Source organism: Cygnus atratus, chromosome 18 (genome assembly GCF_013377495.2).
Source record: "Cygnus atratus isolate AKBS03 ecotype Queensland, Australia chromosome 18, CAtr_DNAZoo_HiC_assembly, whole genome shotgun sequence".
NCBI classification, from domain to species: domain Eukaryota; kingdom Metazoa; phylum Chordata; class Aves; order Anseriformes; family Anatidae; genus Cygnus; species Cygnus atratus.
Genome location: NC_066379.1, coordinates 11,576,744 through 11,710,975, shown reverse-complemented (window position 1 = coordinate 11,710,975; position 134,232 = coordinate 11,576,744). Strand labels below are relative to the sequence as shown.

Genomic DNA, 134,232 nt, shown 5'->3' with positions numbered 1-134,232 from the left:
TTGTGTCATTTCTGAGTAAATCCAGGGAATGGGTTGTGTCCAGTGCTGGAACATCTCCCTCTGCTCTGCGCAGGTCTAAAGAGCGCTCCCAACTGTTTCTGGCTCTCTCCAGGGAGAAGCTGTAAATCAGTAACTGTTACCAGCACCTTCGTTAACTACATTCCTCTGCCTACCTAAGCCAAATCAGAACACTGTTCCCTGAGCTCTGGTATTAGTTTTAACTGTGACATATTTAAATGACTTCAGAGCTTGAAACAACACGCGTAGCAAATAGACTTACCACTCGTTGCAAAAGGGGGAGTTAGTGAAATAAGACACCAAGAAGGAAATCTTACTGATATGCTGATAGCTCCAGCCGTAGCTGAGGATGCAGTATCCAGCCAGGAGCATGGAGACCCCAGCTGCTCCGCCCTTTTTCACGTTGATGTATTTGTTGCAGTAACTGTTCCATGCTGTTGGAATAAAAATGCAGGGGTCAAACCACGTACCGGTCACACAAATTTCACTGGTTTCCATGCCACTCCCCAAAGCCAGATGGTTGGATCGATTGATTTATTTCTTTATAGACTGGCCCCCTGGACCAGGCTGCAGCAGCACGTTAGCAGATAAATCGGGTAAGTGGGACAATTCTGCCCCACGAGCTGGGAATTTAGCCTCACCTTTCTGCACTCCTCCAAGCAGCCCCCGGGGAGAGAAGTCACGGGTGGCCAGCCACGTGGGCAGCTCCCCCAGCCTGACATCCATCAGGTGCCTTTCTGCGAGGGGCCCTGTGAAACGAGAGGTCGGAGCAGTCAAAGGGAGGGAAACGAGGCCAACACATGATGTGATCGTGTTCGCTGGACCGGGTGGTGAGCGCTGAGCTGCTGTACAGTGTGGTTCCTGGTGAGCTGACTTTGAGAGTGCTCAGAAAAGAAGAGCGATTCTCTCTCCCACAAAGTCAGCTGGCTCCACCAGCCCAAACACGCAAGAGCCCATCTTAAACTGCTGGTTTTCCAGGCTGGGAAGGTTGCACAGGTAACGTCCTTGGATTCTTTCAGGTCTGAACCCAGCAGCTGAGCGCTTCCTGTTCCCATTGACGCCCGACAGTTTAGCCTGACAGCACAGCAGCAGCAGCGCCACGCGTTTCTTACGTTACCTCGCTGTCCTTCTGAGAAATTGCCCCTCGGTGTCTTCGTCGCGATCCCCAGCTCTCCCTGGAAAGGCCTCTCCGCAAACGCGCTCAGAGCCTGATAATTAGGACGCAGCTCTGGAAACCACTCCAAGCCCACGGCACCTGCCCGCGCGCTCCTGCCAGAGCCCCGGGAGAGGCAGATGGGCTGGCGCTGGGAGGCGCGGAGCAGGAACGGGGCGTCCCGCCGTGCGTTCAGGAGGGGCTCGGTGACGCCAGCCACCCGCTGCTCGCTGCCACCGGGCTCCGGTGCGCCGGTTAGCTCATTTTTGGCCGTCCCTTCCCCGCGACCTCCGGGCCGCTCCGCCGACAGACGGCGGCTCTCGGTGTGCGAAGCCGACCGGGGGGCTCCGCGCCCCGCGGCGCCTTCCCCGTGCCTCTGCCCCTCTCCCGCCCCGGTCCTCGCCGCTCCCCGCTGCGGGAGGAGCTCACCGGGGCTCGGTCTGCGGCCGGCTCCGCGCACCGCGCGCGCTTCACCCGCGCTGCGGCCACCGGAGCCGGGAGCTCCGCGCCCGGCGGCCTCCGGGCCAGCGGCTCCGGGAGCGGCTCCCTGCGGGCCGGGGCTGGGCCTTGCCCCGGGACCGGGACCGGGACCGGGCCGCTCCCGGAGCACCACGGCGCGGTGCTTCTCGATGGCGACTTTCGGCCCTCGGCGCAGCTTCGCGGCGGCGGCCGCGGCCTCCTCGGGGCGGAGATCGAGGCTCCGGGCCACCTCCGCCTCGGTCCCGGCCCCGGTCCCGGTCCCGGCCGCCGCTTCCCCCCGCAGGCCCGGCGCGGCCTTGCAGTGCGGGAGGTGCGCGCGGAGCCTCCGGAAGTGCCGCTGGCAGTACGGGCACCGCTGCGGCCCTCCCGGCCCCTCCGCCATTCCCGGAACCGGGCCGCTTTCCCGTCAGGCACCGCCGCGGCCACCCCTAACGGCGGAGCACCGGGGCCGCTTGGGGACCTCAGCGGCGGGCGGCGCGCGTGCGCAGCGACGTTGAGCGGCGGAGGGCGGCGGGGGGGGGCGAGGGCGGGGGCGGTGCGGGCGGCGCGCATGCGCAGCGGGGCGGGGAGGCCGGAAGCGGGAGCGGGGCCGGGCGGCGGGGCAGGTACCGGGCGCTGCCCGCCATGAGCTGCCGGCAGCCGCTGCCCAGCGAGCGCGGGGCGAGGCAGAGGTGGGCCGGTGGGGGGTGGGGGGGGCCGGTAAGGCCCGGGGGGGTGGGTTCCGGGGCCCGGTGCGGCCGGGCCGGGCGCTGGGGCCTGGTTGTGGGCGGCCGGGGGTTGAGCTCGGTGCAGGCCGCGGGGGGTGAGAGGCGGAGGGGGAGGGGGCGGCCGGCCCCGGGGAGGGCGAGGAGGAGGAGGCGGCCGGGGGCTGAAGGCTGAGCCCGGTGGCGCAGGGCCCCGCTGGGACCGGCCCGGTTATGCCCGGCCCGGGGCCGTTTGGGTTCGCCACCGGGAGCCCCGGTGCTGCGCGCGCTGAGGGCCTGACGGAGCTGTGGGGTTGGTACGGGGGGGGGGGGGAAACGAAAAACAGAAAAACAACAAATAATAATAATAAATAATAAAAATGACCGTGTGCTGCCGCCGGGGGACGGCGGCCTGGGGGGTTCCAGGCTTCTGCGCTGTGAGGCGGGGCTGATGTCACAAGGCCGGGCGAGGGGGGGGGGGTCGTCTCCCGGGGGGGTTCTGCGGCAGCTTGGGAGCAAAATTTGCTCTCGGCATTGAAAGTAACGCAGCCAGGGGCTGGGTTTGAGCGGCGTCAAACTGAGACGCTGAAGAAAGTCGTCACAGGCGTTAATTGTAGATGAACGTGAACAAGATGAGCGTAATTGGGTATTTATTGGAAATGCGGTCGCTGCCGCGCCTCCCCGCTGCTCTCCCCGGCCTGTCAGGTGGTGTTCGCAGTCCCCAGCTTATTTTTGGATTTGTAGGAAGACCGGGAGCACTGCACGGCTGAGAATTGTCAAGCGATTATTTAGAAAGATAGATTTAGAAAGAAAGATCTGGAAAGGTCTTAACGGCAGGTCCCTGTCCCAGAAACCGGTGTGAAAGCATCAGCCTGGCTACCTCGTGAGAGGAGCGATAATTTCCTCTCTTCTCCGCACACAACAGTTACGAAGGGGATATGAGTTCACGGCAGGCCAGAGATTGAAACGCAATCCTTACTAATTTACCAAGTTTTCTTGCTTTTATGTAGAATCACCTTCAGAGGCCAAAATATGCGGTAGATCGGTAGACTGCTAATGTGTTTTTCTTCTTTCTCCCTGATCTTTCCTCAGGAAGAGGAGGCGCAACGGCAATGAAGATGACAGCCACGTTCCCCAGACGAAGCGTAACACCAGGAACACCGTCCTTCAGGACTCGTGGGACACTGAGGTGAGAGCCTTCTCGGGCAGGTTTGGTTTCCTTTCATGCTGAATTTATATAACGGTTGGAATATTCTTTGAAATTGTTTTCAGAGTAGTTAATGGAAACCCATTTCTTCGCTTTGTGTACGAGGCCAGCTCTGTTAGGTACTTCAGAGACTGAAATCTGTAAAACGTGGTTTGGAAACTGGCACGTTTTCCACCGAAACTACACTAGAAAGTTTCTGTTGATGTATTTCAAGTACCGATGTGTAAATCCCAAATGAAGATACCAAAAAAAAAAACCCACCCACGTTTGCTGTCTGAAATGAGGTGCAGCGTGTCCAGAACCAAGCAGGTGACTGGGGCGGGTTACACGTGCCTGTGGTCACTTTGCCTGGCTGCCCGCCCTTCCAACTTCGCATTTTTAGTAACCCGTTTATTTGTGCTAGAAAGGCAAAAAGCATTTCAACGGGTGCGATGCACAAAGTGCCCTTTGCAAGCAGCAGTGCTTCTGTGATTTAAAAAAAAAAAAAATGCTCTGGAAGAGCCTGGCAGTTGACTTGCTCATTTGCAGCTGAAACGCTTGACCTCAAGCTCTCTGTTTCCACTTGTATTTGCTCTGATTTCTTTCTGGGTGTGGGATAAACTGCCTCCTGTTGTCTCGTGGCTCACGTGGCAGGTGTTCTAGGATCGTGTGATTTGCTAGCATCTGAGATTTTTTTTTTTTTAAAAAAAAAAGCTGATTTCCAAACTGCCACCAGATTTCCTGAATTGTTGCCTGTATTAATCATCCGAACATTCACGGTGTGCGTTTCTAGTTAGCGATGTAGTTCTGTTGCAAAACCTTCACGGAGAAGGGCCTGCGTGCAGTGCGGGGGCTGCCTCCTCGTTTGTGTCTCTGGAAGTTAACGAGATTTAATTTTTTTTTTTTTAAAACAGCCTTGTTTTTCGTGCAGCCCTCTCGCTCCGAAGACGGGCTGCAGTGAGTAATTCCACGACGCTGCCGTCGTGTTGAGCCGCGAACCGTGCTTTGACAGCTCAAAACGTGTTGTGTAACCGAGCAACGTATCTGCTGTCATACGGTAACGCCTTCAAGTGTGCGCTTTCAAAGGATACAAGGCTCTGCGCCCCCCTCCCGTTCCTTTTGTGAGGGAGGCTTTTACCCAGTGCACTTTTTTACAAGCGGTGATGTGACGGTGACGTCGCGTGGGAACGCTCCGGCAGCCGCTGGGGTGTTTGTCCCAAAGGAAGTCGCCGTGACGAAAGGCGTCCCTGTTACCTGCACGGCTGTTTTTCCAGCAGGAAGGCTTGCTGGGACGAGGTTCTTTCTGCTCCTTGGGTATAACGGGTAGAGCCGTGAGTAGCTGCTTGCCGCCTGACGCTGAATCACTTGTCCAACAGGTTAAACACCTCCTCGGTGTAGAGTAGTTAATGGCTAAACGAGCTTTGTGGCAGGAGGAGGAAGAATTTAGTGTGGAACAAGGGATTGAAGTGGGAGGAATGAAATTAAGACTATCAGGAAAACCCGTGACGGTGAGTGGCAGAAGCGCCTTCGCTTGTCACGTGAACGCTTTGACGTTTGGCCGGGCAAAGCTGCTAAAACGCCGAAATGGGAGTAGCCTTGTGGTGGCCCCGCGAGAGCGGGGGACCTTGGCTCTGTCCTCATCTCCCGTTTCGTTTGGGGTGCTGCAAGCCAACAGCATGGTGTGAGCTGCCTGCCCCGCCACCGACAAGAGCGGAGTTGAATTGCTGGAGCTAACGTTAAGACTCCTGCTTCGCGCATGCCCTCGCGCTGAAAAAGCGTGTTTTAACACATTAAACCCTGATGCGCAGGCAAGGAGAACTCCGTGCTGTCGCTGCTGCAGTGGAGGAATGCGCCTGCGGGGCAGCGTTACCAAAATCAGCGTTCCCTTCCTCGAGGGAACAAAATTCACGGTGTCACCTGCTGATGGACAGAGCTTTTTCGTATTTTGCTCGTTTTCTTGCGATGTTGAGTCCCTGAACGGAGCGTGTCCAGAACTTGAAGCTGCGGGATCAAACTGGTGTTATTCCAACGTTTCTTTGAGGACTTCCTGGGCCGAGCGGAGAGATTCCTGTGCTTATAGTGCACAAGTGCTTCCGACTGATGGCACTTCGAGGCTGTTGGCCATTTGTAATACTCGTGCGCAGTTTCCTGTTACTTTGCAGCCGACAAAGGGAGCTCTTGCCCGTTAAAAAGCCCAACGAGCTGTAGGAGAGAAACTAGGAGAGAAAGTGAGTATTGGGGGAGAGCAATTTGTAACTCCAAAGGATATGTGCAGGGAGAATTGCTTTTCCTCTGAGGGCACAGGTGCACCTACATTTTGTTAAACATTGCCTGGCAGTACCCATTCCTTTTTGCCTCCCTTCAGCTGAAAGGTGACGGTTTTCTTCTTACGGAGCGTGGTTTGCTTGGGAACGTAACCTCAGTATGAAAATCAGGCAGACATACCACTGAAACTGAGCTCGGCTTATGGCAGGATCTCTTCCCATTTTTTGTCTTACTCTTCATAGCTGGCAGCAATGTGTAAGGCGAAGGGAATTTTTTGTTTTAGCGGCAGTTCATGTGCAGGTTGCCCCTCAGTCCCTCACTTTCAGTCGTCCTGTGCGTGTAAGCTAGGCCTGATGGAAAAGGGTTTGCGGTTTTCTCCCACTGGATTGTCCTTCGTCCAGGGTAGGCAGCCTCTTTGACTTCAGCTGACTTCTACAGGAGGGAAGCTGAGATTCTCTTTGATACCCATCAGCACCGCTTCTTGGGAAATCGCTATGACGACGTGCAATTCCTGCAGTTCCCGGAACAAACCGCTCCTAGGCGACAGCCACGGGAAACCTCTGCTTCGCGGTTCAGCCCGTGAACTTGCACGCGACGGCAGCGGGTGTTAAACATTAGCCAAGCAGAGCGCCTGCCGCTGCGTTTCGTTCCCTGTCAGCCTCTCCTCCGTCTTCTCCATTTGCCGGGAGGGTGGCTTTCTGGTCCCCGCGGGTACTCGCCTGTAAATTTAGCGAAAGCTCTTCCTGCTCCTGTCGTCTGCCAGCCTGCCCGTAAGTTGGGCAGAGCCGGGGGTCCTCGGAGGCGCCGCAGCCTGGGGAAACCACCAGTGGAAAGCTCTTTGCTCTGCTTTTCCCCGGGAGGGAAGGGAGTCTGCGGTGTTCTGGCTAACTCTTTTCCTTCCTGGATGACTGTCCTCTGCAAAACCTCATTTCTTGTGATTCCTCTTTGTTAGCCTGCCCGATGGCAGGATTCCGCAGAGCCTAGAAGCACTGCTCTTCCCTCGGTGCAGGCTGCTGAGGCAGGGTAGCGGTCGCTTCTCTCGGATCAGAGTTTTTGTGTAGCACTGCGGCTACGCCCCTCTACAGACATTACCCCGGCGAGGAAGGGCTGGTCTAAATTCTAACTGAACCCCGGTTCTTTCTTTGTGAAACTCATCTCGAGAGCAGCAGGACCTAAGCTCTTTCTTAAGCTCCTGTCGTTAGTGATCGAGACGCTACCTCACAGATCAGCAGGTGAATGCAGTTAAATAGTTTTCCCACAAACGTCCAGGTTGAAATTCTGTACCTACAATGCTAAGAGGGGCTGGCGAGTCAGGTAAACCATGAGGTGCCCTTTTGTTACTTACGGCGCTCGTAAACTTGCATAGGGCCGCTTTCTTTAGCCCTTTTGCTTTGTTTCATTGTGTAGATGCTTGTCGTTGCTGACATGATGACTTTAAGGCTTCTTTTTTTGTCTAATTGTAGTCCAAATGCGTAACAGAATGTGCACCACAGCCTGGGGAAATGGTAGGTCCATGACATGGTTTGGGCAATAACGGGCTTCACGTGCTAGTGAATTTTTGCATTAGAGAAATGGAAATAAAGAGGGTCCGACGGATCTACCAACAGCCTTAGATGTAGGAAGCACGTCCCAGGACACAATCTCTGCTTAAAAAATCAAACTAAAATTAGACATGCATAAAATAATCATTACTAACAGCTCTAAAATGTTTGTTCTGTTAAGATATGATGCTTCAGTAGTAAGTAACAAATACTAGCTTCTCATTTTGATCTTTACCTTGATTTTCAGAAGGTGGCTGTAACGAAAAACAGTAAGGAACACAGACTAAAAGGAAACAAAGTGTCCTGTGCGGTGGGTTTCTCTCCAAGGCTGCTGTGACTGGTTAAGCCTAACAGCATTGCATTTCAGTATCTGTGCTTCTGTGCGAAATGAGGTGGGCTAGCAAGCGCCATTTCGCAGCTCCTCTCTGTCCTTCTGGTGTCCTCTCCCTCTCCAGCGTTAGTAGCAGTAGACAGAGGAGCTCGTTGCTCGCGTAGTTACATCTGCTGCTTCCTTAAGAATGACTTCACGTGTTGGTTTTTTTGTTGTTGTTGTTGTTTTCTCCTTGCTAGAACCTAACACGCCAGCACGGGTGCAGCCTCGGTGCTGACGCCTCGCTTGCTGTACTGCACCAGAACCGAAGCATTTTTGGTGCTTAGCAAAACAAACTCAACGTGGTTGAATTGTAACGACCGGTTGTGGAGTCAGTGCCACGGGGCTTCCAGGTGGCGTTGTGGTCTGCTTCAAACATTCGTACAGTGGCTTCCCGGGCCTTGCTCAGGTGCAGCTTGCACCGTTCTTTACATCTCCTCCAAAGCGAGGCCTCCTGGATGTGGTGCTGACTGTTAAATTGCTGTTGACTTCTTTAAATTTGTCTTCCTCTGCTGTGGCCACCAAGCTTTGGCTTCTGTGGTTTTAACTCACTGCTTTAAAAAGTGGGCTTTTCTAGCTGCTGTCACTGATGCTGGCTGCTTGTTTGAATTTACATCTTACGGGATGGCAAAGTAGTCATTCTCTGACTCTTGAGCACCTAAATCTTTGCATTTTTTTTCCCGAGCAGCCTATCACACAGTATTAAAATATTTCAGCTGTAACTAACAGAAACCTTTCATTATCAGCCCTTAAAATGGTGTAAAACAGTTTTATGTCTTTGAAACACTGAAAATGACGGCTAATGCTCTTCAGTCATTACCATAAAGCGTGCTTATCCTAATGCTAACGAATGAGCCCTGTCCTCTATGGCAGCTAAAGTTCTCTTCTCGCTGTGTGGAAGTATTTAATGGCTGTCATTTTCCCACTGTTGTGTCAAGTAAATTGTCACGGAAAGCTAACGGCTGACATTGCAGTCCCAGTACTTAACTGGGAGAAGAGTATGTATGCATGTGGAGGTGTTCAAAGACCTAAAATGGGAATCGTGTTGCATATGTTCTTGACAGCCTGTTGCTTTGGATGCTTCAGATCACTTCTTAGAAAAACTGACCTGTAGAAAAATGCTTTGCATGGTGCTTACCTAAAACGTCTGCTAAACCAGAAGTGACAGATGTGAAGGTGGTACAGCTTTTTTTCCTCACGCCCTGCCTGCCTTTACTGACCCGCGTGGCTCAGTAGGAATATTCTTTATTTTCCAGTTCTCGGATGAGTTTGGCAAACTTCACTAGTGCTAAAATGTGGGTCATGGGGGCAGAGCTGATGGGCCTGAAACGGAAAGTTTGCAATCCAGCGTGCTGGAGGTCAGCGAACCTCCGGGTGAAAGCTCGCTCATCCCTTCAGCTCTGGGACGCTTTCCGGGCGTGGGCAATAACCGCAGCTCTGAATGCCAAGAAGGCACTTGGTGGGTTTTCTTTTGTCCATCGGGCTGAATACAAGCCTGGAAATCTGGAAGGGAGGGGCTTACTGCAAAGAGTGTTTGCTTGACTAAGGTATTTCGTCGTGGACAGGAGAGAAAAATGTTGTTTTGCTGTTAATGTTCTCTTTGTCTCAGTCCTCCAGCAGCGATAGCGGCAGCAGCAGCAGCAGCAGCTGTAGTAGCAGTAGCATCAACAGCCCTGACAGAGCAAGCGGGCCAGAAACCAGCCTAAACCCGACAATTGCAGGATCCAGTCCTGTCTCCTCTCAGTCCTTCCATGAGCAGTCTGCACTAAGTCAAGGTCCTTACTTCCACATCAACCAGATCCTGAAGGAGGCACACTTTCACAGCTTACAGAGTCGGGGACGCCCTCCTACATGATGAACCAGCAGTTCCTTGCCTTCTGTGAAGGGACAGCACTGTGTAGATTTGATATTTCAACTTCAAGTTTGTTAAAATGGAATTGCACAAAATGCCTGTTGCCTTTTCAGTCTATATTTGAAATAACAGGTTAACAGGAAATTGTTTACTTGTGGTTTGCTGCACTATTGCAATGCAAAAGGGGCTTTGAAGCAATTTTTATAGGATTCTTTTTGGGGTGGTTATAAAGTACATGTCCAGAGGAGACTGAGGAATCCACATCTGTGTTATAGGATTGCATAATGTCCAATTCCATTGACTGCCTAATCTGTTTGTTAGCAGTTTGTTGCTTTATGTAAAATTCTTTCGAACGTTCATCTTCAGTTTTATAAGTCTTTTTTTAATTTCAATAAACTAGTAAAAAAATATTTGGCAAAATATTTTTTGAGCATTTAGAAGTAACAGAACAGTAATAGGTGCTGTCACTGGAATCCATTAAGACTGATCCAGCTGTAAGCTCTCAGCCCGGTTCGGTGCATGATGAGCTCTGTTTTGCTTAATCTTCACTGTTGCAGTATTGAAAAGAAATTGTGAAACTAGAACCAGGAAAGCTTAGGCAGCTGTAGCCAAAATACCAGGTGCCTGCTGGGTTTGTAGAGAGGTATGTGCTGAGAATAGCCTGGGGAGGAGCTTTTGGAGGAAAGAGCAAACTTACATTGCTTTGATACCAATTTCTAGCTGTGAAATGTTTGTTTTTTTTTGTTATACTGTGTAGTTTTATTTCTTTAATTTGACTTTAACTTCTAAGGAATAGAAAGTGCAGGAGCAGCTAGAGCACCGTTTCAGCATGCAAAGTACAAGGACTTTCCTGACCTGTGCCTGGTTCACGCGGCATTGCTATCATCTGGCTAAGAATGGCAAAGTACTTCTCTTCTGGCAGCACCAGCGGAGGTGTCACCAGTCCCTGCTGAGGGCAGAGCCTTCCCAGTGAAGACAAATATATAGACAAACTTCTGATTTCTTTATTGAATCACTTGGTCATGCCAGAAAGCCATCCCAGCTTGAAGAGAGAAGGCGCAGCCGTGTCTTCCTCCTCGGTTACAAGCTGCCTGAACAAAGAGCCAGGGCGCGATGCCTCGTCTTCTGCTCTTGTGAGTGCAGGAGGCGGAACCTGTTTGTTTTAAAAACAAGAGTCAGAAACTATTACAGCACACCTTCGACTTGTTCCCTACCCTCATCTACCGTAGCTGCAAGGAGGCGCAGACTACAGCAGAACAACTGTTCCCAGACAACTTGAGCCTGAACCACAACGTAACTGTTTCCACTCCTGGTGGTTAGTGACAAGCAGAGGCAGGTCTGAGTGGCAGATGCACAGCTTTTTGCTGCTGTTAGCAAGTTAACTTTTCAGGTGTCATCCAGTGCTCCAAAATAGTCATTCTGTGCAGCAAAGAGAGGGCTGCTGCTCTTAGAGCAAGGGGGTAATAATGATAAAAGTACAGCTGTTGCCTGTGCGGAGTTGTTCTTGAGTAACTGGACTTCAACCTCTGCTTTATCATAAAAGGAACAAGCAATTCTGTGAAGTGGGGCTAATGCAAATATACATGTGCCACCACAGCCAATGCTGCTGCCACAGCAGGGGAGTGGTAGAAGCGAGACAAACATCACTGCGCACTCTGCACGCTACTACAGCTGAGGTGTAAGAGGTAAAGAATACCCTTACTGTGAAGCTTTGGGCTTTTAAACAACTCTGCTACTATGTCTGGTTCTTAATTCTTCTGAATAATGGAGAATGAGTGTTGCAGAGTAAAGGCTAGCATTTCAAGTAACACTCTGCTCTGATAAAAACGTCTTTACTCGTCTATCCCAGTTGAAGGCACGTTATCGTTGATGGATTATTGGATTGTTTGTGGCTAAAGGAAAAGTCACCAATTCCTGCTTCCTGTAGCAGTGAGGTATTCCTTGGCTCTCAATCCTCAGCACAGGGAGGTCCAGCTAAGCAAATGCTTTAAACTGGAGGAAACGTAGCAACATCGTGGTTGTCTACTAATAAAACTCAGAAGCAAAACAATGCAGGGCCTTTGCAAGAGAAGCAAGCCACTCCGTTCACACAGGCTTAAATACCCAAGCCAGGCTTCGTCAGGAATTAAAGGTCAGCATCGCACTGGAAGGGAGTTCAAATAATTAGATAGTATCCTTCAACGTTTCTTGCAGCTATCCTTAAATAAATTAAGTTGTTTAAGAATTGATCTCAAAATGACTCATCTGTGCAAGTCTTCACTGCATTTTCATGGTAGTTATTGCCTATGTTTTATCGCAGAGCAGCAAGTCCCCAAATATCCAGGGGCCATCAGGGTTTTTTTTTTTTGAGGGTCAAGGGGAAATCCAAACCGTCTCATGCTGTGTTGCCGTAATGGTCCTCATTTTACAGAAAATAAAAATCAGGTTAAATATTAACTCTTTGGTTACTTTCTTCTTTCTCTGCAAGCTCTAGTGTTGGTGCACTGGCAAAAAGTTAACGTGGCTCTGTTCTACCAACCTGAACTCTTTCTGTGTTCCTGGTACCAGACTTGGCCTTTCGTGAGCTTGACATACTCAGCGGCAGAAGTCCAAATCTTAAAAGAGATGGAAGTAAGAAATGCAGTTGGTCACAGGGGAGCAGCAATTCTGGACTTGCTCCCTGAAGAGATGGGGGAATGCACAGAAGAGAGCCGAGCGACTTACCTGATCTGGCTGGATGCTAAGGGCAAGATATTGTGGAGCTCCTGGGAGCTGAGAGCGCTGCTTCTGCTCGTGTACTGGTTCTCTGTCCCGGTCAGCAAGCCGAAGAGAACCTAGAAGGCATGAAGGAGCTGTTTGCATTTGGGGGCATCCGCAGAGCTGACCACACAACAATACACAGCTGCTGAGTCTGCTGGCGCTGCGTAACACCTGTGCTTGGTTTAAGTTTTAATACAAAGTGTCTCCCCTTCCCCCTCATAGCCCCTGCTTTTAATTGGCACTGCTCACTGTTAGCATAGTTGAGCTCTAGGCCTGTTTCAGCGCTGCTTAACCCAATTAGCATTGCACAGGCTCCAGTGAATCCTGTGAGATAAAGTTCAACCAACTCCACGCATGATTATGTGCCGTTCGGCCAGCTCAGCAAGCTCCTCTTATCGTCGGCTGGCATTAAATACCCTTCCCCTTCCTGAGCAAGTGCCAGTAGTTATCTTTGGCCATCAAGCAGTTTACAGTGCCACCACAGCTGCCCTTCACAGTGTGTTTTGCAGCGCTGCTTCCTGAGGCGTGCATTCCTTTCCCCTGCACTTACAGACGTTCGCTGGACCAGGCGATTAAGGTTGCCGTTTAAGTGCGGAGTGAAAACGTCCAAGTCAAACGGGTCGATGTGCCCCTCCAGGAAGTCGGTCACCTTCTCAATCCTACGAGCAGAGGGGATCTGTCAGTGTTCACATCACAGCGAGGGGTGGGACACAAGGATGGCTGCCAGCATCAATGGGGTGGTCAACCTACTGCTAATGGCTGAGCCCCAGAATTACACTGCACCTGGAGTCATGCTTGACCCTGCTGGTCTTTGCTTCCTCACTCTTCGCTGTCAAGATGATATTCAGGTACCGCAGATCGTAGAGCAACTGCAGAGCTCTGTTCTGGGTCATGGGGAAGGAGCCTGCTTTCTGCAAATAGGAAAAGGGCCCTTCGCTCGCGCTGCAACACGGCTGACGAAGGACTGCATCAGGGTAAACGTTTTAAATCATCAGCCCCAAGAACCAACCAGCACAACTGAACCGCTCTGAGCACACTCTGGTGTCAGATCCCTTTTTGCCTCATTTTTGGGGAGGCAAGGGAAGAGTACAGTCACCACTCCTAGTTCTCCCAGGTGTGTGTTTCCTTTTCCAAGGGACGGGAGCGCACGTATTGCCAACTGCCCAGCGACCCTCGCATCCCACGCCAGCTGGAGCAAGGAGTGATCCTACTCACGTACCTTTTCCTGCTTCTCCTCCACGAGCTTTTCATAAGCAGCAAGCACTTCTGCCATGCAGGTCTTCAGCAGCTCCTGCAAGGTGACTTTCGGCAGAGTGTGGCCCCCGACCCGGTTCACCTCTTGGCACAGGCTGAAGAGGAGGCCCTGGACGTACCAGGACGGCTATTTGACAAAACAGCATTATTGGTCACGGGGGCTGTAAGCTTCGTTAGCTCTATCAGCAGCACAACGCCATTTCAGTTCTTAGGAGCTTCCTACTTCCTCAGCAACCACAGAGCTCTGCCACTGAGTCTGACCTGCCCCTGCAGCAGGATTTAAACTTTCATGGGTTTTAAACCTACTGCCACGTCAGGCTTTTGGTTATCGCAGTCCTGAAAGTCTCCCAACTACTTTTCCCAGAGGCTTTGACCTGAGCCCTCAGGCTTTGCAGCTCCCCTATTGCAGTCCTGTCCTTCAGTGCAACCAATTTCCATGGAGTCTCTCTCTTGTGGGCCCCTATGTATAAACCAGGCATAACTCCTCCTTTCACTCAGCGTTATAGGATCTGGGCCAATCTTAATCATTTCAACACGCAGCAGCAACTACCTAATTTCCTTCCTCTGACCTCTGTCCTTAGGAGATGAGTATTGCAGAGCAAACAACAGCACCAGAGGGTGATTGCCCCGTGCTCAGAGCACCAGGAAAACTCCAGGGCAGGTCGGCACCATTCGACAAAGCAGTGGTTTTGGAAAACAGCACTTTTTTCCTCCCGACAGATCATTTCTCTGCATTTACCAAGAGGATGTTCCTCTTACCTGCATAGGCAGCCGGATCTTTGACGTTACACTGTTTCCAGACTCAGTCTCCTCCTGAATTTCAATCTCATCCCAGTTGGTGGCTGTAGCCAAGACAGAGCCAGCTGTATCTAGCAGCAACGTGTGGGTAAAGCACTGAACCAGGGCCTACAGCACAAAACACAAAAGCACCCAGTCACAGGACAGTGGCAGTACCGAGGGACGGGCAGCCCACTCCTGCCTGCAGAGAGGCCAACCCCCCCCAGCCCCCCAAGCCTCCCAGGTGAACGTTTCCCAATGGATGCCACCTCTGAGCTGCTGCCACCTCATCTCCCACAGTCTGACTGAGCACCACAGAGCCCAGAGCGAGCTCAGCAGCCAGCCACATGGAGCTGAGCGAGCGAAAACCCCGCAGAAAGTGGTTGTGATGAGCAGCAGCTCCTTACTTTGGTGACAGCGGAGCTCCAGATCTGGTAAGCAACCAGGCTCTGCTGCAGGAGTTCTGCCTTCACCTCCTGCCACTTGGCCTGCACTGGATTCACTTCTTGGGCTTTCCCCTTCCCCAGCTTCTTGGCGGAGCGGGTTTCCTTCAGCGCCGTCTCTGCGCCGCCCGACTGGCCCAGGATACATTGCTTGAGGTGAGGGCAAAGCTCGCTCAGGGACTGGCAGAGCCTGGCCATGAAGAGGACAGTGTTGAGCTTGCTATCGCTGGGGGCACCTGCCTGTCCCTCCAGCAGGCTCTGGGCGCTCTGGAGCTCTTCTCGCACGCAGCCCAGTACGTGGTGGATGCAGGCGACGCAGCGGTCGCGCAGCAAGCCCTCCACCAGGCCGGTGTCAGCGTAGCGGTCAAAGGCTGAGCGAGGCTGCGAGGCGGGAGCAGCCTCCTTGGTGGCCGAGGGCTCCGCGGGTAGGTAAGAGAGGAGGTCGTCCAACCTGGCTTTCAGCTTCAAGTCCAGAGCCGAGCAGAAGCTCTGCACGCACGGGGTGAGCGCCTGGGCCTTCATGGACAGCCCGCTCTTGGCAAACTGGCTGCGGTTTGCCACGTTGACCCAGGCGGCGTCCGCAGGCAGATCGCTGGAGCTCTCCGACCACAGGAACAAGGCCACGTTGTGCTCAAACTGGACGTGCTTGCTCAGGGCAGAGGCGGTGGATTTGACTTCGAGTTCCTGCAGGGCTAAGACGAGAAGCTGTTTGGAGCTGCTTGAGATGGATTCAAAGCCCTCTTTGGTCAGCGTCTGGAAAATACGGAAAAAAACAGCTTTGCCACGTGCCTCCTGTCACAGAGCACTTAGTGCTAACAGCACCAGTGGCCTGTTTGAGGCAACAAGAGAGGGGACAGAGCAAGGCTGCTCGTGAACTGCTGCAGCAAAGCACTCACCTCCAGCCTGTCCAGGAAGAGCTGCCGCAGCAGGTCCTCCCAAAAGGACGCAGGCTTGTCCAAAAGGCGACGGCACACCACGTCCCAGTTCTGGCTTACAGACTCGCTCGTGAGCAGCTCCCAGACCGCATCGCGGATCCCCGCGAGGCCTTTCAAGCTCTTCACGTAGACCAGCAGGTTGCTGACCCCAGCCCTGATATCATCACTGCACCTGTAGGCAACGTTGCGCTTCAGACTTGCTCGGACACAGCCCCACAGAACCCACGAGAAAATGTGCTACATCGAGGTGGGGGAATCGTTGATCTGTCAGTAGGAGGCTCGACCCGCAGAAGCACTTGCAGGGCTGAGGGTATTTCTAATTCTCAGCCAGGCAGCCGCACCCTGCATCCCAGCAGGGAAGCCACGTGCCCTGCATTGGGAATCCAGGGCTGCAGTGGGTGTCAAAGCCAGGAGTACCCCAGGAACACCCTGGCCATGCTAATTTCCCCCCACTGCAAGCCAGCCCTGCCAGGCAGAGGCTCTGGAAAAGGTTGCTGAAGAAATATCCCATGGCCAGCATGCTCCCCGTGGGGGGGCTGCAGCTGATGGCAGGGACCAGCTGGCCAGCCCAGCAGCAGCTCCACGGGATAACGAGGGGGGACTGATACCAATGCATGAGTAACGAGGCTGCTGAGGGGCTGCACGGGCTGTCTGCATCCTCAGGGTGGGAGGGGGTGGAGCTGAGAGCTCTATAAAGGGGGTCTGGTTGCACCCACACACTCTGGGCAAGGACAGCAAGAAAGAAGGACGTGCTGGACCAAGAGCCCAAAGAGACAGGTAAGGGATTTCCTTCTCATTTACTCTTGATGCTTTTTTGCTGGTGGTTATGGCAGTGTAAAGTAGCTCTAGACAAATATTGCTGTGCAGCCCTGAGTTAGCCTGTGTGCCGTACTGTATCCAAGTGCTACAGCCTGATTATTAGGCCTGTGCTGTGCTGCTTCTGGCCATTTAATTGCAAGGGAGAGGGAGTGCTGAGCAAGAAGCCAGCCAAAGATGCAGCCTACCAGGAGGTAGTTTTGCTTTGTGGGTGAGCTTGGCTTTGCTTTGTGCTGCTGCCTTGACAATGATCCCTTGTGATATCTGGGAGAGCCCTGCGCAGGGGGACAGTGTCACACTCACATGGCAATCCACTTCTGCAGTGTGTCTCTGAGGTAGTCCTGGCTGATAGGGTGGGCCAGGGTCCGCAGGGTTGGCTGGAACTCCACCACAGACTCTGGGAGGTACCTGAACCAGCTGCTCAGCTTCACCTCGTCCTCTAGGACCCCGCCTTTCCCTGGATGCACAAGGGATGGGGGAGTCAGCCCAGCACGGGGGGGGCGGGGGCTCCTGCCTGCAAACAGAGCTGTTGCTGGCCGGGTGCTCACCTGCTGGGTGCTGGCCCGTGGTGCTCTCCAGGGTGGAGAAGAGCAAGCCGCAGGGCAGGGCTGGATCTGGTGGCATCCCTTCTGGCATCATGTAGAAGAGTGCATAAGCCTGGTACAGAGTGGTGGTTAGCAGCTCCATCAGTGAACACACCTGAGCTTTTATTCCTGCACCTGCAAAAAAAAAAAAAAGCCTTTCAGTGGAGGTAGCCCCTTCAACACAAGTGTGACCAGCCCCCTGTGTTTCAAGGCCTGTGGGTCTGGTGAAACCCTCCAGGGATGGGCTGGAGGGCACAGGGCTCAGCCCCATGTATCGCCTGCTCCCTGGTTAAAGATGAGCTTGGCTTTAGCTCCTGAGAACTGTTAATTCAGCGCTGTGGCAAAATGCACATCCCCAGCACCACGAGCTCTACAGGACTAAGCCACCCACTCTGGTACTTGGGTACCGCAGGGCAAGAGGGAGAGGAAGTTCCTTTTTTGACTTCAAAAAGGAGGCAGCCCCGCTGTACCGACCGTGGTGCGGCTGGTTGAGGAGCTGCTGGATCGCCAGCTTCCTGGCCAGGAGGAAGTCTGCGAGGGCCTGGCGCGGAGAGCTGTCCTCCAGGAGCATGATGGCACACAAGGCTTCTGCCACCGCCTGGTCCGACACGGTCTGACACTTGAGCAGGGACTTGCTCTCCTGCAGGATGGTGGATCTGGCAAGGAAAGGAACCAGGCAGTAACCAAGGGCTGGATGGAGGCAGTTCGGTGTTTGACAGACGCGTTCGGGCTTAGTTAAGTGATCCTGAGCAGAAAGAGCACATGGTGCTGCGGTGCTCACAGCAAACACCTGCTGGTCCTTCGCAACCCACCGCAAGCCCATGAGGACACTGATGGCTCTCCATTTTGGAGGAGGGCTCTCCAGCTGCTACACAGCCAGCTGAGGGGCTCCTGCCTGGCAGGCTTGACAGGCTTTGTGACAAGGGCAGGGGAGCATCTCCTGCATCCCACCAAGGCGTCGGGACCCTTCCCGAGGCGATGCCCACCTGAAGTGGCTGGCGGCGGCCACCTGCCGCAGCAGGATGGGGAAGCGGGCGAGGACGGGGCTGTAGCGGGCGCGGGGGGCGTCGAGCTGCAGCAGGCCGTGGAGGTGGCGGCACAGCAGGTAGAGGCGGGCGGCGGGCAGGTAGCGGCCGGCCTCCATGGCGCCCCACGCCCGCTCGGGGATGTCCAGCAGCAGCTTCAGCTGCGCCGCAGCTCGGTACAGCTTCTCTGGAGCCCGCGGCGGAGCCTGGAGGGGGAGAACCGGGGGGGCTGAGGAGGAGGAGGACAGGGGCTGAGGAAGGGAGGGGGGCTGGGGGGGGGAGGACGGGGAGATGGGGGGGGAGAAGGGGAGCTGGGGAGGACAGGGGGCTGAGGAGGGGGGGAAAACAGGGGGCTGGGGGGGGGGGGGAGAGAAGGGGGGCTGGGGGGGTTGGACGGGGGGCTGAGGAGGGGGAGGAGGAGACCGGGGGGCTGGGGGGGTTGGACGGGGGGCTGAGGGGGGAGGAGGAGACCGGGGGGCTGGGGGGGTTGGACGGGGGGCTGAGGGGGGAGGAGGAGACCTGGGGGCTGAGGAGGGGGAGAAAGGGGGGCTGGAGGGGGGAGGACGGGGTCCGGGGGAGGACCGGGCTCGGCTCTCCCGGTCCCCCCGTGCCCTCACCGGCGGAGCAGGGCCGGGCCGTGCCGCGCCGCCCCGCTGCAGCCCCCTGACGGCTCCCAGCAGGCGCTCGGCGCTCAGCCGCATCTCGGCGATGGTGTCGGCCGCCTCGATCAGGTCGCGGTAGCGCTCGCCCACCATCTGCCGCAGCTCCTCCCGCTTCTGCTCGATGCCGGCCCGCAGCCGCCGCTCCGCCGCCCGCAGCTCCGCCGCCGTGTGGGCCTCGAACAGCGCCTCGGCCTCCGCCGCTCGCGCCGCCGCGGCCGCCATCGCCGTCCGCCCTCCCCGCCTCCCGGCGGCAGTGACGCGGCCGCCGCCATCTTGGCGCCGGGCAGGGCCCGCTTCCGTCGGCCGCCGCCGCCGCCATCTTTGTGCAGGGCACGGGTTGCCATAGCAACGCGGCCTGGCCCGGGGTGGGGGTAGAACCGCAGCGTTTTGCCCGTTTTCTCCGTTTTTCGCGTGAAACGAGCTCGGCTCCGCGGCCTGCGGGAGTCAGTCCCGCTCCGCAAACCTCGAACTCGGGTTTGGGCCCGGCTCCCTCAGCCCGGGGGTGCGGTACGGGCCTGGGCTCGCGGGCAGGCCGGGCCCCGGAGCGGGGCGGCCCCGCAGCGCTCCGGGGCAAGCCCGGCCCCAGAACCGGGCTCGGCCCCAGCCCCGAGCTCGAGGCTCCCGAGCAGCGCTAGGTGGAGCCAGCGGCACGGCCCGGCCCGGGTTGAGGCCTAGGGCTCTTCCCGAGCAGCTGCCAGAGAGCAGGAGGGCAAGGCTGCTTGCTGGGCGCGGGGGGTCTGAGGCCCAGCTCGGCACGCCTGGAGTTTCAAATAAATGTGTTTTAACAAATAAATGTGTTTTAATAAATGTCGCTTATAGGTCTGGCAAAATCACGCTGCGTCAAACTGTGTGTGTGTGGAGGTGGCTCAGCTGGAACGTACCCGTTGGAAGCAGAAAGGCCCCTCTGATCAGACCTTTTTTCCTCCCCCTGCTTCTCTTCTTTACGTAGCTCCGACCTGAAGCACACGCACTTGGTATCACCCCACGTTTTCAGCCTGTGGAGGCAGAATGAAATCAGCACACGCTTTATTTTTTATTTTTGTGTGTGTGTGGGGGGGGGGCGTTGCGAAATCTTCCCAGGGCAGTTGTTGGCTTTCTTGTACCAGCTTGTAAAGATTTAATGTTTTCTGACGGTAACCTAGATACATCTCTGTGCACGTCCTTCTGCGTGCGTATCTATAGTTATACGTAAATCTGACCAGAAAACCCCCCTGCAGCCAACATTTGGCGCCTAACACTGACTCAGTCAGCTCGAACGCAGAAGGCTCAGCAAGAGCTTGCTTAGAAATCCTTGTTCATGGAGGAAAATCCTGTCCCAGCTATCTGCAAGGAACAGACCTTGAGGGGCAGGGCAGCAGCACGGTGCTGATTGCCCACACCAGGCTTGTCAGAAGAGCACCCAGTGCACGGGTGCTGCTCGTGTCCTGGAATGCGAGTGCATGGTCTTGGCAGAGAGGCTGTTGGTGCAGATAGTTTTGCTTAGTTTTTAACCAAATCCTGTGAAACCGTGTTTGTGCTGCAAATGGGGGTGTGTGTGTAAATCATGCTTGTTTTGATGGGGGTTATTTTCATGGAAAATGTTGATAGCAAAGCTGGCCTGTGCAGCCGGTCAGTGCTGCTGGCTGCAGCGAGTTGGACTTTCACAGTTTATCGTGGAGCGAATTTCTATACATCTGCAGTAAAGATCTCTGTGTTTCCCTGGTAATACACCTTGTCTCCAAGCACACATGCTAATGCATTCGCACCCCCTCCCAGTGCTGTTTTCTCCAGCAGGTTAAATCTCTGGTGGTGGCGATTTGCTCTCTGATCTCTCCAGAAGCAGCACAGGGCTGCTGCCACCTTGAAGACCAGTTTCTGCCTTTCGGCTGTTCACAGCGAGTTGCTGCCACCCCCTGCCCTCGCAGTTATTTGTCGTCATTCTTCACCTGTGACCCATCGGGTTTAGTGTTTGGTGCTGGCACAGACATGTCTGTACCTCAGGTGCTCTGAGTTTGTGCTGACCTGGAGTGATCCTGAGCTTTTGGGGCAAACCCAGCTCTCCTGCTGGGGGTGTTAGAGCATAACAGGTGTGGGGGGCAGCTGGAGGGGATTGCATGTGCACGGTCCCTTGGTGAGACTCCAGGTCTGGTGCCTTTGGTCCTCCAGGGAGGATTCCAAGCCCCCCTATACCTACACTGCTCCTGCCCAGCTCTGACACATGCGCAGAAATTCAGAAACCATAGGAAAACCTTTACTTCCCTCCCACCCCCCTCAGCGTTTCCTTCCCCGTGAGACTGGCAGCGCGAAGGCTCAGCTCCACATCCAGACTTTGAGAGACAGCATATTGCTCGGAAGAAAAAGGCTTAAAGCAGAAACGCTCTCCATCATGTTCCAGTCACAATGTCTTACACCAGACGCACGCACACCACACAGAGCACAGATATAGATACAGGGGGTGTATGTACAGGACGCGGGCAGCACAGCGCTGCAGGGGGATGCTCCCTATCGCTGGAGCCCCAGCTTGGCAGGGAAGGGCTCTGCATTCAGCAAGGGCTGAAGCTCTTCTCCTGCTGGTGTCACCTCCCAGCACGGCAGCGGCTTCCATGGGCCCTTCTGCCTCTGCAGCCAGCCCCACGGGGGAGCCAGGGAACCCCAAAGGGCTCGGTCCATTTCTCTCCTGAATGCCGATTGTGGCACGCACAGCGGAACGGGGGTGCAGAGTGTCTCTACGGCATCAGTGATAACAAAACCCTTTGCTGGCGTGTCTGGTATATATACATATGTACAGTCACCCGTCCCTTCCCTCCCGACCGCGCAGCGTGGGCTGGGATGGCTGGGTGCCCAGGCTTTGTGTCCCTCGTCTCCTTGTGGTCAGACCGAGGCAGGTTCCCCTGATCCCGGCTGGAGCCGTGTCCTCGTGCTCTTGCTTTTCGCGGTCCTGGAGGGAGCAGGGTGAAATCCAGCAGGAGGTATGAGCTGGGGATCGCAGGCGGGCAGAGAAGGGCAGAGGTGTCTCGGGGCCACAAGCAGCAGCTGGCTTTTCAGACCTAGGGATGGGGGGGGTCACGGTTGGGGTCTGCTGTGCCCTTTGCTCTGGCCTTGCCAGTGATCTCCCTGTGCACAGCCCGGGGCAGGGCGTGCGGTCGGTGGGGAGGATGCAGGCTCCCCCTGAGCAGTTTGAAGTCAGCTTGTTCACAGCAAGAGCTGAAACAACCTCGGGAGCAAAGCACAAGCTGTCTCTCAGGCCGTGCGCCCCAGTGCAGGTGCCATCAGCACTGCAGGGACCCCCAGTGCCCCCCTCCCGCAGCCCCAGGGGCTTAGGACCGTCTCTTGCGTTGAACCCTGAATCTTTCCGGCACAAGTCTGGGGAGCAAGTGCTGTCGGTGTTCCCAGCAAAGAAGTCCAAGGCAGCTTTGGTGCTGGTGTCAGGAGCTGTAGCGATGCAAAAGGAAGGCTCCAGGTCTGAAGGCAGCCTCTCCCTGCCTGTTGGAGCAGGCACCGGCTGGCGAGCACCGGGGAGAGCCGACCATCACGGTGCTGGGAGCCAGGATCTGTCCCAGCAAGCACGCCTTGGCCCTGGCCGATGCTGAGCACAGCCGCAGCACCGGGCTTTGCACCCTGGTCCCCTGGGACTGAGGAAGCAGGGATGCTGGGGGCTTGGGGGAGCAGCCGGGCTGGGGTTTCTTATCTGTGTGGGTGAACCAGTGGTGGGGTGGGGGGAGATCTCTCCATCATGGTTCTGGGGGGACCACGGCGGCGCTGGCATGCAGGGAAGCGTTACAGGATGCAGGGGACCTTGCTTCCCATCACCTCCAGTTTGGGATAAAGTCTGGAGCTGTAATTAATCTCGCTTGCCTGGGGACGGTCTGCATGTGAAGGGGCAGCAGGGCTGCTCCAGCACTCGCAGGATCAACCTCTCTGCTCTGACATGAACCAGGAGAGATTTCTCATTACGCCGCTGGCAGCCCTGCGAAGCTGTTCTGACCAGATCCAATATGAGGTCAAGTTCCCACTAAATTCAAGTGGCTGAGAAGGAAAACTTTGTTACTCGCAGCAGCAGTGGTGCTGCTGTTTATTAGCTGGTGATGACCCAGCAGCAGCTTTTATTCACCTGCTTTTACTGCGAGTGCTGGGCAGCGCCTGTGGCTCCCTCTCCTCCTCTCCCTGCTTGTTTCGCTCTGCCTTTTCCCCTGCTCGAGCCCTGGGGCCCCAGCAGTGGCCGGGAGGTGCCTCAGGGCCCCAGCAGTGCCCAGGAGGTTCCTCGTGCTCTGCCCCACGCAGCCCACCTGGGGTGGCCTTTGGGGAGCCCACGGCAGCTCCCTGTGTCCCGTGCTCCTCGCCCGCTGCCCCGTTATCCTCATCCCGTGAGGGCCGCTCGGTGCCAAGGAGGGAACTGGGGTATTTCAGCTCCCAGCCCCCTCGTGCAGGGCAGACCCGAACACAAGCAGCAGCTCAAGCCCCGTTCCCACAGCTCTGAGCTGCCGCTGGGGTGTGCGCGCGCCGGGGCAGAGCTGACGTGGGCACAAAGCATCCTCTCCACGTCTCACCTGGGGGCACGTGTCCTTTCCAAGGCTCCTGAGGACTCTCCTGTGCTAGGAAGCCGTGCTGTCTGTATTTGCAGCACACGGAGGAGATGGGGGGCTCCTGCTGGCCAGGAGCCCTGCTGTGGGTTGTGGTGCTGGTGGCAGGGGCCGCGCGGGCAGGACCGGGGCGCTGCCGGCAGCGCTGCAGGCGTGTGCTGGGGGCTGCAAGCACCAGGGGCTTTAACCCCCCTCCCTCCCCGCCTCCGGTCCTGCCCCACGCTCCTGCCACACACCCAACTCCTTCATCGCCCACCAGACACCAACCACCCGGAGCCCAGCGGACGCGTCGCCGCCGCTCTGACACTAAAGCCTCATCCTGACAGCGGCTGCGCCCGGCCCGGTGATCCCGATCCCGTATTTTTACGATGACACGCTGCTCGTTTTAATTCCTGCGGCATCCATAGGCAGCCTGCGCTGCCGTCACCGGCTCTCGATGTGGGTTTCCACACGCCCTAACGGAGCCGTCGCAGGGACGCGAGCGGCTGCCAGCAGCCCAGCGCTGGCGCCTGCTCAGCACCGAGCCCACGCAGCGCCTCTGCGTGCTCGGCTGCGCGTCCCTCGGAGCAGGAGGTAAAGGGTTAAAAGCAAATAAATGCTTTAAAAGCAAATAAATGCTGACGAGGCGCTGCTTTGTGCCCCGTGGGGCGTCCCTCTGCTGCTGCGCTGGGGCTGGTGGCTGTGGGGACGTGGCAGGGAGCAGGCACCGAGCCCAGCACGGAGCTCCCGTGGGGTTTTGGGGGCTGGTGAGGGGCGGTGGGGTGGCCCAGCAGGATGGGGGTGATGCTCTGGGTGGGGGGGGGCTCGCTGCTGGGGCAAAGCCACGGGAAAACTTGGAGCTGGCGGTCCTGGAGCATGGCCTGGGGGTGTGCACCGAGCAAGGTGGCACCCCAAAACAGGCAGCGCCTGGTGGGAATGCTCGTCCTTGCCCCCTGTCCCCCTGCCCTTCTTGTTTGTAGCGCGAGGTGAAGGCTCAGCGCCTGCTAGCGTGGGGGCTCGTGCGGGGACACGTGGGTCCCACGAGCGGGGAGGGGGTGTGGGACTGGACGGTTCCGTCCACCTAAACCGCTGCGTTCCCAGGTACCTCAGTATCCCAGCACCTTCCCTCCTGCTCGGGCTCTGCAGGGTTTGTGCGCTGACCCCAGGCGTGGGCAGGGGCAGAGCCACTGCTCCAGGACATTCCTGAGCAGCTAAACTCAGCAGGCGCTGGGCTCTAATTGCTGTTTTGGTGTCTGACCGGAGCGTTTTGGATCCCGGGTCCCCCAGCCGTGGGGGGACACGTGGTGGGCTGAGGTTGGCTCTGCCCCAAGCATCCAGACCAGACCCGCCGCCCCCTCACGCTGCGACCCGCACCCCAGGGCCCCCCCTTACCCACGCCGTGGTGCGGGAGAGGGACGAGGGGCTGGATGCGTGCAGCCCTGCTCCTCCTCACGGCTTTGTGCTGGGAGCCCCTGGGGAAGCTGCTGCCCCCCTGTGCAGTTACCTGCAGGACGTGCACCCCGGCAGCGACGTGGGTGGCTCGCAGCGGTCACAGCCTCGCCGTCAGCCCTGGGGCACGGGGACAGGAGCAGCCGCAGCCATCCCGCGGGGAGGGGGGGGGGGGACAGGCTGGGGACTCTGCTCCAGGGCTTTCACAGGGGCTCCTTCAGCTCCGCGTCGCTTGCTCTGCCGGTCCCTTTGGTTCGGATGAAGGTCTGAGCCAAGTCCCCAAGCGTCCCCCGACCTGCCGTCGCCCGTCTTCTCCATCACCCCCTCCTCCTTCGTGATGTGCCTGGGAGGAGCGGGGGCGGTGTCCCCAGCCCCCAGCCGCCGGGTGCTGCTCGCTCGCTCGCCGTGGGGACGATCCCGGAGCCACCGCAGCGGCAGGACCAGCCCGAGTCTCGCCCAGCCACGGAAGCCAGCAGCGGCAGGACGAACAGCGGCCTGCACCAGGGCACTCCGACCCCCCGGTGTTCTGCCGAGGATTTCCTACCGGACCGTGCCGTGGCTGCCCAGCCAGCCCGACCGGGGCTCACCGGGGACAGCGGCGGTTTCGGGCCGGTGGCGCAGCCAGAGGCTGATGCGAACGGATCTGGGCGGCAGGAGGGGCTACAGGAGGGAAAAGGGGGAAATCCTCCATCCGAGGAGAAAACCTGCGGGAAGGTGACGTCACGGGAGGGAGGAGGGCAGGGGCTCTCCTGCAGCGGGGGGCGCAGGAGAGGGCTGCGTCCTTCGGGGCGGCTGCCTCCGTCCTGCTGCGCCTCCTCCGCGGCAGGACCCCTTCTGCAAAGGACGCAGTCAAACAGCAGTAGGGAGGCTTCGGGGGACGTGGCTGAGCGAGTTATAAGCTGGGCAAAGTGCAACCCCAAACGTCCTCGTCTCCTCGGGGACTGCAGGAGCGGAACGCGCCCAGGGAGCTCCTGCTGGGTCTCAGCGCATCCACACGGTGGCACAGGCGGTGGCACCTCCTCAGGTCGCCCCCGGTGCGTGCAGGGCCCAGCCCGGCCAGGCTCCACGGTGTCTGTCCACGTGCAAGCACCCATTCCGGGGCAGAGCACCCAGAGCTGGCTTCAGCCCCGAGGGTAGCGCCAGAGGAGCCAGCGGCGCTGCCCCTGCGATGGCTGCGGCCCACGGTGGCACTTTGGTGTTTAAATGCGCGCTGCCACGTGGGGATTTCTACAAGTTGTCTTTGTGCTCCTGGCGAGGCAGCTCCTCAGAACCGTATCCTTCCCAGCGCCGACAAGCCAGCCCGCCAGCAGCTCGGGAGCCAGCCCAGCTGAGGACACCCGGCCCTCCGGCGTGCGCGCTGCCATCCCCTGCCTCCCTGCGTGCCGCTGCCCTGCTGCAGCTGGGAGCAAGTGGGGAGAGGAGAGCGAGCAGAGGACAACGCCGCCGACCCCTCAGATGCTCGTCTGCAGGTCACCGTTGAGCAGGGTCCTTTGGGTTTCCGTGGTCTCGTTGAGCCTGGACTTGTCCTGCTTGCTGTCGCTCCGGTCCGCGTCGTCCATGCCGCTGACCTTCACCAGGCAGAGGACGTTCTGAAAGCTCTTCTTGAAGTTGTCGGACAAGAAGGCGTAAAGGATGGGGTTGGCGCAGCTGTTGGCATAGCTGAGGACCACGACGAAGTCGAACATGCCCTTGAGGACGGGCGTGGGCACGATCAGGACGGAGACGGAGGAGACGTTGAAGATGTAGAAGGGGAGCCAGCAGAAGATGAAGACAGCAACCACAATGGAGACCATCCTGGTGACTTTCTTCTCGGACTTTTTCCTCTTGGAGGAGCCCACTCTGATGCCTGAGGACTTGACTTTGATAATGATGAACAAGTAGCAAAGGCAGATGATGGTGAGAGGCACCAGGAAGCCCAGGATGAAGGCGTAGATGATGAAGCCCGTGTACCACGCGCCCGACTCCCCCGGCCAGATGATGGTGCAGCTGCTCCTGCCGTGGTTATGCTGCACCCCGGCATAAATCATGATGGGCATGATCACCAGCAGGGAGACACCCCAGACGGCCACGTTGATCATTTTGGCTGTCCTGGGCCGCCTCCACTTGGCGGATTTAATGGGATGGACAACAGCCAGGTACCGGTCGACGCTCATAACCGTCAAGCAGAAGATACTGGTGAACTGGTTGATCCCGTCCACCGTCATGACCACCCTGCAGATGGCTTTGCCAAAGGGCCAGTGCACCAGGGCGACCTGCATGGCCAGGAAGGGCAGCCCGAGCATGAAGAGCTCGTCCGCGATGGCCAGGTTCAGGATGTAGATGTTGGTGATGGTCTTCATCTTGGCGTAGCGGAGGATGACGTATATCACCAGCGTGTTGCCGCACAGCCCGACGATGCAGACCACGAAGTAGATGAAGGTGAGGATGGCGTTGCTGGTCAGGTCGAAGTGCTGGCCGGTGGCGTTCTGCGACGCGTTGGTGGGCGCCTCCACCGAGAAGTTGTCGAACGGGGAAGCCGGGGAGAACCAGAAGGCGGTGGCGTTGGGCAGCTCGAATTCCAGATCCATGGCTCTGCCGGTCACGGGTGGTTCAGAGGAGCCGAGATGTCATCTCCCCTCCCTTTGGGGATTAAGGAGAAGATTCTAGAAATGAGGGAATAAGTGGAAATGAAGGGATTCCTGGGGAGGATGTGCCCATCCCGCTGCCGAGCTCTGGGGGAGAGACGCTCCCCGGAGCAGCTTTCCCCAGCCCGGCTCCCCCAGCTCTCCTCCCCCCGGAGCCGTGCGGCACCGAGGGGTCTGTCCGGGGCACACCACGGCTCCTCCTGACCCCAGCCGCTCCGGACTCCTCGGGACCCCCAAAATGCGGCTGCTGCGCCCCGGGGGCGTGGGGCTGATGCCCAACGCGGGGCTGGGGGGGGAAAACCTTCCCCTTGGGCAGGAGCCGAGGAGGATCCAGCCCCGCCGCAACCCGGGGAGGGGGAAGCCGAGCCCCGGCAGCCCCCGGGGAGGCTGCGCTCGGGGTGCGGGGATGCCCCAGCCCCAGCCCCAACCCCGCACCGCGCTCCCTCCGCTCCCAGCCGCGGCACCGCGCATCGCCCGCCGGCTCCCTGCCGCTGGTGCTGAGCCCGGCGGGTGCTGAGCCTTGGGGTGCTGAGCCGGGGGGCGGCCGCCTTCCCGGTACCGTGCAGGGGGCACCGGGCGGGGGGGGGGGGGGGGGGCTGGCCCCGCTCCGCTCACCTGCTCCCCGCCGCCCTGCCCCGGCCCGGCGGGCACCGGGGAGGCGCCGGCAGCGCCCGCCGCTCCGCACCGCACCCCGATGGGCTCCGCTCCGCACCGCTCGGCTCCGCGCAGCCTTTCCCGGCGCGGCTCCGCCGCCGGACCCAGCGCACCGGCTGCGCCCCGCCCCGCGTGGGGCGGCTCCGTGGGGCCGGGGCGGGGACAGCCCTGCCCGGTGCTGCTCGGTTCTACCCGGTGCTGCCGGGTGATGCTCGATGATGCCCGGTGCTACCCGGTGCTGCTCACCCTGCCCGTGCTGCCCGGTGATGCTCGATGATGCTCGGTGCTGCCCAGTGCTGTTCGGTGCTGCCCGGTGCTGCTCACCCTGCCCATGCTGCTCGGTGCTGCCCGGTGACGCTCGATGATGCCCGGTGCTACCCGGTGCTGCTCACCCTGCCCGTGCTCCTCGGTGCTGCCCGGTGATGCTCGATGATGCCCGGTGCTGTTCGGTGATGCCCGGCGCTGCCCACCCTGCTGCACCCACCCTGCCCTACCAGCACCGCGATGCCACCGCAGCTTTCTGGGTGCTGCAGCCCCCTCCGAGAGGAGCTCCCGGCCGTGCCGTGCTGGGCTTTGCTCCTCCGATCGCTGCTGGCGTGCTGAAGGGTGCCCGAAGGTTCCCAACGTTTGGTTCTGGTGGTGGTGCAGAGGGCTCAGCACCTGCTGGCCTCTCCGGGGACACCGGGAGGAAGGGACAGGGCAGGGTGACGGCCACGCTGTCACCTCGCTGGAGCTTGCTGCACCAAGAGGTGCGCGAAGTCCCCGTGTTTCTTGGGGTGCCAGGAGGGTCTCTGCCCCAGGATTTTGCACCTTGCGACCGAAGGGAAGGGAAGGCAGGTCCTGGGAGAGGTGGGCAGCTGGAGGCGAGGATCAGCCACAGCTTTGGGGGCTCTGCGTGGAAGGTGGGACTCGTGCAATACAGGCGGCGACTGCCACAGCCTGTCCCGCTGCAGTTACCCAGTAACGATGGCTGGAGGAGGAAGGCCGACAAGAGAGCTCGGGGTGAGATAACCCCTGCTCTGGTTTGTTTGAGATTTGAAAGCAATTAAATAATAGCGATTCCTTCCCCCCTCCGTCTTTCCATCATTTATCAAAGAGAAAATAGAAAGCAGGAAATTGAGAGTGACTTGAAACAAAGAGCCAGGAGCAAGGCTGCTGATTGCAGCACGAAGGGCTGAGAGGTTCTCATTTGCACTTAGCCATCCACTTCCAAAGGTGGATCTGAAGACGCGGGGTCTTGGAGCAAGAGCCAGAATCATTATCAGCCTCATAAATCTTTCGGAGGCTGGAAAAAAGCTTCCACTAGAATAAATAATGTGGGAATTAATGTCCCAGTAAAAGTGTGTAAGGAGAGAGGACGTGGAGAGGACGGCCTGGCGGGGGCGATGGGTGGTGGGGCCTCCGTGGGGTGCTGCCCTCTGGGGTTTGGGGTCCCGTTGTGTCACCGAGGGCAGCTCCCTGGGGGTTGCCGGCCCCCCGCTGCCCCCCGATGAGTGCCCGTGTGTGCCCCCAGCCGTGCCCTTCCCCAGGAGAGGTGGAGGCAGAGCAGAGATGTTCCCCGGCACCCGGGAGCAGGGAGTGCAGAGCCCTGGCGTGGCACAGGAGAGGGCTTTGATGCCTCGTGACCTTTTCACAGTTGTTTTCTCCCCGCCGGTTTGCGTGCCCGGGAGGGATGTCCTGTCCGTGCCCTTCCCCAGCAGAGCTGCAGGGTTTCCGTACACCACGGCCTCCGCTGCGTGTGTTTTTCCAGCGCTGCCTCCTTGAATTTCTCCCCCGCACGGGTGACGTTGCCACGTCTGTCCCCGGGGTCGCTCAGCAGATCCTTGCTGGCGGCGGGTTGTGCTGCAGCCCCACTGCCCCGCACGCTCAGACCTGGCCTCGCAGCGTTTCTCCCAGAGCCCCGAGCGCTTTCCCCCAACCCCCCCCCCCCATTTCTCCCCACCTCCTCCCAGCTCCGGGTCTGGTGTTCGGAATGCAGGGCGCTCCAGGAGGGTCGTCCCCACTGCCCTCACCTTGTGCCGTCCCGTCGTGGTGCTGAGCGTCATCGAGCATCAGCCTCCCGCTGCCCGGCAGGTGGGAGGGCTGCGAGGCTGGGGCTGAGCGAGGGGGGAAATTCTGGGGCTGCCTCCGAGCGTGGTTGTCCTGGGGGTTCCTCCGAGCACCACGGCCTCAGCACCCCTGCCCCGTGTCTCCGCGGCTCCTCTCTGCTGCCCAGCCCCTCTGCTCTGGTGCTGGAGGCAGGAGCCGGGCAGCTGTGTGAATTAAGCCAGCCAGCCCACTCGGCTAAAACCAGACCTGATCATTAAGAAAAAAAAAAAAAAAAAGGCAAAACAAAAAAAAAAAAAACCAAACCCCACCAACTAATGAAGTGAAGGGCCGGTCTGCACCGAGGAGCTGCTCGGAGCTGGTATCTGTCTAGCGGGGAGTGCGGCAGCAGCTAACTGAATCAGGAAGCTGTGCTCGGGTCTGCTGAAGGTATTTTTTTTTTTTTTTTTTGAATCTGCCGAGATTTAGCTTTGAGTTTTAGCCTCGTGTAGGGTCTGATCTGTACCTCTGGGTGGTCCCCGGTTTGGAGAGACGCTGCCTTACCCCAGCAGCTGGTTCGGTGCTGGCAGATAAACTCCTCTTTGTCCTTCAGTTTGGGAAGCATCCACTCTGCTGAAAAGCCATTTGCTGGCAGGGGTGGGTTTGGGAGAAACGCACAGCCCCTTCCCACACCACCCCGACTGCCATGGGAGAGGGCCACGGGGATTACGCGGCCGCAAAGCGGCTTTTAAAGCCCCTCCGAGCCTCCCGCCATCCATTCCCAGCTGTTCTGCGAGGCTCCCGTAAAAAACCCCAGCGCTCTCGACCCCTGTCCTGGAAACGAGCGTGGAAAGGCGCCGGGGGCTCGGTTGCCAACGGAGGGAGAGGACGAAGCGACCTCTCGCCCCGATCCGCAGGGAGGGCAGCGGGACCCCTCCGGGGCACGGGGCAGGGGGGCAGAGGCTGTGCCGGGCCGCTGGGATGGGAGGCAGCTGCGGTGCCAGCAGCTGGCGTGCCCCCGCCCGGAGCCCTTCTGTGGGTCTCTCCTGTTTTTCTTGTTAATCGATGGCAAAAATGCCGGGTCATCCCGCCGAACCCTTTTTGCCCTGGGGGACGGGTCCCCGGGCGTGAGAACCTCGTCCTTCTCCTCCCCGGGGGTGCCCAGCTGGCACGTCCCGTGCTGTGGTGGGAGGGACCCCGCTCGCACACCCGAAACCGAGAGCGTTTGTAGGGTGTGCAGCGGTGCCGTGCAGCCTCGCTGCCCTCACCCCCCTGAGCACGGCGTCTGCCCGAGGAGCCCCGGTGCTCGTTCCCTTTGCAGACCGTGAGCCTGGAGCCCCCCGGTGCTCGTTCCCTTTGCAGACCGTGAGCCTGGAGCCCCCCGGTGCTCGTTCCCTTTGCAGACCGTGAGCCTGGAGCCCCCGGTGCTCGTTCCCTTTGCAGACCGTGAGCCTGGAGCCCCCCGGTGCTCGTTCCCTTTGCAGACCACGAGCCTGCCCCAGGGGCCGAGGCGCTGCCGGGAGCATCTCCCCTTTGCACGGCCCCGGGCAGCTCTGTCTCTCCGTGCGTGCGTGGCACTGCCCTGTCTGTGCTCGTCTCCAGCCCCGAGCTGCTTTGGTGGCTCTGCTGACGCCTGGCCGCAGGCTGTCTGGCTTCCTCGCACCCACGCCCGCGATGGGGGAGGCTTTACTTTCTGCTAATTAGCCGAACAAACAGGCTTGGGCCACCTCCCCGCGCCCCCGAGGCAGGGCAGAAGCAGGCTTATTCCTGCTGGAAGATGCGATCCGATCAGCTGGGGGCTGCGGCCGGGACGGATGGGGGGAGAGGCTCTGGCAGCACCCCCAGCCCCCGGCGTGCGGCCGCCTCTGCAAGCCCCAGCGGGTCGCATCCTGCCCTGGAGAGCAGAGGGGCTGAGCCCCACGGCCGGGTCTCCTCCTCCTCCTCTCCCGCCGCCTCCGGCTCCTGCCAGAGCTCCCCGCAGCCGGCTCCTCGCCTCCCTCCTCTCCCACTGCCATTATTTGCCTCCGTAATTAGTTTATCGACCGCCGCCGAGGGTACCGGGACCGGGCTGCGGCGAAAGACGCCGCGCACGTTTGCCGTGAATCCTAACGAGGAACCCCTGATGCTAACGAGCCTTTGGCAGCCAGGGGCTGGGATCTCTCCTCTCGCCGGCGTCTCTCCCTGCTGCGACCGGCTTTTCGGAGGGCTGGGTGCGTTAAATCGGGTCCTGACGAGAGGGTTGGCAACAGGGCTGCTCGCAGCAGCTCGCCAGGTGTTGTTCCGCCAGCTCGTTCCAGCCGAGCTGCTGGGACCAGCTCAGCCCCCAGCCCCTAAGCGCCAGGACGCTGCGCTCACGGGCCGTGCTCCCCCGGCCTCTCTCCGGGTTCTTTATGCCTCTCAAAGCCACCCTAAAGCCAGCAGAGAAGCATAAAGCTGTCGCTCGGCGCCCTGTGACTAAGGGGTGACGTTAGCTCTGGCTGATCCGATGGAGGCGGCGGGCCCCTGTCTGCTCCTGCTCGGCTGGCAGCGCCCGGTGCCCCGCGCCCCGTCCCCGGGGGAGGGGATGGCTCCTCTGGACGTCCTCGTCCCCTTGGCTTGGCGGCCGCGTTGGTGCGGATCCAGGCTGGCCCGACGCTGACGGGTCTGCGTTGCGAAACTGCCAGGCCACGGGGACAGAGGGGACGCGGTGTCCGGGGAGGGGGGGTGGGTGGGCACGGAGGGGCCCCCGCTCGCCTCGCCCGGCACCGAGCGCGCCGGGGGGGCTCTGCCGACGTGCCCCAGCCTGCAGCTGCCCTTGGGGGTGCTGCCCCCCCACCTCCTGCCTGCCGCAGCCGCCCCAGCCCGCCGGGGTCACCGCTGGGCTGCTTTATCCTAACGAACCGAAGGGATTTGGGTCCTGCCTCGCTGGTGGCCCCGGTGCTCCCCGGAGCCAGGACCGTGCCCCCTGCAGCGCTTCTCGCGCCTCACCGAGGGTGTTGCACGGGGTTGGCGCCCCTTCTGCTGCCCTAAAGCGGGTTTTAGGGTCTCCAGGTAATGCACGGTGACTGGGGCGAAGGGCAGGTCTCATCCCCTGGTGTCACTGCGGGCAGCAGCCCCACGCCACGCGTGGGCACCGCGGGAGCTGTGCCTGTCCCCGTCCCCATCCCTGTCCCCGTCCCCGGACAGGGCCAGGCTGCAAAGGGCAGGCAGGGCAGGAGGGGCGGCTGCTGTGGGTCACCCTTCGGGAAGGGACCACGGCGGCGTCTGTGCAGGCAGAAACATCTCCCGAGCTGATTTCGTTGACGTTTCCGCCCATCGCCCGGGGCTGCCCACCCGTTCCCCCGCGGGGATGTCCCCGCCAGCCGCCCCTGGGCGGTGGCTCCAGTGCCAGCGGTGTCCCCTGCCACCTCCCCAGCTGCCCCCAGCCCTGCCGGCGCCCCCACCACGGCTCCCCCGGGGACCCCAGGGCCGCGGGCAGGAGCTTTGCTGGCTCCGTCCCCGCGTCCCTCCCAGCTGGCACCTTGCGCCGCATCATCTGGCTCGTTACGGGAGCTAACGAAGGATGCAGGCAATTTACTGGGGGGAAATTGATTAAATCCTAAACCAGGGAGGTTTCAGATGGCCTCGACCTCTCCCAGCTGCAGCAGGGGAGGCGGATCAGAGGCAGATAAAAGCCGAACGCTGACGAAGGAGGAGAGGAGCCGGAGGCGTCCTCGTGGTGCGGTGCACGCAGGGGGCACCGGGGAGACCCCGGCCTGGGGGGGGGGGGGGGGGGGGGGGTTCCCTCTGCCCCAGCACCTTCGGTGTGAGCCCCGACCCCCTGAGCTGCGGGGGGGAATCGTCCCCCGAGTGCTGCGGCCCCGCTGGTGCTGGGGGCAGGATGTGACCCTGGGGGTCCCGCTGGGGTTTGCTCCCGTTAGGGTCCTGCAGCAGGCTGGGGGTGCTGCTCGTTAAGGGGCAGCTCCTGTGCAGGTCGTTATTAAGCGGGTCATTAATAAGCAGGATGTAAATAAGCTGGTGATTAATAAGCAGACTATTAATAACCGGGTCATTGATACGCAATGTGTTAGTAACCGGGTCGTTAACGCACACACACACGATGTTAATAAGCAGGATGCTAATAAGCAGACCATTAATATGCATGATGTTAATAAGTGGGTCGTTAATAAGCAGAATAATAATTAGCTGGTCATTAATAAGCAGGCTGTTAATAAGCAGATAATTAACATGCAGGATAACAATAAGCTGTTCATTAATAAACAGTTAATATAGATCATGCTAACGCAAGCAGGATGTTAATAAGCGGGTCATTAATAATCAGGATGTTAATAAGCGGGTCATTAATAAGCAGAATGCTAATAACTGGGTCATTATTATGCAATAGGTTAATAAACGGGTCCTCAACATGCAGAACGTTGGTAAAAGGATCATTAATATGCAGGCTGTTAATAAGCAGACTGTTAATAGGCAGGTCATTAATATGCAGGATGTTAATAAGCGGGTCATTAATAAGCAAGATAATAATAAGCTGGTAAGTAATAAGCAGACTATTAATAACGGGGTCATTGATATGCAATTTGTTTATAAAGGGGTCATTAACGTACAGAACGTTAATAAGCAGATAATTAATGTGCAATATGTTAATAAGCAGACTTTTAATAGGCGAGTCATTAATATTCAGGCTGTTAATAAGCGGGTCGTTAATAAGCGGGATGGAAGGACCTCCGTGCTGGGGACACGAGGGGGCACCTTTAATTTTAATTTTAATTTTTATTTTTTTCGTGGCCTTAATTTTGGCATCCGCGCCCGCCCGCCCCGCGCCGCCCTTTTCCGCCCGCCCGCGCCGCTCCCGCCCCGCCGCCGCCTCCCGAACCGCAGAGCCGCGGGGCCGGCCCGCCCCCGCCGCGCTCCCATTGGCTGCGGCCGCCGGGGTGGGCGGGGCGGCGGCGGCGCCACGTGTGGCGGCACCAGGAAGTGGCGGCGGGGCCGGGACGGCCGGGCCCAGGTGCGGGGGGGGCCGGGCCCGGGGGGCTCCGGGGCTGGGGGGGGGTTCGGGGCCTGTGAGTGCGGGGAGGTGGCGCTGGGGGCTGGGGGGGCCGGGTTTGGGGGGCTGGGGGACCCCATTTGGGGTCTGGGGCCTGTTTGGGGGGGGCTGGGGGCCTGTTTGGGGGGCTGGGGGACCCAATTTGGGGTCTGGGGGTTGTTTGGGGGGGGCTGGGGGACCCAGTTTGGGGCCTGGGGGTTGTTTGGGGGGCTGGGGGACTCGGTTTGTGGGGTTGGGGGCTGTTTGGGGGGGGCTGGGAGGCCCTGGTTTGGGGGGCTGGGGGCTTGTTTGGGGGGGCTGGGGGACCCAATTTGGGGTCTGGGGCCTGTTTGGGGGGGGCTGGGGGACCCAGTTTGGGGGGGCTGGGGGACCCAATTTGGGGTCTGGGGCCTGTTTGGGGGGGGCTGGGGGCTTGTTTGGGGGGGCTGGGGGACCCAATTTGGGGTCTGGGGCCTGTTTGGGGGGGGCTGGGGGCCTGTTTGGGGTCTGGGGCCTGTTTGAGGGGTCTGGGGGACCCAATTTGGGATCTGGGGGCTGTTTGGGGGTGGTTGGGGGACCCAGTTTGGGGCCTGGGGGTTGTTTGGGGGGGCCGGGAGGCCCTGGTTTGGGGACCCAATTTGGGGGGCTTGGGGGACACAATTTGGGGGGCTGGGGAGCTGTTTGGGGGCTGGGGGACCCAATTTGGGGCGTGGGGGGCTGTGGGGGGGGCTCAGTTTGGGGGGCTGTGTGGCTCAGTTTGGGGGGCCGGGAGAGGGTGCTTTGGGGGGGCTGGGGAACCCAATTTGGGGGTCTGTTTGGGGGGCTGGGGGACTCGGTTTGTGGGGTTGGGGGCTGTTTGGGGGGGCTGGGAGGCCCTGGTTTGGGGGGCTGGGGGCTTGTTTGGGGCCTGAGGGCTGCTTGGGGCGCTGGGGGACCCAATTTGGGGGACTTGGGGCTGTTTGGGGGGGGGCGGGAGGCCCTGGTTTAGGGGGGCTGTTTGGGGGGCTGGGGGCTGTTTGGGGGGGCTGTGTGGCTCAGTTTGGGAGGCTGGGGGGGGCCGGTTTTGGGACTGTGGGAGCCTGGTTTGGGGGGCTAGGGGGATGTTTGGGGGGGGGGGCAGGGGCTGTTTGAGGGGGCTTTGTTTGGAGGGATGGGGGGGCCGGGTCTGGGGAGCTGGGGACCCTGTCTGGGGGGGCTGGGGGTTGTTTGAGGGGGCTGAGGGAGGCTGGTTTGGGGGGCTGGGGGAGCCAGGTTTGGGGGGGTTGGGGCCCCCGGTTTGGGGCCTGGGGGGGCACTGACCCAGCTGACGGGGGGCTGGGCCAAGCACTGAGGCGTCTGCATGGGGTTGGGGGCTCAGAGCCACCCCCCCCCCCCCAACAGGCCCCTTTGGGTGGGCAGGAGGCTGTGTGAGCCCTGGGGGGGGGGTGTGGGGTGTGCTCAGGGTTTGTGCTCCCAGCGAGCCCGTCACCAAGCGGTGCCACCCCTCGGCTGTCCCTGCTGTGGGACCCCCCCCCCCGGCTACCAGCAGCCCCCCCCCCCCCGGCTGCAGATTTTGGGCTGCCCGGTCCCGGGAGGTGCCCCCCCTACTCCTGCTCCGCCCCGAAAGCCCTGGGGTCCGAGCCCGGCATCCTCAGGGGGGCTGCGCACGGCGGGGGGGTGGCGGGGTTGGGTGGGACCTGCCCGCGGTCCCTCCTGCGCTGAGCTGGGGCTGAATCCCCCTGGATTTAAAGGGGAAAAAATAAAAATAATAATAAATAAAAAAAAAAAATCCCCCGAACGCCGCGGGCTCCTCGTGATGCGCCTCCTCTCTCCTAGGCTGCCGGTCCCGGCGCTCTCAGCATGCTCCCGGGGCAGGGCCCGGTGCTGCAGTCGGTGCTGGGAACCCTCCTCACCTGGGGCCTGACGGCGGCCGGCTCGGCGCTCGTCTTCGTCTTCTCCAGCGGGCAGGTGGGCGCGCGTGGGTTTGGGAGCCGGGCGCTGAGCGGGAGGGGCTTTGCTTTGGCCTCCCAGGGGCTTTGCTTTGGCCTCCCAGGGGCCCTGGGGCGGGCAGAGCAAAGAATCCGGCCTGCTCCCCCTCCAGCACGAGGCGGGGGGAAACCAAACTCCCAGCTCAGCCCCTGGCGAGCAGCAGCGGAGGGCTGGTCCTTAACTTCTCCCCCGTTCCCAAGTTAGAGCCCCCGTCGCCCCCCCCCCCCCCCCCTCGCTGCTGTGCTCGGGCTCACCCCGCTGGGTTTCTTATTTATGGCTGCCTTGTGATGATTGATGCGGGAGCTCGCCGCAAAGCGAGGCGCCTCTTGCAGCGGCAGCACGCTGGTTTTCTTCCTGGGGGAGGGCGGCGTGCTAAAGCAATGAAGGGGATGGGGGTGAGGTGGGCGGGCTGCGCGCCGGGCTCCCGAAACGCCGCCGGCTTTGTTTGGAGTCTCAGCACCCTCGGGGCGAGCAGGGGCAGCGCCGGGGGGGGGCGACGTGTTAGGGTGCAGCCGGGACACCCCGCGGGTGACGCTGGAGCGGGCGGCGGCGCGGCTCCGGGCGGCGAAGCCTGGGGCACGTCCTCGGGGCACGGCGATCGCTTGGTGGGTGGCAGAAACGGGGGGGGGAGGAAACGTCCCTCGATGGGACCCCAGCGCCGCCCCGGGGGTGCCCCTGCCCGTCGTGCCGTCGCTGAGCGCTGCGCTCTGTGTTCCTTCTTCTTTCAGAGGCGGATCCTAGATGGGAGCCTGGGCTTTGCTGCGGGGGTGAGTACAGCGCCTCTCCTGCTCAGCGCCCCCCGTCTGCCTTCTCCCGCTCCTCCGTGCTCCCCTGGGTTCCCTGCTCGCGTTAGCGTTTCGTGGGTAACGAAATGAGGCGCGAGGCGGCGGAGGGGCACGGGGCTGGCCGCGTCCCGTCATGTCTTGGTGCCTCTCTGCCAAGGGCGGAGGTGGAGAAGGTGCTGAGCTGCCCAAGGTTTGGCTCCGGAGTTAAACTCTTGTCACCTCCTTTGGCTCCCGGATCCTTTGTCCCGGTGCGATTCAGCCGGGCCGGAGAGCCCGGAGAGTCTGTCCTGGAGACTAACGTGCACAGCTCGCTTCGTGCTTCTTGATCTCCTGCAAAGTTTGGGTGCCGAAGCTCTCGGGAAGAGGGGAGGAAAGGCAACGAACCCTGAACCGAGGGCACGCGGTAAAAAACCGAGGGCACGCGGTGGGCAAACGGAGCACTTGCTGCCTGCCGAGGGAAGAGCCGAAAGTGGCAGCCGTGGTTTGAAGCCGTGCCGGGGCTTGTGAATGCGGAGCTGCTGCTGCCCGGGCTCTGGGCTGTTTGTGTGCAGGGGGAGGCTCAGCCCCGGTAAATCCCGTTCGTTTTCTGCGTCGGGGAGCTGGCAGCTGGGGATGTTCTCCGGCTGCCGGCGTGCGGTGGAAGGTGAGATTTCCACTGGCAGTGCCAGTTTTGCGTCTGGGTGACCTGCTGAGATACCTGTCCCCAGCCTGAGGAGGCTTTCAGAGGGCGCGCAGTCCCTGGTAGGAGGCCCCGAGGAGTGCTTTTGGCCTCGTGCACTGGCACACGGAGGCTGCCGGGCTGTGACGTGCTGCAGGAGGCTTCGTGGGGGAGCTGGCCCCGCAGATGGTTTCTGGAGTGCCTTGGCTCTGGCTCTCCGGACTTCCCTGCGTGCCAGCCCCCTCCTGCGTGCCCTGAAATCCTCCCCTGCGCGAGCAGAGGTCGGAGGCAGCTCCAGGTTTGTTTTCCAGCCCTGCGTCTCCTCCCTCTGACCCACACCTTCCCAGTGCCTCTGGCCACAAGGTGAAGGGCTCTGCGGGGTCCTGGCTCTGCAACCGGCACCTGGAGCAGGGGAAACTCGGCCGGGTTCCAGGCCGACCGAGAGCCCGTTCGTCTGGCAGCAGGGCCGTCTGTCCTGCAGCGCCCTAACCGCTCACGCCAGGGCCGTGCGCGGAGCCGGGCTCCTTGCTGCGCGTTCCCAAACACCAGGACCCCGCTGATCGACCTGGAGTTGAACTGCTTGCGGCCCCGGAGCCCGCAGGTTTTCTGCTGTTCCCAGCCTCTGAAGCAAACCCGGCTGCGCTGGGGTCAGGTGAGGCTGACCCTAATGCCCCGGCGGGCGAGGTGAGACAACGCGGAACTCGGTTCGCTTCCTAGCAAGCTCTCCTGGAGCACGGCCGTGACCTGCTGAAGACGTGAATAATTCAGTCAGGCTGTCGTAGCAGTTCCTCGGGTCATCTCTGATAAATTCATCGCTTGTGTTAGGAATTGCCTGTGCCGGAGCTTTACTGTTTAATTTCCGAGCTGTCTTCCAGAGGCCCCCTTGTCCCTACGAGCAGGTCAGAGCCACTTCTGCGAGGTGCTGACGAGGACAGCACGTGCTGGGTGCTTCCTCTGTCCCCTTCCCCAGGCTGTGGCACCGCTGTCCCCATGGGTGGGGGGTGCTGGACCCCGGCGGGTGCTGCTGTGGCCGAGGGCTGGGTGGGTGCTGCTGTGCACCAACCGCCCCGTGGCGTGGGGCCGTCGCCTTCCTGCAGCCCCACGGGGACCCTGAGTCATCCCCGCGTGGCAGAGGAGTGGCTCGCCCGGCGCAGCAGCTGTCCTACAAACATTTATTTGCTTTCCTTCCTTGTATTTGCCGTGCTGGGGAAGGAAAGGGGAAGCTTCGTGGGATCGCTGCAGTGTCTGGAGGGGAAAAACATCGGCCAGGAGCGCTACGGGCGGCAGCGTCCTGCTGGCAGAAAGTGCTGCTGCGGGCTGTGACTTGTGGCCGTTCCTAGGTCACGTTCGCAGCCCTGAGCTGCTGAAGCTGCCCAAGGGGAGCCGCCTGCGCCCAGCACGGGCTGGGCAGCCCCTCTTCGGTGCCAGGACCAGCCCTTGCAGAGGAACGTGGCCGTGCCGCAGCCCTTGGGGCACCGGGCTGGGAGCGGCTCCGTGCCCAGGGGCTGAGTGCTTGGGTAGCAGTGACGTGGCAAAAGCGCGGGAGGGTGGAACAAAAAGGATTGTCTTCCTTTTTTTTTTTTTTTTTTTTTTTTAAGCTAGATTTGTTCCAGATGCGCCCATGGCGCTCTGCCTTCTGTCTGATAAGGGGCTGAGGTCCCAAAGGCTGCGCCCGGCCCCGCGCCGTTAAACTGCCCCCCGGTGCTGCTGCGCTCCGCGTCTCCAGCTTGGCCTTGCCCGAAAGGTTTAATAACAAGTGTTTTCCTGCCTCTGGCGTGTTTGGTGCCTTTGCAAAGAGCCCCGTGGAGGAGCTGGAGCCTTCCCCAACCGAGCGAAGCCCAGAGGGGCCGTGCTGGATGCCGAAGCCCTGGCGGGGAGCAGCAGGAGCCGCGGGGTTCTGCGCCTCTCCGGTGCTGGGGGGCTGCGGGCACCCGGGGTGCTCTGGTGGGCTGGCTGCGTGGAGGGGAGCAGGATGTGGAGCAGCCGCTTTTGAAAGCTCTTTGCACCGTTTTCTCTCTTTTCTGTCTTGTAAAAAGCATTTCTTCAGCCAGCGGTACTGCTGTGATCACGGGCTGCTTCTCCTGCTGAAAGGAATTTCTGTTAAACGCTGACGCTTCTGTTAAAGTCTCTTTGATGTGGGTTTCTCGCACGTAAATGCGGGCTGCTTCTCCGAGCGCTGGGGTAGGGGGGATAGGACTGAACTTCCTCTTTATCTGTGATACGGGATCTCCAAAATCTGGCCTGCGGAGTTTCTCTAGAAACTTCCCTTGGAGCCGGAAAACCTCCGGGTGCGCTGGGGACCCGCGGTCTCTCCGCATGGTGCTGTGCTGGTGCTCAGCGCGGGGTCCCCGCGAGCCCCTGGTTCCACGGGTCCGTGATGCCCTGCTAGGGGGGTGCGTGATGCTCTCCTAGGTCAGGTTCGCTTGTGAGACGGGTTACAGAGATTCCCTGTACTGCTGGTAACGATTCCCCGCTTGTATCTCGGGAGCTTTCGCAGCAAGATAACGCCCGAATGAACTAAAAACTTGTCTGCCGCCGCTGAGCCAAGAGGAGGGCAGGGACGGGGACACCCAGCGACCTCGAGGCGGATGGCGCGGCGCGCTGGGGGTCTGGGGAGCCACAGCTCAGCTCTGCAGGCGTGCCAGCGGGTCTGGGTGAGCCGCTGCACGCTTGGAACCGCGGTCGAATTGCAGCGATGCCCCGGGCTGGGGTGTAGCAGCACTTCTCTGTAATTCTCCTCGGCACGGCCGGCTGCGGCTGGTGGAGCAGGCGGTACCTCTGGCGGAGGGGATGCTCAGCTCCTTTCCCCCTGTCACTCCGCCCGGGTGCGTGAGCGCCGAGCCCTCTCTGCCTCGGTTCCCTCCCTCGAAGCCGCGGATACCAGCGGGTTTGGCACGCGGGAGCCTCCGAGGTGATGTTTCCATGGAGACGAGCCTTTACTTGGGCATCTGATGTGCAAGTTCTGGTTTTTTTTTTTTTGTTTCTCTTAAATCTTGATATTCTTAAGTGAGACTTTTTTAAAAAATGTTCCCTGTTAGCTCTGCATCGTCCTTGGGGGTGCTGTGCTGCCCTCCAACATCCAGGGGCTGGAGCCTGTGTGACTGCTGGCGGTCCTCCTTCCCTCCCGCCTCGCCTGCCTGTTCCTTTTTATTGGGTCACGCTTTGATTTCTTCTTCTGCCCCAGGTGAAGCAGAAAAATCATGAAGACACGCTCTTTGCGCTGCGCCACGCAAGTCTGCCTTGAATATTCCCTTTCAGTGCCGCTTAAAAGGGCATCAGTAATTTACGGGGGTCTGCTGAGGCTGGCGCTTGTTGTTGGAGGCTTAATGAAGTCAGGCTAAGAAGCGGGGCAGGGGGAGCAGCCTGCCGGTGTCTCATCTTCCTCTTTTCATTCCTGCCCGCACTGAGTCCTCGCCTGGAAGGAGACGCTGGTGCGCAGGGACGCTGGATGGAGACCCGGGCGGTGCTGCCGGGCGGTGCTGTGGCTGCAGGTACTGCTGCCTGGTGCTTCTTGGAGGGTTCCCCCTCAGGCTCCCCATCGGTGCGAGGACACAGACCTGGGTTCGGTCGTTTTCCGTGGCGCAAGGCTGCGCTGGCACGAGGCAGCCGGGTTTCGAGCCCACGTGAGCCCGCGCTTCTCCGCGCTCAGCCTCACGAATCTCGGCTAGGGCAAACCCGTGTGTGCCTGCAGCACCGTTGCGATTGAGTTACGGAGCAAGGAAATTAAAACAAATCCCGCTCCCTGTCCGTGGGCTGCTTGCTCCTGGCTGCTGGCTGCCAGAAGCCGCTGTCTCTGGTTTTGCTGATGTGTCGCAGGGAAGGGTTTGGGCTCCCTGCAGCCCAGGGATGCTTTCGATCCGCAGCTGCCTCCTCCTCCTCCTCCTCCCCCTCCTCAACCGCGATTTGTTTTCCCAGAGCCGGTGGATTTACGGTGGTGGTGCGTCTCGGCTCTGGAGCACGAAGGCTCTTTGCTGAAACGCCCGGATCGGATTTGGCAGGAGGAGCCCGTCCCCGTGCCAGCCGGGGCTCTGCGGGTCCCTGCTCCAGGCTGAGCGGAGCAGAGCGTGGGTGCCGCTGCGCCGTGCCGGCGGCGTGCGACGGGAGGGCTTTGTGCAGGAGATCGTGTCCTCTGCTGAAAGGGCTTCGTGTCTTACCGATCCGGGGAGGGCCCAGGCAGGCTTCCTCTTGAGTGAGAAAGGGGAGATCGAGCTCGTATTTCTGCTTGTGACACCAGCTTGCCCCGTGGTGCTCGGTCCTGCCTCTGGGGTACCCTGGGCGCGTAAAGGCGGAGAGCCTGGGCCCGGCGCAGCTGCGACCGCCCCGTGCGGGGCTGTCCTGGAGGCAGAGGTTTGGTGACCGCGGGGGGCGGTAGGCTGGGAGGGTCACCTGAACGTCCCATGCACCATAAACCTGTCGCTGCCATCCCCGGGGTGGCTGTAGGTGCCCCGTGCCCTCCCGGCACGCGTGGAACAACCGCACCGGGGCCAGGAGTTGTGGCAAAGCTCAGCACAAATGAAGCCGTCGTAATTGAGTGTGGGTCTGTCACTCGGTCGGCTCGCTGGCAGAAATCCCAGCCCTCTGGGTACGTCGGGAACGTCGTCTGCGGAGGGGTGCTGCCGGACCAGGGGGGTTGACGGTGCTGGCTCTGCCGCGGGGCAGGAGCACCCGGAACAGCGGGGTCAGGACGCTCCCTCCCTCGCCAAGGTGTGCAGGAATAAATTTCTCCTTCCCCAGCAAGTCAGGCTGCTTGGTGCGACCCGACAGTCTGCTCCTTCGGCTGGCGAGGCTCGGGGGGGCCCGAAGCTGTGTCATCCTCTGGGGGCTGTGAGCAGCGGAGCTGGTGGGGGCTTTGGCGCTGACTTAGTGGCAACGGGAGCTGGAGGCTGCGTGGTGCCAGGCCTCTGCTTTCCGTGGGGAAGCGATAGCTTAACGTGCGATGACAATATAATCCTGCAGAGCCTCTCCCTGCTGCTTGTGTTTCCACGTTGGGGTGTGTGGTTGTTTTTTTAGAGGAGGTGGCGTTTGAAATACGGAGTTTGACAGCTGTGGTTAAGTTTAACTTGAGAGCCTGCTTTCTTCTTACTCATAGCGAGCTGAGAGTTGCGCAGTCCCTCGGGGACTGGTGTCTACAGCAATCGGCATCTCACTCCTTTAACGACGATTGAAACCGAGGAGGTTCATTACGCACCTCTCCTCTGCGGGCGGATGCGCGTGAGCTGAGCAGGATCTCCTGCGGGCACCGTGGGGTGCAGAGCAGCATCCCTCAGCACCCCTCCCGCTGCCAGCTCCAGGATCGCTCCCCCCTAGCTCAGATCACACACCCCCTGCACCCCAAACTTTGCCCAACTCGCTGCCTGACTCGGGAAGGGCTGAGCATCGCCTCGTCCATCCCTCGGGGCAGGCGGCTGTGGAGAGGTGCTTTCTGCTCTCCCCTTCCTTCTCTTTCCCTCCCCTGCCCTCCCTCCGGATCGAAGCTTTGGCTTTTTCGTAGGAACTCGTCTGACGTTGGGACCGATGGGACTGATCCTGGAGCTGGTCCCGGTGAGCTCCCACAGCCGCAGGGGGAGGCGCCGAGGCCGGGCTGGTGGCTTTTTAATTAGCCCAGCGCAGCGTGTCACACAGCAGAGGAGGGGAAGGGAGAAGGCGATAAAATACACCTTCTGTTCCTTGGTGTGAGGCTGCGGAACTGGTGCCTTGCCCGGCTTGCTGCTCTCTGAGCTGGGTGCCGCCCAGGACACCTGGCTGTAGTGAAACCTGCCCCGCTCCGAGCAGGGGCTGGGATGGAAAGCCCCACAAATCCCATGTTCTTCCTCCAGTGGTCTTTTGGGTGGTTCCTTCTCCCTCCCAGCTGCGGCTGAGCAGTAAGCGATGCGCAAGGCTCTCTCCGGAGCTCTGGCTGGGTTGCTGTGACCGCAGCAGGCGGTGCCCAGGCGCTGGATGTGCCCCGGTGCTGTGCAGGGGCGGAGGATTCCCAGCGCCCCTCTGCTGTGGTTGCCTCGATTTTGGGTAGCGGGGCAGGGGCCGCTGGCAGCTGAACTGCAGCGGGCTGAGATCTTCACAGCAAAGCCCCGGCCTGGCCTCATCTAACTTGGAAATGGCTCTTTGGCTCTGCACGTTATCCGATATATGGTTTTTTGTTTTTTTTTTCCTTTGTGAGCTCAAGCCTGCATGTGTTCCTCCTCCCCTGCCTGCTCTGCGGAGAAGCCCGGAGCAGGGCACAGGGTGGGAGGATTTGCTTCACCCCCAACAGGTAGGGGTCACAGATCTGGTCTTGCAGCTGAGGATGGGGGGAGAACCAAAAAAACCCAACCAACCACTGAAAAACAAAACAAAACAGGGTGAGGGAGGTTTTCCTGCCGTCCTTTGGAAGGACGGTTGTGGCCGTGCTAATTCCACAGAAATTTACCCTACCGAGCTCGTGTGGTCCGCCAGCTCCTTCAGGCTTGAGCCAAGAAAAACGCTCTTGGTGCAAGCCGATGGGAAAACCTCGCTTCTGCATCCTTCAGCGACTCCTTTGGTCGGGAAGCTGCTGTGAGTGGCCCTGCTGGGTGGCAGAGGCCAGGCAGGCAGCACGCCGGTGAGCGCGGGGATTTCGGCACCCCCGGTGGCTGCGGTCCCCAGGCTCTCACCGCTCGCCTTCTGTCTCCTAGGTCATGCTGGCCGCTTCCTACTGGTCCCTCCTGGCCCCGGCTATCGAGATGGCTGAAGAGTCCGGCACCTTTGGAGCCTTTGCTTTCCTCCCCGTGGCCGTGGGCTTTGTTCTGGGAGCAGCTTTTGTGTACGGGGCCGACCTGCTCATCCCGGTGCTGGTAAGTGCGCGCGGGTCTCTGCCTGCTCTGTGCCCACCGGATAAAATGTCCTCGTTTTCCTGCAGGGGTGGGATTTGGGGAGCTCGGGGCATTCCCAGGACCCTTCGGGGTGACGCTGCCCTGGCTGTGGGCGGTGGGGAGGCGCAGGGCATTGGTGCCGGACCCGGTGCTGCTCTGCTGGCTCCTGGGCGCCGATGTCCCTGCTGGTGGCCCCGAGCAGCCAAACCTCGCCTGGGCGCTCTCTGCAAAGCTGCATCTTCTCCGCTTCCTTCGGCTTCTGGAGCGACAGGAGCCAGATACAGACTGGTTTCTATCAGAGCTTTAATGAAACTGTTTTCTCCCCCAAGACCCTGTGGCTCTGCCTGTGCTGAAGGCAGCTTCAGGCTCTGCGCTGTTTTTTTCTTTTTTTTTTTTTTTTCACACTTCTGCTTTTGTTCTTTTCGCTGGCAACACTTTGCAAACAGTTCAGGTGTGACCTTCTGTTTCAGCCCAGAGGTTTAATTTGCGGAGCTGCCAGCCCTTTAAGCATCTCAGAATTGAATGAACCATCCCACTGTCTAAGAGTATTATTAAAAAATAAAAATCAGAAGCTGTTGGACTGCCACGGCTGAGAGCGTAAGAACGGCTTGGTCTGTGGGGACGTTTTCAAAAACTTCCAAAGAACTTCTTAAAAATTTCTGATTTATTTTAGTGGCGGGTGGGATTACGAGCAAGGGGGCTGAGGCTTTTTGTTTGAGGAGCAGCAGGGGCTGGTGACCCCCGTTCCCAGGGGGGCCGCTGTGTTAATTTTCCCTGCTCCCTGCCTTTTTGAGCCTCTCACAAGAGGCGTAGCCGAACGTGTCCTCAGTTAGGAAGAAAACGGCCTGATATTACCGTGTGTCAGTGCCGGTGTAAATGGATGCATTAAAGCAAAGAACAAATAAATGAAACGCCGCCGGTGTCAGACTGCTGAAAGCCTGGGCCCCCTCCGCGGGCTGCTGGTGGCTCCCTGGCTCTTCTCAGGGCTCCCAAACCTTTTGCTGGGCTGTGGGGCTCAGCACCTCTCAGCAGCAGCTTTTTGCAGCGGCGTTGCTGTCCCCTGGCCGGGGGGCAGCTGCGGCACCCGGGGATGCTCGCAGCCAAGCCCTGCCTTTTGTGCCTGCTGCCCGCAGCCCGAGGTCTCCCGCTGGCGCCGGCTGTAGCGACGATTGTCCTCGTTCCGAGGTGCTGGATGGGGCCGTGTGTTTGATCAGCTGCCCGAGGCTGCTGTTTCCCAACAGAATGGACAAACAGTTGCACCACAGAGCCCGCTTCTTCCTGGTGCCTGACGCTGCTCGCTGGTGCGTTTTGAAATTGTGCGGGGTGGGAAGAGCGCTGGGGAGTGAAATTCTTGGGTTGCAAAGAGCCGGACGGAGCGACGAGGGGCGGCAGGGGAGGGAATGGCCAGGGTGCACGGTGGCAGCTGCAGGGGTGACGGAAACACACGGGTCTTGCAGCCGTCCCCAGTGCCGGAGCACAAACACCACCGGGAGAGGAGCTGCTGCCTCCCCTGCTTTGCCGCCTTGGTGCTGTGCAGGGGAGCACGTGGCTCTGTGCTGTTCCCACAGGACTTTGATAGCTGCTGCGGGTGCTAATGTTGAGCTCCGAGAGGATTTATGCCCTGTGTCTAATGTCCTAATGCGTTAGGAACACTTCCTACATCTGCTCGTAAGCCGGCAGGCGGTGGGGGGGGCCGTCCCTGTGCTGGGGCTGGTGTCCCCCAGCTGGGCAGGAGCTGCTTTGAAAGAGTTGGTGCAAATGCAAAGCAGCTGCACGAGTCCTGCCGCAGGTAACTCGTGCCAGGCTGGTGGCGTGTCCTTGGTCAGAGCGGGGGGACCCCGCGCCCCCAGCCCAGCGCAGCAGTGATGGCTCTTGGAGTTTGAGGATTAAGCCATCGTAGTTCGCTTCCAACAAGCCTCGCTTCTTTCTAAATCAGTTAAAATCTCACGTTTTCCTATTTTTTTTTCTTCCTCCGCTTAAAATCAGGTGATGGAGGGATGCTGGTGAGACCCCAGAGCACGCCGGGCGGGCAGGAAGGAGGGATCTGTTCTCCATAGGCTGCTCTTGCTCCCCGTGCCTGGCACTCCTCCGTAATTGTTTTGCTATATAGCAACAGGTAGTAAAAGCTTTTAATGAGCCCTTATCTCCCCGGGGCTGCTCCCGGGGCTGGAGCAAGGCTTCGCTCCCCTGCTCCCACGGCAGCAGGGGCAGGAGCCGAGCGGCTCTGCTGGTACCCAAATGTTTGCTCAACGGCAGAGCGGGGCCGGTGGGAGGGTTAAACCTCCAAGACAAAGTGGTTAATGATGCCGAACAGCTGTAGTCATTAAATTCCTTACAAAAGACAGATTTAATCTATTACATCTTTATCTTTTCGCGGCTTCCCCGCTGGAAGCCTTTAGCATGTTTGTTCATCCTTTAGCTGGGTTTATCGAGTGTGAGACGTCCTCAGCTCTGCTGGCGGAGGACAGCTCGCCTGTCCTCTACCTAAATGCTAAAACTGTCCTCGGCCCCAGGCTAAAAGAAAAAGGAAGCGGGCGTTTGGGTGTGCTTGGAGAGCAAGAAATAGGCGTCAGGAGCTTTAAAAGTGGGTGTCTCCTTCCTTTTGCTAACCATCTCCCTTCTGGTCAGCCAAGCTGCTTTTACCAGCCGTGCTGGATTCGGTGGTTTGGGAGGTGGGGGCAGGTCTGGGTCTGCTGCAGGATGTTGCTGTGGTCTCGGGGAATACCTTAAACCACTAACGAACCGCTAACAAACGACCTGTCTGCCTCTTCCCTCCCCTGGCCCTGGTGATGCTTGCAGCATGGCTCTCCTTCCTGAGCTGATTTTCAGTGATACAGCTAAATTTTGGCATTTCCAGGAGGATTCTGGATGGAGAAGGGCAGCCGATGGGGGGCTGCAAGTGAGAAACTATTGCTTCTACTCAAAAAGCTCTGGGCCTGAGGGTCTCCAGTGCTAATAATCAAAGCCTTTGAAGGAGAACCTGCTTGAAAATACCACTGTTTGCACAGCACCCGGCACAATAGGTCCCTGATGGCCTTCGGTCTGCAGCAGTGCGTGAGAACGCTGGAATTAAGAAGTATTATTCTCATCCTTCAAATCTGTCTCGCAGCTCTGCCGACTGTGCCCTGTTGTGTTGTGGGGTTTTATTGTGCTTCCACCACGGGCTTCTTGCTCAGGCCTCCCTTTTCCCCTGAGGAATACGGCAAGAGTCCGGAGGGCTGCATCCAGCCCTGCCTTTGATTTTCACGCGGTCCCCGGCTGCTTCTGCCCCGTAATTCTTGCCTGCTCACGTTTTGCCTTCGTCTTCGGGCTGCTGGTCCTGTGCAGCCTCTCCCAGCAGGTCTCTGGCAGCTGCTGCAGGCAGGTTGAGTTCCCAGTAGTGCTGCCGTGCCCAGGTAGATGGGGTTTGGGTGGGATGCTGGGGGTCTGGGCGCAGCACAGCACCTGTGCTAACGCTGTGGCTCGCAGGAACTCCCTAATTTTTGCCTCTTCTGGATCACTGCCCTTTAAACGCTCCTTGGAGCAAGCAGGGATTCAAAGACTTGATGCTGGCGGAACAGGGAAGGTGGCATGGGCAGGGGAGAGGAGCAAGCTGGCCCCAGCAGGAGATAAATCCCACAGGGATGAAACCCTCGTGGGCTGCACGTCAGCTCGCCGTAGCGGTGCGCACCCGTTCCCATTAACCACGTTATTCCTTCCGTCCTCGTCTGCCTGACGTCCTCTCTGCTTTGGGATCGTTGCGCTAAATAGGATAACGAGCCTTAATTGCCTTCATCTCCTCTACCTCAAGGCTTTGTCGGGCTTGGAAACGTCTGCCCAGCTCTGGGACCAGGCTGCGGGTGGGCTCCTGCCCTGTGGGGGGGGGTCTGGGCAGCTCAGGGGGGTCCGGGCAGGCGCTGCAGGATGGCCAGCAGCTAACGGGAGACCCAACCAGGGGTCGGTGGGCAGCTGCTCGGACCCGTCTGGAAGCCTTCTGCTGCCTCCTGGGCAAAGGATGGTCGGAGAAAGGGGTCCGGAGAGCCAGGGCTGTAAATCTGTCCTGGAAATCCCATCTCGGTCGAATTTTTTTTATTTCCTTGTCAGCTAGATCCAGGGTTTGTTGTTCCTGGCTGCGGAGCAAATCAATAAAGCTGCACGTGATGGGGGGGGGGGGGACACACACACCGCTCCCTGGATTTAAAACAAATAGCATCTCCGGAGCTTTTTCAGAGCCTTTCTCCCGGGCTGGCAGGTGCTCCGCGGAGGGGACCCGCGTGGCTGAGTTGTGCCCAGCGCCCGGGTGTTTTGTACCCGGGCTGGGGCTTTCCAGGCTCTTGTTTGCAGCTGCATTCGTGGTTTTAACAGCGGTGAGGGCTGAGCAGCCTGATGTGGAGGAGGTGACGGTGGTGCGTGGTCGCAGTAGGGGCCGGATCCTGCTCACCCTCTCGAAACGTGGCTGTGCTGTGCTCCTGCCCCCTCGTCCGTGTATTTACTGAAGGCCACGGTGGGGTCCGGGTGTGCTGCTGGCCTCCTGGGCGGACACGGCAAAGCAGAGAGATGTTCGCAGGCTTTTTTTGGAGCGCGGTCTGGGACCGGGCACTTTGCACAGAGAATTTTTAAGCTATTTTTGGCGGGCGCTCTTGGGAAGGACTCGAGAGCTCAGATATCCACGGGACGTTCTCCCGTTTACTGGCGGCGGTGCCTGCGGTTTGGCTCGGGATGCGCCCGGAGGATGGGCGCGCCGCTCCCGGTCTGTGCGAGCCGCGTAGCGGGGGGCGGCTGGGGATCGGGCGGTGGTGGCGAGCTGCGGGAGGGGAAGGCAAAGACCTCTGTGCGTGCTCGAGGCGTGGATGCACGTTCCTTAAAATTGCCGTGTTCTGGGCTCAAAGTCAGCTGGATCGGGCTGTGGGAAGCATCTCTCCCGGGCCAGTAGGTACACGTGTGGCACATACATGGGAAGGAAGCAGCTGTGAGGCCGGGGGGTCCATCGGTGGGTGCTGGGGACCCCCGAACCCAGCGGCTGCAGCGCGCTTCCTTCTGCCAGCTTTTAGCACAGCTCTCCCCTCCGATTTACCCAGACCGAATTTAACGGGATAATTGTCTCACGAGGCAGTGAAAATGTGCCGGGGCTTGTTGCCGGTGCTAATTTATAATCAGGATAAAAGTTCCTCTTATGCAATTTGATTTCTCTGAGACATGCCCTGCGCAAGTTCCCGTTCTTAATGCGCCTTTTCCTGTTCATTTGCGACTCCTAGAAAGCTAATTAGCTGCACATCCTCGTTGCTGTAGTAGGTAGAGGCTTTTCCTTTTGAATATTAACCAAAGGACGTGCTCGTACGTGTATGTGCGTTTTCTTGTTTGTCCTGTGGCCCTTGCTTTATGGCACTGGTGTCAGAGGGCGCTGCTGCAGCTCCTGGGCCTGGGCGGTTTGCAGTTCAGCCAAAACCTTTGTGCAGAAAGTGGGGTTAGGGGGCTGCCGACGGAGCCTTCCAGGCTCTAAAAGGTGGTGGGGATGCTGGAGAAATTCCACGCTCCTTTCCTTGCTGTGACGAGGCTGTCCCTCTGCACCCTGCCTGCCAGCAGACTGGGTCTGGAAGGCTCAGGGAGGGCGGCTGGAACCCTCCGTGCCCCTTTTTGGGGACCGTGGTGGAGGGAAGCATCGTCTCCATCACCTGCAGGGCTTGTTCCTGTAACAATTGACGTGCTTGATTTGAACGCCTGAAGGAGGCCCCGTTCATCTGTGGGCACGGTGAGTGCCACGGGCTGTTCCTCGATCTTCAAATCTGCCTTTGAGTGTGCTCCTGGCAGAACCCAAATTAATGCCTCTGCTGTGAAATGTAAACCTGCCATTAAAACGACAGAGAAGAGGAGAAGAAGGTTACAGTCGGCTGGGTGGCGAACTGTCAGGGAGAGGAAGGCTGCTTCCACGCAGCTCGTGGAAAATATGTATGCATCCATCTATGAACGCAGCACCGTGTCAGCTTGCTATCAGAGTAAACTGTGACTCACCCAGATTTACTTGACGTGCTGCCTGCTTCGGAGACGAGCTGCGAAGAGTCAGTTCGGTGCCTCTTCTGCCTGTGCCTCCCCCGAGAGGCCACCGGGGCGATGCCCGCGGGTGCCGGTGTGCCGCTGCCTTGCGACGTGCTCCCGCTTTGAGCCAGCAGCGCGGAGATGCTGCGGAGGGGATTTCTCTTCCCTTTGCACAGCCGGATTGAGAAATGTGCCTTCGCACCGTCCTGCTGCACAGCCCCAGCCTGGCAGGGAGCAGCTCTTTAAACGGCTCGGTTTAACCCCGCGTACTTGGCTTCGGGGCCGCATCCAGCTCAGGTGGGGGCCCGGCAGCTGCGGGATGAGAGAGGTGCAGCCACGCACCACCTCCTGGCTTCCAGCCGCCGTGCGCGGGTGGCTGCTGTCTGCGTCCTGCTGCCCGGAGCTCGGCGCTGTAAAACAGGCGTTCAAACAGGCGTCCACGGCTAATCCGGCGGCGCATCGTGCCTTGTTAATAGCCTGATGGCTCCACGGGAAAGGGGCACGCCGCTGGAGAACTTGGGGGGGAAAAATGGCTTGGTTATTTCCGCTCAGCCAGTGCGAGGCTCCTCTCGTGGTGTTCTGAGCGCACGGATTCCTCTCCTCTCCTCTCCTCTCCTCTCCTCTCCTCTCCTCTCCTCTCCTCTCCTCTCCTCTCCTCTCCTCTCCTCTCCTCTCCTCTCCTCTCCTCTCCTCTCCTCTCCTCTCCTCGCTCGGAGCGTGGGGCTGCAGAGGGCTGCGAGGCTGCTGGGGCCGTGCGCCCTGTCCCTCGGCTGTGCCTTGGGATGTTACGGTTGGGGTGTGGAAATCTGCATGATGTTTGCCTGTCTCCTCTCATGCTCTAATTATCAACGAGACGGTGACAGTGACGTGATGTTAACCTGGTGTCCTCGGGCCTCACAGCTAACGCGAACTGAAGAACTGACTGGAGGAGTCCGCTCCTGGTTTGCAGGCTCACGAAGGCATCTTGCTGCTGGTTTACATTCTGGGTGCTTTTCTTTATGGCCTGTCACGGCTTTATAGGTGAGGTAAATACTGCACGTATAAATAAATGATATTTAACGAGCGTTTAGATTGCAGGGAACAAGATGCAGCCAGGAGGGGAGCAGCGCTGCAGGGATTTACAGCCCGGTGTGGCTGCCGTTGGAGCGCCCTGCTGGAAACGCGCTGGCTTCTGCTGCAGTGGTGCCTTCTGCTCGGCTCGGTGAGACCCTGCACAAGGACTGCAGCCTGTGCCACCCCCCCTGGAAGCCGTCCCTGGCCTTTGGCGCGAGCGTAGGAGGTGGCTCAGCCTCGAAAAGCGGTGCGGCGTGGCACCCGCATGTGCCGCGGGACCGCGTGTGCCGGGGATGGCGAAGGAGCGACCGACGGCTGGCAGGGCCCCGGGTGATGAACAGCCTCCAGGTTCAGAGCGTCCTCGTGGTTTTGGCTGCTGCTCTGGGCTACTTTTGTCTGTCCTTGCCCGGAATTGGGTTTAGAAAAACAAGCCTGGCTCACGTGGTCGTGCTGTGCCCATGTTTGTTTCCCTCCTCAAAATGCAGAGCTGGCATTTCTCTTTTTTGATCAGTCCAAGGATGGGTGAGGTGGCCCCAGGAGTGGTTCCTGCGGGTTTTGGCAGAATAAATAGAGGAGGGAAGATGGGGATGGTGTCCCCTCTCCTGCTAGTGTGGATGCTGCCCCGATTTATCAGCAGGGAGCACAAAGAGGGGAGAGATGCTGGGCACCAGCCCCGCTGTGTTAGCTCCGTGCTGGCAGCAGCGCCTGCGCGCCTCGGAGGGGAGAGGGCTGGCTTCAGAGCTTGATTTCTGGGCTGAAAGTTGTCTTGGTTGGAATCCAGTGCCTGAACGCCTCACCCTTGAGTGCGAAGGACGAGTGCTGCTCGGTGGCAGGTTTTAGGGGAAGCGGCGAGTTCCCCAGCTCAGAACTCAGCTGTGCCCCACAGGAGCAGCCCTGGGGCTCAGCGCTGGGCCAGACTTGTCCTGAGCTACGGAGGAAGGGAAATTGGTTAGCTTCTCGGTGGTGGTAATTAGCAAGTGCCTTGTCCCTCATTACGCCTCTCTTCTGTAATGAATTAACAAATTAATTGGACTAGCTGAAGGGAATGAAGGGCCTCCCCTGTGGGTTTATTGCGCTGTGCTTCAGGAAGGTGTGTCGGGCTCCCCCGGCGCTGCCCGGCCTCCCGCAGGCACTCGGGGCGGTTAGCAGCGAAGCCCAGGAGACACGCTATGCTGGTAATTGTTTGATGCACTGCGCGAGACCCGTGGAAAGAAAAACAGAGCAGAAAGCCCGGCCTTGGAAATGAGCCTGCTGCGGGCTCGGTCCCTGGAGGCTGCGCCGGTGCCGCTGGGCTCGGGCGCGATGGTGCGGGGAGAAGGGGCACGTCGGAGGGGTGACGCTTCCCCATCCCTGTACCGGGGATTTCTGCTGGTAGTTGAGAGCCTTAAGGAAATTGGGTTTGAACGGGGTGTAACTGAGCAGTGGTGCACAGCGTCTCGTTGTCGGAGGGGCGATCGATGGCGAGCCGAGCCGCCCTCCCTCCCCGTTTCTCACGGGCTCTGCCGACCGCATCTGATGCGCATCCAGCTTTGGCACGCTGCGGACGTGTCGCCACTCGGTCCCTGAAGGATCCCAAGTCCTTCGTTCTTCGCCTCTGGGTTTCTCTCTGTGGGCAGAACTGTCCTGCAGGGCTCGGCTGATGGCTGGCACCCCACAGTTTGTGGCGGGCCAGGGGGAGCGGGGCTGGTGGCCGCTGCCTTCCCCCCTCCGGGGGCTCCTGGCCTTGCAGGCGCAGCAGCAGCAGCAGCAGCCTCTCCCCCTCTTTGTTCGCTTTTCCCCCCATTAATTCAATCTGCGCTGTTAGCAAATCATTCCTGAGAAGTATATTGTGTAAAAAATGAGCTGTTAATTGAAGTTTTGTTTGCTTTTTCTCTTACTGTTGCAAAAAGCCTTGCATAATAAGGGCTGTAAAAATCAGTGTTGCCACGTTACAGATATCCGAGGTGGGGAGGGGGCAGGGAGGGAGAAGGGATGCGAAGCTGCTCTCCATTAGACTTTAATAAGCATGTGGAGAAAAAGCTCTTGTTAATCCCCTTGGAGGCTTAAAGGTTTATTGCTAACAATTAAAATCTCATATTGTAGCGCTGACTCGGTGCCACGGACCTCTTTGCTGCGTCCTGCCGAGCGCGTCTGCGTGGTGCTGGTGGGCAGAGGTGTCCCCGGGGAGATTCCTGCTCCCAGGGGAATTTCCTGGTCCCAAGGGAAATTCCTGCTCCCTTCCTGCTCCCGAGGGGATATCCCTTCTCCTGAGAGAGATTCCTGCTCGGGCTGGCTGTGAGGCTGTCTCTGCCCGGTGAGGTTCCTCCCAGCAAGCGACTGGAAACGTGGGCTCGTCCCAGCTGGTTTTGGTGGGCAGCGCTCACCCTGGTTGGAGCCGAAGGAGTTTAAGGACGGCCTGTTGTATTTTTATTTTTATTTTTTTTGTTCCAAGCGTCTGTTTGGGAGGAGAGAGAGGGGGATGCCATCCCCTACGCCAGCTCTCCCCTCCGCTGTCCCGGGGCGGGAGGGGAGCGCACAGCATCCGAAGCTTGCGTGCTTGCGCAGCCGGTCCTCCGCTAGGTGAATTTACTGGCGGGGGTTCAAGGTTTCTCTGAGCTCCTCGGTGGACGGGAGATTGGTGACCTGGAGCCTTTCCTTTCCTGCCACGGAGGTGGGCCTGGCTTGTTTAGTAGGCTATTTTCTGCTAGATTGCAGGGAAAAGGCAAAAATATTTGTGCGCCTTCGTTTTTGTAACGGCAAAGGTTACCCAAACCGCCTCCCTTCGGCCGTGCACAAGGTCGCCGTTGCAAAACGAGAAGTTTCGTAACGAACCTCCTGGGTTTCCTCGGCAGCTTGGGAATCGCGTGCGCGGCCCCGCTCCCCGGCACGGGCTGCAGCCCTCGCCCCGAGCCCAGCGCCGTCGGGGCCGGCCCCGCTCCCAGGCCGGGTGCCAGCAACATTCCTGCTTCCTCCCGCAGAGCCTGAAGCCCCAGACGTGCCGACGGGGAAAATATCTGTACGCTTGGCTTTAGTGCGAATGTTGCTTTGGCCAAGGAGATCGGTTTTACTGATTTTGCTGCTGGCGGCCCACCTGGCTGCGGTGCTGCGGGGCCACTGCCGCTGCCACCTTCCCGCTGACACAGGAGGAGGAGGAGGAGGAGGAGGATGGATTCTGGCGGCGCACCAGCGGAGGCCGGTGATTAAAGCTGCTGTTTGCAACTGAGAAGAATTACGGGTTATCAAAGTGGCTGATAATTAGCAGCGAATAAAATGTACTTGCAGTGATATTCTATCAGTTACAGGTAAACCGATACCCGGCTTCCTTGCTCCCAGTTATTAGGGGAAAGTCTGGGTGTCGCGCTGCTGCCAGCTGCTCCGTAAGGGCAGCGCCTTCCAGCTCGGTGTTACCGGCTCACGAGACGCTGCCGGAGCAAACCCGATGTGAAAACGCTGATTTTTTTTTTTTCTTTTTGTGTGCGCGCGCGCGCGCCTGTGGACAAACCTCTCCTTTCCAATTCCCGCAGCAGCGCTGCCATAGCTACGGGCTGGCTGCGGCAGGCGCGGCTGCTGGGCCGTGGGAGGACACAGTGCCGGAGGAGCCAGATGGAAGATGCTCTGCGTGGGAAGAGGGAGCCCCGGGCCTCCCCCCGCGCCGGCTGCTGCGGCTCCGGGAAGTGTTTTGGTGAGCCCGGCAAAGGGCAGCGGGGACGGGGTCGGAGCTGCTCCCGCAGCCCAGCTCCCGAACCGGCCCCGGGGAGCACTGCGGGGTCGGCGTGCCGCGGGGTCAGGCCCTCGGGGCATGGTCCAGCTCTTTTATTCCAGGCTGGAAGCGTGGATCTGCTTGGGCTCGGCCCCGAGCTCTCCTATTGCAGAACAAGCTGGTGGTGCCGGGTTTCCTCGGGGAAGCTGCTGGTGGCGCTGGGTTTCCTGGGGGCTCCAACTTTAACCGAGGAGCGCGGTGCGAGGCCTGGGAGAAGCCGTTCCCTCCCAGCCCTGGTGGTGAGGCGGGGAAGGCGATCCCCACTGGGATGGGAACTGCCCTGTTGGGAGCGGGGCTTTGGGCTGAGCTCGTAGACCCCAAGCTCTTCTCGTGCCTGCCAGGAGCACGCGAGCACCTGCCCTGTCGTCCACGCATTGTTTTTTTTCCTTGCATTTATCTTCTCTAGTGCAGCTCATGTTCTCCTTAAACTGTATCTGGCATCTCTTCGAGGCTTACAGGGACGGTTCTGCTTCCTGCCCCTGACTGCGTATGCTCTGGTTTAGGTTTTACGAGGCTTTGTTGAACTCTGGGGGGAAGTGGAAGAAATCTTGTCACACCTGACCGCTTTGCAGCGCGGTAGGCAGTGCTGACCAGGCTCTCATTAGCAAGCCTGAGAAGAATTGGCTAAGAAAGGCCTTCCTGTCCGTCCCGCCGTTACCGCTGGTCCCTTGGTAGCAGTCTCCGAATTAAAATGCAAAGCGAGACGTACCTGACACGCTCGGAGCCCCTTAATCTCGTGTAAGGAAATAAATTTGCCTTGAAGATGTCTTCATTGCGCTGGGCTTTTGTGGATGTGGGGTTACTGGGGGGTTTCTTTCACGCCCTGGCCCTCGTTAAACTCCTTCCTCCGACGTGCCCTGGAGGGGGGTGCCGGGCAGGGCAGCGGGCTTGGGGACGGGGCTGAAGGCTACGGAAAGCCCAGGCTGTGATGAAGTGAGGCTGTGATGAAGGGCTCTGGGCAGGGCTCAGGGGCTTGGCCACTGTCCCCAGGCCCTGTCCCTTGCAGGGGCTGCTCCCTGTCCCTAGCGGAGCTGGGGCCTGTGTTGGGGTAGCACCCGCTGCTCCAGAACTGTCTCTTGAGAAACTGCAGCGAGACCCCGGAGATAACAGAACACTATAAAATGCACGGGGTGGAGGCTTCAGAGCTTCTGAGACGCAGCCCTTGCCCCAGGGGTGGTGATGGTGGGGGGAAAAATTCAGCGTCTTAGTGAGCAGCTGGTAACTTTAGGCGTAATGCAGGGCTTTTGTGGCAGAGAATGGCAGCGCTGCCTCGTTTTAAGCACTGTTACCCCGCAGCAGGGGGCAGCTGGTGAGAAGGACGGCCTCGCTCTGCTCTTGCTCCTGCTCAGCTCCTGCTCCTGGTGGCCCCGCTTGCTGCACGGGGGCACGGTGCAATTCCCTGCCTGCTGCAGCAAGCTGCCCGTGCTTTGCTGTCCACAGGTACCCCCTGGCTTGTTTGGGCCCCGCTCCCGCAGCCAAAAGTGGCTCAGGGGATGCCGTCTGTAATGCAAAGGGTTCGGGTGCTGCTGCTGCTGCAAACACCAGGGAGGAGGTCCCAAAGGGTGTGGGGTGAACCCGCCGCCACCCCGAGCAGCTGGGCTGCGCTCCCCAGGGCTGCCAGGCGATGAGGACGAGCTGTTTGCTTATGTCCCGAAGCTGCGCGTCAGCTGCTGCCAATGATAAATACGATTGCACCCGCTTCAGGGTTGAGAAAGGCTTTTTTTTTTTTTTTTTTTTCTCTTTTTCTCTCGTGGCAGGGAGTATTTAAGGCTGCGCTCGGGTTGTTGGTTTCAGTGTTTTGAGTGGCAGATTGCCAGCGATCCCTGGCTTTGGGAAGGTGCTGCGGCTCCAGGCCTCCTCGTGTCCCTGCCGATAGCTCCCCTCGCCCCGTCCCCTTGTGCCAGGCCAAAGCCGACTGCGATAACTCTGTCTCCCTCGAGGAGGGGCTCGTCTGGGTTGGTTTTGGGATGCTGTGCCCGACAGGCTCTGAGGCTGTGCTGGAGACCTCGGAGCAGTCTGACTGCGTTTTGGGGACGTTCCTGGAGGCAGGCAGGCTCCTGGCAGCACCAAATTCCAGCCCCAGGCACGTCCCCAGCCGCAGGCAGCGCCCGTCCCCGGTTAGCGGTGACTTGAGGTCCCTGCGGAGCGGCGCGGGGCGCGTCGTGCTTTGCAAGGAGCCCTGGCTCAGCGTTTGTCCTGGCACGACGCTGAGACGGGGATCGATAGAGCCAGGTGGCCGTCAGCTTATTTATTTTTTAATGCATTTTTAAGTGAGCAGGGCTCTGCAGTGTGTAGGCGGTGAGCAGGACTGCCGCAGGTGCTGCGCCCCGTGGTGGCACACCCCGTGGTGGCACAACCCCTGGGACACCTCGGGGTGACTTTGGGAGCGGTGTGACCGGCCGATGTCCCATCGGATGAGCATGGATAGGTGCCAAGGGAGGGCTGGGGGTGCAGCCACCCCGGGGAGTTCACCCCGTGTTAGCTTTCAGTGGGTTGCGAGCGGGTGCTGCTGGCACGGGATGGGGGGATTCTGCACCCCGCCAGCTGAGCTCCCCTGGAAGTTCCCTCTCTGATACCCGAGCCCTTTCTAAGGGAGCCGTTGTCCTTTCTACCTGACCCTATTTCACGTTTCTCACTATACATCCTTTAATCTGCCTGAGAGAAAGTGGAGACGTGTGGCTCTGCTGCTGCACAGCCTTTGTACCGCTCCCGGCACTGTGCAGGAGCAGCGAAGCTGAGTGAGTGCGAGGTGCAGGCAGGATGCGAGCACCCTGTGTCCATCGTGGCTGCAGATGTGCCAGCTCTCCCCGTCTGTCCTGGCTCCCCGCCCTGCTTTGTTCTTCTCCTTTTATCGCTTTCTGGCCTCCGCTCTGTTACCACTTTCTCTCTTTTAATAAGCGTGAAATGAGAGCCTCCGGGCACCATCGCGGCGTGGCTTATTGCTGCCTCTTATTTCCCTCTCCGTGTTAGCTCCTGGACGAGTTCGCAACGTTATTTATTTACGAAATAAGGTAGTACAATTCATTCCATTTCCTTTCCCCCTTGAAACGCTTTCTGCTATTAGCTGATGGGCTGTGCTCTTTGTCTCCTCGGGCTTGGAGGAGCCTGCTGCAGGACTGCCAGGATGCTTGCTGCGTGAAAAGCCAGGACAAGAGTGACTTGGAAGCGCCGTGTCTCCAGCCTTCCCCGAGCCGTGCGCCTCGGCAGCACCTTCACGTTGGGCGCTCAGCGATCCGCACCCAGCCGGAGCATCGCGGCTTGTCGTCCCGAGTTCTTTATTCATTTATTCTCGCTCGTCGGGTGGGGAAGAGCAGCTTATTTCTGAAAGGTGTCACCCCCTTGTCATTCCTCCTTCGGTTTAAGTTCAGCTCAGCCAGCAGCTCGTGCGGGAGGCCGGCTTGGCAGCGAGGGGAATCCGAGGAGGGCCTGACCCTGCAGAGGGGCTCCTCTCCTCACTGCCGCGTCCTTGGGGAAGGACGTGGCCGATAGGGCTGGGGTTTTCTTGCTTCATCTATAAGCAAGCAGATGCTTCATCCTTTTTGTTTTATCCCTTTGCCCTGCGGAAGGCAGAACATGAAAAAGGAGAGAAGCCAGTCCCATACAGCAGGGGTCGGGAGGGGGGTTTGCACGTCCTTGGCACGGGTCACTTTGGGAAGAGCCTGCCTCCAGGAGGATGAGTCCTGCGCTCAGGTCTCCGGCTGGGGTGGCTTTTTGGCCCTGGGGGCCAGGAGCTGGGGGCCTGGGCTGGCTTCCCCCAGGTCGCTGCTGCTGATGCCACCTCTGGGACTCGCTCTGCTCCGGCCTGAGCACCTACGTGCAGCCCCGCAGGAGCGCCGGCCCGGCCCTAGCAGAGATAGATGCGCGCACGCCTGTTTCTTGTCTTTCAGAGAGGCGCTTGCCCAAATATCGCAGTTTTACAGCTGGCTGCTTTGCTCCCACTTTGAAGTGCGTCCCTTTTTAGTGCTGCTGACCATATAAGTAGAGATACGTGTTCGCTTTTGATCAAAGCGAGGTGCAGGGGTAGGGCTGCGGAATGGCGAGGGCAGCGGCCGCTTTGTTCTCCAAAACTCCACCTCGCGAGGGGGCCCTGCACCCACCGACTGCTCCCCCAGGGAAAAACACCTCCTGATTTAAACCCAGGGGGGTCAAAGCCCCCTTTCTGTGCAAGTGGCAGCAAATATTCCTGGTACACTGGTAGGATCTGGGCTGGGGTGGTGAGTGCCATGGCGGAGCAGGATGAGGCACCGTTTGGATTTGCCGTTCGCGAGGCACAGCGCTGCCTCCTGCTGCCTCCTCCCTTGCGGGACCTCGAGCACCTCCTCGGCTGGGCGTCATGTGCAAAGGTGGAAATGGATGCCCCGATTGATTTATTGGGTATTTAACACCGAGAGCAGGGCGGAGGCAGCGTGGGAGGAGCGGGCAGGGCCGTGAAAGCTCCCGGTGAGCAATCCTCGCCGTGTGCCGGGTGGTGCGCCATCGATAAGGGCGGCTCCGGGGTGTTTGACCAGAGAAGGAGGAAATCAATTCCCTGGTGACTGCTGTGTCACCCGGGGTGCTAATAGGAGAGGGGCATGTCTCCGTACAAATTAATTCAGGATTGCTCTGGCTTTTTGGTAGCAAAAGCACGTTGTGCCTACTTAGACAAGTGCTGCGTGGGGTGGGGTTTTCTTTGCCATCTGCAAGGATGCTTTTTTATTTTTTAAAAAAAGAGCTATTTTATTTATTTATTTTTTAAAAAAGGGCTATGAAAACCTAACGACCTTCCTGCTGTAGCTCCGCAAACAGAAATGAGCACGGTGGGGACTCCCTTGTCCCAGAATAGTTTTCCTCCAAGCTCTCCAGGTCTTCCTGTCCAAGTCTCTCGTTGCATCAGGCTTTCTGAAATAATCAGCCCCCGTGGTTATTTCAGTTAATACTAATTAGTGGCGTGAACTAATTAATGTGGGTTGACTTTCCTCGTCTCTTCCTAATGCGTTTTTAACCCACTGACACATTCCAATTAAGGGACTCATGCAGGGACCGGACTGAAATGACTCAGAGCAATCACAGTTGGAATAAATCGCGTGCCTCGCTGAAGGTCACTAATATTTTTCCAAATTGATGGAGTTGTGTGTTTGTGCCCGCCAACGGGGAGGTGACCTCCTTACAATAGAAATCCAAAATATCTTCAAGTTTGCCTCCGTGGAAGCACATCCCTGGGGACCACGTTGTGCCGAGAGCGCGGCACGGAGCTGGAGGAGGCTTTTCTGCAGGGCTGCAAACTTTGGGGCAAGGGGTCTCGACCTCAGGAAGAGCCCGCTTGTTTCCAGCTGTAGCTGTGTGATGGTAACAGAGGTCACTCTGCATGCTGCCAGCCTGCTTGGGCTCGTGCGAGAGATTTCTTATCCCCTTCGCTGGGTTATTGTCCTGCACAGAGTGCTGCAGGCTCTGGCCGTGCCCCTCTGTGCTGACAAGACCCAGGGGAGAGGCAGCTGCCTTTGGGCTGGGGGAAGCCACGAATCTGGTGGTGACAAAGCGTGCAAAGCTGCTGTCACGGTGCTTGTAGCTTCTTTAATAAGATGCCTGTCCTTGTTTCTCCTCAGGTTGGTGTGGTGTTGGTATTTCCTGGTATTTCCTCAGGAGCACAAGGAGACCAAGCTGCAGGGGTGCCAGCAGCAGGACGTGCCCATGAGCTTTCGTTCTTGGTCCCTTCCCGTCTGACCCCAGTTGGGTCATGATGCTGAAATTCCCCTCTTTTTTCTCGGTGACAAGCCATCCAGGTTTTGCTGGGTAAAGCCCGTGTTTCTGGATTTCAGCTCCTCCAGCTGCTGAGACGAGCTGTGCAGTTCCTCCCCGGGCAGTCTCTCCCTGCTGCCGGCGGGTTCAACCTCGAGCACCTCGTGCAGCTGCTGGGTTAGAGGAGGTGAAAGCACCCTGATTAAACTGCAGGAGAGAGCAGGCAGCAGATCCGTCATGAGTATTAATAGGGCTGGTCAGACGATATTATGCAAATGATGGGAGAATAGACAGTTTAGTTATTCATCTTTAACCTTTATTTTTGTTTAACGTGACCTTACCCGACGAGTCTCCCGTTACTGCCGCTGGCTGTTCGGGGCACGTCCGTTCGTTCTGTTGCCAGCAGCCCAGCAGCTAAGCCCGTGTTCCCGGCCAGTGGCACCGGGCACAATCCAGATATCCGTCCTGTGCATGCTGCTGGTGCTGGTGGAAACGCCCCAGCCCTGCCGGGGGTCGGGAACTTTGGGCTCCATTTGGGTTGAGCAGCCTGGGGGCACCCAGCACCGCAGATCTTCCCGCTGCGTGTCCCAGCGCCCTGGGGAGGGCAGAGCTGGTGTCTCGCAGGTTTCCTTTGGCCGATGCAGTTGAAGGCTCTGGCACGTCCTTGAGTCACAGCAGGCTCTCGTGAGCTGTGTCCAGGCTGGCAGGACTCGCTCGTGGGATGCCTCTCGCTGCAGGTTGCTGCTCAGTTCCCTGCAGACTTACACGTAGCTGGGCAGTGTTGGCTTTGGCCATTCCGCTCTGTTTTCTTGGGATTACGAATGGTATAGGAACATATTCCAAATGAGACTGAAGTTCATAGGCCCCTCTGGCCAGGTTCCACTGAAATAACACCGTGGTTGTGCACATAACATCTGATCGTGGTGCTCCCTGAGGATGGGGCTGGGAGAAGGCTGCGGGGAAGATGTGAGGAAAGCCTGAATTTGTCTCTTGCATTGCAGGGTTTCAGCGGACCCCCCCACGCGGCATTTGCCTTGAGCTACGACCCACGAGCGGCGAAAGAGAAATACGAGCACGACCCTGCCTCTCGCCTGGACTACGAGAGCGAGTTGTCCATCCGGATAGGTAGAGCTGGGCACCATCCAGGCAAGCATCCTGTCATATACCAACCGCAGAGTGTGCGGGGAAAATACCCCGTTAAGCTGGCACCTAGACTGTAACGTATGTGATTGAAATTAGATTGGCTTTGACACGTGCATGCAGAGTGCACCTCCTCTCCCCTCTCTGGATCTGTCTCTGTGCTGGCTCTCGTTCCAGGAGTCATTACTTCTGTTTCTCCTTCGGTTCTCAAAACCACTTGCACGTCTGTCTGTGCCTGTGAATTATTGATAATTAGATATCTCATTCACCAGGGAAATGAAATCATCAGCTTATCTTGAAATAAGTTTATTTGGAGCGTGGGTGCAGCGAGCAATAACCGTGCCCTCTCCAAGTAATGCCACCTTGAAGGTGCCCCACAATGCTGACCTTCGGTGGCCCTCCCCAGTTATAGATGAGGACTGGCCATCATGCCATCACTCCTTATTTTTAGAGGTTAATAGAATTTTAGCTGCCAAAGCGTGGAATATAAAATGTCCTGTTGGCAGCTATCTCCTCTTCAGATAGCTTTTAAAGAAGGAACTTCTCGCTCGAGGTGGTGGCGCCTTGTCAGGTGTCCCAGCTCCAGGGTGTTCGTGGGGGACGGTGGCGGCCCCCTTCGCGCCCAGCTGCCTGCCTCGGGTGCAGCACGGTTCTTAGCCTGCTGCTTAACAGCAGCTTTTCAGTAGACAAAGAAAATGTAATTTGGTGAATTAATCTTATTGCTCCTCTGCTTTTTCTTGGTTGGAGAGAAACTAAAATAGCAGTTTACAATATCTCGAGTATAACTGGGAGCAGATTGAGACGAAGAAATGATCCTCCTTCTTGCAAAGAATGGTGCAACCGGGCTCTGTTATTTAACTGCATTGCTTAATTGCATGTTTCTTAAAGTGTTTCAAATCCTCAGGATTCTTCAGGATCTGAAATATCAGCTTGGAGTTTTCCAAAGGGATGAGAAGAAGTTCTGCGCTAGACTCAGCGGGCTTCAGGTCCGTGACGTCTCGTAGCTCCTGGGACAAGCTCACATTTGAAGGCTGCTCTAGCCCTGCAGTCTGTAAGGCTGTTGCAGGTTATTTGTGATTTTGTAAGGTGGAAACTTTTACATCCCAGATGCATTTTAATTTTATTCTTCAAGAAAAAATTAGGTAGTCCTGTGATTTTTCAGAAAGTTAAACTGCTGGGTTTTATGTTTTCTTCTTCTCTCATAGTTGCAAACAATAACAGTGCAAATGGTTTTGAGAACAGAAAATTTCCATTAGGCTCAGTTGTTTTTCCTCTCTCTGGGGAAATGGTATTAAGAATCTACAATACGTTAATTCTTTTATTGTCTCTTGTTATTCTTTTGCTTACCGAAATGAAGTCGGTGTTTTCACAAGATACATCAGGCCTTCCAAGAAGGCAGCTTGGGCTCTGCTTGGCTGCGCTCTTGGGAATGCTTTGGGAACGTAATGGGTATTTTCCAAGCCTAATGGGTACTAACTGGAATGTTTCATACTTAATCACTGTTGAATCATTGACCCTTGCTTCATATTTACGTGTTTTAAAATCACTAAAGCTGCGAAAACAAAACAAAACAAAAAAATCCCAAAGCTGCATTGTTTTGCGGTTGTCTTTACTGCCTGGGGATGGCGGTGAGGAGAGGAGCAGGGGGACTGCTGTTGAAGTGAGGGGAGGAAGCATAAAAACGCAGCTCCCCAGAGCCCTGCGTGTCTTTGCTGCTGGAGATTTGGATGTATTGAACTTGGCTGTGAAAGAGCAGAAGCGGCTGCGGTCGCGCCTGGTTAGTGGGATCTGTGTAGCTGCTGAGGGTAACCAACAAGCGAGAAGGTTTGGTTTAGACCTGTAGAAAGGGAGATGGAGGAAATGCAATGGCTAGATCTATCCCATATCCATTCTTTTGGGAGAAAAAAAATAAAATCGTGCTGCCTTTCTTCTCAGCAGCGTGTCTGGGGTGGCTCTGTTCCTCCCCATCACTTGAATCCCTTGGTTTGCCGTCGCGTGCAGGCTGCGGGGAGCGGGGAAGCACGGCACCATCCAGCCTGGGCTGGGCGCCTGCTCTCCTGCTCTCTCCCTCTGCTCTGCGGATGCGTGGCCGGGGCTGTTCTGCTCCTCCTGCCCCCGGTGCCCTCCCGCAGGCTGCTGCCATGCCCGGTGCCCTGCCCGTTCCCGTGGGCTCCCCGGGGATGCTGTCCTGCGGCGGGGCAGAGCACGGCCTCCTTCCCACCCGATTGCAGGCACTGATGTGGCTCCGAACGGGATTTTATGGGAGGTGCTGAGGGCTGACTTCTCCTGGGTGCATGGAGTAACGCATGTGTCCGTGTGAAATGGAGTATAGGCGGATTTGGCATGAATTGCTGTGAAAACGTGTGTCTAGACTCAGTATTTAGTGACCGGGGTCACCGCTAGGCTTTCGTTACTACAAACCAAAGTGAATCCAGCCTTGTCTTTGCTATACCTGGCTAGGAAGCGGACGTAATCTGTGTTTCTTTCTCCCACCCTTGGAACAGATTGCGATAAAGGTGGGGAGGGTTTGTTTGCGCGTTTGTTTTGTGACTGGTGCGCAGAGAGGGAACGGGGCCGTGCTGCCTGCAGCCGGGTGCTGCGAGCTGCCCCCACCCCACAACCTCACCCAGGGCTCGGGCATCTCAGCACGCTTGGATCTGCTAAACCGGGGGGAAAAGCTTTGAGCAGGTTCGCCAAAGGCTGCAGTTTCTTGGCGTTTCTGCAGGACTGGGAGTCTGCGTCTGGCCCCTTAAATCGCAGCTACGTGCGTGGTGTGCTTGGGTAGTTCTCAGAAAGGATTTACATACGGCATCGCACCTCGCAATCTGAGCCGTGACTCATGCTTCCACAAGCTGGATATTGAACAGCGAGGCGCGTTGGTTCTCCGGCGCCCTGGTGCGGAATGATTCACGTCGCTCCAAATCAGATTACGGAGCCGAGTGGGAGGGCAACGATGTTCCCAACCAGCCTCCCTCGCTCTCGCTTTAATATTCCTGCGGCTGTACTGCAGGTGAGAGATCTCCTGCGTCCAAGGAGATGCTTTCTAGGTGCGTTGTGGCGGAGGAGGTTACAGCAAAGTGACCGGCAAGTGCCTGGAGGAAAATGCTAGGTCTCATGGCAGCGAGGGGCTGGGAGCGCCTTCAGCTATCGCCCGCTCCAGGGCACAGCGGTGCACGGACGTGGTGCGCGTCTGGCTCCAAACGCGGTTCAGTCCCGAATATTCAGGGGTAGCAGCGTTTGCTTTAATGACTTGGCTGACTTTTGGAAGGGCGAGGTTTAGGAAAGGGCACTGTGGTGCTCCTGCACAGATGTTCAGTAAGTAAACCCAGATGGGAATAGTAGTCGGGGGAAAAAAGCTGGTGTCGGAAATAGTGTAGTTAAGAAATGAAATTTCATTAAACGGCTTACTTTAATGAGCCGTGCTGATTGGGGACGTCACGGACAAGCCTTGCTACATAAAATTTCTATTTTTTTTCCTTAAATTTGAGCTGCAGTGCTGTGCAGGCCTCTCTGGCCAAGGCTCCTGTGATGTTTTGGCTGGGGAGGCTCTTGGGTAGGACAGGCGGGTGTGCTGGTGGCACCGCCAGTGCCAGCCCCAGCACTGCCCCCAGACCCCACTTCTGGGCCCGTTTCAGTAGCATCACACAGTCTCTACTCTTAATTTTCTGCCTCCTTTCTGAGGCTGTCATTTTGTCCACTTCTGTTTCATTTTTTCCCGTACAAAGGAAATTATTTTGTACCGGGGCTGCTGCCGCCGACTGTACGAGAGAAGAAGCAGACCTTGTCCATGCAGCGTCTCTTTCATCAGGGCACAGGCAATTAAAATCCCGTAATGATGTAATAAACTTCTGATGAAAGGAAGGAAAGGAGCTGTTGAGATAAAAGAAGAGCCAAAACCTCTTAGAGAGCAATAAAAAGAGAGGACATGAGTTGAATTGTTGAATTGTACGATGCAGCAGGCAGCAGCGCGGGTATTGCTTGCCTCTGTCATCTCATTGTGTCCCTCCAGCCAGAAAATCCCCTCTTTGCCCTGTTCTTTCTGAAATTGTGGCAGGTTTGTGCAGCACTTGCTCGGGGAGCAGCAGCTGGTGCCATTTCCACTGCCTTTAGGGGCTGTTCTCTGCTGCGCGGCTGGTGCGGAAGCCTCCATTTACTGGTTTGGGATATAGCGAGGTATTTCAGAAAACTGAAGCTCGGTGTGGCTTGGGGATAGCGTTGCAGCAGAGGCTTTGCAGAGGCTTTGCAGAACCCAGAAGGAAACGGGTCCCAGCCCCACAGAGCCCTCTGCTCTCGCCCTCCTGCCCACCAAGCTCCAGCTCCAGCCCCAGCTCTGCGCCGGCAGCCCCGGCACCGAGGGGCAGATCTTCTCCCCAGGAGCCCCCCGTGCCCCTCGTGGGGGCGGTTTGCTGCTGTAAATTCCCCGTAATTTTCCTCCTTGTTCCCTCCTCCCAGAGCAGGAGCAGGGGCCGTGAAGGAGCGCTGCCGTGTAAACCTCTCCGGCCGTGGGGCCCGTCGTGATTCATCGCGGTAATATTCAGCCGGAGCCTCGTGTGTGCAGCCGAGAGGTTCATTAAGTCGTTACAACTTCTCCTACACGGGGATCCTTCTGCGAAATGGGATGGCTACCAGTTTTAGGCGGTCCCGCTGCATTTGTAATAACGTTGACACGCTCACACCGTGCTTGGCCCGGAGAACGGCGGCGCTCCGAAGGCATCAATTCATTTTGCATGTTAATAGCCGGCCTTGATGAGGAACGCCTCTGGCTATGTCTGTATTGATCTAAAAACCTCCTAATGCCCCTTTCCGGAGCATTTCGAGCCATTATTGGCCATCCTTGTCAGGCTGGGCTCTGCGCTTGGTTTTTATGGTCGTGACTAAATGTGGATTTATACACCCAGAGCTTCGAAACTACAAAAATTCGGAGCACACAGTGCCTCGAACTGATAAACAGCCTCCTTCAAACGTAGGCTCGTGCCCCTATTATCCTGGTCAGAACCTTGCTCTCCTTTATGGAGGAGCAGAGCCTGTTTTTACCCATCAGTTATCAGTTGCTATTATCAGTTACTAATAGGGAGGAGGAGGAGGAAAACCAGACTGCAGCAACACCAGCAAAACGGCTCCCAAATTCCTTGGGTGGTTTTCTATTTTTTTTTTTTAGGTTCTCTTGGGGTGTTGGTGGGTCTTCATAGAGCTCAGCCGCCCTTCGAAGCGGAGAAGTCTTTAGCTGGAGCTGGAAGGTTGTCAAAGGTTTTGGGCCCTTGAGGAACAGCTGCTCCGAGTAAGGCTGGGGTAGCGTTTGGGAGCTTTGTCCTTTGTTTCGTTCCCGGTTGAACAGAGCTGTGATGTGCACGGACAGCTGCTTTATCCGCCCATCGAGGCACGAGCTGCCTCCACGTTTGCTGCCTTCACGGCCGCTCGGAAAGCCGGGAGCGCCGTGCCGAGGGGAAGCAACCGGCCCTCTCCGCAGAGGACATCTGCGTGTGACGTGCTCCTGGCACCTCGCACCGCTGCCTGCCGCTCCACACTAGCAGTGCCTTTCGTGGCTTCTCGTTAGCCTTATTTCCTGGGCTGCAGCCAGCGTTCTCCCGAGTGAAGCGTGTCCAGAAGGGCTCAGCCTCGCTCCCAGCTTCTGTTTCGGTCTGCTCAGCTACCGGAGTCGCAGGAGAGCTACGGCGATATTTGCATCATCTCCCTCTCGGTGAGACCTGGGGGAGCGCTCAGCCCCCTCGAGCGGTGGTGCAGGTGGACGAGGACGGCACAAGTTGAGCTTGCTCGGCGTCAGGTGTGGGCTGGCACCGTCGGTGTCTGTGCCCCGCAGGTCCTGCTGCAGCGTGTGTGCTGTGCCGCAATGCCTCGCGCATCCCGCGCTGCCGGCACGGGCACGGAAGGGGCCAGCTGCTACCTGAGGACGGAAAGGCTTTTGTCGGTGAAGTGCCTTTTCCTGTAAACCTCTCATCCCGCCTGTGTCAACGCAGGCACGGATTTAAGAGTGCGAGGACGTGGCTTTCCTGCTCTCCTGTTTGCTCTGCAGTCCAGCTGTCTCTTAGCCCTGAAAGCGAGGAGTTTTCAGGCGCTGCAGCGCGCCCAGCCTGCGCGGCCCTGCTCGGGCTTCAGGTAGTGCCAGGGACCGCGCAGCCTCTGCTCCGTGCTCGCTGCTCTGCTCTTGTTCCATTTAAGCACGATCTGTTAATCCAGGAGACTCATTAAAGCCTGCTGAGTGACGTGCCGGTTAGGACCCGTGCTCTGAGATCAGCCCTGTCAGCGAGCAGAGGCGCTTTCCGTGGTGCTTTGGGCTCGTAACCGCAGGAGTCATTTCCCAAATCGAGCCTCGTTACCTCCGTGCAATGTTATCAAGGAGCTTTAATTTCCTGGCTACACCTGACAATCTGTTACCTCTTTTTCACTCGATTTTTAATGCTGCATCCCTATAAAAGAGGCTATTCAACCTCATCTCCATCCTCTGCCTGGTGATTCAGCTCTGGCAGCTCGGACAAGCGTGCGCGCACGTGCGTGAGCGCGGTGCCGGCGGGGACTCTGGTGCTGTAACTGGTCCTCGAGCTATAAATCTCCTGACCTAGCGAGGTAACAGGGCACTAGAACATCCCTTGAGGAATATCTCCAGCACTTGTCTTCCCAGAGTGGTTGTCCTGGGGCTTGGAAGCTGCCTGGTTTGCTGGAATCCCCCCTCAGCCCTGGTTCGGGCTGGAAGGGGATTGGCACAAGTGAGGCTTGGGAGAGCAGCACCATTCCCCTGCAGCTGCCTCCAAGAAACCCTTAAATCTCGAGGTTTATTAAACTGAGCTGAACCAGCAATCAGCATCGTTGCCTCTGGAGTGGATGTTTTTTTGTCTTCATTCGGTAAGCACAATAATTCATTTATTTTCTTGATATGGTTCTTCAGTTGAGTGGGGACAGGCGTAATTCTCATTCACCCTAAGGATGCTTTTGGGGAGTGGAATGAAAGTCAGGATCTCCAGCAGCCGCAGCGTTGCAGCAGTAGGAGAAAGAAATACCAGGGCACGTACCATGAAGTGTATGAAGGAAATGGAATAAATTACATCAGGAAATGGGTTGTTCCCCACATTAAAACTTAATGATTTTAGGGGTAGCAGTGTATAAAAACATAGCACAGCTGTGTTGTCAGGGATGATGCCTCTTCAAGGGAGTAAAAGCGCGTCTCATGGGCTCTGTAACTGGCGGGCTGGGAACTTGGACAATCCCAAACCTGCCCGAGAGGAGCTGAAGCAGTCCCCAGCCCCCTGTGTGTGTATTTATAGACAGTTTGCTGATCCGCTGCGTGGTTCTTACGCCTCCAGGTGACCTGCACGCTCTGCAATGTGACCACAGCGGGGTCTATTTATAGGAGAGCCTGTGCTGCTTTGGGATTTTTAATTGTTGCCCTGTGCCTGCTGCTTGGGGGTGCTGGGCGCTTCCAGTCTCTGCTTTGCTTCAAGCCAGCTCTGAGCAAACGCAAACCTCTCCAAAACCAGAATGATGATTCTCTGGGTGCACAAAGGGGCACGGGGGAACATGAATTTTTATTGCATAAAAGCCTGGGCACTTGTGCAAGGCTTTTTTTGTCTCTGTAAGGCTGCACAAATGTGTCCTGATCCTCCGAGAGATGCCCAGAGGTCCGGCAGGCACCGCGCGTGCCGGCTGAGACTGGGGATTGGGTGCTGGGATGCCTTTGTGGGGCTGAACCCGTGACCCTAAAACATGGGGATTTAAGGCTTTGGCCCTATTTCTGATTTGCAGCCGGTGGGCTGCGGCCGGGAGCTCTCGGCGAGGTGTCGCTGCCATGGAGCGGGCGGGGAGGCTCTGGTGCGGAGGGTCAGGAACCTGTATTTCTTTTGAGGGCAGCGGGTTTGTTTTCCTAATCATGGCAGCACTCGTGTGATTTGTGGTGCTGATTTTTTTTCCCCCCCCATCTGATTTCAATTCCAGCACGTTTCCATTTCAGGTGACGGTGGCCTGAGACAGTCATTTATGTCCAGGCTCTCTCCGTGCAGCCTTCTCCGTGTGGTATATGGCACAGGATGACGGAACATGCCTTTTCACTAAAAATCGATGTTTTGTTTCCTCCCCCCCAGGAAGCTTTCCCAGCTACGAGCATTGATTGCTCTGATAAACACCACGCTCATGCCTTAATTGCTCTTCGGGGCGGTGGAACCAGACCTCCGCTCGCTGGCCCCGCAGCACCTTGTGGGGTTGGCTCCCCGGGGTTTGTTTGCAGCCTCGCAGGGGAGGGCGCAGCAGAGAAGTCATCCTTCACCACGGAGCACTCAGCTCGTAAGAAACAGCGAAAGAAAGTGCACAAAAAAAAAAAAATAAATGTTTGCCCAGGTAGAGTTGTCTCACCCGATGGCCACGTGCAGAGGTGCAACTGCGCTGCCCGGGGTCTCCGGTGTCCTCTGTGGGGCACCCTGCAGCTCCTGCACCGTGGGGGTGCTGGGGATGGGGCTGCAGGCACGGGGTGCCTGCCCCACCGTCCTCCCGAGGAGGATCGGGGGTGTCCTTCGTGCACATCACGGCAGCGTGTGATCCCCTGGCACAGCCGTGCACCCTGTGAGCGCAGCGTCGGTGCGCCCTGGTGCAGGGTGCTGTACGGTTACTGCAATTTCCTCCTCTTTTTTTTTTTTTTTTTTGTGAATCTCGGGGGGGAGGGGGCATTTTGACAGCCACCGCAGGCGCACGTGGGAATTGGGAAGTGAAGGTGACCAGAGAGGTTTGGTGGTGAAACAGGGCAGACGGTGGGATCTTAAACGTGTGCTGGATTTTTTTCTGGGTACATCTGTTTGCGTGGCTGTAACATCCAGCGTGCGCTGCATGCAAACACACAGCGTGTGCTCCGTACGGACCTGGCTGGCTTCCTTATTTTTAGCTTGCAGCCCTGGGAAAGATAGCTTCCAGAGCCATTGTGATGGAACTTCCTTTTTAACCTGTCCATATCTGTTTCCGTGTACTTGATACTTAAATGTTAATTACTACTTGCGGTATGCAAAAACTGCATGAATATATTAGATGGGGGGTTAATTATTAATGTGCTTTTACAAGCATAATTTTTGGTACTAAAAGGCCTCCCTGGCTGTTTAACCGAGCAGTGCCAGACGTGGTTGGATCTTCAGACTTCTCAGCTCCTCGGAGGGTTTTGGATTTCTCCGGGCAGAGCAGCTCGGCGCCGCCCTCCCTCCGGCTTTCACCTTGTGCTGCCTCTGCTTGAACGTCTTTGGGCTGCTTCCCCCACGACCTCCCCCTTGTGCTCGGGGCAGGTTTTGTGCCCGTGCCCCTGGCAAGCCCTGGGGGCAGGGGGTGGCAGGGACCCCTCTGCCCCGTGCGCCCTAACGGGGGAAGGTCACCCTCTGCAGGGAGACGAGCAGGACAAGAGGAGAGGGGTAGAGATGCTGCTTTTGGAGGTGTGTGGAGGTGACAGCAGCCAAGTTTTGCCTGCAGCGATGCGTTTAGGGGCATCCTGGGGAGGGCCAGCCCTGCTGCTGGGCGCAGGTACCCCGCAAACCCAGCCACGCGACCTGCGCGATGCCCGCTGACCTGCGCACCCCTGCTTCTGTCCGTATCTTTCTGTTTTCAGAGCTCATAGGCAGGTGGGATGTGATGGCAAGTCTGCTTTTCAAGAATTTGGTGTGAGGAAGAATTTTTCAAGACTTTTGGCAGCTGCTGTGCCCTGCTGGGGCCGGCCACGTGGGCTCTGCTTTCCTGCCACCTGGCAGCGGGTCGGGGTGACCGCAGGGGTGGGCCAGCATTTACCGGGGGCTTTCACAGCCTCTTGTTGGGCAAAGATGCTTAGAGACAAGCCGGATACGTGTCAGCTGAAGGATCAGAGCACTCGAACAATATTTTTTGAAGAAGACTCTGATGTTAGTCACGCTATGCAAATCCCAGAGCTGCTGCAGCGCAGCCATCACCTAGCGCACGCCTGTCTTCAGTGACATCAGGGTGACTTCAGCACTATCAATATTTTCGATGTTATTTTTAGTGCCTGTGCATCCTGACAGGCTGGTGAGGAGACAGCTGGCTCCACGGGCTACCCCGGGAAGCGACGTCGCAAGCAGCAGAAGGGGCCGTGCAGCGGAGCCGCGCTCCTCCCGGGGGACCTGCGCCCGGAGCGGCCCCCGGCGTGCTGGGGGCTCCCCTGTGCCGCAGGGTGCAGGAGGACGCCGGTCCCGGGGTGGTGCTGGGCTGCGGAGCCGTGCAGGAAGGAGATATTTGGGTCTTTGCATATGGTGGTTTTTACCATTAAAATCCCGGGCTGCTGTTCCGCAGCTGTTTTGTCCCTGCCCCTGCAAAAGCAGTGCCTTGTGCGGCCGGGTGCGTGCCCACCCCGGCTGCGTTTCCCCGATCCCACGGGTGCCGGGAAGCCCAGGGACCCTGCTCTGGGCTGGGCAGGCTGGAGAGGGGCTGGAGCAGGAGCTGCAGCACGATAACGGGGTGATTTTTAAGTATTCAAAAAGCTCTGCGAGGGGCAGAGGTAGCAGGGGCCGTGCTCCTGCAGGTCCTGCACTGCGCTGAGCCCCCGCTGCCTGGGAAGGTGTGCGCTGTGGCTGAGGCTTTGTCGGCACCCGGACCTCTGCCCTGGCTCTGCTTCGTTTCAGTTTGCCGGTGTCTGAAGGCAGCGAGCTCCTGCTGGTGCTTTTCCAAGGAGAGAACCCTAACGGCAGAGGTTCCCTCTCATCTTGCCTCTTTTCGAAAGCAGAAGGGCTCTGAAGCAGCCGCCCTGCCTCGGATCCCTCTGACACCTCCTGACCCATCCCGGAGCCGCTCGGTGATGCCCAGGGGACCCGGGCGACCTCGTGCCTGGTGGCCGTGGCCCCGGCCCCATCCTCACCCAGCCCGGGGCAGGTCCGCGCGGGAGTTCTCTTGTGCCGGGAGAGCTGCCGAATAAATAACCCCAATTAGAGAGCGTCTTTCTGCTTTTTAAATGGGCTCTGCTGGGCTGAAATGACTTCTGGTTTCAAGCTGTGCCTGTCTAATGGGTTAGCTGCTCAGCCACCCTGCCCGTCGCCTAATGTCCTTCTCAGCGGTGTGTTTTAAATGAGGGCTTTATTTCATCCCCGTGTGGGGTGCAAGCGGCGTTCAGCCCGGCTGGGCGGGTGATTGTTGGCCTCCTGGTGGTTTTTCTTCGTGTCCTCTGCTGCTTGGTGCTGGAGGAGGCTTCTCCCAGCTAGGGCGAGAGCAGAGGGAGCAGGGCTGTCCTCACCTCGCAGCCCCCCGCTTGGAGACTGCGCCCTGAATTTCTCCATCTCTGTTCCCATGCAAAATAGCTGCAGCAGAGCGCTCAAGTGATGCTTTTGAGTTTTTCTTTCTTTCTTTTTTTTTTTTTTTATTTTTTCGTTCAGTGGGCCACGGAAGCAGGAGGGCTGTTGGGGCTGGAACAGCCCCGGCACCTCGAGCAGGAGCCAAGCCGCGTGCTGGCAGCAGCCCCTGCCTGCGAGGGAGGCACGACGCTGCTCGGGCAGGGGCAGGATGCGGCCCCTCCTGCTGCCTCCAAGCCCCCCGCGCCCCCAGCTCCTCCTCTCTCTGCTGGTTAATCTTGATTTGGGTGCTGAAGCCCACGGCTTAAGCGTTTGTCCTACAAAATGGATTTAAAAAAAAACGTTGATATTCTTGCTTCTGGCTGAAAGTGCCCCGCGGCTCTCCAGGCTTGGTGCAGCGCCTGCTCAGCAGCAGAGCTCTGCCCCGCGCGGCGTTTTCAGGCAGCTTCCTGCCATCGGTTGGTGCTTGCCCCTTTTGGACGTGGTTGCCTGTGCAAGTGGTGCCTGTGCGCTGCGCGTCCCTCCCCTTTGCTGCCGCGGGGCTTTGGCACTCAGCTTCTGGGGAGCTCCGGAGGAGAAAAAAAAAAAACACCTTTTTTCCCCCCCCCCCCTTTTTTTTTTTGTTAAGGCTTGGTGGTTTCTCGTCGCTTTTTCTTACAAGCTCAGAAGCAGCCTCTCTTTTTTTTTTCGAGCCGTGTGTCTCTGCGAGTCCTGAAGCTGCAGCCTGTTGGTTGCCATCTGCGTCTCGGCACGGCAGCAGGCTGCTCGCCCCCGGCCCCGTTGTGCCCTCCCCACCCTCCGCACGTGCCGCTGGGCCCCGGGGCAGCTGCGGCGACGAAGCAAAGCGGCGGCTGCTCCCCTTCAAAGCCCCGGGACGGATCTGCCGCAGCAGATGGTGCGAACCGCCTCAAAGCCATTACGGAATCGCACTGAATCTGCAATTACGTATAATTAAAGTGCTGCTTATTTATTGATTCCTGCTGCCAACGGGTGGCTCCTCTTTGTTAGCGAGGGGATCCGGCCGGGCGCTGCGGCGGGGTTGTTTCCCTGCAAGCAGAAGGCGGCGCTTCGTGGCATCTGCAGGCAGAGCTCGGGTTTAAAAGCAGTCACTGAGGCGCTTTCTGTGCTCTTTCTGCCCAGGCGTGTCTCTTGTGTGCACGTGGGGACTGTCCCCCGTGCCACATCCTGAGTTTTATGCTCCCGGAGCCGGTGGCCCGGTGCTGCCCCAGCCTCGGCTCCGCCACGGGCAAGGAGAGAGCTGGGAAAATGCAGTTTGTTGGGTGAAATTCTTTAAAGTTGTGCCTTATTCTCCAGGTGGACCTCAGCAGCTTTGCGAGACCGTGGCGAGGTGTCTGAGAAATTTGGCTTTTAAAATTTCGATAGTGACGGAGCGCTGTCCGTGCGGGAATCAGCAATACCTTCGGCTCGAAACTGGAGTTGGCTCTGGGGCTTAGTGCTTAGGGTTTTTTTTTAATAGAAACACAGATGAAAGCTACTTAAAACGGTCCTTTATGGAAATACTAGAGGAAAATTTATGGATTTTTTTGCCTGTGTGTGTGTGCTTCCCAGCTACAGTCCTGCACCGCAGCGGAGGAAGGAAGGAAGGAAGGAAGGAGGGCCGATGTGGGTCTGCAGGCTGAGTCATCCTCAGCTTCCTCACCCCAGGCTGGGACACGTCGATTTGCTTTGGATTCGAGGGTAAAAGGAAAAGTAGCCTCGCTAATCCCCGTAATGTATGTTGGTGGTGGTTCAGAGCCCTTTTTAATATAAAATTTTGAGAGGGTTTTGCTGCCGTTGCCCACCTGACATGAGCTGCAGGTCAAGCCCTGGTTTCGCTTTCCTGGTTTCACCCTAGGGACTGCCTAAAATAGGAACATCAGGAAGTTAACGGTGGGCTGGGAGGTGCTGTCACGCAGAAGGAAAAGCCTGGGATGCTTTTGTTGGCATAGGAAGGTGTCTCCTGCTCTCTGGACAAGGCTCAGTTTAATGCGTTTCCTTCCCCGTGGGCATTGCCACCCGCAAGGAACGGCTTCCCCGGGGCAGGAGGGAGGGGGTCCCACAGAGCACGTTGTGCTCTGTTTGCAAAACCCACTGTCGTTGTTCTGCTGGAAGGTGTTCCTGTGGACCGGGGGGTGTCCGGCTTGCGTGTGCGATCCCCTCGTGATGCGGCCCTCCAGAATTCATCCCAGTGCGCCAGGGGGGGGCCGCGTTCCTGCCAGCAGCCCGATGGGTTGGTCTTGCTGGAGAGGGGGCAAAAACGCAATCAGCTTGTCCCCGTGGGGGGAGCCAGATTGATTTTTTTACCTTGTAGGGCTGAGCTGCTGAGAACAAAGAGCACTTCATTTATTTTTCTCAGAAACCAGGTATTAATTTTACTTTTCAGCCTGTGGGTGTAGCCCCTTTCCTCCAGCAACCCTTTGCTGCCCCGCCAGGCAGGGGAACTGGCAGATCTGGAGGCTTTGGTGCTAAACAAAGCTGCTAATTCTGGAAAGGTGCAGTTTTGCTGAGCGTTGCGTTCGGAGCAGGGCAGCTCCTGCCTCTAGATGGGTGCTAACGCGTCGGCTTGCACCGCTCCTGTGTGCAGCACCCTGCGTGTGCGGCTGGGCTGCAGGCGTGGGCAGAGCGCCGTGGAGCGGCTCTCGTGTCGGTGTAAGCCTCTGGGCCCTCACGCATTGATTCACGGGTTCTTATTTTCCAACAAATTTAATTAATTTGCGAAGAGAATTTCTGTAGCTGAAGCCGCAGAGGCCCTTTTTTGGATGCAATAAAAGAATTACAGATGACTTTGAATGAGGGGCACGCGGGGATGGAGGAATAAGGGGAAAAATGGGGAGGAACTGAGCAGCTCAACTCGGCGGTCTGTAGTCTGGTGTCTTGGAAGCGATGTAAAGAGAAGGCTTCATGAAAAGCAGGTGGCAATAGCCACTGCTGTGCTTCTCTGTGGGGTGATGATGGCTGCGGGGGGGCGATGCCAAAGCTCCCCCAGCAAGGGCCGTTGTGCTGCGCTGCTGGCGAGCCCGTGGCTGCAGACGTGCCTCTGGGGCTCGCTGGTGGAGGTCGGCTTCAGCCCCATCCTGCTGCTGCCTCCACGGCTCTGTGATCATCATCTGAGCCCGCTGCGGGCCGGGCTGGTCCCGTCTCATTTCCTGATAAGAGCCCGGTGTCCTTTTAAGCAGGTAATGGGGTTCCTTTCCTTCTTACTTCAGAAATTCGGCGCGTCTGATCCTGCTAAGATCAGAAGCTGTTCCCTGCCAGAGATCAGAGATCTGAACATAGCTCAGCCCTCTGAAATGAAGTGATTAAATTAACTCAAATGTGTAAAATTTCAGCGTAAAATGATTCAGCAATACGCTTTATCTACTGGGAACTCTTTAAAGAGCTCTTGGAAGTTAGCATGAATTACTTTGCTTAAAAGGACCTGGTGCATGTAATTACATCTAACGTCGTGCTGCTGCTCTTCCCCACGAAATTAATCTTTAAACACCGCAGACGTCAAGTGGCGAGGCTTTTGGCACTTCTCCTCCTCTATTTTGACACGAAGTCAGCTGTGTCACCCCGAGGGGCGAGCAACACCTTGGCCTCATTCTTACTGCAGGTTTCCACCACGTGTGCGGCTGGTGCCGTGTCACCTCTGTCGCTCGGGGCTTCGCCAGGACACGGCTCCGGTGGCAGCAAGGTCACCGCGAGGCGTTCTGCCACATCGCTGCTTCTTGTCCCGGTGAGATATCCTGCTGTTTTTTAGGGATGGGGCCAGGCTGCTCCCATGCCAGGCGCTCGCTCCCTGCTGCTCCCCCTGCTCAGGGGACCCTGCTCCAAACTTGGGCCACCTCCGTCGTCCTTCACCTCCTCGTGGAAGCGGCTGCTGAGGCATCATCTTCCCCACGGACAGGGGTTGGAGGGTGGTGGGAGTGAATTTTTGCAGCTGTGGAGGAGCAAGGCGCTGGCTTTATGCACGTGGTTGAGATTTCCAGAGGCTTGGTTTGGCCGGGACAAACTTGGGACGAGCTCTGCTGTTTCTTCCCTTTTCTTTTTTTATTGCATTTCTCAAGTGCCTCCTTGTCTGAATTAAGAGCCGCATTATGGATTCATTTTCCCGTCCTCAAGCGCACCCAAGTGCACAGCAGCAGCTCCCTGGGACCAGCACAGGCATCGCCTGGCAGCCTGAAGGATCACCGGCGGCAGGAGATAAAGGGGGGCAGCACGGAAGGTCCGGGTACGGCCTGGCTGCCTCTACGGGACCTCTCGGGCCGCTCTAGATAAAGGATGGCACGGAGGGCTAGAGCAGTAATTTCATCCAATTTCACCCATCCCCGGTGATGGATTGCGGGGAGGAGAAGTTTCTGCGCCCGGATCAGGGCTGCGGGGACGGAGGTGGCACTCGTAAAGTGGGGCACAGGGCCAGCAGGGCTGCTCCGGGGCAAGTGCCACAAGCGCTGCAGGTTGCCACTCGTGGGTCCCGAGGGAGCAGTGGGAGCACGCTGTGCTTTTGGGCCTGGAGGGGGAATCGGGGAAGGTGTCGGGGTGAGATTTGGCAGGGTGGGCAGACCCAGCCAGCAGCTCCCCTGCTCTTCCTTCCCTTCTCCCCCATTACTCTGGGGTCTGTTTTCAGGTTGTTCCCTGTGTGCTTTTTTCTTTTGGTGGGTGCAGGCTCCAGGCTCCCCTTTTGCTCGGCAGCTCTGCTGCCCTTTGGGGGTGCGGGACCGGGGATTGGTGCCAGCGCAGGGCCTGCTGGCGTGCTCCGGCATCCTCCTGACTCCGAACTTGAGACGGATCCCGGCAATAATCGTGTGTCTGAGAGCAAGTGGTAGTCAGTCATGCTGAATTAAACAACCTTTTATGAAAGCTCCTGTGCACGCTTGGATAAATGAAGGCTCCTAATAGACAGTGAGTCATGGCACTCTCGATTTATCTTCCATGCTGAAAGCCTGAGCAGATGCAGGGACCTCTTTTATCTGCCAGAAACATTGGAAATGAATTTGTTATGTGGGGTGGGGGGTGGGGGGGGCGGAGGGGTGAGATCCTGCCAGCAGCCTGGGCTCGCAGTCCCCGCGGCATGCGAATGAGTGTCACAGGTGGCCCTCTCTGTCCCCAGCGCGGTGCCGTGGCCGATGGCACTGGTTTGTGCTGGGGAATGTGGGGCGAGGAGCCCGTGCTACCATCTCTGAGCACTTTGTGGTGCTGCTTCTCACCGCCCGGCTGCTCGGAGCCGAAGCACGGTGGCACGGGGAGCATCGCACTCCTGTAGCCTCTTCCCTGCCTGCTTTTTGTGGGATTGATCCCTGCACTTCTCCGCCGCTTTTGCTAGCGGTAAATTAATGATATTTTTAAAAAGCGCCCTTATTCTGAGCACGGGCAACTGCAAGGAGCTCCTCGTTCAGCGGCTTTGTTCTGCGTGCAGCCTTGCTAGCAGCTGGGCTTTCCTGGTGTTTGGGGACTCGTTCCTTAAAAGCGAGCCTTCTCCCTCTGCACTTCCATTTCCAGCTCCCCTGATCCGTGCTGGCGGCTCTGATCAGAGCAGACACGAGGCTCAGGTCCCTGCCCGCTCCCCTCCGCCTCGCTGGGAGCCTGCAGCGCGTGGTGCCCTCCCCGTACCTGCCTGCGAGGGGGGATAGCAGCCCTCCCAGCAGAGGTGCGGTGCTTAATTACTCGCAGTAATTAAAACCTCTTATGGAGGTGCCAGATAAGAGCAGCGTGCCGGTGCGACGGCGGGGAGCAGCTGTTCGCTGACACCCATCTGCTCCTTTCGGGGCTCCCTGAAATTCCTGCCGTGCCGGCAGAAGGAGCCGGAGGGGAACAGGAGCGGAGAGGTGCGGGGCGAGCGAGGAGGGCTCCGGGTCCTGGCGTTCACCATCAGCTGGGAGCTCTGTGCCGGGGAGAACAGCTGGACTGAGAGCCAGGTGCTGGCAGCAGTCCTCGAAAAGAGCCTGAAACAATGAAAAAAAAAAAAAAAGATGAAAAAAGATTGATGGCGGTGTCCTCAAAAGGCAGAGCGTGCCGCTGCTGTACCGCGAGCGATGCGTGGGCACTGCTCTGAGCGTGCGTCTGGCTCGGCTTCCCGAGGGCTGTGGCTGTTAATTCTGATGCGGTTTCTCTTCTGGGGCTTCCTCGTGGTCAGAAATTGCAGGAAGGCGGACGGGAGGGTGGCAGCAGGGGCTGGCACCCGGCGGCTCGCTGCGGAGGGCTGTGCTGGGGAGCGGTGCCACCCGCCTCCTGTGCTGCGGTGCTCCCCCCCCGCTGCGGGTCTCTGCGGCCCTGGGACCCCCCAGAGCCGCTCCTGCTGCTTTTGGCCCTCACTCAATGCCTCTTTGTTGCACAAGAGGTGGGGCCCGGGGTTGGTTTTGCGGAGTGGTTTCATCCCTGTTCTCTTTTCCATCCCAGTCTGATGTGCCTGAAATAAGCTGGTTGGAGACGGGTCTGCCCCAGGAGAGCTGGCAGTGTGGTGGTGGGGCAGAGCTCCCTGCGCCAAGTCCCTGGTCTTGTGTGCGTGTGTACGTGTGTGTATGTGCGTGTGTACGTGTGTATATGTGCGTGTGTACGTGTGTATATGTGCGTGTGTACGTGTGTATATGTGCGTGTCACCTTGTCTCAGCTGCCCTCCTGCCTGCTCCGTGCCGCACCATGCAGGGCAGCGGCCTCCGATGACCGAAGGGAGATGGCAGATTCAAACCAGCCGCCGAGGGCTTCCCAGCGCCCGGAGCTGGCGGTCGGAGGAAGGAAGGGTTGTGCTGGCCGGCATCGCCTCGCACAGGTGGTGAGCCCGACCTGCTTCTGCTAATTGCTAACGGGCTGCTGACACCTCATGGGCAGCCTCGGGAAGCTCTGCTCGGCTCTGCGCTCCCCGTCCTCGCCCACGGGGTGCGAGCCGAGGGTGCTGAGCGGCCCTGGGTGCCTTCCCGGGGTGCCCACGGGGCCACGGGCAGCCTGCTCCCACGCGTGCCACCCTCAGGGACCCTCGGCTGGCTGCGGGTCACGGGCACAGCCCTTGTGCTTCGCACCCCTGCTCCCAGCACCCCGGGAATTTCTCCCGTTTGTGCCCGAGCAAACCAGGGCCTGAGCCTGCTCGGCGTGGGAGGAAGCGTCGATGGAGCCCATACGCCACGGGATTAAACACAACTGCTGCCGGGCATTCGTTGCAAGTGCTTAAAGTTAATGGAGCAGCCAGGGCTTGTGGAGACGGGCGGAGGGTGCAAAGGGGAGCGCTTGGGCTTCGGGGAGCGAGAGACGTTAATGGCTCCACGGGCAAACGTTTCTGTAAGGGGCTTGGAGTGACTACCGGGCCTTTGGGAATCTCCGAAATTTGCAAGTAATTTTGATTTATCTCAGCCGTTAGGGGAGAGAATTGAACGTGCCGTTATTTCCTGCACCTCGGGAAGGGATGGCAGCTGCTTGTGTTACCGTTTTCTTTAGCAAATTGTTCTCTCTTTCCCAGGCCACCCCCAGACGAGGGGTCGGAGCAAGCTTGCTCATCTCTCCTGGTTTTGACAGAGCCGCTCTAGCACGTAATACATGTTTTCAGCTCACGCAACAACAGAACAAGTGCCGGCAGTACCGAGAGGCGCGGGGTGTCGGGCTGGGCTGATGTGTGCTGCTCGTGCAGGTGTGGTTGTGGTGGGCATCGTAGCAGTAAATGAAACGGCAAGGGAGAAGTGCCTGGGTGGAGGCTTCTGAAAGGAGAGCGTTTCCTCTGGTGCTTTTCTCCCTTCGCCCTGTTCCTGTGCAGGTTCGCGTGAAACAGCTTGTGTGAATAGCCTGCGAGTGGCACTTGGTCACAGCTTTCATGAGTCTGCGGTTCTCCTGGGCTTGGCTCTGTCTCTCCCTCCTTTCTCCCACCGGTTTTGAGACGGGAGCTAACGAATCTTTATAAAGAGCTGTACTGAGGGTGCTGATTTATCTCATGCAAGTCTAATCCGAAGGAAGAAGCCCCTGGAGCCCCCAGCGAGGGACGTGCCGGTGCCGTGGAAGCGCAGCCGTTCCTCCTTTGTCTGCGGCGCTCCGGCTGCTGACAGCTATAGATCCCTGCCCGGCGAGGCAGAGAGTCTCGTTGCAAGAATTTGATGGGGAAATCGATGGGGAGAAGATTGAAGAGGGTTTTGGTGCTCTGAGTGATCTGGCTTCCGGCATCTGCAGCCAAGGGGGGCTCCGAGTGCTCTGGGTTCCCACCAGCGCGTCAGCTCGTGCTGGGAGAAGGAAGGCAGCGCTGGCACGCCGCCCGGGGCTGCTGCTCCCCGGGGTCCCTCTGCCTCTTGCCCAGAGCTGTCCAGGGCCCTGGCTGCAGGTTCATTTTCAGCTGAATCAAGACCCAAACGGGTTGCATCGCTGGGTCCTTGCACAGAAACCTCACGGGGCAGAGGGGGGGCTTTGGGCAGCCGTCCTCGTTCAGGCGCGCTGAACTTCGCGCAGAGCATTTGAGAGCTGCGGTAAGAGAGCAGCACGGCTACATCCAAGCCTAATTGGGGAGGAGGAAGAGGGGGAGGTCTCCAAAGCAGATGTGAAAAGCTAGAGGAATCCGTTGCCTCCGTAGGCTTTGATTTTAATTCAGGAGCTGAAGTAGCGCAGCAAAGAGATTTCTGAGTGCGGCGAGCGAATCGTGCGTTCAGCTGGGTGTGCGCTGCTCACAAGCGCAACAAAGCTGAGCTCGCTGCTAATGTGAGCAGTTTTCATTAAATAATCAAAAATAAAAATCCGTTTCACATGTTGATAAGGAGTCAGTTGGATTTTGTATTTTGCCAGCAGTTTAAGCCGTACTCAAAGCCATTTATCTTTCTCCGGTGCTGGCTGCAGAGGATATGAAAAATGCAGCAGGCTGCACATACGTAATTAAACTTCTGGCAGAATCTTTGCCCTGTGGCTTTACGAAGAAATTCAATAATGATAAATGGAGTAGGATATATAGAGGAGTTTTTGTGAACAAGATTTAGAATGGACGTGGCACAGATAATTATTTGCCATATAATTGTCTTGGCGCCCTCCTTGCGAGTACCCCGATCTGATAGTGTCAGCTTTGTGTCTCTTTGAAAAACCCCCCTTGGTCCACTCTTATCGCTACTCCAGTGTGCTGCTGAGGCTTTCCTGACTTCCAGCCAAGCCCACGCTTAGCCATGATTGCTGTTTTGTTCCCCTTCCCCGCAGCCTGCCCAAGCTGCAGTGTTTCAAGCTGGGAGTGCTTTGGGTGCCGTATTTTGCCTCCCCTCCAGCGCTGCCTCCCCGACCCGTGGGCACAGAGCTGACACCGAGCCCTTAGCATCAGCCCTCTGTAATTAGCCCTTTTTCCCTGCTGCAGTGGGAAATAAATAAAACACGGTTTCTCCCGTATGCAGTCTGTGGTCCTGCTGTTACACGTCAGCAGGGAAAATTGTGCTCAGGTCGTCTCCCTGATTGCGGCGTTGCTGCCTTTTCCCGGGCTAATGCACGGATAATTTGCATGAAGTCATTTTGCTGCTCAGATGGTGAATGCAAACTGCCCCCTGTGCTTCTCCTGCAAAAGCTGGGTCTGCTCTGTTTATTTCCCGTAAACCTCTCCTTTTTTCTGCTGCTCCCCGTTGGGCACCACGGCTTCTGCCGAGCCCTTTGGGGCCACGTTCCCTTTGCAGGTGTGATTTTGTCACACTTTGGTGCGAGGAAGGGGCCGGATGCTTGGTCGGAGCCTTCCTCTGCTGCCTGAGGCTGGCTGGAGGGAAGGGGCTGGGGTCCTCGCCCATTTTGCAGCTAACTCCAAATGTGCATGTATAAAATCTAATTTTCATCAACTTTTTTTTTCCTTGTTCAGTAATATCACGCAGGCTGCTTCCAAGTGGGGGCAGAAAAAAGCCTAGTGCAAGTAATAGCTCTGTGCTGGGAATGAATTAGTATCTTAGCAGGCGGCAGGCTCGTGGTAAGCGAAGGAGCTGGCCCAGGCTTTGGCTTTCCTTAGCGAGAGCCGTGAAATGAATCTCCTCTGGCAACTCGATAATGGTGAGAGAGAGAAACTCGACGGGGATTGTCAACGGAGCAGGAATAGCTGAAACCTTCCCGGGGACGCTACACAAGGAGCCATGTGCTGGCCGTGTGCTCCCTGCCCTGCTCCTCCGTGGACGTGGGGACAGCTGCAGCATCCTGGGTTTTGTGTTCCCGACGCTCTCGGTCCCCTGTGGCCGTGGGGGTGCAGGACAAAGCTGCGTGCGCTCGCCGCTGGGGCCCCCAGCCCACCGAAGCCCAGCAGAGCTGATTTCTGGCTTTCTTGCTGACTTCTCTCCGGTGCTTTTGGCTGTCAGGTTGTGCTCCTGGCCACGTGTTCAGCAAAACCTGCTTTTTTTTCTCAGTGCAAATTCACCCAGGGAGCGGAGATCAAAGCCTGGAAGAGGGAACTGGAAAGCCTTTGCTGCGATGGTTAAACACCAGCAGTACCCCTGCTCTGCCTTGCTGCGGGAGTCCTTGGGGACAGCTCGGTTTCGTGGTGAACCCGTCAAATCCGGGGATAAGGAAAGGCAGCAGAAAGCCCCATAAACCACCAGCTCCAGGCACTGGGGGTTGAAGTGATGGCGCACATCATTTCTGCGTGCTGGCAGGGCTCAGTCTTGACGGCTGTGTCAGCAGCACCGGGCAGCTGTGCCCCAGCCCGGGGCTTTGCGTGCTGCTTGGGGGCACGGAGCACTTCTGGGCACCCGGACCTGTGCTGGCTGCCTCCTCCTGCCTCTGCTTCCCGTGCAGAGAAAACCCTGCAAAGGGTGGCACTTTGGTAAGCGCTCTTCTCCAAACGTCACCCAAAGCATTCTGCCTCCCCCCTGCAAAGTCCTTGACCCCAGGGGCTCTGCTGTGGATTAGGCTGTTTTTGGGTCCGGGGGGACGTGTGCCGAGCTATGCGAGTACCCAGGGCCTGGCAGAAGAAGGAAATTTCATCTGTAAGTGGCTTTCGCCTTGCTTGTCCCCTTGCTGGGGGTCTGCTGAGCCGCGGCGCAGCCACGCCAGCTCCTGCTGCCGTGACCCAGGGTTTTTCAGCCTTTGCCCCGTTTCCTCAGCGCCAAAAAAGTGATAAACCCTCGGTCGGTCGAAGTTTGCCGTTTCGTTTTCTGCGTTTTGAGGACCGCTTCGGAACGCCTTCCAGCGTCCGTTTCTGTGTTTCAGATGGCGAGACGCGAATTGCTGCCGCCACCCCTGCTCTCCCAAGGTGACCCCGCGTGCCAGTTTGCACGAGCACTTGACGCTGAGGTTTTGATGGGCACTGCAAAGCACGCTCTGCACAGCGCGGTGTGACAGCGGGGCGTTCTCCTGCCTGGAAGAGGCGCGGGAAGCGGTTGGCACTCAGTCAAAACGCTCTCAGACAGCTCCTTGCACCGCGTCTGCGAAAGGAGGCTTGGGGTGGGTGAGTCAAGGGACAGGAGGGGAGCACTCGGGGAAGGGAATTACGTAAACCCGCAGAGGGGGAATTATATTGTCTGAGTGTCAAATCTTCTTTAATACGTAGCCGTAGCTGTGCTGAGTGAGGTTAAGGAACTCGGGCGCGTCGTTCTGCGGCTCCCTTTGCCTCTCCAAGCGGAAGGTGAGCGGTGAGGGTTTCATTCTGTGCAAGCTTCATTGCAGTGCTGCCCAGGGCTTCTTCCTCCCTTCCTAGCCCTGGCTGGGGCTCGGATTTAAGTGGCAATTTTAAATACCTGGTTGAAACGGAGCTGATAGTAATTGTCCTGCTGGGAGCAGAGGTCTGGGGCAGCCTGGAAGCCCGTGGTGAGGTGTCCGCGAACAGCAGCGACAAATCTTTCGGTAGCGGTACAAACAGTCCCGGATGCGGCTCAGTGCTCCCGTTCCACGGGCAGGGTGAAATCAGAACGAAGTGATGGGGCTCTCCTTCGTCCGTGGAGGAAATGGAGGTGCTGGCCTGGGGGCAACAGGGCAGGGGGGCGCTCTGACCACAGGTCCCCCAGCTGCTGCCCGCCGGCTCCGTCCCCATCGTCCTTGTCCCCGTGACAAGGGGGCAGGGGGTTTTGCAGGTGGGTGCGAGCCCTTGGGGCGATGCTGGGGGGCTGTAGGAAGAGGAGAAATTTGTGCTCCATCTCAAAATCCCCTGGCCCATGGGCTCTGCAGTCTGCGCGGGGGGAAACCCCCTGCCCTAAGCTGACACAGAGCGGGGGGACACCTTGCGCGCTCCTTCGGCCCTGCTTTGGTGGGTGTTTTTCCTTCTTTTTGCTTTTTCCTTTCGGGTGGGAAGGCAGGAGGCGTCCATCTGCCACCCTCTCGGCTGACCCAGCTCTGTCTTTGTGTACCCTCAGACAAAGGTGAAAACGGGGAGCCGTACCAGAGGAGGAAGGGCGCAGGGACCAGCCTACCCGATGGCCCCCCGCCGTTCCCCGTGCCCAAGGACAGCGCCCCGACGGGCGGCAGCAGCAGCAGCTGGAGGCGGATTCTGCTGATGATCCTCGCTATAAACCATCCACAACATCCCAGGTGAGGCCCAGCTGTCCGTCCGTCCGTCCGTCCCTGCAGCCCCTTCCCAGGGAGGGCGCTGAGCCGGGTGCCGCCCCGGGAGGATGGCACGGGGCTGCCTGCTTTCCTCCCCCTCCTCCTCCTCCTCCTCCTCACAGATGGCACCTGGGTGCCTCGGGTGCCTTTTGCCGAGATCTGTCACATCGAGCTGTGCTATTTGCACAGGGCTGGAGCGATGTAGGGCCTTGGCAGCGAAACCCTGCGCGAGGAGGGGCTTCGGGAAGGATTTGTGGGCTTGCTGGTGCGTCCCGAACATCTGCAGCCTCGCTCTCCACTGCCAGCCTGGTGTGGGCAGGAATTGTAAATCTGAGAGCATATTGAGAAAGATGACACCGAAAGACAATAAAATTCTGGTCTGTTATTTCTCTTCTGGTTTGTGTACCAGCAAGAGATGCATTTTAAAGCACTCCTTCTCTGCGGGAACACGCGCAGTCGCGGCTTTCTTATTCAAGGGACGGAGTGCGCCAGTAGGTGGAAAACTGCAGAGCCAGGAGTCTCGGGCTGCTGGGCTTCGAGACTACAAAAAGCAATGCAAGATGAGATAAATTTATAACAGCTGAGAACATTCAGCCGATTTCCAGTTCTTGGTGATGTTGAAAGCAATGTGAGGCAGCCTGTTCAAATGCTTGCTTTCCTGGGTTTGTCTCCCATCCCTCCTGCTCTCCTTCCACTTTTCCCCCTCTTTCTTTCTCCTTTCTCAGCTCTCTCTCAGGTTGTAGCCTGAAGGGGAAGGGGGCATAGGAAGAGGCTTTTCCCTGTAACCTGGGTCTGTAAACTTGGGGAAGAATGGCGAGGGCCTTCCGAAGAGCCGTGGTTTCCTAGCTGGCGTGAACGTGTGGCTTGTTGGCCGAGAGGCTGCTCTCGCTAGCAGCGCAAGCTGCTCGGGAACAGGGCTGGCTTCTCCGTCAGCGCAGGGAAGGTGGAAGCTGCCTTCTGTTGCCGTGTGCTTTTAGATTTTGAGAGTGACTTTTACTCACTGCCAGGGCATCGGCTTTAAATTCCACCAGTGGCTCAGCTCCCCTGCTCTAGCCGTGGTGGGAAGGCTCAGCTCCTGCTCTGCAGTCCCAGCTCTGCATTCCCCCCCTGCAAGGGCACCCCCAGCTCTGAGTGACAGCAAGGAATCAAAACAAAGACGAAGCAGGCTGCCTGCTCTGTAGGGCTGGGATACGCGTGGGCGTTCGTTCTCCTTGAGCGTTCAGGAGCCGCCGTCCCTTCCAGCCTTGCTGTGCCTTGCTGGTCTCTTGGCAATAATTGCTTCGTTCCAGCCGGTGAGCGCTTCCCGGAGCTTCTGGTGCTGCTGCCCGCGTGGCTTTCGCTGCCTGGACGTTGCGGGTGATCTCGGTGCGTCGCCAACGCGGGCTGTTCTGCATGTTAATGCTGCTGGTCTTGTCGGCACCGGCACCGCGGCTTTCCTCTTTTCATACCTTGTCCCTTCCCCAGCTGTCAGTAGCTGCAGGCCAGCCGTGCCGGCAGCGGTGCCAGGAGCTGGGAGACGAGCCCATGGTGGTGGCAGAGCTGTGGTCTGCAGTGGGACTTGGTCCTGCGGGTGCTGGAGCTCCTCATGCCGCGAGGAGGAGGAGAGGGCCATCGCTGCGGGCAGATCTGGGGGCAGGGGTACACCTCCAGGCTTGGAGTAACCTCTTATAATTACGTGTGGATAGCTCAGCTGCCTTAATTCAGCTCCGTGTATTGCCAGGGGAGGCAGGGGCACGGCAGAGGAGAACCTCAGCCTTCTGCAAACGCGCGGCAGCCTCTCGGCCCCTGCCCACAGCAGGGCTCACCCCTTCCCGTGCCCAGCAGGGCTGCAAGCAGCAGAGCAGAGCGGCTCCTTGCTCCTTTTCATGGCACGGTGAGGTTGTGGGGCCGGGTGTGAGGCTGGAAGGGATGGGATGGGTGCCCGGGGAGCTCACCAGGGGCTGCCTCCGCTTTGGGCTGCGTGCTGGGGGCTCGGCAGCAGAGCTGAGCACCCAGAGGAGCCCTGTGCTGAGCTGTGTCCCTGTCCCTAAGCCCTCTGGCTGCTCCTGCTCCTCTCGCGTTTAGCCCGCGTGCTGCCCAGGCTCTTTACAGAGTTACAGATTTACAGAGCCCCGCTGTGCACCTGCCAAAGACAATTCGGGAGCTTTAAATTAGCCGCACGCAAACACAAGAAAAGGGGGAAGCGCCCGCACCGAGAGAGCGGTAATTGGATTTCATCCTGCAAATGAAGTGCCAGGCAGCCCGGGGTGAGGAGCCGGGCTGCGTGCGCGTCGCGCCGCCTCGGGCTGTGTTGGCTGGGGATTCCTTTCGCTGTCACTGGAAGAAGCAAGTTTTGAGGAGGAGCGAACAAAAAGTGTCACCCGCGGCGGGCAGCTAACGGCAGCGTGCCCCCGCCTGCTGCAGCGGCGCCGCTCTAACCTTCCGTCTCCAGCAGGAGCGCAGAGCCACCCTCGGACACTCGCAGAGCCTCAGAATTTTTCTGGCACCTTAAAGGTCACGGCATTAAAAGTTAATGTGCGGGGGAGCTGCGTGAGCGCCGGGTCCTGAGCCGAGTCCTTCACCCGCTGCTGCTCTGCGTCCCGCGGGGGGCTCGGCGCGGCGGGGCCGGGGGCGCAGCGGGGTCAAGGCACAGCGGGGCTGCCTTGCGTGAAGCACCGGGTGCTGGTCTCGGCCTCTGGGTGGTCTGCGGGGTCCTGTGGGACAGGGCCAGGCCCTCGTTAAAGCCCTTTTCCTCTGCCAGCGCGGTGCCGTTCTGCGCTGCCGGTGCCACCAGCTCCCGGCGGCACTCCCCGGCTCCGCTGAGGCCTCTGCCTGCGGCGCGGGGTTTGGAAACACTGGAATGCTCTACCTCAATTACCGTCCTCAGCAGCGGGAAGGCTGACACTGTAATTAGCGCGGGCTCCCGCGGCGTAATGGCACCGTGCTTAACGCGTCGGGCTGTGCCGGAGGAGGAGCTGCGAGGGCGCGGGCTGAGCTGCTCCGTGCAAGCCCAGAATTTGGGATGCTCGGTGCCTCCCGGCCGGGCTCACGCTGCCACCTTTCCCTCCCCGCCCCGAGGGCTCCATCGCTCCCAGGGCTTTCTGCTCTTCCCTGTTCTTTGCGGAGCAAATCCCCGGGGGTGAGCGATGGTCTGGTCGCTGCAGTGGCGAGGACACAGATGGAAGGGGCTGCTCGCGGCCACGCTCGCCTTGCAGGAGCTCTGCTCTGCTCCGGCCACGTTCGGGCTGGGAGGTGGTCGGTGCCCCTCGGGGCTGGGAGCTGTGGGGGCGAGGAGAGACCATAAATAGGAACCGCAGCGCTAGGACGTGGCGGAGCCCTTCTCTCCTGCGCTGTCTGTGTCACCGGGGGCTTGCTCCCTTGTAACCCGCAGCGTTTTACCCCTGAGCCTGAGCCCTGCCACCTCCCTGTTTGTGGTTTAAATTCCCGCGGGGACAAGGGCTGGCCCTGGGGAGGCACCAACACTTTGCTGGGGTGCTAAAAGCAAGGCACGTGGTTCCTCGTAGCACCGATGTGCATCGGCCTGCGGGGTTTAGCTGGGAAACCAAAGCTCTGAGCAATTTGTTGTGGTTCCCCCCCCCCCCGCATTTCCCCCTGCTCCCCAGCGCCGCAGGGAGCTGCAGCGCGGCGCGGAGGCGGCTCAGCACCAGCACCACGGCCACGGCTTTGCCCACGACGTGAGACCTGTGCCTTGGCCGCCAGCTCCGGGCATCAGCTGCTCTCCTTCAGCACGGGCAGGGCCTGGGCTTCGGAGCCCGTCGTGGTGAGCAGCGTGCTGGGGGGGGATCAGGCAGGGCTGGGGAGCAGATCCGAGCCTGCTGGTGCCCAGCCTTGAGCTCTGACCGCTGGGCGCGCTCCCTCTTGCCATTGCCAGCAGAGCGCTGTTTTTATTTACTCCGAGCCCCAGTTAGGGATGAACACATTTTACTTTTGGCAGTGCTCTGTCTTTCATTTCAGGCAAACACGCTGGAAGCCAGTTAATGTGCGGGCGAGGTGATTGAATGGCGGGAGCAGCCTCCTGCGTTCCGTTTGCGCTTGCTGGGTTCTGCAGGCAAGCAAAAGGTTTGCTAATCCGTTCCAAAGCTGGGGCTGGCGATGTAAAGAATAAATTGATAATGACAAGAGATGCCAAACTGCAGAACATTGCTGCTAATTAATATTCATATATGCCAGCTTCAGTGGAACATTAATTATGTATTTAATCAAGCCCTGTTTATTCTGGTTCGTCTTTGTACCTTAGGTGGTTGTTATGCTGAAGACTCGAAATTAATTGAAATGTTACTGGTGTATCGCAAATAACAATTAGCGAGGTGTGAGTTTAAACTCTTTTTCTCTGTGCTCTCACGATCAAGGGAGGAGGGAAGGCTGCAGGGCGGAGCTCGGGGGGCCTTGAGTGTGGAGCAGGCTCCCTGCTTTGCTCCGCACCGCGCAGAGGCACGGCGGCTGCTGGCAGGTTTTTGGGGTGGCCGTTTCGGCTGGCTCTGCCCGTTGCACGCTGTGCTCTTCACCTCCACGGGGACCCCAGGAAGCTCTGCTGTGTGAGCAGGTGCTAAGAAAAGCACGTGCTGGTGTTCACACTTCGCCCCTCTGCAGGGAAATGCATCCTTCACGTGCCCTGCAGATTCCTGAGGACTCGCTGAGCGCTCAGCTGGGTGGGGATCTGGCAAATGCAGTCCTACAGCAGGGGCTCAGCGCTGCCCCTGGGCTTCCTACAGCTCTGCTCTGAGCTGGCCGTGGCGGCATGCAGAAAGGGATGTCCTGGGTGCGTGGGGTTGGAGTGATCCTCAGCGTGGAAACGCCACAGGAGCCCACGTGCCTGCCCCTGACGTTGAAGGGGAGATGGACGGGACCGAGCCAGGTTCTGCAGCCGTCCGCACACCCAGGGCGCTCCGTGGAGCCACGTTGTTCGGGGGTCTCTGGTGCACGGGGCCCCTGGTGGCTTCAGCTGCAGCCCGAGGCATTTTCCATCGGGCGTCTGAAAGTTTGCAGCGGGCACGTGTGGGCAGCAAGGGGGAGCCGCAGGCGTTTGCTCTGCCGGGCGGTGGAAACGCAGCGGTGCTCCGCCTTGCTTTGCTCCGACGTTTGGGAAATGGGCATCAGCAGGCACAAGGGGATGCTTCCAGCCGGGGTGACGTTGCCAAGGAAACCCAGCCTGAATCTCCTTTTTTCTTTTCTTTCTTTCTTTTTTCTTTTTTTCGCGATGCCGTGGGGCCAGAGCAGCAGGCAGGCACCGTGCGAGGTGGGACCCAGTCCCTCCCCAGGAGCTGCGCGCGGAGCCAGAGGAGTCAGTTTTGCCCCAGCCCTGTCCTTTGTGCCCCAAAACATCTTGCTTTTCTACATGCAGTCCCTTCGCTCCGCGTTTGCTCCCTAATTCGACTTCTGCAATGTTCCTGCCTCAAGTGTCAAAGTTGAGCGGAGGTGTCTGGGAGGAAGCAAATTGGAGGCGGCAGCGGGAGCAGCCCCCGCAGTGACAGCGTCCCCTGCTCGCCCTCCCGGTGTCCAAACCTCACGTGGAGCCACCTGAAGGTTTTTCTCCACTTCCCAGTACCAGAAACCAATTAACTGGCTGGATTTCTTTTTTTTTTCTTTCTTTTTTTTTTTTTTTTTTATCATTTGATGGAAGGAAAAAAGCAAGCCCACAAGTGTAAGGAGCAGTGAAGTCTGGGAGCTAAATATGGAACAAATGTGAAGGCACCGAGCAGAGGAGGGAGGAATTATTTCAGTGGCACAGCGGGGCATCGCTACTGGCGAGAGAGGAGAGATTTTAAATGGAAAAACTTTTAGGTGGTGACATCTAGAAGGACAAATGAGCCTGCAAAGAAGCTGCACTGGGCCGGGGGGCGCTCCTTGCACCCCCAGGAGACGGTGTCCAGGGGTCCCCACCTGGGACTGTGCGTGGGGATGCGGACAGACGGACAGCAGCCCTTGGGCAGTGGTTCCTGGGGTCCCTCTCTCCCTGCCTGCCCAGGAGGGGAGATTTAGCCCCAAAACTTGTAGGTAAGTGCACCGAGGGAAGGTGCAGCCAGGGCGGAGGAGGGGACGCAGCTTTGGAGCTCTGCTCTGCGTCATCATCGCCCGTCCCCGAGGAAGGCGCAGGGGCTGGCAGCGAGCGCTGCCGCCTTGTTTTGTCCTGAGGAAACCGGGGTAGGAGGGAAGTCCGCACCAGGGCCTGGTAAACGTCAGAATGATTCGAAACGTCCTTGTTTGCAGCTTCACCCGGGAAGGAGAACGGTGCGGCTGAAGGCCTGCGGGCCAGACAGTGCCAAACCCTCCCGCCGCCCTCTGCAGGGTGGGGTTTGGCTGGGGAGAGCCCTGCGAGCGAGAGCTGCCCGCTTCGACCCAGGGCGCTTTCTTTTCTTTATGGCTTCCCACAGCTTGGGCCATTTTTCCCGTCCTTTTATGTGTCTCCTGCTTTATGACCGTCTGGGGGAAGAGGAGCAGACGGTGTCCTTCGGTTCTGGTACTTGGCTGCTGGGTGGTTGTGCGCCTGCTGTGCCGCTAGCACCGCGAATGGCAGCTTCGTCCCCGAGCACAGGCAGAGCCGCCGTCATCCCGCTTAGCGGCAGCACGGCCACGGGCAGCTTCTCGGTGAGGTTTGTCCCCGTGTCCCCCCAGGGTGGCATGACACATCCCGGGTGTCCCCTCCACGAGATGCTGCCTCACCTGCGGTGGCCGGGTCCGACGTGCTCCGCAGGAGGGTGCCAGGTAGGGTGCTGGGGGCTGCAGCTTTTTAAACCAAGGCAGCAAACTCCACCTGGAGCTTGTCAGACCCAAACCAGCGCCGGGGTTTTCTGTTGGGGCGCACGCAGACGTTGGGTGGGTGCGAGGATGCAAACAGGTGGCCCTTGGCCAAAAAGGAGGGTATGGAGAGAGGGGTTTGTGGGCAGCTGCAGCAGTGCAGAGGCTGCGTGCTGAGCCGTCAGAGGGGTGTTCCCTGGGACGGTTGGATTTCCAGGCTGGTTACTTTGTCATTAACAAACCTGACTGAATTCATTCTCCTGGGACAGGAGCTCCCGCGCACCTAGCCTCTGGAGAGGAGGCTGGGGCAATGAGTGTGGTACCGCAGCTCAATTATTAAACCGACAGAAACTGCGGTTGTTTATATGAATAATTCTGAGATATATGCAGAGTTTGCAACACTCGTTTTGCGTTAGGGCTTTTTGTTGGTCTGTTGGCACTGAGAACGTGTTGCGGTTGCTGAATTTAACGCGCGTGCGGCGCTCCCAGCGCTTCAGCAGAGCGTGAGGCTGGGAGGGAGCCGCTGTGCACGCTTCCCTCCGAAAGGCCGCGGGCCGCCTCCCGGTGCCACTTGTGCTGCTCGCGTTCCTCTCGATGATTATTCTTGGAGCACCTCGCTTTTGTGTTGAGAGGCATTGTTTGCAGCGAGAAAAAGGAGAAGGGGGAGTATTGGCTCGGAGCTTGAATTCCTGAGAACGGGGTGAAAGGGAGGCCGAGGGAAGGTGCCCGTGCGCATGGTTGGCACCTCGTGCGTGCTCTGCGCCTGCAGCAGCTCCGGGGAGCTCAGCTCTGCCGAGGGGAGCAGAGGAGGGGCAGGACCCGGTGCAGGGAGAGCCGCGTGCCGGGGGCACCCACAGCATTTCGCGGCCGTGACTCAGCTGTGATCCCGCGCAGCTCGCTCGGGTAAAGGTTGCTTGAACCTTTCATTAACCCGCCGGTAATTGCAGCTTCGTCAGCACGTGCTTTGACATTGGCACGGATTAAGCACCTCGATGAATGGGAAGCACTTGCTCGGGGCCGTTACGCTTCTGCGGGGGGGGGGGGGAGCGTGGGGAGGCGCGGGGCTGCAGGGTGCCGGGGGTGCCCTGCTGTGCCCCGCGTGGTGACGTGCCACCGGCACAGTGCCTTGGGGAAGCATCGTGCGGATAAGAGCCCGACTTCCCTGGAATTCCCTGTATTACGCAGACACGGTCGGTAAGACTTCATGTGCAGCCTGCGAGGCAGCTCGTCGCCCCGCGGGGATCAGGGGGGCTGCGGCCCTGCAGGAGGGGGAGCGCGTGGGCAGGGTGGCAGCGAGTCGCAGGTCTCTGGTGCCCCGCTGGCAGCGGCTCATATTTCAAAAACTCATTTGTAGGCAGACACCTGGAAAGCCAGCGGAGAATGATAATGTACGTTTATCTCTGCGGCATCATTTTCAGTTGACGATCAGCGTTTTGTGAAAGGTAACAGCCACAAAGGTGACAAAAGCCAATTAAATACAGTACTTTCACCAGCTGGGATGAAAATGTGCAGAAATATGCATGTGGAAGCTCTTTTTCTTTCTTATCCCCATCAGATCTTTCAGGTCTGTTGCATTAAATATCTGTGAGCAGTGGCCTGAGAAATCATTTGCGTGCTAGCAAATGAAACATTAAATACCGGTGATGGATTCGGGTTGATGGTGCCAGGCAGGGTGTGTGGTCGGTCCCTGCTTTTCGGGTAGTTCTGGGTTATTAGCTTGGAAAGAGGTTCGTTCATCCAGAGACACGTTTTTGTGCTGGAGCTTTAGGACGTTGGGCAGTTAATTCTTTAAAAGGAGGTCCCTCATTTGTAAGCGCTGGGCTGTGTGCAGCACGTTTTTAGCCGTTGCTGCCCGATGGTTTGCAATGAGGATTTGTTCCGAGTTGTTCTGCTTTGGGGAAGGCGGGGAGAAAAGAGGAGTAAAACGGGATGGTTTGGCTCCTGTGGGGTAATTCAGCAGGTGGCATAGGGGAAGTACCTCGTCCTACCCAAATTCTGCCCTATTTAATGACCCTATTTGATATTCTCTCGGGCTGCTTTTTCCCTTATCTGTTGTCATCAGGCACCCCTGGGTGTCCCATGTCACATCCCACCAGGTTTTCTCTGAGCTCAGCCTCGTGGGTCCCTTCTTGTTCCTCTGCTTTAAACCAAACACTTCAGCCTGAGCGGTTCTACACGGGTGGGTGCAGTTACACTCTGCAAGACCCAATTCTGCAGTCTTTTTTCACGCAAAGCTCCTGTGAAATTGCCTGGCATCCCCCCAGATAAGGCGCTGGGGTGGGGTTGCAGCTTAAAACCCCCTTTAATGAAGGGTAGCTCCGTGGCGTTGCGCACAGCAGCGGGTTTTATTTCCTTGTCGGTCCTGGCGCTAAGCGCCTGAGCAGCGGGGATTTCAGCTGTTTGTTTTTCCAGGTGATGGGAGGCTCGGTCCTGCCATCCATCTGCTGCTTGCCAGCGACGTGCGGCTCGGATCAGACCTCTCCACCGGTCCCTGGAGGCAAAGCCGCGCCGCTGGGCTTCGTCCCGTGCGATGGACGCGGTGGAACCGAGCCCTCTGGGCGCGTTTCAGCTTCTTGCAGCTCGGTGCCTGCACCTCACGCAAAACGTGGGGGGCTTCGCTTCTGGGGGGTCCGGCTCCCTGTTTGCCAAAGCCAGTAGTCCCTGCTCCCGCAGCTGGGAGGTGTCACAAAGATGTGAACGAGAGCAGAAGAGGAGCAAGAGGATAATTAGCTTTCCAAGAAGACTGAGCAGCTCCTGGGTCGGTACTGGGTAGCTGCTCCCCCACGTCCGCATCCTGCTCTCCTGCTGAGGACCGGCTCCATCCCCTTCTGCACCACACCGCCCTTTTTATGCCCCTTTTATTTCACCCTCCCTTGTCCATTCCCGCTTTGGAGGGTGGCTGTGCGCATCCCATCTTGCTGCAAGTCGGGCTGCTGCAACGCTGATTTTCTTATTTCCTGCTGGAGATCCGCGCTGTGGTCTTTCAGGATGCCTTAGCATCACCGTGCTCACGGGGCACGGAGGGATGTTTTGCACGCATGGATTTTCCTGCTGCACTTGAAGGTGGTTACGGGTTCGTCTGGCTGTGGTTTGAGTAATTTGCCACTGACTCACTGTGCTATGCGCTGTGTTTTTGCTGGTTTATTTATTTTAATTTGTTGGCAAGCTGGTCTTCGTTTCCCTCAGTGTCCATCGAGTGCGTGACGAGCTCGTAGGTGGCTCGGCCACGCCATCTGCGGCTGCTGTCAGCCAGGAGCAAACTCCTGGTGCAGCAAAACCATCGGTGGATCCGAGCAGCCCCTGGGGGTGAGAACCCAGCCCGAGAGGCACGCTGCAAAGCGGGGCTGCGGCGCCTGCAACGAGCAGAAGGTCAGGGGCGAGAGCGCTCCGGCAGCCACGTCGGGAGCCTGGGGTCTGTGCTAGACGTGCCCGCTGTGACAGCCGGGGCTTTGGGGGAAAAACACGGCTTCTGAGGCACTGTGTGTGTGCGTGGGGCTAGGGAAGGCTGCCTCCGAGCAGCTGCAGGGTTTGTGTCTCAAATGCAAAGGGAGATCTACTGCTCTCAAGCTCGAGCTCAAAAAGGAAGAAAGTCTTCCTAAAACTGCTTTAACCTCCTGCTCGCTACTCTTACGATGGGGAACGCGTGGAGATGCGAAAATCACTGAAATCTGGTAATCTCTGCACTTTCTATTGTGGTAATGGCAAAAAGATGTTCTCTAGTGGGAACGGGAATTTGATCTTGGGGAGAAAAACTGAGAGTTTGAGTAGTGGAGACAGGGACATGCTTAAACTCTCTTAGAAATACAAACCTCATTATAGCAAGATTAATTTTCCACGAGGAGCTTCCAGTTCTTCAAAGGCCGGGATGAATAATTGACGACGTGTCGGCATCCATGGCACCTTCCGAAAGGACGCGCGTTCGTCCGCTGACCCAGGAGGATTTGCTTCGCCGGCCCCGGCAGGAGGAGAGGTTTGACAGCACTCACAGCCCCCTGCGTGCTCCCTCCCCCGGGGGGGCCGTGCTGCATCCCCGGCAGTTTCCTGCAGGTGCGTTTTTCGGAAGGCGCCGTGCCGAGCGCATCCTCTCGGGGAGCGGAAGGCACGGGGAGGAACGAGCAGAAAACAGGTGCTTGCCGTGCTAGTAATAAAAGGACGAGTGGAAAAGGCGGTGGTGTTAGCACGCAGCCTGCGCTCTGTGTTTCCTTGTGAACAAGAAGGAAATTTCAGTCTTTCAGGGAGCGTTTGTCGCCCCGGGCGGCGCTTCCAGGGGCGTTTTGCTTGGTCCTGCAGAGACCTCGCAGAGGAGCAGCTCCCGTCCCGAGCAGCAGCGGGCTGGGGGCTGGAGCAGTCGCAAAGCTCGGGTTTAGCTTCGTGCAAACCATCTCCTGCCCCGTCCCCTTCTGTCCCTCGGCCGGTGCCCTCTGGGAGACAAAGGTGAACCAGGAATGTCCTACAGTCTGCTGGAGTTTTTTTGTTTTTTTTAACACTGCAGTAGGATATTGTTCCCTATCTCCAGCCTATGCTCATTTTTCTGCTCTTTAAGGCATGTAAGAGTAACAATAAGTGGGGTTAATTTGCTATATACTGTAATTTATGAAGGCTCTGTGAGCGCTGCTCGCTATTTAGTAGTTTGGGTTTCTGGGGGATCTGGAGGGCTTTTGCTTTTGGGTTGCTCTTTGTGAGCAGGCCTTCCCCTGGGGATTACGCGTGGCTTCCCGCGGTGCTGCGAAGCTCATTTCACGCTTGGAAACGAAGCTGGAAACGGCAGGGGCTGAGCGAGCTCCCGAGGTGTCCCTGGGTTGGCGCTGCGCTCCTGTGGCACTGCGGGGCTGCTCCGGGGAGCAGCGAGGAGAGGTCCAGGTCCCGCTCGGAGGGAGCCGTGATCCCGCTCCCGCCTCGTAAGCTGCAGTGAATAGGATTTCAAACAGCGGTCGGTTTCATTTCACCCGGTTCTTTCAGCGTGATGAGCTCACCCGGGCTTGTGCGACGGGTGATAAGGGAGAGGTCTGACGGATGCAGTAAGCCATCCCGCCTTCAAGCTAATCCTTTGAACTTTAAAGCTGCCGTGGCTTTTTCCTCGTAGGCTGGGGGCTCTGCACGGCCACACAACCCACGGCAGAGCTGCGGCTTCTTTCCCTGGGGGAAACTGACCCTGGAGAGCAGGAGGGCACAGGAGGGATGCTGCTCGGTGCCGGGGCAGAAGTCAAGCCGGAGAAGCAGCAGGAGGCCCTGTAGTGCTCCTCAGCACACTTAGTGCTTTGGGCTTTGCTGCTGGAGGTGTTGAAGGGGTTTTTTTTGGGGGGGTGAGGTCGGCTGTGGGAGAATGAGCAGAGGGTAACGAGCGGAGATGAAAACGTGTTTGTGCAGTGAGCGCCGCAAACCCAGAGGTTTGTGCTGATCCTTCCGTTAGCACAGGATTAGTCTCTGATCCCTGAGAAACGCCTTATCAGGTTAAAGCGTCTTGAATTGTAAAGCCAAGGGAGTCCAAGAGAGGCAAAATCCCCTCGTTTAGCTGAAATAGGAGCATTTTCCTGACGGGGGCTGGGATGGGTCAGAATTTTGTTTCTGCTTTCTGCAGCCCCACGAAGCGATGCTGAGCTCGCGCCGCAGCCTGGGGCCTGTTCGCCGCGGTCCTGCAGCCCCTGCGTGTCCCCGTCTGGTGGGTGCAAGAGGGGTGACAACAGCTTCGGGCCCTGGAAGCCTCTGCAAATCCCTCTGTGGCACGGAGAGGTCCCCTGTGGGCTCTGCGCGCCTGCCTCCACCCTGGGACACCCCACGCCGTGGGGCTTCTGTCTCGCCCCGCGGGGAGCAGTGGCCCATCATGTCCCTCAGTCGTTGAGGATTGCCTGGGATCTTTTTCCTTTGGGAACTCTGCCTCGGCGGTCGGACAGGTAATATTTAAAGCCTGATGATGCCCCGAACCGGGGCTCGGGCCTGAATCCCCGGCAGGTAACGAGAAGGCTCCCCCCCAGCCACATCAGCGCCCCGATGTCCCCCCGGCCGCTCGCACGACCACCACGTGCTGGTCGACACAGAAGCATTGACTCCCTTTTTGTGCCTTTACCAGCCCGAGGAAGCCGCTCGGGCTGTTTGTAAGTTGGGTACGTGCAGAACGCCCGAGAGGGGGGCTGCAGCCGGGGGGCTGAGCTTGCTGCGAGCTCCGAGCGTGGGCAGGCTGGCAGCGAGCCTCCCGGCGGCTTCCCCCGCTCGGTTTGTGAGCGGGGCTCGCCGCTCTGCAAGGCTTCGGCTTTGACGTCTCGTCTGGGAGAGGCCGGACCCGTGGTTCCGAAGCAGCCGCGTCTGGGTGCGATCCTGGCAGGCTCTGCGCGGTGACGTATCTGAAGCAAACGGCAGCAGCGTGGGTCCCGGGGCACCTGCTGGGTACAAACGGAGGCTTCCCGAGCCTCGGCAGCGCCCACGCCACGTGCGGGCTCCCTGCTGGATCCGTACCCGCGCGGAGCTGCTGAGCTCCCCTTTGTGCTGCCTCTGGCTGGGGTGGTGCAGTTAATTTCTTCACCGTAGCCTGGCTGGTGCTGCGTCTGGGGCTTGTGCCGGCCCGGGGTCACCATCCCCTTGCTGATTCCTGGGTGTATTTGTGCTGCCCCAGCTCTCGCCCCTCTCCTGGGAAGCGGGAGCTGGGCGAGCCCAGGACCCGACGTTGCTCTGTCACCTTTCCCGACCGTGCTGCAGCTCCCACCATCGCTGCTTCTCCCTTTCCGAATAGGCGGCTCCCCACGCACCATCTGTTGATTTTGTAATTTGTTTCCACATATATGTGATTTGTACTTCCATTAATTGTGCTGCTGAGCTGCTTATTCCGTGAGGTTCGCCGTACAGCAGGGAAAATCGCTGTGGTTTTTCCGCTCCGTCTAAGCTCTTCTCGTTATTTACACAAATCGGCGCTCTCGTCCTTTGAATTTTGCTCTCTGGGCAAGTCTCACTTCAAAAGAAATGTTGTGGAGGAGCGGTGCCAGACTCCTTTGTGCAGCGCTTCATTGTGTCCTCACCGCAGCCATTAAATGTCTCGAAAAAGCTCTTCCCCTATCCCCTCCCTTAATGCTTGCGCGCTGCGTGAACGCCGAGCGTGCAAAGCCATCACCAGCTGCAGGTGCAAAGCTCCTGGCACTCGCAGCCTGCCCGTGGCTCTGGGGCTGCTCGTGCATCCTCCAGGAGGGTGCTGTCGGGGAACACGAGCGCTTTGCACAAGCACTTTGCATCTGTGCTTTGCACGAGCACTTTGCACGAGCACTTTGCACGAGCACTTTGCACGAGCACTTTGCACGAGCACACGATCTTCCCTGGCACCACCGCGTGCCTGGGCTGCGCTGACTGTTTTACTGGCGGAGTTACCATCCAGCCGTGGTGTTTGAGGGACGCTCAGGGGTTAGGGACCCGCACGCGGGGTTGGTTCTTGGGGCCGTTGTTCCCTGTCTCCGTCCTAAGCCTTGGCACGAAGCTCGGATCAGGGCTCCGGGGGCTCGTGGCGTGCTCCGACTTCTACGCCTGGAGCAGAGGATGCAAATGCTGATAACGAGAGTTGGCGCTGCCTTTCGTGGGGTGTTTCCAAGGCAACTGGAAATTCAGAAGACCACAAACATTCCACGGGCCTGTTCCTCTGAGACCTCCTCCTCGAGCGCACAGGCACACACCGTGGGACTTTTCAGCCTGTCTGAATGTGCCTCTGAGCAGTCCCTGCTGCCCCCTGCGTGGCTGTCGGAGCGGGCAATCGCCTCCTTGAAGGCTGGCAAACCCTCTCCAGCATCCAGCCACGCAAACAGGTTTGCTTTTGTTCCTGGAATGGTTCCCCCCGCGGCCTGACTTGGAGGGGAGCGATGCCAGAAAAGCTGCAGAAACAAAAGCGTGAACTGCCAACAAAGGCAAAAGTGGCAGCGGTTTGACGCCTCCTTCAAAGGAGGTGGAAGGTACCTGGAAGGTACGAGGGAGCTGTTCCAGCAGCAGGAGGGTCAGAAAAAGTTTCAGAGGGTGAGGAGAAAGGGCAGGGAGGGAGCGGGGAGGACGTGCAGGACTTGCCCTGCCCCGTGACCTGGTTCCACCTCTGGCTCTTTCCTTTGGGACTGGCCTCGATGTCTTGCAGAGATTGGGTTTCTTCCTGCTTTTGGGACTGTCTGTAAAGGCGTCGTGCCCAAATTGCGGCACAGGACACAGAAATCTCTTGCTGGGAGCCTGGTCCCAGCGGAGCGTGGCCCCCAGGGCTGTAAGGAGAAGTTTTTTTCTCTCCTGCAAGGCTCTTCCACGGCACCGCGTTGTGCGTGGCTCTGCGGAGGGCTTTGCCCAGCCTCAATCTTTACGGGGGTGTTTTGCACCGCTACACCCCTTATCAAAACAGCATTTTAGCTGCTGGGGATTGGGGCCTTTTCCCGTCCCATGTAAGTACAGAGGTCTCTCCTGTGTGGTAGCTCCCCAGGAGACCGCTGCGCTGTGTCGGGTTCGCGGTGGGAGCGCGTGCAGGTCCCGTGGCAGTGGCAGCGCTTTCCCAACAGGCAGCAAATCTGCGTGCCCGGAGCTTCCCATCACGGTGCTGCCCTGCCCACGGTTCTGTGGCACCCCTTGCTGCGGTGTGTGAGCTGCAATGGGAACAGAAAGAGGATCTGCAAAGAACTTGGGTTAAAATGAGAGGGGTGATGAGCTGCCCCAGGGCTCTGCTCCCCTGGCTGCGCTGCTTTGAGCTCCGTTTGAGGGCAGGAGGAGGGACGGCCTCGGGGCTGCTGCAGGATCTGACCTCGGTGTTTTTCTCCTTCCCGTTTCAGAGGGTCTGGCCGTGGGAGTTGGATTCGGGGCTGTTGGAAAATCAGCGTCTGCCACCTTCCAAAGCGCCAGGTAAGGCACAGCGCTGCTCCTGCTCCGCGTGTCGGAGGTTTTGTGCGCGTCTTCGTCCCCGGGAGGTTGTCCCCTGTCCAGCACTGCTGCCGATGCATCGACTGAAGTACACGTGGGGGCAGAGGGGGCAGGAAGAGTTCCCATTGCAGCTGAATTTTTGTAGCTGCTGTGCTTGTCTCAGATGGGGAAAAACCCTTCTGTCAGTGATGCCTGGTTTGTGGAATGGTTTTGTTTCTGCATCGCTGGGCAGATAAACGGTGCTGGGGAAAGGGATGGAAAGGAGGCAGCTTGTGTCAGCTCCGTTCCGTCTGGTTCTGGGGGCTGAACCGGCACAAGGGCGCAGTGAAACGGTTGCCGGGCAAGTGCCTTAGGGCCAGCAGTGAGAGTTTAAAGGTGGCAGCGAGCAAGAACGAGCGGTGGTGGTGCAGGTAAGGGAGAAATGAGGACGCCTGGTGAGAAGCGGAGCCGCAGGAGCTGCTTGGCTCTGGAACTGCTGCTGGCACCCCGTGGCTTGGACGCAGCACCCTCCTGCGGGTGCCTCTCCGTGAGTTTGGGGGTGCTGAGGGGCTGCTGCGTTTGCCTGCCGTGGCTGGGGGCTGCTGTGTGCACCCGCAGCAGGGACCTGGGCTGGTGCTGGGGGCTGCAGGAGCTGGGCTCGTGCCCGGGACCGGTCACAGGGACACAGAAACGCCCGGGACAGGACCGTGGTGTTTCAGAGCGTCGCTTCTCTTGCTGAGCTCGGTTCACTGGGAGGAGTGAGGCAGGGGCAGCGTGCGTCACCCTGTGCCACCCGGGGGCTGCCCGCGGCTGCTGGCCTCGCAATCCAGGGGCAGGGAGGTGCGCACAGCGCTCAGCGCGCTCTCACCAAACGCTTTCGTTTTTCTCTTTGAATTTTATATCTGAGGCTTGTTCCACGCTTGCCCTTTGTTTCCCAGACCCGCGTTATAATGTATTCAGTGGGGGGGGATGTGGTGTGTTCAGCCTGTGCAATACCCCTCCCAGCCCCTCTGGCAGGTGGGTGGAAGCACAGTTGGGTGCCAGCGTCAGCCGCCTCGGTGCTGCCAGGTGGGATCCGAGGGGCCCCAGGGCTGCGTGGGGAGCCTCACATCCCCCCTCCCCGGGCTGCCACCATCCCCTGCCGCGTTCACATTGACCAAGCAAAGAGGCAGAGCCTGGAAGGGACACGAGCAAAGAGAGCATGTGGGCGATGCCCGTGGCACCTCCGCTGCGGATGGGGGGACCCCACCGAGGGCAGGGGCTGGCGCTCGCCGCGCTGCCCCAGGCGCTTTGATTGCAGCAGGTAGCATCCAGATCGGCGCTGAGCAAGGCACGATACGCCAGCCCCACAACCGCGTTTCTTCTAACCTTTTTTGCAATAAAAGGCTGCTCAGAAAGTCTGCAGAGACTCCAGAGATGCTCGAACAAAAGGACGCTTTTTATCAGCTGCTCGGTGAAAGCTCACAAGGCAGAAGCAGCTGGCTCTTTCTCTGTATTTACAACGGCATTAATCATGTCAGATGAAAGGTGGGGTCTGTACCAGGAAAATACCAGCGCGAATTTTGTCAGCTGCGAAAGGAGACAGAATAACTTGGTTGCCATCAATCTGTCTGTCACTGTCAGCTGCGGGCAGAACAAAAGCCGCTTCGTGTGGCTTCTCCTCCGGGAAGCTACTTGCGAATATCCAGGAATAAAGATTTCTCTTGTCGCAGGCTCTTGGAGGAGGGAGCAGTGTGGGGTCCCGGTGGTGCCTGGGACAAAAGGGGACAAAGCCCCAGGGTCCTTGGGGCCACGAGAGATGTGCCGGGGCCGTAAGCGCCCCAAAACTGCAGGAGAGCAGAGCAGCTCCGGGCTGCATCGCCTGCCCCAGCCCAGCTTTGCCCCTGTCTGCCCAGCACTCGAGTCGTTCCAGGACTTCGGTGCGAGCACCAAGCGCGTGGGATCGCGGCTTGGAAACCTGGTGAGATGGCCCAGCTGCGTTACACGGGCTTAAAAACCAGCTCAAACCCGACGCGATTCCACCTCTAATGTGAGAAACAGAGGGAAATCTGACACGTTTGAAGAGGAAATTGCCCCAGGTCAGCCCCAGCGCTTCGGGGACGTGACAGCTACGATCTCCCTCGTGTCCATTACTTTAAAAATAGCGTCGTACCGAGATGGATGCATGACTCAGTTTCCCTCCTCCCTTCTGCCGTCGTTTCTTCCCCCCGGCCGTGACCGAGTAACTGCGTTACTGCCGCGCTGAGCTGCAGCTGATGTGAGCTGCCTTTCAGGAAGGTTCATTAGTTCAAACCTTGGATCGTGCGAGAGTGTTTTTGAAGGCTCTGACGCGTTCGGAGCCCGCCAGGATGCAAGCGCCTGGGGACGCAGTGGCGGGTGGATGTTCCCAGGGCCCGCCGTGGCTTCCCGTGCTACCAGAGGACTTTCCTCGCTGGATGGAGAGGTGCTGGCTGGCTTCGGGAAGCGCTGCCGGCACCGCGTGGATGCTGACTGATTGCATTTCTCCCAGCGGGGCGAGACCTCGTGGGGAGCCTGGGCTCACTCCAGCTCGCCATAGGGCTCGGGGGACGTACGTCCCTGCGGCATCCCGAAGGGCTGTTTCCAGAGCTGTAAGCTTTGCGTTTAAGAAGCGTGTTTGCAGAGAGGGAATTATGAAAAAGGGGAAAGCACAGGGGGAAGAACACCAGGCTTTAGGTGCCGGGCTGCTCCGCTGGGCTCTTGGGCATCTCGAGCAAGATCTGCGTGGGAGCAGCGGCGTGCACGGAGCTGCTGCGGCTGGTAAAGCAGGGTCCCTGCCTCGGCCACCCGCCTCATCCCACACCGGGCTCCTGCGGGATCCTGCCCCGTCCCTGCAGGATCTGGCCCCCGGGGCTGCTGCACGCCCCGCAGCTCCTCGGGGGTCTCGGGAGCATCCCGGTGCCGCGGCTCCGCGCTGCTCTGCTGCCCCCGGGCGTGCGCAGCCCGTTCCTGCTCCGCTCGTTGGGCTCGGCTGCTTGCAAGGGGGCTGCAGAACAAGGGGCGTGCAGGAATCCCTGGCATCTCCGCAGCAGAGCCCCTTTTTTTTGCATCAGTGTGCGAGAATCTGCGCTCCTTTGGTCGGGCAGAGGTTGCCTGTCCCCGCTGCGTCCCCACCGGCGGCACGCCGAGGGCTTTTATCAGAGCATGTTAAGCTGCTGTTAGGGTGTAAGGTGCCTGAAGAAACATCTGAGCGCTGCTGGCCTGCCAGGACCGGGCAGATTTTCAGTGGTACTGGCGTGTGGGGATGTCAGAAGTGCAGGGTGAAGGAGCCTCCAGGTGCTACAGGGCCAGGACCCGTTTTGGTCCTCAGCACGCGTCGGGTCGCTCCGTGTCCCGTCCCTCTGAGCCTTGCGGAGCAGCCCCAGGCTGTGCTGGCAGGGCTGGTCTGCCCCGTTCCCTGCGGTTATAAGCACGCTGTGGATGGTCCCAGGGCTGGACACGGCCGCTCGGGACAAAGCAGGATCCGTGCAGGAGGAGCCGTGCCCGGTGTGGGCGGCCGGGGAGCGCGGCGAGCCCTGGGCATGGGGACCCGACCCGTCCCCTCCAGATGTGCGCAGGGAGGAGCGAGCTGCTCCTGGCTGCCCTCCAGGCAGGAAGGTAAAGAGGAGGGCAGCCGGGGCTTAAAAAAGCTCCGTTACCCCCCCCGCCACACCCCCTTCTCTTTGCATGAAGCAGGGAGGGAAAAAAAAAAAAAAAAAAAACAACTGACCAAACCTCCCCACCTCGTGCGGCTGATTTAAAAGGAACCAGATGGGGCTGGAGCCACCGAGGGCAAAATGGGCCAAATCCACGCGTCCCTGCGGGCACACTGCGGGACGCGGGGCTGTGCCGGCCGGCAGCGCCGTGCCAGGTGTCAGGGTCACGGTCAGGGGGCCGGGGCTGCTCCCCGATGCTGGTCGCTCTCCTGGCGTCTCCATCCACTGGCACCGTGGTGCAGGGGTGCAGCCAGGGTGGTCCCCCCCACTCCAAGCCCGTGGCGTTTAGAGGACAAACCCACCTGCTTTAGTGGCCATCGTTTATTTCTTTAAGCCGACGGATGCTGGGGGGATCCTCAGCCCAGTCCCGTGGGGGTTTGCAGGCAGAAATGGCTGGAGCTGGCAGGGAGGGGAGCTCAGGAAGACGTGTGCCCACTCTGCTGTCATAGCCTGCACCGTGTCCCTTCACCATCCCGCTCCCAGTCCCCCAGCAGCAGAGGAAGGACGTAGCCCCGCTTTTTTTGGTTTTTCTCCCCAAATCCCACTGATGTGCACAGAATCCGTGCCCTGGATAGAAATGCGAGCAAGGACAGGGAGGTGGCGTCCTTGGGGACCTCTCCTCTCCTTTCCTCGGAGGCTCTTCCTTGGGGAATCGGCACCAGGAGCTGGTTTTCCTCCGTCCCATCCCCGGTGGAGATAATCCCTCGGGATGCTGCGCGCTCCGACGGGCGGTGTCGCTGCTCCCACCTCGAACGCAGGTGCCGGGGGCTCCCCCTCCCCGGCTGCGCTCAGCGTCTCCTGTTCTGCGTGGGTGTAGCTTCTGGGCGTTTCATCTTGCAGCCCCAGTGCTGTTTGATTGTCGTCGGTGTGTAGAGTTTTAAAAATACGCTGAAAGGTTGTCATTAAGGCTGGAAAACCTCGGAAATGCTGGAAGCAGGGATGGCGGCGAGCTTTTTGCTGGGATCTTTGTAGGCACACACTGTGCACTGTGCTCCTTGCCTGGGTGCCTTCTCTCCCAGCCCTTGACGTCCGCCTCTTGGCCCTCTGCAGTTTGCCCCGTGTAGGACAGAGAATGTGTGAGCACCTTGGAGCCCTGGACCGAGCACCCCTGCGTGCAGCAGGATGGTGCTGAGTGCCCAGCACCGCGGCTGCTTCCCATTTCCACGGGCTGCATGCAGTGCAGGAGCCCCAGGGCCCCGGTGCCCTGCAGCCCTTAAACTCGGTAAGAAAGCAGCCTTTGTCGTGGCCAGGGGCTAAGTCCGGTCACAAGGGACAGTTTGTGCCAGAAAATATTCTTTTTTAAAAAAAAAAAAAAAAAAAAAACACGGGAAGAGAAGTTGAACCACAGCAGCGTTTTTCAGAAGCCCCCGTTCCTGCTGGGTGCCACGTGGGCAGAGCGAGGAGGTCTCGGGTTTGCCCCGCGGGCTGGGGGCTCGCCCCGTGGGACCCCAGGGAAGAGCCGTGCCCGAGCTGTCCCCGTCCGTGCGGGGTTGCTGCTCCTCTCCTGCCTGACACTAGGTGGTAACAGCCGAGCTCCTGCCGGCCTGTGCGTACATAAAGGACTAAAAACCTGAAAAATAGTTTGAAATATTTTGTTACGTCGTGTGTGGTGCGGACACCGGGTCCCAACAGGGCACTGGGGATGCAAATAAGTTAAAGGTTAAAAATTGGGTAGGCAGCTTTGGGGCAAAGCTGCCCTAGGATGAGACCGGGTACCTCCAGGAACCAGGGAGATGCTTTCTCCCGCGGGTTTGCATCGCTCGGCTGAAACTCAGCCCCCATTTCTTGGACTTGGGCACTGGAGCAGGGATCAGGGTGTCCCTCCTCGTGTCCCCTGGGCGTTGCCGGGGCTGGGACCTGCCTGGGGACAGAGGCACCCATGGCTGCATCACCCAGGGAGCGCATCTCGGTTAGAGCCCAAGCGCCTCGGGAAGGTCCCGATCCCTCCTTCGGCAGCACCGGGACAGGCAAAATCCCACGGGGTTTGTTCTGTTGCTCGCTCCTCTGCAAGCTGCAGGTGTTGTTTTGCCAAGGAGCCGAGCCTCACTAACCTCAGATGCTGTCCCCACTGTAAGGAAAGGGAGAGGTGCCTGGTTTTGCTGGTGGGGCACGCCGTGCCACCGAGCTGCCCCGTGTCTGCTCCTGTGCAGCTGCAGGACACCCCTGTGCGTGTGCAGGCGGTGCAGACAGCTGTAGTTTTTCCCCGATGACGATGGGGATGTTTCCTCCCCTGCAGCACAATGGCTCCCATTCATCAGCGTTGTGCTGGGAACGCTGGCCGGGTTTCGATCTCTTGTGCCCGCAGATTGTTTCCTGTCCAGCTCTGGTAAAACAGACAGAAAGGAGGCTTCGGGTTGACGGGCAGACTTTGACTGCGGCTTGGAAAATATTATTTCATGGGACAGCCTGTGCCTCCCACGCTGTGTCTCTCAGGCTGGGGAGAAAAAAAAAAAAAAAAAAAAAGGAAAAGAGAAAAAGCTGAGGCTTGATTAATGTACGGAGATTGAAACCAGGCAAAAATTTAATACTGTGTTTTCTTTGAATGAATGGAAATCATTGTGGGCTGAGGCAGCAGAAGACACGCTGGGTGTTTCTCTGCCGTTCGCACACGCACACACACGATCTCCGTCTCCTGCTCATGAATAGATCCGCGGTGGAGCTCATAAAGCTCGGGTGGGATCGAAATGTGGGGTCGACTCCTCGCTGCTGGCCTCTTTATCAGATGGAGGATGTGCACGGGAACGCCTAATGGAAAAAAAAACCACCTCTGGTAGCGCGAGGTGGGGCTGCATGGGGAATTCCACGGCCCCCGAGCTCCAAGACAAACGCTCATTCTCCAGCCAGGCTGCTCCTTCCCCAAGCACCGCGTTGGGGCCTCTGGTTACAAAACAAAACTGTTGCGAGATGCTTATTAAGCACCTTTTAATTAACCTGTCCCGAAGGTATGTGTGTATTATCGAGCGGTGGTTACCTACCCGGGTCGGTGTCCCGAGGGAGCTGGTCTTTTCCGACTCGTGAATGTTTTCCCCTTTGCCAAAAGGGAAGACGGAGACGTAACGGGGTGAGCTTTCACCGCTGCTGGCGCTCCGGGGAAGAGGAAAGTCTGGAAGGTGCTGGTGACCCACAAAGCGTTTGCTGCAGCCCATCGGTCTAAACAGGACGCCCGTTCCTGTGTCCCTCGAGCGAGCACGGGTGCCTTGTGGCTCCTCGGGTGCAATTCTCATCACCGCTAATTAACGGCGAGGGCTGAGGAGCTGCGGCCCCGCGCCGTTGAGTGGCAGCGGGAAGGTGCTCGATGTGCTGATGGTGAGGATGTCCCGACCTCTGCGAAGGTGCAGAAAGGCTTTGGGAGCACAAATGCATGGTTTTTGCAGCAAAGCAGATCTCAGCTTAATTAAATGAGGTTGCATGGGTGTCCAGATAGGGCGCTCCCCTTGCTCGCGGGGTTGTGCCGGGACAGACGCCCCACGCTCACCTGCCCAAGCAGCAGAGCAGATAAAGAAATGCCCTCCTGCAAAATCCTCGCACCTCTCTGCCCTTCAGAAAACAGCGTTTTATTGTAAACAGATATTAAACCACTTCTTGGTCATGAGAAAAAGGAAGCAGGTGGCTGGAAAGCGAGCTCTGGCTGGAAAGCAAGACAAGGCAGGCTTGAATCGCTTTCCCCACGGGTGATCTGTTTACAAATATGTGCGAAACGTGTCAGGCAGTGTCTCGCCCTTTGCTTGCTCCTCTCGATGCCTTTCACAGGAGCTTTTGCCATTTCGGATTGAGTTTCCAAAGTTGTTTGGAGCCTGAGCAGGCACTGCAGGACTGCTTCGAGGCGCTCGGTTTGCAGCACAGCGAGGGCTCGCGGTGATAAGCAGAAGCCAGACTGACCGTGGTGTTTTGGCTTAACCCCATATCCAAAAAAAAATTGTTCCTGGGAAGTGAAATCTGCATGAATAATTAAATCACAGGCACCCCGACACGCTCAGCCTCTCTCAGAACAGCTCCTTGTTATGGTGCATGGTTGGTCCTGCAGGGAGGAAACCTCCACGGGCGCTCAGGGCATGAACCTGCAGAGGGAAACCTCTGTGGCCTGCGGTGTTCTCACTGAGCTGCCTTCAGAGCCGCCAGATGTTTTCTGCGCCGGAAAACGTTTGTTCTCTGCAGTGCCTGGATGGTCAGGAGTCCTGCGGATGGACCTGGGCAGTGCTGGTCCCAGCAGCCCAGGGCTGGTGCCTGCCTGGGGTAACTGGGGCGCCGCAGCTCGGGTTGCTGGAGCCGCTCCCCGCACCGCTCCTTCTGCTTTCCAGTCTGTTGCAGTGCCAGGAAGTTAAAGCTGGGGTCTTACTGCGCTTTGCTGCTCAGTCTCTGGTGCGGAGAGGTGCAGGGATGGAGCAGAGACCTTGTTTTCCGGTCCTTGGATCGGGAGCAAAGCGCAAACATTTTCCTGGTCCTTAAAAACCTGGTAGCTGCGTTTGCTCACGTCAGCTGCGTTGCTGGAGCCTGGGTTGAGTGAACGTGGATTTGTGGAGGAGACGTCCCCAGCACAAACGAGGTCTCTGGACCCAGCGAGGCCCGGGATCCTCTTCACTTCATGGTGCTGAATCCTGTCTCAGCCCGGGTGCTCCTGCTCCTGGGGGTGGGTTTTCAGTGCATGGCCGTAGGTAGCAGCAGCTGCAGCTCCCCAGGCAGCCGGCTGCGAGTGCTGTGCGAAGTCACATCGGAGAAAGGGGCCAAATCTTCCCATGTATTGAAGGATGCTCGTAGGGCCGGGTGCCTTCTGCAGCCTGTATTTGTGGCCCTGTGCAGAGAGCTCCAGGCTTAGCGGGGAAGTCTCCAAACCGCGGCTGGGAACTGGGCTGCTGGCTGCGAGCCCCTCGCCTGCTGTTAGCGTTTACACCGCCGCCTGGATAAACAGCCTCCCCTCCTCTTCTCTCTCACTTCTTCCTCCTTCTCCTTTACTTAAGTGTCTAGACCGAGGAGGGTTTTTGCCTGATTCGTAATACTCAGCAGAGACAGCTGGCTCTGTGGAAAGTCTGTGCAATGGCTGCCTGCCTCCCTTCCCGTGGTGGGCACTGCGTGAGCAGATCCTGAGGGACGACACGGACCTTTGTGTCCTTTGCTATCAACCGTGCTATCGCTGGAGACCCGGGGGCCCCTTTGTATCTGCCCGCTTGCCTGGCAGCTTCCTCCCTTCCTCCTCTTCCCCTCAGCCTCCCCATGCTTTTTGTCCCTGCCCTCCAGGTGTACATACGCCGCCACTTTGAGTCATCTTCTCTTGCATAAGCTCCGCCTGGAGGGCTTGTTTGATGCCCGGACTCACTCCCCAAAAATTCGCCCCGGAGAGGAGTCAGGGACTCCCGACAGAGCAAATCCCCAGCGCCACCCGGGAGCCTCGCAGCCCGCTCCTCGCCCTGCTCCGCTGCGCTTCCTGGCCCCGCTTTGGGACCGAGGGGGTGCCCCTTGGAGGATGCTCAGCTTTGGGGCCGTGCCAGGAGCTGCTGCCCGCTCCCAGGGGGGCCTTGGGTGGGTGTCGGGGCCCTGCTCCTGCCCCCACCCCGGGTTGAGGCCTGGAAACCTGGTGGCTCGCCTGCCCCTTCCCGCGAAGGTCTCTGCCCGGCTTTGATCTGCAAAGCTCGCTGGTTCAGTTCCTGTTCGCGTTAAAATAAACGAAAGAGGGCAAAGAAGAGAGCAGAGGAAGAAAAAGCCATTATCCCTGTTTATCTTATCAAGATAATGCCAAACAAGGCTCACTTTGAGCGAGAGGCTCACTCTTTGCCGCCGCAGTGGCCCGTTCCTCTCTTTAGCAGCACGGTTTAAAAATAAACCCTCAGAGGAGGGGAAGCGACTTGAATGAAGACATTGTTACTGTACAAGATGCGATAATAGGGCCTTTTATGGCTACATCTGTTAGTAAATTGTTTAGTTCCAGGTTTTGGGGCTGCATAAAGGAGCCGCGCTGGGGCTTTTCCACACTCTCCCCCGGCGCCTTTTAGTGGTGACGTTGCAGGAGAGGGGAGAGGAGAAAACGTTTTCCTACTTCTAATTTTGCTCTTAGCTTCTGGTGCTGATCCTCATCAGCATGCAAGTGCAGACACACGGTGCTCATCCATCCCCTGGTGCTCATCCACCCCCCCGGCCATCACCCGTTCCCCCCACGGCCCCGCCGGGGCAGCCAGTGGCTGAGGGGCCTCCTGCAGTGGGTGGCAGCACCCTTGGGGTCCCATTGCCTCCAGCCCAGCTCATCCGTCCATCTGTCCGTCCGTCTGTCCATCCGTCAGCTCTCTGCCTGTCGCTTCAGATGTCCAGGAGACGACGAGTGAGATACAAACACGCCTACGTGTCTGCCTCTGCATAGCTGGGCTTTGGCATCTCTCAGGTTCTCCTCGCCCCCAGAAGGGAAGAATTAGGTCTTTATTCACCCAATTTGTCCGCTTTTCCTTGCCGTGCGCGAGGCTTTTGTTCCCTGTAAGCGATCGGGGCCGTGCGTGTCGCTGGCTGCCGAGCTTGTTGTGCACGGGAACTGGAGGACAGAGCAAAGAAAAAAATTAAATAATTCCCCCAAACTCTTCTGCCACCCCAGCTTGGTCTCTGCGCTGAGATTTCCTTGCCGTGTAACATTTTCTATGCGAAATGTGCTGATGGTTTAAGGAATCGTACAAAAGGGAGAGGGTTGGCGGGTTTGTATGAAGCTGTAAACGTTAACTGGCAGGTATTATTGGGAATTTTTATAGGTGGGCCGTAATCCCAGCCCTGCTTTTGGACCACCCAGCTTCTGCGTGTTCAATTTTTAAAAATATTTTAATAGCCTTTAAAAGGTTCTGTATCTCCCTCCAGCTCTAGCCCTACCCGCGATCAGTGCAGCCACATCATTAAATTCACTTGATTTAAGCGCGTGCCAATACGAATATGTAAAAAATTTAAATTTGGGTGGGCATTTCTGCAGCTCTAAGCTGAGTGAAACAGAGTTAACAAGGTCTTGTGTTAGGGTCTTCTTAGGGTATTTAAAAATAGCCCCAAACTAAACATTTCAAAGTGGAGGAAGGGGGCCCTGGCTCACGTTGCAGTGCAGCTGAGGGTCATCTGCAGGCAGAATTCCCGTCCTTAGGGTGCTGTTTAGCTGGATCGGTGCATGTGGGTGCTGGGTGCTGGCTGGTGGGGTGGCAGCAGGGACACGGGGACGGGGAAGAGCAACGTGGATTTCTGCCCCAAGGTGATGGTATTTCAACATTTGGGCCAAACGGCTCCGTGAGGCTGCTAATGGGGCACAGCTGGGGCCAGCGGCGGGGCCCTAACCCAGGTGGGGACGAGCTTGAACTGAGCCAGGATGCCCAGAGCCCCGTCCCTGCTCTGCTCTGCCCCAGGCTGTCCTCACCACCGGCCCCCCAGGGCACCCCCTGCTTGCAGGCACCGTCCCTGCCCCGAGCAAGGCTGCAGGATGGTGATCCCGTGGGTGCTGCTTCCTCTGGTGCTTTGCAGCCCTTCCCGAACTGACGCACGGACGCATCTGGATGTTGGCAGGGATGATGAGCTGGGTGCCACACGGTGCCGATGTGAAGGTGCGCGGCTTTAGGGGGTCGGGGCAGCTGTGGTGCCCCGAGGTGGCCGCTGCCCTCGGCAGCCGAGCCTGCCCCGAGCCTCCATCCACTCTTCCTGGGGCTGAATTTCCTTTTTTTTTTTACGCTTTTCCTTGCATCTTGAAGGGAGATTTTGGAAAAGAACATATTTGAGAGCAGATTGTTCACTTTGAAGTCAGCATTTGGTGATCTTACGCATTTATTTCTTTGCTCTGAGCAACCTGCATGTGAAAGGGCAACCGTAAAAGGTTCCAAATTTTGCTTTTCCCAAAGCACATTGGAGCAGGGAGCTGAGTTCGGGTTATTTCAGGTATTTCCCTGTACGAACGTGTAACATCGTTACGTGCACATGAGAGCACCTCTGGGTGAAAGGAGCTAACGCTGCGCGCAGCAGTGCAGCGGTGGCGTTGGGCACGGGAAGTTACGCTTTGAGCTGCTTACAAATATCTTTTAGCTTTTTACCTAGGTAGACCTTGACTGTGCAAATGGAGATTTGTCGGTGGTGCAGGCTGCGCTGGGTCGTGCATTTCATTACACACCATCAGGCTGAGCAGAATTAGTGCAGTCGCTGCCGGGAGCGAGCCCGGGTCCGTCTCCTGCTCGCTTTGCCAGCACCGGCCCTGCATGGCCGCAGCCAGGCGAGGTTTGGTGCTGTGGGCCGGATCCTGAGCGAGCAGGTGGGGTTTACAGGGGCTCTGAGGGGAGCTGGGTGCAGGTCGAGCCTCCCTGAGCCTTCCCTGCTGGGGTCAAAACACAGCGAAAGAGAGAGGAGAGCAGGAAGGCGCGGAGCCGTGAGATGTGGCTTTGTGCTCCGCGGATAGGGGGAGACGTGAACTTTTACCCCGTGCGTGAGGCTGACTCATAAATCAAACAGGGACATAAATAACCGGGCAGATAAGGGCACAGATTCTCAACCCCCGGGGGAGTAAACGGCCCCGACACATCGGGACCCCCCCGGTGCGATCGGGCTGTCGATGCGAGCCGACCATAACAAAGCAGTTGCTGTTGGCCAGCCTTGCACGACGGCCGCTTCTTTGCTTGTCTGCTGCTCTGATGTCGAGGGTTGGAAGCTGCTCTCTGCAGCAGCCACTTGCCGTGGGACGTGTCCGGTGCTGGGACAGGAGGGTGCCCACTGCCACCACCTTTTGGCTGAGCGACGGCCCCCGTTTGCTCAGCGCCTCCCGGGGGATGCTCCTGCGTTCTCAGCCGGCTGCCTCCGAGGGCTTCCCCATCTTCCTCGGCCAGTTTATCCGGAGAGGTGACGGCTCGGAGGTTGGCAGGGGGCAGGAGGATGCAGCGAGGTTCTGGGGGTGCTGAGCTTCGTGTCTGCGGTCGGCTGAAGTGGGTTGAAGGAGGAGGGGAGGCAGCGCCGTGCGGGGACCGGGACGCAGAGCAAACCCGAACAATGGCGGGCTGGGGAAAAAACAAAAAACAAACAAACAAAAAAAAACCCTATGTGTTTTAGCTAAGTCTGTAACCTAAAGGTAATACCTGCATTGAAAGCGTGGCGCTGGGTAAACACCGGAGGAAAACAACGCATGGCTGCGCCGCTCCAAGCACCGCCTTGGGCGAGCAGCGAGGTTGTTTGAGGAGTGTTTGGCGGCCCTGGCTCGGCGAGCCCGTGGTGTGGTGTTATTTTTGACAAAAAGCTTTGGGCTGGCTCTGAACTCTTTGCCATGGCCTCGAACAGCCCGTGTCTGCAGGATACGGCCGTGCAAGCGTTATGGGGGTCCCCGAGCCTGCTGTGAGCCGGCGTTTTGCACGAGGGGATGTTGGTGGCATCCATGTCCCCTCCCTGCAGCCCTGCTCCTTCGCCTGCCTCCCCCTTTTGCCTGACACCGGCGGGGATTTGCCTCGTGGAAGCTGAGGAATTTCTTGCTTTTCAGCTAAAGTTCACGTCCTGGTTGCCGCGCTCGGAGGCGAGGGAGCGGGTTTTACGGCTTTGAACTTTGCTTGCGTGCCTTTGGGATAAATTAAGGGTAAAATTTCCTAAAATTGTAAATGTTTACTGCGTGCGGATCCAGAGCCGGGTGTATTGAAGGCTGGCCGGGGGCCAGGCGAGCAGATGGGACGCAGACCGTGCGGCGCGCAGCCCCGGCCGGTGGGTTTGGAAGAGGCAGCGGAGGGGCGAGAAGTGGCACGGGGCTGGGGGGGGGGGCAAGGCCCAGCAGGGCCGGGGCTGTGCCCGTCGCTGCCCTGTGTGCACGCACGGGCTGGTGAAGGCCCTTCCTTGGGCCTCCGAGGGGGGAAATCATCTCATGCACGTGTTTGTGCAGAGGCGGCTGCGAGCAGCCCCGCTCCGGGCTGGTGGTGCCCCGGGAGCCCCGTGGGTGTCGGAGCAGAGCACGGCACCAGCAGAGACCCAAAATGAGCTTTTCTGCTCCCACCAGCAAGCTGGCAGAGTGGCTTGCACAAAACCTCTGTAACCTGTCAAAATCTGTCAAAATCGGGCCCGTTTTCTTGCGCTTTTGTGGTCTCGGTTTGAGATGTTCATCCGTGCGCCCGTCCTGCCCTTCCCTGCCTCCTGAGCTCTGCGCCTCTTGCACTGGTTTGTGCCCCAAATTATTCCCTGCCACCTCTCCCTTTCCTTTGCTTCCTTTCAGCTTTGCTGCCCGTCCTTGGTGCCCTTTGGGAGGCTCCTGGCACGGGTTGGCTGCGAGCTCTGCTGATGACTTCCAACATAACAACAGGGCACCCGTTTTTTGGGGGGCTTTCACTCCCGTATAATTTCCCACCTGCCCGTATCTCTGCACAACTGGCGAATCACTCGGTGGCTGCCGGCCCCCCCGGTCTCCTTGCTGGCCAGGAGGACAGCTCAGGGCTCCTGGGCTCCCGATGTCGCAGGATGGGTTCACCCGCCGCATCCCAACCGGGGACGGACGGGTTCAGCGCCGCATCCCTGCCTTGCGTGAGAGGCGCCAGTAAAGCCGAGGCAGAGCTTGCGTGCCGAGGCAGCTGTGTTTAACAGGTAGGGCAGGTATGGGGAAACGCTCAGGGCCCCGCGCTCACCGCAGGGCTCCTTCCCACCTGCGAGCCCTGATCAAACACCTCGACGGGCAGCCCGAGTGGGAAGCCGTGATGTAATCTCGGGAACCCAAAACAATCGGCCCTTTCATGGCAAGACGATAACAATCAAAACAGTATGTAAGGGCCTGCCATGCAAGAATACACATGCACATTATACACTGGAGGGAATTGAAAGCCGGAGTGAAAAGGGGCTTGTTAAGAATATGTAGCCTGCTTTCATAATCAGTTTGTAAAAGAATAGGCCCTTGAAAACAAGGGTTTAGGCTTATAGAAGGCTTTCTGTGCCTTGACCTTGCAAATATGCAGAGATGCCAACTTTTCTTTTTTTTGAAAGTGAACTTGGAGCCTCCCAGCGTGGTGCCGCGGCGCTTGGCAGCGAGTGGGGGTACGTCCCCGGGGGGCGCGGGTGCTCCCCTCCTGCCACGAGGAGCTGGGCCTCGGCGGCGCTCAGCCGGGTGCCCGAGATTTTACCTTTTCTTCCTTAAAATGGCGGCACTGGGCTCTGCCAGCATCTGCAGAGGTGTGAGGTGTGCGTGGGACCGGCGGTGGCGCTCCTGCTCCCAGGTGGAGGGGGTAGGGGGCACGTCGCTGGGCTCGCCCCGTTTCACAGGTGGGGAACCTGGGGCAGAGCGCTGGGAAAGGGAGCGTTTGCAGTGTGTGTTGGCTCCTAGGTCCTCGCCCCTTTGAAGGACACCTGAGGCCCTTGTTCCCTAAGTGGCAGAGACGCACAAGTGACTTCCCTGCGTTGGCCGGGGCGCTGGTGGCTAAAGGAGCACGCACATCCCCAGGGTCTGGTGTGGTTTCCTCTCTCTTCAGGTCAGTGCACTTTGTACGTTGAAGGTTATCCTCCCATCTGCAAAATGTCTTTTAGCTGGACGTGGGCGACCCATCGGACAGGACGGGGTCAGCTTCACACACCCCAGTACTGGTTATTCCCCCCTTCCTCGCTTTAGGGACCCTGACGTCTCTAAACATTTCATGCCTGTCCCCTGGGCTGAAGCATCTCGTCTCCTTACCACCTCCTCTGCGTCCCGCTGCCCGTGGGCACCCAGAGGCACGGCCCCCGGCCAGCCTGCTGCAGGCTGTCTTTGTGCATCTGTTTTACAATGTGTTTCTTTGCAGCAGGGGGAAGCCTTCCAAGAATCCCCACCTATTTCCGTAATAAGGACGCCTTTGTTTTCCTCGCGCACAATGCAGCTTTATGCGACTCGCTTGCTTTCTTCCCAACCGTGTAGCCGGCAGCTCGACACGGGAGCTGCCGAGGTGTGAGGTGTGTGCGGATCGGCGGCCGAGGGCCAGAGGAATGTCTCCTGGGATGCTTTTTGTTCGCAGCTGGGGCATCAGAGCTCGGTCTCTTTGCCTGAGCACCCGGACATCTCCGAGCCGCCGCGCTGGGCAAACAGAGGTGGCCCCGGAGCGGCGAGCGGAGGTGCCCTTGGTGCAGCGAACCGAGGCAAAGCAAATAGGAAGGTTTGTGTGTTCCTGGCCCCCGTGTTGTCACGGAGCCCTTCTCATCCTGATGGGATTAGCGTCTCTGGGAAAGGCTCGGGAGGCCCTAAAATCCAAGTGTTCAGGCAGAGCTGCGGTGGTAGGAAGCGCTGGAGGAACGAGGGGCTGCAGCGCGTGGGGAGCGTGGGTTGGGTGAGCCTTCAGAGGGGTAGATGCCTTCAGATGACGTGGGGACAGTGTCACCCTGAAGCTGAGCCCAGAAGGTCCTCTCTCCCCCGTGGATGTCCCAAGGCAAGGCGCTGGGGCTCCGGTGGCCTTTGCCTCCTGCGGTGCCGCACGCTTGAGCTGTGTCTGCGCCCGACGGCTGGCACCCACGTGGCACGATGCCTGCACCCGTGTGCCTTGCGTTTTTGCACCCGTGTTCCTTGGGAAAACAGGTTAAAACCTCGCCTGGAGCAGGGGACGCGTGGCTGCTTCCCACCGAGGGGTGGTGGAATTGGGTGGCCTGGCCCTGGCGTGTCCCTGTTGGGGTTGGAGCACCCATGGTGCGTGACCGTCGCTCCCCGTGGGTGCAGCACCTCTCTCCCCGAGCCTTCCTCCCTGCCAGCAGCTCTACCTCCCCTGGGCAGGAGAGCCCGTGCCCCCTGAGCCCTCTCCCCCAGGACACCCCAGATACCCTGGGCATCGGCGCTGCCGTGGGCTGGGGCTGGCCCCTGCTTTCCGGGAGCCCCGATGGGTTCGCCAGGGGCGTGCATGGGAGAGAGGGGAGGAGGAGGGCAGGGGCAAGCCCACCCGTCTGGGTTTCTCCTGCTGGGTCTCTCCTTGGGTTAAATTCCCTCCCTCGTGCCCCTCGGGGCTGCCTCTCTGCCCGGGCAGCCCCGCGGCAAGGGGTCAGCGAGGGGGGAGCCCGCCGCTGCTTCCCGTACAGACCCCTCCATTCACACTTCCCTCTCCCACCCCATTAATTTGTTGTGGTTGGGGCTAGTAATAGCTGCTTTGTGTGAAGGCGAGGGAGGGAGGAAAAAAAAAAAAAAAAACCAGCACACAGACAGCGGCTCCAGTGTTTTCTAAAAGGGATGTTTTTCCCCCTCCGTTCTCTCTCTCTTTGCCTTGAATAATGTTTTTGATTGTAATAGCCTGTCCTGGTTAGGGAAACCCACAGCCTCTCCCCCCTTCCCCTCCCCTCTTCTGTAAACCGTGGTAGAAGTTTAAACAACCCGGAGAGCTTTTTCTCACCAGTCTTATTTTACTAATAGGAAACAAGTGTTTGAGGCAGCAAAGGGAGCTCTCAGCTGCTGGCCAAGGAATCGCCGACTTCGCAGAGCGCCGCTGGGGCCGGGTAGGGGCCGGGGGCTCCTTGAGGCTGCCAGCCCGAGCCCCCCGGGGTGGTCGAGTTCGGTGTCCCCAGGGACCAGGGACAAATCCACGGCACGCCACACGCCCCAACCATGGAAAAGGTTTTCGTTAGCTCCTCGTTAGCTCAGCCCGGGGAGACATCGCTGTAAAGGATGAGCCCGGATCGTTTTGGTGCTTGCCACGTTTTTGTTCCTTGAACGACGAAGGGAAAGCCCACACCTCGATTTCTTGTTTTTTCACCCCAAATCAGACACTTGCAGTGAGCTGGAAGGGACCCTGCGGGGTGGCACAGGGTGCTCTGGAGCTGGAGGCTGCCGGCAAACAGCTGAACGCAGGGGCTGAGAACTGCAGGGAGATGGAGAGCGAGGAGAAACCTCACCCAGTTCTCTGCCCTCGAACATCCAAACCTCTCCTGGCTGCCCTTGAGTTTTAAACTCTAAAAGACCCGCGTTTTCTGCCTCTGGGGACATGGGGCTCTAATTGGAGCAGTTCAAGTTTACCGTGCCTTCCTGTATAACCCCCTTTATCTGGCTTTTTATCTTTTGTGCCTTGAGAAATGGTCCTCACGGCAGCCTGGATTACTTTACGGACGGAAAGGCCTCTCCTCTCTCCCTCTCCCTCTCCCAGTTGTGTTTGGGTCTGGCTGCTGTTGGGGTGCCACTCTGCTGGCCCCAACCCCTCCAGCATCGCTGGAAGAGCACACCTTATTTCAGCAGTCCGCTCTCCTGAGCTGCTCCGTAGCCAGGATCGGGCCCCGTGCATTGCTGTGTTCACGTTAAATATTCGCACGAGTAGCCCCAGGGCTAGCTGTGCTTCCATTAAAAAGGCACGTCTTTAACAACATCTCTCTTTTTCCAGTTCCTGGCCCGTCGTTTCCACCCGACGTAGCTGCAGGTACCTACGCGTGCTCTTTTGTTTGGCAGGAACCTGGCGATTGGGATCGGCATCCAGAACTTCCCGGAAGGCCTTGCTGTCAGCCTGCCTTTACGCGGCGCGGGATTTTCGACCTGGAAGGCGTTCTGGTAAGCAGAGCTGCTCCCAGCCCGCAGGAGCCAGGACCCTCACCGGCAGCTCCCGTGAGCGGGTGCCCTGGGGGTGCCCTCGGGATGGGCTCGTGTTGGCCAAGAGCTGCTTCCCGTGGTCTCCATGGGGCAGGTGCTCAATGTGGAGAGTTTTGCCGGGGCTGATGTTGTGCTCCAGACCTGCCAGCAGCCTGGGAGAAGAGCAGTGGGTGCTGCCCGGTGCCCCCGAGCTCAGCCCCGAGCCCCCAGCTCGCCCCAGCCCCTGTGGTTTGCTCCAGCCCGGCTCAGCCGGCTGATCAGTGCCTGCGGTTAGCTCCCAGATCCTGCCCCCAAGAGGTCTTTTTTTTTTTTTTTTGGTTTTGTTTTGGTTTGGTTTTTCTCTCACTTCGCTCTGGGCCGCGTTTCAAACCCACTTTGTTTTCCTCCTTTTCCCCGAGGTAAAAAAGCCGAGGGCATGAACTCTGCAGGCGCAGGGCCGCGTTCCTGCCCGTGCACGTGTGCTCGGCCGGGTGATGGATGGGAGGGCAGGGGGGGCTTGCAGCCTGCTCCCTCCGAGCTTTGTTTTCTTTTCCTCCCACCCACCTCCATTCAGGTCAGCGCAGCCAGTGCTGGGACTTGCACCAGGGCTGCTGCTGGAAGGGAGCTCCCGTGGTCTTGGGGAGCTTTATTCATTAAAACAGCCCCAGAAGGAAAGAAAATGAGGGGGGAGAGCAGCGAGGCTGTGGCCAGGTGTCCTTTTTGGGACTGAGCTGTGCTGGTTGCAAGCATTTCCTTGCTGACCCAGCCCTGTCTGCGACCTGGATCCCCAAACCCCACAGAGATGTTCTGGGGGGAAGGAACCGGATCGTGTCTTAATTCCCGTCCTGGAAAAATCAGCTGGGTTTGGTCAAATCACCTTTGTCACCTGTCTAGAGTGACCCAGGTGGCTTGGTTTGTGCGGTGCAGCGGCGCTGCTCTGCCCGGTGCTGGCACCTTGGCCTGGTGTCCGACCTCCTCCAGGACCCGGTGGCACTGGGGAGGACACCGTGCCCCACGCCGCAGCCCCTCTGTGCCCACGCGGGGGCTTCCCGGGGTGCCCGGCGCCGTTCAGGCTCGTTGCCTTGCAGGTACGGGCAGCTGAGCGGCATGGTGGAGCCCTTGGCTGGCATCTTCGGTGCCTTCGCCGTGGTGGTGGCAGAGCCTCTCCTCCCCTACGCCCTGGGCTTTGCGGCCGGAGCAATGGTCTACGTGGTCATGGACGATATCATCCCCGAGGCACAGACCAGGTGAGCCCCCGGCCGGCACGGGGAAGTACTGAGGGCTCTGGAAGATCCCTTCCCTTCCCCAACGAGGGTCAGAGCTGTGCTTTACCCACCCTAAAAGCACCCCACAGCTCCCGGGAGCTCACGCCTTCATTTTCTCCCTGCAGCGGCAACGGGAAGCTGGCTTCCTGGACCTCCGTGCTCGGCTTCGTGGTGATGATGTCCCTGGACGTCGGCCTCGGGTAGGGCAGCTCGCTGCTCCCCGCGGGAAGGCTTCTCACCAGCGGCCGTGGTGGCATTTGGGACTGGACGCGCGTTATCCTCTAGACTTTTTTTTTGTACATGATTATTATTTTTATTTTTTTTTGGATCTGGTTTGGTGTTAATTCCCTATGATTTGGTCTATCTGCTCCCCCCAACATCACGTCGATGGTTTTCAAAGCACAAACGCGGGTGGTTCGGTGCGGGTCCTGCTTTCCTTTCGCCACCAGATTTTCTGTTTCCCCTAGAGGGCTGTGAGATGCATTGGCCGGGCTGCAGGTCCCGCTTTGCTTTTCCTTCAGTTCTGGGGTGGTTTCTCTGAGTCAGGTCGGTTTTGATCATCCTCGTTCTGTAGAAGGTCAGGAATTCACTGTTGCATGCTTAAGCTGCTCTGCAGTTACGTCCCAAGGCATCTGAATGAAGTAAACTCAATTTCCACCCCTGGTTCTGGAAGGCAGGTGGAAATTTTAGGGCTAGGATAACGTGCAGCACCCTGTGGGACAGCAGGTCTGATACATCCCGCTGGTCCTGGGCAGTGTTTTAGGGCTTTAGTTGTTTTGACGGATGCAAATAGTCTAAGCAAATAAAAATGAATTTTCTTGGTATCTCTGCAAGAGGAAAATACTGTTTTTTTCCTAAACTTATTTCCTAAGCAGGGCTTTGTTCCAGTGCATTGTGGCTTGTCCGATACCCAGAGGGTTTTCTGGGAAGAAGAAAAAAAAAAAAAAAAAGGAAAAAAGGAGAGAAGAATGTTTGTGTTTTCTAGCATGCACTCTGTGAGGAGGCAAGGTGTGGTTCCCCGTTGTCGGTGGTGTGCTCCGTGGTTGTTGTGCAGCAGGACGCATTGCCGCGCGGGCCCACGGCTGTGGGGCATTACTGACAACTGCTCTTTTCTGGCTGCTGTTTCAAATCGTTGATAGCTCCCCAGTGATCTCCTGCAGGAGTTGGGGCAGGCTGCTCCCAGAGGTGGCCCTGGGGGCTCTTCAGCCCCCTCTGCCCAGCTCGGTGCTGAGTTAACCTCACCGAGGACCCGAGAGTGCCAGAAACTCTCGTCCTCCCGAGCAGCGTCGGGATGCGATAGCTCATCAGCGGGAGTTAATTACCCAGCCCGAGGAGCCAGAAACACGCACTGAATGTGTCTGCGTCTTCGTCGTCTTCCTTTGGAGCATCTCCTGTCCCCTCCCCGTGCCATGCCACGGACGAACCCGTTTCACGCTCACGTGGAGAGCGAAATGCAGGAGTGGGGCGGTGTAAAGCACGCCTCGCCCTCCACCAAGGCTGCTTCATTTTTCAGGAAGAAGGGGTTAATGAGATTCTTCAGCAGGATAACTGGATCGCTTGGCTGCTGCTTGCATCTCAGCCCCTCGGCGGCCGTACCTGTGGGCACAGGGGGTGCCAGCCAGCGCGGGTCCTGCTGGAAAGGCTGCACGAGGGCAGCCGGGGGAAGAGGCTCGAGTAAACTCGGTTAGAGCCATGCATTTTTGTTCAGTTCGTTGTTTCGGTTGGATTTCATTTGTACTTCATTTGTATGTCACTCTGGATGATACAAAACTACTGTTTGCCAATGGATTTGACCTCTTAACTGTGATTGGTTTCAATAAATGGGAAATTCAGAGTTTGCACTGATTTATTTCAATGCAGTAAATCCGTACTTTGTCTTCTCCTCCCTCTGTTCTGCTGCTTTTCTTTTCATTTCTTCTTTAATGATTCTCGGCTTGTCAAAGGTCCTGCTTCTCAACCAGAAGGCAAGCATGGAGAAGGGAAATAAGAAGAAAAAGATGAAGAAAGGCACCTTTGCCGTGCCTCATCCAGGCACCCACGGGTGTGTTTCGCTCGGGTTTTGCAGCAGACCGGCCGGCTCAGCCCAGCCCCAGCTCCCGACCCCGGCTGGTGCTTTATGACTCAGAAAAAAACCCGACCGCAACAAATCCCTTGAGGGAAAAAAAAAAAAAAAGAGTGTGTTGGGGCTCTTCCTGTTAAAAATAGCTGTGGCTGTCGGGTCCCCAGTGGAGGAGCAGCGGGCACGGGGACGGGAGCGCTTGCCCAAGGTCAGGCGTGGAGGCGGTTTGGGGACAATGGCCCTTTGTCCCCGGAGCCGCAGGTGAGCCGGGCAGCGGGGCCAGGCTCCCATGGGAATCGCCATCGCCACTGTTGCCCACCTCGCCCCTGCCACTTGATGTTTTTGGAAGGCTCCAGCCCGCTGCATTCAGCCCAAAAAGCCTTCCCGGGAGGCTTGAAAGCCTCGCGGGCGTCCGCGGGTGGGGATTTCTCGCAGACTGTTTGCAAGCCGCGTTTTCTTATTTGATTTTCGGCGTGTGGTGTAAGTCGGTACGAAAAACACATTATGCGTTTAAAGGCAGCCTCGTAATCAGATTGCTGGGAGATAATATCGCGCAATGCATTTAATCCCGCTTAGATGTAGCCAGCCGAGGTAATTATGTACATTGGACCCGAAGGAAGTGAGCGGGGAGGGCAGGAGGGCGATGCAGAAAACACAGATGAAAATCCCTTCTTTTCTGTTTGTACCCTGGAGGGGAATGAAATTATATATCTGCTTCCCACCGGTGGCTGAAAAGCTGGCCGGGGGCCAGCCCTGGAATTTACACGTGGAAACAATAGCTGTCAATGGCGAGGTGGAGCTGGGAGCAAATGCAATATAAGCGCGCGGCCAGGAGCCGCACGGCACGGAGAGGCGCCGGGGCTGCGGCAGCAGGAGCGGCTCTGCCACGGGCACCGGGCTGGGGGGAAAGAGGGGAAAGTTGTGCCCTGGTCGGGGCAGGGGAGGGATGCTGGGGGCTCACCAGGGCTGGCAGCAGCCTGGTGATTGTTGTGTGTCTGGGGATGGAGGGCAGCGGGGGTCCCTCCCCATCCTTCGGTAAATGTCCCACGTCTCTGCCTCGTGTCTTGTGAAATGGAGGTAAAAACATCGCACTCCAAGCGACTTCAGCTCATGTACTGTGTTGGGCACGTTGGTTTTTTTTCTCTCTTTCCATACTTTTGCTTCAGGACACTCGTGGTGTCGCTAGGACCAGCCAGGGCACCAAAGTGGAAGAACAGACCCCCGGGGCTTTGTCTGCAGTACCTGGCAAAGACAAAGCCTGCCCTAAACAACCTCAGCGGTGTTTGGCTTTTGGCTTTCTTGCTGTTCCTACAGCTGAGCCCTGCCACTGCCACTCAGGGCTGTGCCCCGGGGTGTCTTTGCCAGCTGCCAGCCCAGGCTCTGGACACTTTGCATCAGGCTCTGACCCAGGAGGGTGCAACACTGGGCTGGGGGCTGTGACACTGGGCTGGGGGCTGTGACACTGTGTCAGGGCTCTGTATATTGGGGAGGGACCACGGCTCCAAGCAAGCCTCGTTTCAGGAGGCTGGGGTTCAGCACCGAGCCTCTGCTCCGAGTTCAGCACCACGAGCCCGGCCCCGGGGGCATGCTTGGCAGGGCAGCAGCGAGTGCGGGGGTGGAGGTTTGCTGCTGGCTGCTCCCCTCCCTGGGTTTCGAGCAGTGAGAGAATCTCGCTACTTCTTCAGTAAAGCCTCACTACAAAAACCTTAGATCCTTGGGGTTTATCTCAGAGCAGTAATGGCTTTTTGCTCTGGCTGGAGAAAAACCCAAAGTGTGACCCCACTCCATCCAGAAGCCTCAAACCCCAAAAGGTAAAGCCAAAGATCCGTTCCTGAATAGCACGTCTATGTCCTCTTGCCTTTGGGTTTAAAAATACCTCGTGTAAGTCTGCGGCCTGCTTCCTGGAGGTTTTACGTGTGTTTTGGGGTTTTGCAAACTGTGCTGATGAAGGCGAGCAACCCAACCATTTAGCTAAGAATGCAGAAATCCCCAAATCTTCACAGCCCCCCAGGTGGGTGCGTTTGGCAGCAGGTGGGGCTCAGAGCATTAGGAAGGTGCGGGCGCAAGCACACGTTGTGGAGCTGCTGCCCGGAGACCTTCGCCAAGCTGCATTGCTGCAGAAAAAGCTCGGCAGCGCTGCCGCGGGTGTCTTTTGCTGCTTTTCTTGGGTTTTTCGTCCAGAGGCCGAACCAAACAGACGCAGGGCTGCGGGGTGGCTGTCGCACGTTGTGCAATAACGCCGGTGAGTGACTTGCAAGGAGACGGCGTACGAGTTCTTGGGGAACTCCTCTGCGAACACCAGCCCTGCCCCGAGACAATCGCCGCCTTGTGCTCGTGAGTGGGGCACGGAGAGGCTGCGGGGTGCTCAGGTGTGCGGGACTACACGTGGTTGCCTCGGGATTAGGGCTTTGAGGGGGGGTTGGTCGGGGCTGCGAGTGTAACGCAACGCAGCTGTTTTGCGCGCTCGGGGATGTGCCAAACCACCCTGGGACAGCGGAGGCCATTTGTCCTGCGGCAGCGTGGACCAGCTGGGAAATTCGTGGCTTTAGCTTGGGTTTGGCGTGGCTGGTCCAGAGGCTGTGTATTGGACTTGTCCCCTTGGTTCGGGGCTGCTCCATCCTGCCTGGAGCTGGGGTGCAAGGAGAAGGTGCTGGGCTCTGCTCGAAGAGATCCCCCCCTTGCTCCCTGCTGCTCCCAGCACCCCAGGGGGCTTTCCCCAGTGATGCACAACCACAAAAGCTGCGAGGAATGCAGGATGGCCTCGGTCACCGTCCTTCCTGCTGCTCGGCGAGGGTTTTGCAGGCGGGGCAGGGGAAGCACGGCTCGCCCCAACGGGACGCCGCTCGGGTCCAGCTCGCGCTGAGTCAGGGCGCAGGAATGGTGCACGGGGCGGCGGGGGGTGGCCCCCGCGTGGGCACCGGGCGCTCGACGGGCGCTGGGGAAGGCGAAGGCGAACCGAAGGCGGCTGCGGTTTGCAGGGCTGGGCGGGGACGGCAAACCCCAAGCAAGGGCTTTGCACGCAAGCGAACAATAATCCCATTATTAGGGCCCATGCCGTAAAACAAAACACGGCACAAAGCATTACTCGGGCTTGCAAGATGCGCGCCCGGGGTAGATCGCAGCACCTGAGTCATTGCTTATAAAGGAGTGGATTTCACCTCCCTCCCCTCCCCTTAGGAAAGAAACAATTCAAACCTTCCAACAAAATGACTTCTATTCTTTGTGTGCAGACTTTGTTGAACTTGGCAACGAGGCTGCAATTAAAAGTGAGACTCTCTCCTGTGCGCACACACGCAGGCTCCCGTCTCCAAACTCCGGAGCGAGTGCAGGGTTTGTCTTCCTGCTTCGAGCTTGCTCGGGCGCCCCAAACCCGTCTCTGGCCCATCCGTGCAGCACTGCCTTGCTTCAGTCCACCCATCACAGACCCCTGAGCCTCGGGAACGAGCTTGTTTCAGGGAGACCAGAGCGAAGAAGAGAACTTAGGTCTCAGGCTGCCCTTTTCCTAGGGCAGATATTCTGGGGTCATCGGGTTCCGGCTGGGGTTTGCTGAGCTAATGCCCGTCTCCCTTTTAGGTATGTAGTGCTGCACTCTAAGTGTGTGTATTTAGTCTTGCATGGTCAACCAGCCCGAGAAAAACTATGCCCTGAGTCCGTGCCGGGCTGTAGCTCTCGAATATTTCCCTGGATGCCTTTTCCTGCTGGCGTTGCTAAAACTCCTCGCGGCAGCAGGCCAGCAGCATGGTGGTGGCCGTATGGGAATGGGTCCCGCTGCCACCTGCTCTCTGCACGCCGGTGTGCGGTGTCTGAAGGGTCAGAGAGCGAAATTAGGGTAAAGTGACATCGGTCCGAGACCGTCTCTGTTGCAAAGTCTCCTGCCCGGCGGGTTGTTCTTAATGGAGAAAGAGAGAAAATGGGGCAGTGTGGGATCTGTGTGTGGCACCGCTCCATCCTTAGCACCTCTTCCCTTAACTCAAGGCTTTTATAGCACAGAGGGAAAGCCATCTGGGCAAGGACAGGGAGAGGCTATTCATCAGGCTCTCAGGATGTCCTTGGTTAAGATTTCTGGGCCATGTTTCTGTGCTTTACAATCCTGTGAGGGGGTTCTTGAGAGCAGGGAACTGAGCCCGGGGGGTTATTTTAATATAATCTTGCAAAATGCTGATGATAACTAAAAAGCTTTTGTGTCCAGAGCTGGTTTGCATGTGGGAATTGCTTAAATCTCTCTCGGCCTATTGCATTCTCGTGTTCTTACACGAACAATGAAACTATTACAGAGCCTGACACACGCTCTCTCCCCATCTCATCTCGTACAATCCTTCTGCTGCGCCTGAAGCAGAAAACCAAACCACCGCTCCAAAACCCCTATGAAAATATTACGGGAGAGAATGGCCTGGATCTGCTTCCCTTTTGCTGCAGACTAATTTCCCTGCCATAAAATTACCTCTGAGAGCCAAGGGAAGATTAGCTCATAGGGAAAAGCGCGTGCTGGGGAACAAAGGAGGGAGGTGCTGGTGGGGGCCTGGTGGACGGACGGACGGACGGGTCGATGGACCCTCCGTGGGGCTGGGGGTCTTTCCCCTGGGACAGCCTCAGTACGAAGGGGCTGGATTGCCCCTGGGGTCAGAGCCTGGCACCGTGGGGAGATGTAGGGCTCTCGGCATGGGTTTCACAGCAGCCCCTCGTTGTCCTCTGTTCCTGGGTGGTGGTGGCTGCGCTGCCGTGCAAAAACCCTCCCGAGACCAGGGAAACACATCCAGACAACAAGGGAGCCCCACAGGGCCTCCCGAGTCATTAAACAAATTAAGTTGTTTAGAACAAGGAGGCCCAGGTGACTGGGTGTGAAAGCCCCGGGGGGGGGCCTCTGTAATTGCTGTGTGAAGGCAGCACTGGCGGGTGGAAGGGAGCCGAGGAGCCACGGGGGATTTTTGCCTCCTCCCCGCTTCCCAGCTCCAGGTCGGGCTTCCTGGGGCACCTGGGGACTCGGCCACCCTGGCAGCTGGAAGCCCCAAGTGATGCTCGGGCCTGGCGAGCTTCACTCCTTTAACCGGACCCTGGCTCCCACCCCCGAGGGGTTTCGTTGCCTCTGACACCGTCCTTGGCCTCGCTCCTTGCAGAGCGGCAGAAGAGGCTGCTGAGTGAAGGGGATTTTTCTTCTTCCCTGCGCAAATCTTTTCCCCTGCTGCTCTTTGCAGAGGTGAGCGGAGCCCAGCTCCGTGCCAGCGTGGTGGCTCTTAACCCTCCGTGACTCCAGAAGGAAGCGGAGCAGGGCTGCTGCGGTTGCCAGCTTTGCTGCCTTGCTCCTGGGAGGAGGTCGGGGCTTTGAACTTCTGCCCCGAGCCCTTTGCCCCAGCCCAGCATCGCCGCCGAGGTGGCTCAGGATCCTCCCTGCCCGCTGCACCTCCGCGAGCGTGACCTGGGAGGAGCAGCGGCGGCAGCTTTCCAAGGAAAGATGCAGAATTCCTGAACTTAGCTGCCTCTTCGTTTACAGCGTTAGGCACGCTGTGTTTAGACAAGATGACAAGCTGATAAGGCGCAGCGCTGCAATCTGCCTTGGCGAGCTGCGAGTGGGAGCGGGAGCCTTCTCCGGGCTCCGTGCGTAAGGAGACGCGGGGTCCCCCGGCTCCGAAGGGCTGGAAAAAGGTGCAAGAACCGGGGCAGCCGAGCTCCGAGGCTGTTCCCCTCTCGGGGCACCAGCTCAGCACCTTCCCCAGCAGGTCCCTTGGGAGCTGGGCTGGAGACCTGCTTGGGGGGCACTGCCCAGTCCTGCTGGGGGGGCTGGCCGGGGGGCTGCGCTGTGCCCAGGAGCTCTGGGGTCTTTCATAGCAATACCAGAGGAAAGTGCTCAGCGCTGCCACTTGGAGCCTTATCTTTACCGTGCTGCATACGGTGCGGTGGGGTAGGATGCGCTCAGCGGTGCCTGCGGAGATGCTTTTGCAGCCTGTCGTTTTTTTCCTGGTGTCAGTCGTTTGCTCTGCCCCACGCAGAGAAGTGAAGCCCTGCTCCCGAAGCATCTCCCCGAACCTCTCCCATCTCCCACCCAGGATTTGGGGCAAATCTTGCTAACGCCACTGCAGCCCTCCGGTCCCCCCGGTTCTCAGCAGGGCGTTCAGGGGGTGATAAAGCACTGCACTCGGAGAAGAGCCACTAATTCTCTGAAGACCTTTCAGGTCGCTGTTTTAGGGTTGGCTGTGCAGGGAGCTGCGTGGGCTCGTTTCTCCCGCAGAGCTGTGCTGCAGGAGCCGGGCTCCCGGCCCGTGCTGGAATCAGACACCCTGAGTGCGATCCAGCAAAATCCCCCGCGCCGAGCAGGGTGGGAGCTGCTCCTTTCGAAGGGTTAAGATGCAGACAGGTCTCGGCAAGGTCTTGGCTGTGGCTGCAGCGAGCTGCCCGCACCTCGCACGGCGTGGAAAACCCTGGTGAGAGCGGAGAAGTGGCCGCAGTTCCTCCTCCGGCGGGGGTGGTTTCCCTCTCTCTTTCCCTCCCCCTCTCCTTGAAGCTCTCAGAAACAAGTGCTGTTTTATTGCAGATAATTTACCAGCTGCACAAAGGCTGCCTTGTAACGCTGGGCTCCAGATGTTTAGCATTTCACAGAAAATCTAATCATAAGGTACCTGTTCCGCTGGCGCACCAGCTGACCTGGCTGGGGGAGAGCCGCCTCGCAGCCTTCTCCTGCCTTTCCCAGGCAGCTGCGGGCAGATCCCAGCCCCGCAGAGCCGCTGAACTGGGCGCATCGGTGGTGACCCTGGGGTCTGCTGGTGCTGAGCTGCTCGGGGGTGCAGGAGCTGGGCAGAGCTGGATGAGAGCAGCTTTGCCTGCAGAGTGCATGGGCTCGCGGCTATGGGCGCAGCGGCAGTGCCGGAGGGTGCCAAGGGGCCGTGCAATATCTGCTCCATGCCTGTGCCCCCGATCGAGGGAATTGGGCACCCCTGGGTGGGAGATGCTGCCTCGGGCAGAGCAGTGCCTGCTGCAGGGGGCTGGCAGGTTCCCCAGTACACCAGGGGCTGTACTGGGGGCACTGGGGTGCGGGTCCGGGTGCTGGGGCAGATCCTGCACAGCCCCGAGGGCCGTGGTCCTGTGGGAGAGCGATTGCCTGGCTCCGCTCCATCCCCACCCCATTCCTTTGACTGCAATCCCTTAATTGTTTCAAAAAAAAATAATAAATCACATGACAAAATCGAGGGAGATAATTACAGTCAATTGCCTCCCCTTATCTCCAGGGAGAGCATGTTGGGCAAATAAAGCGCGGGGAATTAATTCTGGCAGTGACCGGGGCTCCGTGGACCAGGCTCTGAATGGCAGGAAGGGCTGATTTACCGCCGCTCTTCGCAGCTATATTCGGCGTTTTATTGCATCTCTAATTATCGTTCCCCACCAGGATCTGGCGGAGACGTCAGCCCGGCACCGTGCCTCCCACTGCCGGGCGTGGAGGGCGGAGCGGCCCCGGCTGCTCTGCGTGGCCTTGGCGGAGGTGGTGGCTCCCCTGGGGCACAGGGGTGACGATGCTCCCGAGCTGTCCCCAGCGCTGCTGCCCTGCTGCAGAGCCACCGTATTCACGGGGCCGTGTTTTTGGGCTGGGTTCCCCTTGCTGCTTTCCTCCCCGAAACAGGGGGCTGCGGGAAATGAGGCTGCAAGGTGCAGCAGCCCTAGGGGTGCAGGCAGCAGGACAGGGGTGCAGGGGTCGGTGACGGCCAGGGCAGCACCCTGGGCAGGGCACATGGACAGCAGCACCCTGGCATGGGCAGGGCAGGATCCGGCCCTCAGTTGTGCTGGGTGAGCCCCCGGCAGGAGAAGCAGCAGTCGCTCTGCGATGCCAGCAGTGCCGAGGCAGCGCGGGCTGGCTGGGGACGCGGGAGCAGCGCGGGCAGGACGAGGCTTTGCCACGGGGCCGGTGCGAGCGGTGCTGGCAGCTGGGGCACCTCGGAGCACGGGGACCGTGGGGAGCACCCCCGGGGCCCTTCCAGCCCCTCATTCGCATGCAGAGAGAGCGAGGGGGAGGGAAAGGGTCCGGCCACTGGGGAGCGGAGACGGGCGGCTGTGCCGCAATGAAGTAATCCTCCCCCGGCACCCGGAGCATATAAAGCACCGCGGAGCACAAGTGCCTCTCTGTCCCCTCTCTTTCTTCTCTTTCCCTTTAATAATCTTGCTCTTTTGTCCCCATACGTTTGCTCTCGGTGCCATTGGTCCCTTCTGCTCGGTAGCTCGGGACCCTCGGCGTTTGCCCGCCAAGGTGCTCACGGTGCCACCTGTTTTCTCCCCTCTCTTTTCCAGGACACCTGATTTATTTACTTTCTTTTATTATTTTTTTTTCTTCTGGTTTAGGGTCTATTAAGTTTACTCCTTCTTCCCCTGCCCTGGGAGACCCGGTTAATGAGTAACCATAGCGTGCTTGGAGGCAGCTGTCTCAGACAAACTGACGGAGACTTTTTTGGAGCTGCATAAGGGAACGTTTGTTCTGCAGCTTCTCAATAGATCCTTGTGCAGGAGGCAAAAAGTGTGGGGAGAGAAAGAAAGAGACACTAAATCATTGGGCTCCTTGAAAATCTTGCTCAGTGTGTGTGTGCGTGTGGTTTTATTCCTCTTTATAATAGATGTTAGATGAGTCACCTTTTCGAGTTTAAATCATGAATTTATCTTCGCAGCGGAGCACACAATGTGCTTTTAACAGCGTTTCAGCTATAAAGTTCTTTTTAAGTAACTTAAGCATAAAACACACAGCCCATATATTCACCGGCATGGGGCTGGAGTCACATGGGGGTGGATTTTCTTTGTCCCAGTCCCCGCGCGGAGCAGATTTGGCACTCAGGGCTCGTAGTTTTACCTGTGCCCTTCCATTGCCTTTGCCCCACGGAGACATTTGGGGCTTTATCAGCCCCCCAAATCAGGCTGGGCTAGGACGTTTTGTCCTCGCTGGGCTGCCCGGTGTGCGCCAGGTGGGAGGTCGAGGACCACGTGCGAGCGGGTCCAGCCTCTGCTGTGCCCCAGGGCTCCCGCGTGCCCCCGGGAATGGCACTGAGACCTCCTCGCGTCCCTGCTTTGCTGCTGTCACTGCGCAGGCAGGTGACGGCCGTGTCCTTCGCCACGCAGCCGCCAGGGCAGCGGCTTTCTCGTGCTGGGAGGGCTGGGGAGGGTGGAGGGGACGCGAGCACGCAGCAAGGCGCAGGAGCACTGAACCGAATTGCCCCTGGGTGCCTTGAAACCCTCTCTCGATGGTCCCTTAATTCTCTGGCTATGCGGATTTCCGTCAGCCCTTGAGTTTAACACGGGCAGCAGTGCGCCTCGGAGGACCTGACGCGTTTGCTGGCCTGGGGACAGCCACCCCATGGACCGGGGTCCCCAGACCACGAAATGCTGCCAGAGCCATGGCAAATCCCACTCCTGCTGTCAGTGGTGGAGCAGAGGGGAAGGAGCTGCTCCCAGGGCGATAGGAGAAGATAGGGGCCCCCCCTTGTAGCTGCTGTCAGGGTCAGGCTCCCTGCACCCCCCTCCGAGGAGCTTTCCCATCTTGTTCACTGTTTCCCCAGGCAGCTCCTCCCAGGGAGGCAGCGATGCTCCGCTTGTGGTCCAGGCTGCTGTCCAGAGATGGGGAGAAAACCAAAAACATGTCACCATGTCTTCCTCCTTTTTTACAAAACCTCATTTATTTTTTTTTTTTGAACTTTGGATTGGTTCAAGGTTTGGGCAAAGATTCAGGTCATTTTTGTTTTACCTGAGACGTGGCTCCCCAGTCCCTGGGGCAACAGCTCTTTATTGGCTCCTGCAGCCATTTGGCACTCTCAGCGAATGGAATAAAAAGCTTTTTGTTTCCATATTTCACTACATTTATATATATTTAGCCGGTTTGGGGAGGGTATTTGGAGGTCAGAGGACTTTCAGAGGTTTCTGTGCTGACCAGGCCTGGAGAGCAGGCATCCTGTGGGAACTCATTCCCAGCTCTCCCTTCCCATCTCTTTATCTCTTTCTCTTTCATTTTATCCATGCTGGTGCCCATCACAGAGCACTGTTGTTTTTGTTTGTTTGTTTTTTTTTTGGTGAAGATTTTCGCATCCCCCGCAAAAATCCCTTCCCTCTCCATGTGCCCTCGCAGGGAGGATTTCCTGTGCGTAAAAGCTTCCACAAAGCTCTCAGAGGCAGCGTGGCCAGGGGCTGCGGAGCGTTTTGAGCCGTGTTCAGCAGGCGCCGGACCGAGCTCCCCTGTCCTCCTCTCACCACGTGCCCCAAGTCCCTGCCGCTGCAGGATAAAGGATGCTTTCAGCTGCCCTAAATGGATCTGTCGGGAAACCGCCGATTTGCAGTGACTTGGAAACATCTGGTTGACATTCTTAAGTCTACAGGCTCTTGTGTAATTATCCTTATTACCTGATCCGCATGCACTTTATCTTGCTTTATGGGTGACTCTGTTCCTGCTCCCTGCCCACGCCACCCACCACCACCACTTTGCTAATTAAAACTTGGTGCTCGCTCCCCCTCTCGCTCTTTTCCCCTCCCCATCTCAGCAGTGGTTGAGGAATGCGAGGCAGGAA

The 134,232-nt window shown here is 58.4% G+C and overlaps 5 protein-coding genes across 10 annotated transcripts in view; 2 read left to right on the top strand and 3 right to left on the bottom strand.

The window, feature by feature from the left end:
- The window catches only part of C18H17orf80 (chromosome 18 C17orf80 homolog), a 3,315-nt gene extending 1,178 nt beyond the window's left edge, over window positions 1-2,137 (bottom strand). The window contains exons 1-3 of one of the 2 annotated variants that reach the window (XM_050714317.1): window positions 1,136-2,137; window positions 660-767; window positions 336-452 (exon numbers count right to left, since the gene is read on the bottom strand). In XM_050714317.1, coding sequence (XP_050570274.1) covers window positions 336-452; window positions 660-767; window positions 1,136-2,033 — 1,123 coding nt within the window. In that variant the 5' untranslated portion in view covers window positions 2,034-2,137. Of the gene's footprint in view, window positions 1-335; window positions 453-659 lie in introns of both variants that reach the window. The other variant, XR_007708963.1, reaches the window with a different exon arrangement.
- A 55-nt stretch (window positions 2,138-2,192) lies between these two features.
- On the top strand, window positions 2,193-9,968 carry FAM104A (family with sequence similarity 104 member A). 2 transcript variants are annotated; one of them, XM_035558623.2, is made up of 4 exons: window positions 2,193-2,322; window positions 3,427-3,523; window positions 7,574-7,636; window positions 9,306-9,968. In XM_035558623.2, exons 1-4 carry the CDS (start codon window positions 2,276-2,278, stop codon window positions 9,549-9,551), a joined length of 453 nt encoding a protein of 150 aa, XP_035414516.1. In that variant the 5' UTR covers window positions 2,193-2,275; the 3' UTR covers window positions 9,552-9,968. The 2 variants fall into 2 exon arrangements, with proteins under 2 accessions (XP_035414516.1, XP_035414517.1); XM_035558624.2 differs by lacking the exon at window positions 7,574-7,636.
- A 566-nt stretch (window positions 9,969-10,534) lies between these two features.
- Window positions 10,535-19,037, bottom strand: COG1 (component of oligomeric golgi complex 1). Of its 4 annotated transcripts, none has more exons than XM_050714315.1 (14): window positions 18,946-19,037; window positions 18,083-18,327; window positions 17,571-17,752; window positions 17,061-17,231; window positions 16,816-16,969; window positions 15,658-15,868; window positions 14,726-15,514; window positions 14,301-14,447; window positions 13,507-13,668; window positions 13,071-13,198; window positions 12,838-12,946; window positions 12,252-12,361; window positions 12,067-12,142; window positions 10,535-10,701 (listed from the first exon to the last, which is right to left on the bottom strand). In XM_050714315.1, the coding sequence occupies exons 1-14, from the start codon at window positions 19,003-19,005 to the stop codon at window positions 10,561-10,563; spliced, it is 2,685 nt and encodes an 894-aa protein (XP_050570272.1). In that variant the 5' UTR covers window positions 19,006-19,037; the 3' UTR covers window positions 10,535-10,560. The 4 variants fall into 4 exon arrangements, with proteins under 4 accessions (XP_050570272.1, XP_050570271.1, XP_035414515.1 ...); XM_050714314.1 differs by having other exon boundaries at window positions 10,535-11,691; window positions 18,739-19,032; XM_035558622.2 differs by having other exon boundaries at window positions 18,739-19,032.
- A 7,184-nt stretch (window positions 19,038-26,221) lies between these two features.
- On the bottom strand, window positions 26,222-27,337 carry SSTR2 (somatostatin receptor 2). The gene has a single exon (XM_035558804.1). It carries the CDS (start codon window positions 27,335-27,337, stop codon window positions 26,222-26,224), a length of 1,116 nt encoding a protein of 371 aa, XP_035414697.1.
- Window positions 27,338-34,992: 7,655 nt separating this feature from the next.
- SLC39A11 (solute carrier family 39 member 11) lies at window positions 34,993-122,477 on the top strand. Its single transcript, XM_050714355.1, has 9 exons — window positions 34,993-35,057; window positions 36,891-37,022; window positions 37,772-37,810; window positions 45,137-45,295; window positions 62,834-62,978; window positions 102,172-102,241; window positions 120,272-120,370; window positions 121,477-121,635; window positions 121,779-122,477. Exons 2-9 carry the CDS (start codon window positions 36,915-36,917, stop codon window positions 121,855-121,857), a joined length of 858 nt encoding a protein of 285 aa, XP_050570312.1. The 5' UTR covers window positions 34,993-35,057; window positions 36,891-36,914; the 3' UTR covers window positions 121,858-122,477.
- The last annotated feature ends 11,755 nt before the right edge of the window (window positions 122,478-134,232 follow it).

Coding starts and splice junctions, on each gene's coding strand:
- SLC39A11 (XM_050714355.1), top strand. CDS start 36,915: ATGCTCCCGGGGCAGGGCCCGGTGCTGCAGTCGGTGCTGGGAACCCTC. Junction 45,296..62,833: donor ACCTGCTCATCCCGGTGCTG/GTAAGTGCGCGC, acceptor CTTGCATTGCAG/GGTTTCAGCGGACCCCCCCA. Junction 62,979..102,171: donor TAGAGCTGGGCACCATCCAG/GCAAGCATCCTG, acceptor TTCCCGTTTCAG/AGGGTCTGGCCGTGGGAGTT.
- FAM104A (XM_035558623.2), top strand. CDS start 2,276: ATGAGCTGCCGGCAGCCGCTGCCCAGCGAGCGCGGGGCGAGGCAGAG. Junction 3,524..7,573: donor AGGACTCGTGGGACACTGAG/GTGAGAGCCTTC, acceptor CTTGATTTTCAG/AAGGTGGCTGTAACGAAAAA. Junction 7,637..9,305: donor GAAACAAAGTGTCCTGTGCG/GTGGGTTTCTCT, acceptor TCTTTGTCTCAG/TCCTCCAGCAGCGATAGCGG.
- COG1 (XM_035558622.2), bottom strand. CDS start 19,005: ATGGCGGCCGCGGCGGCGCGAGCGGCGGAGGCCGAGGCGCTGTTCGAG. Junction 17,753..18,082: donor GCCGCCGCCAGCCACTTCAG/GTGGGCATCGCC, acceptor TTTCCTTGCCAG/ATCCACCATCCTGCAGGAGA. Junction 17,232..17,570: donor CCTCAACCAGCCGCACCACG/GTCGGTACAGCG, acceptor TTTTTTTTGCAG/GTGCAGGAATAAAAGCTCAG.
- SSTR2 (XM_035558804.1), bottom strand. CDS start 27,337: ATGGATCTGGAATTCGAGCTGCCCAACGCCACCGCCTTCTGGTTCTCC.